This window comes from Toxotes jaculatrix, chromosome 8, assembly GCF_017976425.1.
Source record: "Toxotes jaculatrix isolate fToxJac2 chromosome 8, fToxJac2.pri, whole genome shotgun sequence".
Taxonomy (NCBI): domain Eukaryota; kingdom Metazoa; phylum Chordata; class Actinopteri; family Toxotidae; genus Toxotes; species Toxotes jaculatrix.
The window spans coordinates 20,715,320-20,855,941 of NC_054401.1; the positions used below are offsets into that span (position 1 = coordinate 20,715,320).

Genomic DNA, 140,622 nt, shown 5'->3' on the forward strand with positions numbered 1-140,622 from the left:
TGTGCAAGTGTGTGTATGTGTGACACTTTAAGTGAGAGAGATAAATGTTAACGATGAGGCATAGCAGGGTCTTCACTGTTCTTACAGTTCTGTGTGTGTGTTTGTGTGTGCGCGCGTACATGTGTGTGTGTGCGCGCGCATGCATGCGTGTGTGTGTGTGTGTGTGTGTGTATGTGTGTGTGTGTGTGTGTGTGTTCAATATTCTGAGGCAGGAATTTGGAACAGCAGGAAACTGGCAGATTCTTCATCCACATGAGTGGGTAAAGAAAGTTCAACCTTTTATTAGAGAGGACTGTAATTTAATGGGCAGGGTGCACACATGGACTGAGAGAGCCGAGCAAGAGATGAAGACAGAGGGTGGCGAGGGAGGGAGAGAGAGAGAGAAAGAGAGCAAGAGAGGAAGACAAAGATTAGATTGAGAGACAGATGAAAAGATAGTGAGAAAGCAGCAGAGATGGAGAGGGAGTCAGATAGAAAAGGGGGGGAAAAAAGGTTGAAAAGGCTGGGGTGAAAACATATTGAGGGATGGAGGGAGAAAGAAAGGCTTGGAGTGTGTGTGTGTGTGTGCGCTTTGAAAGGAAGATTTGATGGAGTGGCTCTGCAGCTGTAACAGTCAAGTGTTTGATTGCCCGGGTGGGAATCGTGTGAGGTTGTCATTTTGCGTCTTAACCTTTTCGGGGGAGCTTTTCTTTTTTTGGGTGGGAGGTTAATAATCAAAAATGATCTGCTTCACTAGAGCAGATAAATAGTGTCAAACACAGCTGGGACAGAGAGGGGCTGACTGGCCACCACAGAGCTAAATTGATGGTTGTAGCTGCAGAGGAGACGGGGAAAAAGCCCCCTCGCTCTACTGTATGACATGAATAGACTTCTAGGTGTCGTATTTTTTTTCTGCTCTGTCGTTTTTGTGATGAGCCGCAGTCAGAAGCCAGGCAGCGCAGATGTAAAGCGCGTGTCGTCCGAGACGTGGGAGCACAGTGCAGCTGAACCGACGGAGCGCCTTTACAACAGCCTTTCAATTTACAATCTGAAAGGTTGACATTTTTATTCATTTTTTTTTTTTTCCTTTCAGTCAGGTTGTGTGTTTTTCAGAAATGCTCACCACAGTGTTGACTCTGTGTGAGGGATTATGTCATAGTCAGACACACACACACACACACAATAAGACAGGAAAAGGCACAAGCTGTTGAAGACATATGTCACTGTCACATTTTTCCTCCTCCTCCCAGAAGGCCTGACTGTTTTTGAAAGATATACTGTCCACAAAGGCTCTTCTTTTTTTATCCCATAAATCTGTTTGTGTGGCAGATAAAAGGAGATGGACTGAGAGGAAAAGAAAAGCAACTCGGTTTACTTTATCATCTTTCGCTCTCCCACCCTCCCCCACCAAGGCCTCCCCCCGCCCTCGCTCCAGCACCAGATTTGTGGCCATAATCGAGGATAACTTACAGTATAATCTTGTTTGTTCCTTTCTTAAATGGAGCGATAACATCTCTCCGGATCATGAGTGGAACGGCAGCAGGGGGGAGTAGTTGGGGGGGGTTCATGGTAGAGGAAGAAGGAGGAGGAGTAGGAGGAGGGAGGTGGGATTGTAGCAACGGGGGAGGTGGGAAAGGATAGAGAGGCTGTTGCTCCTCTTTTCTTTATGTGGAAATTCTATAGCAGTGGCATTTATGACCAGATGCCTGGTTGCTTCCACTCCAGGATTTACAAACCCCCTCACACACACACACACACACACACACACACACACACACACACACACACACACACACACACACACACACACACACACACACTCTCTACTCACAATATAGGCACAATGTTATCTTGAGAAAGGACAGTAATAAATATCAGCAATATAAGAGGTCAGCAAAGGTCGATCGGAAAGGAAGATCCCCTGTCATAATTTGTTTAAGGACCTGCATCCAAGAGCTGTTTGGAGGATTGTCAGCGTTGTGTGTGGGGGGTTTAAATGCAAACAGTTCATTATTCAGTGAAGTAAAATGGGCTTTTGTTAAGATCAGTCACAGCTGTAAGAACTCCCAGTGACACTGCCATATAAAACGGGTTAAAAGAAAATCCTAGCTGAGAGCACTGCATTTGAGATGATTGGTGGTGTTTAGCTTATTAAATACAGTGAGAATCAGTCGGTGTAAACCACAAAAACAGTTTAAAAGTTTAGTCCAACTTGGGTTCTTTGGTGTAAGAGTTGCAAGTTTGAAATTTAAAAGAAAAATACAAAAGGTTTAAATTTAGTCTGAAATCAATATGTGTTTTTGTTGATCGTTCAGTTTATGATGATCCCTGACTGGAGGTCAGGGATCCAGGTCCCTCATCAGGAGAACTATAGAAATGTACGCCTTGTTAATTATTTAAAAGGCTGAGCAGGCTCAGAAGCTTGAGCGATAAAGCCGATCGGAGATGAGGGGTTGTTTGCTGAAGAAACCCGATAAAGAAGACCCCAGCCTTGTGTCTGCCAGCATACCTTCACAGCCAAACCTTTCCCATGTTCAGTGTGTGTGTTTGTGTGTGTGTGTGTGTGTGTGTGTTTGTGTGTGTGTATGTGTGCCTGATGGATGGGCCTGCATTTCCAAAGCTTGCACCTTTCTCAACCTACCCCCTCTCCACAGCTTGGACAGGTGATACAAGTGTATATTTATTTATTTCCTTTAATACTCTTCTTTATCTCCTTCATTGTTAGTAGGACTGTGAGATTGATCAATATTTAATTTTCTGGGAGAAGGAGTGGGGAGGAATCAGGGCTGCAGTGACACTCAGGAAATCTTCCTCCACATACCCGGCTTCATTCTCTCATCCTCTCCCTTTCCTCATCATCCCCTCATCTCTTGTCTCATCCCATTCCTCTTTTCTCTCCGCTTCTCCTCCCTCACACCTTCTTCCTGTTACTCTGTTAACCACTGTTTCTCCTCCCTGAGCAAAACTGTCTGCTCATCCCCCCGATAGAAAAAAAAAAAGGCTGAGGTTAACCTCTAATGTAATGAAGGATCATAAAGGGACTTGCTGTGCCCTCTTGCAGGAAGGCCTTGCTCTGAACAGGGCCCTTTGGTGACCTTTGACCCCATATAGTCATTGCCCAGTGCTTGAATATGCCCTTTAATGACTGAGCAGTCTAATCAATGGATCATTTTTCACTTTGAAGACTGGGAGGTCTAACTTAATGTCATAAGCAGAGGAGAAGAGCACAATGGGAAAGAGGAGGAAATAAAGGCGAGTCTCTGTCATTGTGTATGTTTCCTTCTGTATCTGGTGGCAGTCTTAGAAGATGCTGACACTTGCTGTGGTTTGAAAATGAAAAATTAGAGGCCGGGCCCTGCCAATAAGGCGTTGAGACAACTGCTTAGTCAGGTTCAACTAATCATGTCTTTTTGTCAATGTATTTGAAACGAGAGAACTGTCGTCAATGACATAAGCCATCATTGTCTTGACCCTAGAGCCCTCTTTAATTAACCCATACATTTGCTTTAATGCCTTTTCTTTGGTCTTTTCTTTACTTGTTCCTGTTTTTGACATACAGAAGTTACACACTGGAAAGATTAGAAACCAAAATCTATGTTTTATGTCAAATGGCTTTAAATGTTTTGATACAAATCAGTCTAAGCTCACTTTAGGCATCAAAGGAGCAAACACGTGTTGTGGAAAAGAGGGGTCTTTTCTTTTCTTTTCTTTTTTTTTTTCTTTTCCGATGCCATTTTACAGAGGAATGTTAAATGGCTCTCTGTGGATTGAACACATTCTTGCAGCTGCTAAAAAAAAAAGAAAAAAGAAAACAACGAATCATCCCTGTTTTGCTCCTTGCATTATCAGTGCTGCAGTACAGTAGATGATCATGAAAGGGAGCTGATAGTTTTGACTGCAGGCCATAGAAACTCGCTCTAGATAGAGGGCAGTGCCACCACAGCTCCCATTATGCCCCCCCCCCCCCCCCTTCCCTTTGCTGCCCCTCTTGGTAATCGCCACCAGAAGGGTGCAGGAATTTCTCCGCACATGCTGGTGGTTTCTGGCTCGTTTCAACCTCTGCTTCCCATTGAGTGGCGAGGAATTTAAATTTTCATACACAGCGCGGAGAAATTGCTCCTGCAAAGTTGTTCCTGAATCAGAATGTCTGGCTCGCTTTGAAATGTCCACTCTAAAGACTTTGAGAGCGAGTGATAAAATGTTATCAGGAGAGCAACAAAAAAAAAAAGAGAGCTATTCTTTTATAGGTCCCTCGCTCCCTCTCTGAAGTGGCAGCAGCCAGTTTTAGCTCTGTCTATCTGTGATCCACATAGCTGACTAATAGTGTTGTGCAGCATGTGGTCTCTGGGGCTTCAGGCCAGGTGTTGGTGTTAATGCTGGAGCCCTCGCAACACCTGTTAGGGGCAACTTCAGCATCCGCACAGTCGTCTGCTCTGGTTGCCCTGCTTAACCAACCTGACTTACTCTCGCTGAGAAATGAGATTATTACAAAGGGAGCCACATACCAGTTTGAAACATTTTTATTAAATCCGGTGGGAAGGCATTGACATTCTGTCATAATCACTATCATATGGTGTAATTTCCTCTGGAAAAATGAGCAGATAATTTCATTTCTAGTTAGTTTCTGTTTTCTCTGTTAGAAATCAAGACACACTGGTCTCAGAGGAGTTATGTGGCATGATGGCCTACTGTGTAACAGTGTGTCCTCCTTAACAGAGGGCCATGCTTTTATGATTTGGACACTTGACTCCTCAAAACTCACACGAAATGACCCATATGAGCATTTTCTTTGCTTAGTTGTCGTGGAGACATCTCAGCTCAGTGTGGTTTCATGACCTAAGTATGGGACTTGCTGACAATTAAGCCATCTCCATGACAGGACACTGCGTACATGACAACCTTGAGTTTTAAGACAAGCGTGATTAGGAGGTGGAGACACGTCTACGCAAGTTGAATATGATTCAGCTTGAGGGTAAAATTTGTGCTTAACAAGGAGCTTTAATGAAAGTTCTTCATGAACGTATAACGTCTGTTGGCACTTTGGAACAAATTAATAGAGACTACAGGAAAAGCACTTAAATTTCCACTAATAATACCAGGGCATCCTGTCTTAACATACTTCAAGAGGTTTTGCAGTAGTACTGTAAAACTACACTGCTTGTACCTTTGCTTCTGTGAGTGAACAGTATTTATTTGCATGCACACAAGGTCATTTGTCAGCAAAACATGCACATTTGTCATTTTGAACAAGCAACAAATGCTGTTGTTTCCTAGTGAAGGCAGTGTCGCTTGCTTCCCTTTGCTGTATTTTCCGAAGTGGCCTTTAGCAAGTGTCACGGTCACAGGTTGTCATTTGTCCTATTGATTGGCTGCCAAATGTTAAGTAGGCAGGTCTTAAATAATATGAGTCTTTTAGAGGGCAAACATCAGGGGTAGCATGAAAAGAGTAAGAGGGAAGAGAGGAGGGAGACACTTGCGCGCAAATAATACAAAAAACCCTTTGCTGATACCATGACAATGATTAATAACCCTTGTCTCTGATGTTTTGTTGTTTTTTGTTTTTTTTTTAGTTTCTGCCTGCGTTTAAATTGTTAACCTAAATGAAGTGAAACCAACGCAAAGCTGTGAGATGTCAGTGTTTGGTTGGCGATGCAAGAAGATGCCAAGTCCCGCTCCAGACACATAGCTCGGGTAAGTCTACACTACATGGGGACGAGTGAAGGTCATCCCACCTTCTCCAGGGTTCAGGTAAGCCTGTATCCTTTCTCTCATGTTGGCAACCAAAAGCACTACCTGTGTTGAGACACAAAACACTTTGTTTTGTAAGTCATCCACCTTACAAACATGAATTCTACTGCAAATGTTGTGAGAAGATACCAGGGAAAAGTTTTAAAGTGGAACATCGCCATACTTGACTTTACAGACCATGAGAGGGGAAAGAGTCAAGAGTGATTCAGTTCGAAACACAGTTGACTCAGAAGTGTCCAGATCAAGGAAGGTGAATTTCCCTGCTGGAAAAAGCACATTAAATCATATTCATTCCTTGACAACTTGCCCTTTTGTCTCTTCTCTCAGGTATCATTATGTAACTCTCCGCAACCACCGCACACAGCTTTACAAGATGTTATGACCCCTTAAACAGTGGCACTTTAAAGTATTCCTCTCCTGCTCAGTGGTCCACAGAGGCCAAGTTCTTACCAGGGATTATCAAAGTTAACAGGATTTTAATGGGTCCGGGGAGACTGGTAAAAGACCCTATCCAGGGCCAGGTAGTGCCGCTCTCCTGCTCCCAAATGCAGTCATGCTGCACATCCAAGCACCAGCTAAATAATAAACAGATGGCCACTACCAAATATAGCCAGCCCCAGTTCAAACTACAAAGGGACCCCGAAATGAAATGATAGGGTATTAAAGGGGAGATACAATTTGCAGGTCAAAATGTAATGGTAACCCTTCCACGTGCAAATTGAAAATTAACCTTTGGCGGTACTGAATTATTCACAGCTGATGTCGTACATGCATGGCAGGCTTTTTGGCCATTGCAGAAAAAGCTGTGAGGGGAAAAGGGGGAAATCGATGGTGACGAAGTCAGATCATATTTATGACTCTGGGGTTTGTCTCTCATTTGTCTCCCCTCTTCAAGACCCTACTGCAGCCAAGAAAATCAGGAGTGAGCGAGAGCACTGAGAGAGCAGAAGGGATTGTGCCTTCGAGTTCTGCAGCTGCTTGTTTTCACATTTTATTCCCATTGCATATCATTTTTAAAAAGCCTGTTTTCTGCCCCGATGACCATCAATCAAGCTTTTCTTACGCGTGACTATACAGTATGAGAGTGGCATTTCCAGATCGTTCTGTTTGCAAAACAAAATGCCACTCATTTTTTATAGAATTATGAAATCCAAAAACAAATGAGTCAAGGTCCAGTGTATTTTTCCTCCTGGATTAATGCATTTATACAAATAGGCTGGCCTCTTTTCACTGTTCCTGGGGCATTAATCCATGCCCTAAACCCCCTTTGCAAGAAAAGGCTTATGATGCTAACCTTGTCATATTCAGCAGCTGTCAGCGAAATGGCCATTGTACCGGGCCAAGCTGGTAAAGTGGCCTATTCATTATCCTAATCTCATTAGTTAAGATCTGTTAAGTAGAGACTGGTTTTAATGCATGCTTTTCCCTTTTAATTATTGACCATAAATACATTGGAGTGCATTAGGGTCCTAGGGCGAAGAGCAGAGCAGCTCCTAATAGATTAGGGGACAAGCACATTATCTAAATGTACATATCTAACTAATCATGCATCAGCCATTGCCATGTGAGCATTGTGACATCAATTGCAGTTTGACATTTGACCCCAGCTGTGGCCTCTCGGAGGTCCAGTCACACAAAGGTCTAATACCGTCCGAAACACAGCGAGAGAGAAGAAAAAACCGACGTCACGATTGCAGCAAAGCTCAAGAACGTAGCCCCAGCTCTCTTTCCCATAATGATTAAGACTGAAGTGTTATTTCTGAATGCTAACAGATTATTTCTAAATTGCTCCACGGTTAATCATGCTACAGATTAAATCATTTGGGGATTAGCTTTGAATACATGAATAAGCACTGTACTGTGCTGTACGTCAGCCTTCACGCTGGTGATCTCATGTTGAGGAAATTCAGGAGAGGAACGGAGGGGGAAAGAAGCAGGAGGTTTATCTCTATTCGCTCTCCTCTCTGCTGCTTCTCTTCTTTTTGTCACTTTTGCTTTCCATCTGTCTTACACAAGCACTTTTTTTTTCGCTTCCCTCTCCTTCTGCAACGCACACACACTCAGGCACACAGACCCACAGTCATTCTCTCAGTGATGAGGGAGAAGAGTGCACCGTTCATCACACAGAGGAGCTTTTTTTTTTACAGTTGTGAGAGGCTATTGTGTAAAACAAGAGCAAGGGCACGCTCCTTTAGAAGTATCATCTCAGCTAAGCATCATCCTTGCTTGTCTGTGGGGGTGTGCATGTGTGTGCTCTTTATACTTTATTCTCTATCTGTAAACACATCAGAGGTATATTCAGTATCCTTTGCCTTGAATGGTAAATGTGTTATTATTGTTATTATTATTTGCATTATTCAGTTCATTTACTTTAAAATCTGTCACTCAAGATAAGCCTGATGTATCTATCTCATTATGTTTTACACAGACCGATCGGCCACAACGTTAAATCCAGTTACAGGTTTTAATGTTGAGGCTGAGCTGTGTGTGTGTGCACAGATTCAGCCACGACATTAAAACCGTGGCTGGTTGGTGTAAAACCTTATTTTATTCACAAAGGTATAAATTTTCGATAAGTTCTTTCTAATAGTGGATCTTGATTGGCCAAAACCACCTGCTTCCAAATGAGGTAATTAAATAAAACCTGCTGAGTGCAGGTTTCTCAGTTCAAACCCTGTAAACTGTCCTGATTCTTTAGTGATGGGAGCCAATCATGATCAAGTCCAGCTGGGATGCGTTCTCCGGGAGATAATCTGAGAAAGAGAGGAGGGGAAGAAAAGGCTTTTTTTCAGTAGCCTCCAATTTAGACTCTCAAGCAAAACTGAACTTGTGCAATATCATTCAGATATACAGAACTACACTCCATCACTGTCCATTTAATTAGTTACATCTGTACAATCTATTGCAAATTCACACAAAAGCTCTGCTGTAAATTATACCTTTATGAAGTTCATGCCTGACATTGTTAGAAATGCGTGAATTCAAATGTATGGATATGAGCTGGAGGTGTTTTTGTACTGGACTGCATTCTATCATTATTTTTCCTCCTTATTTACATGGATGAAGAACACCTCTGAATACAATGTAGTCCAGTAAGATACCACCACTAACTATGACCTCTGTGCTAAAACAGGTAATTTAATTCAAATCTCTGTGAACGTCTATGACAGTGTCAGAAAAACAGACTTTGACTATTCCAGCCATTATGACATTGGACTTTATGGCAGAACAGTTGTACAGGATTGCATTAGACTGTACAGGTGTATGTGATAAGATGGACACTGAGTGTAAATACATGCTTAAAAGAGCAAAATAGACTTAATAATGTAGCATGTCTGATAATAATAATAATAATAATAATAATAATATTGCGTAAAAACAATCAAACTTTTACCAGGTATTTTGAAGGAACATTTGACGTAAATATGATCAGTATGTATGTAAATGTGTTTGAAGCCACACATCGCGCTGTGAAGCTAATGAATGAGAGAGGAAGGAGCTTTTCTGAAAATATAACTGATTCTGTCCATTCTGGTGTTTGTCACTGCAGCATGAGGCTACAGAGCAGCTGTTGAACTCTACAGGACAATCATCCCCTCACTCCACATCCAGTGAGAGACACACAGAATAAGGACTATTGTCTTGTCCAGCACATATCCGTAACAGCATACAGTGTGTTTGTGTGTGAAATAAGAGTCTCAGTGTTACTTAGCCTAAATGACCGGTCGCACCAGTCACAGTGCAGTAAAGCACACGTGTAATATGTGGATTCTGTGTCTCTGTGCTCCTGGTTCTGTATACTGACATTCAGTTTGCTGTGGTGTACTTGCGTCACTGTTTGCAACAACAGTGTCATTTAAAAATCACACCAATTTGAGTTACAGTATTTTCCCATGAGGCAAAACAACACTGTTGTGTCTCTGCTGTCATTTCGCAGTAGCACACTTCCAGCATGTGTACGTTTAATAAGCTGCTAAAGGGATTATGGGTTTTCAACATCATTGTACATTGAGATCTCTGGATGAAATTACACATGCAAAAATACAGTAATTACTGTCGTCTTTTCTGATGCTAAATACAGGTGATGCATTCACAGCGTTTCCCTTTAATCCATTTAATTACTGTATGTATGACAACATGTGTGTATGTGTGTACATAACCCCCTTCCAGCCCCTGCTTCATTATTATCAGGCTGCTCCATACATTATGATCTAATTCAACTAAGGCAATCATTGCTTGGCTAACTCTTGGATGTCTTGAGAGCGGCAGGTCATAACAGTCATATTGTATTGGCCATATTAGCGAGTCAATAAGTGCCCAGGGCAGGTTGATTTAATTACACTAGTAGCCTGATTATCCTGCTTTCCCTGGAGTAAGTACAGACTATATGTCATAATCATAACAATGGTGCAAATGATGAGCAGGTCAAAGTAATATCCCTTTGTGGTTTGTCATTGCTAATCACTCTGGTAAATTACTGTGTGATGATATGTATTGAGGCTGTGCCTGCGGCGTTGATTTTATTGGGTTTTGACAAACTGTAAAGAGGAAATGACAAATGACGGCAGTGTGTTCCAAACGTTGGAATAGAGAAAACACCTTTAACCACTTTTAACTTTTTTCTTTCTTTTAGTATTAAATAGAAAATCTGTGTTGGTTTGTGACATGTGACAGTAAACACAGGCCTGCTTAACTGACACCCCGGAGCGGCTATATTCATATCTCCTGAAAGCATGCTGGGAACAGAAATGACACGATTTGCTCTGTTATGCTCACAGAGTTAATGAACTATCCCAATCAAAGCAAATTTGACATTTAGCCATTTTCTTAAAATAAGTAAATAAAGAAGTGAATAAGGTCAGTGTTTGCGTTGATTACACCCCAAACCTAGCACCTAAACACAACGCAAAATAATTAATTTGGAACTGTGAGTTAGACATAATTTACATATAAATGTGTTTGTATTAAAATGAAGAAATAATACAAATAACCATAGTGACAAATGACACCCTCAAGACTGCAATTTACAATTAAAATGTTAAATGTGATGAATATATTCAAGAACAATTTCTTCTTGACCTTTCTGCATTCACAGTGTTTGGGCCTCAGCTGAAATTTCACCTTGGCAGATATTGTGGTTTCCTTTTCATCATATATAATAATTACATTAGAAGTCCTTTGCGTGCTAATAATAATGCAGTACATGGGACAGTATTTTATACTTCTGCTGCATTTTAGAGGGACCTCATGTACATTTTAGTTCACTGCAGCTACTATTACTTTTAATTAAAATACAAAACATATAGTAAACTTATTATATTAGGTCTTACCCTCACCAGTGTTTTGAGTTACTATGGCTGATTAGACCTGCTCAGGTTGGAGTTGGGTCATCATCCACTAATAGAGTACACATAATTACGACAAAGTATATATGATAGTATATCTTATGTACACATTACATTACTTTTACTTTTGATACTTCAGGCACATTCTGCAGATAATACCTCTAGACTTTTACCCAAGTACAATTTTGAGTATTTTTAAATTATGTTATTGGTGCCTCTACTTTAGAAGAGGGTCTGAGTACTTTTTCCACCACTGTTTGTAATTATAGCATGAAATAATAAAGACAATGTGCAAAAATGTTGGAATAACTGAAACGTAGATGATATGATAAACTAGAAAAAACTTTTCTGATGTGTGTCTAGAAATAATGTTTCTATAGTTTACAAGCAAGGGACACAATCACATTAGCTGTGACAAGTGACCAAATATTCTTCTCAACAATTCTTCTTTATTCTGCACACATACAGTACAATTCTTATGCAGGAATTTAAACAAATAGATCCCCGATTTCCAGTTGTAAAATAATTGTTACATTTTCCATAATAAATATAGCTCCAACTTAAATTCCCTGGGTTACATGTGTAGGTGGATATGGACCATCAACATCCCATTGTTGCTCACAGGCAGATGTGTCATTCCTTTTCCACATGGTGGCAGCAAAGTAATAGACGTGTGCATGTGACATTTGCATGTGTTCACATACATGGTGTGTGTCCCCGTGTCCCTGTGGGTGTGTGCGTTTGGACGTGCATGCACATGTGAATGCCATCACATGTTTGACAGCGCTGATCTGACCCATGCTAATGAACGCTGCCGACGTTGCTGACACAGACTGACACCAGGACAAGAAAAAGACCCTCTTCTCTCCAACGCCTCCATTTCTGGGCCCTTAAATAGCCCCACGTAGCTCGCTGCATGTTTATTAGTCATGTATCAGACCAGCTGCTGATGGACACGGATACTCATTACCAGTTAGTGTTGCTTCAGAAGAGACCAATCTGTGCCCTGTGAGGGTCGTCACTCAGGAGCAAACAGGCCTGATAGAGGCATAAGTTGAACCTGAATAGGAAATGTTGCACATTATATTTAACTGAATGAAAAGGCAGCTTTCACTGAAAGGAAAGTGTTCCTGATCAGATCAGTGTGCATGCAGCATAATGGGTATATTGTGCTAACGGCGCAGAATGCTCCCATGAGAGTTTTGACTACTAATAATGTCCCTGTCCTTTCTTTTACCCTCCACTCCAGGTATTTTCTCAGTAGGTCAGGTTACCTTACATCTGCATAAGTACCACACATCCTTTTTTTTTCTTTATTCAGATATCTGATATTTTTGGCAACTGTGCGATGTGACATAGGCCTGAGAGGCAGACCTGCTCCCCTTCTTACCTTCCATGCATGACATCACCACGTCTGCTTTTAATTAAAAGACACAAAATGGCAGGACGGGAAATATGAGCAAAATATTTGAATTTCAGTCACTATCACGTTTCCCTTATTTCACACACTCTGCATCTGTGGAATGTGTCATACTGCTGCATATCCACCGGTGGGATCGGTCACTGAGCATTAGGCCAGGGAGCAGAGCAGAAAGGAGAGGGTTGTACAGTTCATTCACAGACTGAAGAAACACAGTACAGTCTATCGGTAGCAGCAGGTGCTTTTTCTTTTTTCTTTTTTATAAGAGGTGCCAGTGTGCAGTGATGGTGATGTTTTCACATGATGCCTCGACAGTGTATGCACCAGCCACAGTAGACAAACAGAGTTACAGTGTAATGAGAGAAAGGCGGAGCTAAAAATGAAAATAGTTAAACTATGAAAAATAAGCTTTTCTTTTATCAGCAAATGCTTAGTAAATGTGCTCTAACTAAATTTACTTCCTGGTAAAGTGACAGGAAAATAATGACTGAACTCTCCACCAGATGGTGCAAGACTGATAGTCACTGTGCCCATCTTTTCAAATCCTATTTTATGCAACATATATTTTTGAGGCTAACAATGTTTTGTTTTATTTTGTTTTTTGTTTGTGTGTTTGTTTTTTGTTTTTAATCTCAACCTTTAAAAAAATCACACATATTTCTAATACACATACAGGGACTGATAATGGCAATGGCAGTACTCAGTTATTTTCACTATCACGCTGATGGCATTTTTGGATCTGATTTTGTGCATGAGGAATGTGATTTAGGCTCTATGATGTAGGTGATAATGATGTGAAGTGTGCATTATATTGTAAATGATAATTTAAGAGGAAACAATTTAGTTTACAAGCATTAATTAAATTGATGGAGGGTTTTAAATTTATTTACCTATTTTCAAGTTTCTGTACATTCCACCTGTTTCTATAATGCAATATATATATATATATATATATATATATCTTACAGTGTAGAGTGAAAATAATTGTGTGATACATCAGTAAGCCAGCAGATGGCAGCAGCAGCCCATAAACTGGTGTCACTGTTTGACAGTCCATATGTAGAGTGAAAAAAATGCACTGCAGATACCTGCAGCCAGTCACTTATTCTCCCTCCGTAATGAAAAAGGTGCTGGCAGGAGAACTGATGTGTTTGAAGGCAAATGCTTAACGTAAAAAATTTCAAACTGTGATAAAGTGTATGTCCTTTTAAGTGGCACACACCAGATTTTGCCAGAGTCACAAGCAAACAGTTTACCATTACATGTTCTGTTATCTTTGAAGCTGCAGTAGGAGTTATAAGTTGTTTCCTGATGTGAAATTGAGTCAGAGAGCTGCTGTACTGTATAAATGTCTTTATGTAATTGTGTGTGTGCGTGTGCGTGTGCGTGCATGCGTGTGTGCGCACGTGCGTGTGTGTATAAGATACAGTCATAGCTGACTAAACTGATTTCAAGGAGATCCAGGTATCTGAGCTTGTCACCCAGGTCATGGGCACAGTGAACCAGTTCACAGCAGGCTTATTTACTGGAGGCTTTATGCAGTCAATTAAAACTGAGTTTCTGTTGGAGTAAAAGGGAATAAAAGAAACATCTACAAACTTATTGATGTGAGTATTGTAAATCCTTCTGTGAAGTGACAGAGAGCTCCCCTGTACTGACAAGTAAACTAGTTTCTGGAAAGATTTACAAAATTGCTTTGTGCTCTGTCTTCAGCATGTACAGCACATGGTGTAGAAATCCACTGACTGCTCTAAAATATGTGAATCACAGCCGAAAACCATAACCGCAATCAGAAAACACTTCTCGTGAGTGCAGGTGTATCATGAATTACTCTATCTTTAATTTTGTGCTTCCTAAAGATAGCTGTTGGTGTGTGCATCAAAGGTGCCTCAAAATTAAGGATGACTGAAACTAGGCAACTGCAAGCTGTTAAATCCTCCCTCCTAAATATTGTCTAGCAAAATAATGTGTGAAGGAAGCTAGAACTGAGTGTTGGTTAATATTAGACTGCACTATGGGCCTGTAAGGCATAACAATGATGTTACAGCTAAGTAAATAGGTTACACAGACAAAGAAATTTTAAAGTGCAGTGGTCATTTTTGGTTTGCCTCCACTGATGAGCCCAAGAAGAACTCCTTGTTGAACTTCAAGAGCCGCATCCCTCTGAAACCACATCATGGAACCATGGCTGAGGTATAATAACCTAGTTGCTTTGTGAGTTTCGTAACCGTCTGGGTGTTTTAAAAAAGCCACCATGGCAGCCAGTCTGCACTCTGGGCCTAATGTGGAGCTAGGACACAGACCTGGTTCATGGTTTGATATGTAAATACTTTCAAGGCTAATTTTCCACCTTAAGAATCTTGGAGCTCCGTAAGGCACACAAGGACACACACACAGACGCAGGACTAATGTGTTCCGACGGGAGACTGACCGAGAGCCCGACCGATGCAAAAGGGGGAAATCTCATTCATCTGGAGATCTCCTCACTCGTGGCCTGGCATGGCTTTCTGGGAAGTGCGGGAAGCCGAGGCATTGAGTCACTGTAGACGATGGGTCAGGGTGGTTTCAGACTGTTGGAAGAGAATTATGTCGAAGGGGCCAGTATGGAGTGTGTAGTCTCAGCTGGAGGAGCAGGGATTCCCTCTGACAAGACCTAAGCTTTATTTTCTTACAAAGGGAGGGGGGGTGTGAGAGTGGGTGTGTAGGGGTGATGATGTGTGAAATTATGTTGTCCAGATGTATTTACACAATTGCAAGAGTAGAGAGAACTATTCCATTTGGCAACAAACCTGTCGTGTGCATAGCTGTCTGCGTTCATACATTTGTTTGCTCACATGTGTGCATTTCTCGGCATTGCTTGAGTATTTTTTCTTTTGGCAACGTGGTAGCTGCTGGTATTCTTTTACTGGAGGAAGATTATGGGACCAGACGGTTTCCCAGAAGCCGTAGCAGTTACGTAGATAGAGGCAAGATTGTGACACATGGGAGCTGCTGAGTAACACTGCCTCCTGCTGCCAGGGCTGACAACCTAACAAACCATGAAGGCATGCAGGCTTTCACAATCTCATATCTTTCACTGGAGGGGATGTGTCATAATCCCAAAACTCATCAGGCATGTATAGGGTAAAGCATTGTTGTACCATATGGTGTAGTAAATATGATCCCACGAGCAAGACAGCGACTGACCCACAGTACTTCATGTGCAGAAAGAAACAAACTTGCTTCGTCTGAATAAACAGTTTATGCCGACTAATGCTTCGGATAAATTAAACAACTATCACACTGTATAATTAGTGATCTTTCTGTACACAGAAATGACTGCAACTGCAGCCATGCCCCATTAGAAAACACTACAGTATGCATAGAGTTACCTGTACTAGAACACACACCTCGTGGACGACATGTCAATAAAAAAACGCCCATCGCCAGACAGGTGGGCACGCAATCACGCCCTGCCCATTGAAAGTCAGTCCAGTCAAAGTTAATCCTGGATATACTTATGTGCTTGAACAGGACAGGAGGATAATATCCTGTTCATTGTCTGAATGCACTCAATGTGCACTGCTGCTCACCACAGCTCTTCCCTGAAAAGGACGGTCCTCATCAGGCCCTTGATTTTCAGACACTGGTCAGTGTTTACATGTCGGAAAAGAGCTGGAGTTCGTGAATCATCATCATTTTGAGTCACTCTGCGAGAAAATGTGACAATGTTTTAACTGAAAATGCTGATTTGTGCTGTGGGTAGCAAATATGACTGTAAAATTGGCAGCCACAACTAAGAAACAACAAAGAAAAAATGAATCCCAGATCCCAACAGTCATTGAATAGAGAATGGTAATTTGTAAATTGAGACTATTACTTACCGAAATTGTGCTTTTATAATAAACCATGCAAGTTATCAGCAGGAGCAGCAGCCAGCTTTCCTACTTTAGTATGTTTCCTGGAGAGGGATCCCTCATTACACGATTATACTATTTGGTTTCAGCGCAGAGGGTCCAAACTGCAGCATCAGGGTATTCCTCCTGATTGGGATCACTGTCTGAGGTCAGGAACACCGCTGTAGGATTCAAGTGAAAAACACACCACCAGATCAGGTTTCCAGAGACTGGGGAGACGCTTAAGGCTGCAGGGTGGAAGGGAAAGACTTCAGATGGATCCACAGCAGGGCAGCACGTTCTCTCCCTGCGGAGCAGCACTTTATTATGTCTGGTTTCAACTCAACAGTGTTTAAATGGGGCAAAATGGACTGTGAGAGAAGGAAAACTGTTTCTCCTCTCGAGCTGATGTGTGTATGAATATGTTAGTTTGTGGAATTCAGCCACCAGTGAGTCATTCTGACCTGATGAGTTTTTCATCCGGACGCACACGCGTTCTAATTCGGCCTGTGTGTGTCTGTGTCTGTATGTGTGTGTCGTGCACATTTAACACATGCTTTTAAGTTTGTGTGTGGTGGCTGTTAAACCTTGTAAAGGCCTTAAAAAGCAGAAAACAGCCCGATGTAAACCTGACATCTATCGGTGCCTTCAGCACACACAGGTGATGTGAGAGGGACGTTAAGGTCACGCCTCGGCCTCAGCGGAGTCATCAAACGCTCGAACATCACACTATGCGGCTTATTCCTCATGTGATACATTCTCGCCCCAGTCGTTTCAGAGCCAGATGGGAGTGAATCAAAGGAGATGGCTGACTAATAACACAGTATGAATCATAACATTTTTAACAAAGGCTTGTATGTGCTGTCGCTGTGTGCACGTGCTAAACAAAGTACAGTATGTTACCAAACACAATAAGAATTATTACTTTGTCTCAGGTGGCATTTTAGCACATCACATGCAAGCTGAGTGGTACTGCAGAGAATGGTTGTTGTAATAGTGCAATAATAATAATAAGTAAAGCTTTAGCCTTGAAACAGAGCCTTACTCAAAAGTATGTTACGTGGTACACTCTTAAGATATCTTAAGATCTGATCATTTATTCAATATTTTGCAGCCTTTAACGAACACTATTTCCCATTTGTCTTAGATCGTCGCCAGTAAAATGTCACCAGCTCGACAGAAGTAGGAAGTCCATTGGGAAGTCGAGGGACAATGGTAAGTTTGTAACAGCAGGATAGAGAGGACTGAACTCTCAGAAAAATTACATTAGAAGAGTGCCCATGCTGCCATGCTGGTAAATTTCGTGGGAGCTGTTATGTTTTGTCTGCTAACAAATGAATCATATATGATTATGGCTAGTAAACCACTATAACATACGGGTTATTTGTTTTTGGACAGACATGAAAGAAGATTTCTTGGTTTGATAGTTTTTATTACAATTATTTACTGTTTACACATTTTAAGATCAAAGAGGGGGAAAACCAATTTAGGGGAACAGGGCATTACTTTGGCCTGTATATCAGAATGCCAACATAAAAACTGTAAAGCATCCCACCCATATGCTGACCTTGTAACCTCGCAACCCCCCAAGTCACACCAGTAAAAAGAAAAAAAATCCCTCCCAACTGGACAGCTGCCATGGTTTCCAAGCAACTCACACAAACAGCAGGAAACAGAAGAGGGTATCCCATCAGCAGGGCTGTGAAAAAGGAAGGCATTGACTAAAGACAGGAAAAGGGGGGAAAAAAAAGAGGAAGAAGACGGGGGTTGGTCCTTCAGTTGACCCTCTCCACATAAATGTCCAGCAGGGGTTATTTTTCTTGACTCCTCAGTCAGAATGACTGTCGGCAGATCTTAGGCTAGAGTGTGACTTGCTGCAGCAGTATAAGCCAGGATCAAGCTATTTTTAATCTTTTTATTACATGTCAATACCAACACCAAGGACAGGTCATGCAATCACCCAGCAGTGTAAGTGACCTGCTCCGGCTTTCTCTGGGCCTGTGCAAAGGCCCTGAAAATTAGACCACTGCAGCTGCACCGAAGGACACTAACTTGACATCTTCCTGCAGTCAATCATTTGTCACACTTTTAGATTATATGAACAATTTAGTTCTCGTGTTAAATTCAAACTATATTGGTGCCAGGACTAATATGAATCTGTTTCCATTTGACAAGAAAATAACGAAAATTAAAGACGACCACGAAAATCCATGAAAGTGTATTTTGTGGTTTACAGTGGCCTTTCAATAAATCACTTCAATCAAACCAGCAGAACAAGACTAAGCTCAGTAGAATGCAGGCCTCCACAAGAGCTGAATTACTGAGCCAGTCCGCTGCTACTTTCACAGTAGATGACAGAGTAGCTACATGAGGATGGTCAAAGTTTGGCCTGTTGGCAACACCAGTAAGAAGGTCATGAAAATCAATAGGTTTCCTCCTGCTGGGAGCAGGAAAGCACACAGCAAATATTGTGTTTTATGAGCAAAGGCTCTGGAGATACACACTCATTTGAAAATTGAAAGGTTGACTTGATATGGGGCCAGTAAAAGAAAGGTCATGGGGGGTCATCAAAACGGACTGTGAGTAGATTGTGAATGTGCAGAGTAAATTTCATGCTAATCAAGCCATTAATAATGGATTTAAAATTTTGAGGTCACAGACGAATAAATGGACAGGTCGGCCTCTGCGAAGTGAAAAAGCAGTATGGGGGAACAAAATGTAGACTGAAGGCCCCAGATACACATGCAAAATGTGGAGTGAAGCTGGCTACATACGTCATCCCAGCTGCAATTAGGGGAGATTTTACTGGTTATTAAAGAGTAATTACACACTTAAACACAAACACTCACTAAACACATTTTCAGAGGAAGAGTCCAATATTTTGCTTTCCTAGGAAGCTCATTATTTAGCTCTCATGCCTTTCTGGTAAACTGGAGTCAGGCGACCGTCAGCTTAGCTTAGCATAAAGACTGGAAAACAGAGGAATCAGCTAGCCTAGCTCTGTCCAAAGGTAAAAATATCCATACAAAAAAAACCTGGTGGTTTTATGTGCCAGACTATTTCTTGGCCAGAGGCAGTGACTTCCCTGTTACCACAAGGTTTCAGTGTTGGATAGAGCCACATTAGCTGTTTCTGAACTGAACACACAGATGTGAAAGCGGTGATGATCTTCTCATCCAGCTCTCGGCAAGAAAGTGGAAAAGTATATTTACCAAAATGTCAAACTGCTCCTTTACATGTTTTGTCTTTGGGCAATTTGTCACCAGACCAAATGTCTGTCCAATAAATGACCCTGTAATGTCATTAGGAGCAGAGCTGGCAGCAGAGGGAATGTTTGATCCTCACCTGTAATCGTAGCACCATGTAGCCTCGAGTTCAGTGAATGTTAATTGTCTGTATGCATTTGGAATTAGATGATTGCTCTGTGTATTTCTTTAAATAAAATACACTACATAACCCTGAACCTCCAGCACTGTCATCTTCTAGTTAAATAAATAGCAATGGAAACAATGACTGCCTGTGACAAATCACCTCTCAGCATTTAGTCGACAAAATGATTCAAGACGCGGGGAGATTGAGCTCAGATTTGTGAGTGACCCTTTCGCATAACCAGGACCCTGACTGTGCTGGACTATATAAATGTGTTTTAATATAGAGCAGCCAAGCTGGAGAGCCCTGCAGTAAAAATGGCCTTGGCATATATTCTTAGATTTAAATCACTGTAATGGACTGGGATGTGACAGTCATAGGCTAGAAAAATGAAACCATCCGCCCTCATAATCCCATAACCATTACTGGGATTGCAACAAAACTGAGTGGACACACATTTCGGTAGATGGAGGGGTGGGAAAAACACTGCGCTTAAATCATAGTGTTTTGCTTGAAACTGACAATATGGTCGTCCTCAGATGTCTTGCCTGAGTAATTATCTGTTAGAAGTGATGTAGGAAAATTGTCTCATAGGTCATATGTCTTTGACCTATAGAAACTGTTATTGGCCACAGGTTTTGAATTAGCTACACATGTGGGTAAGATACAGTACCCATGGTGGAGCTCTTATCACAACTCACGCTGTCAGCAAAACCAGTTGAAGAGAAAACAACACTGACAGAGTGCAGTAATAGGTCGTTAGTTAAGAAAACAGCGTTCAGATATTTTGACCATGTGGAGCTCTGTTTAATGTGGACAATAGCAAACAATGGACAGCATCGTCACACTTTTATGATTTTGTTTTCTGTCACTGTCACTACCCACTACCGGCTTATTTTGAATTCTTGATGTTTTTCTATACTGTTCATTATGTGTTTTCTCTTTTTTCTTCTTTTTTCTTTCCCCTCCATTTTAGGGGGTTTTAAAAAGTTCTATCGATTGCTGAATTGACTTTGTGATAAAGTACATTTGCAGGATATCGAAACTAAATGGATAGCAATAGCTTTAAGTGGTGTATTAATTTCACTTATCATACCAAACCTGTACCAATGGGACTAGACCCCAGGGACATGTGAACAAAAAGATCTATCTTCAGTACATCATGTAAACAACAATGACAAAGTACCAGCCTCACACAGTTCCTTCCCTGTTTTCTTCCAGCATACAATCTTAGTCAATGTCCGTGTGACAATGACAGCCCTACCCCTTTGGTTTACAAGCCAGACATGTACGTTACTTCCTGTTCATAAGAGGAATCTCTGAAAAAAGCCAGTAGCTAAACATACAGCAGTGTCCAGACATGCCCAAGATAGCTCCGAGCAGTTCTCCATTGTGAGCGCTAAAGTATGCACCTCCATGCAGCTAAATACCAACAAAGGAAAAAGGAGAAGTGTGGAAGTGTGTACAACTTGTGCGTGTGTGCTACACTCATGCCAGATGGAAGGATGGAAATGACCGCAGCCATTCACAACTTGCGTTCATTAACCGCAGACTTCTTCATTTAACACCATCACCACTCACATTAGACGACAATCAAAAGAGATGACTAGTAACCACGTCTGTGGCTGCAGCAGCGCCAATGCACTGATGCTGCAGGGTTAGAAGTGGCTGAGTAATAAACTTGTATCAACAGAGTGTGCACAAATGAGTGTTTACAGCTATTAAAAGCTGCCTGATTCAAGTTACAGCACATAGAAAAACTTAGAAAATACATAATAATAGTGTAGGGAAATCAAGATGCCAGTGTACACATTTCCCCGGATATGTCAAACAGGAATTATACGTTGTAAAAGGAGAGGATTAACAGAGCAGCTTTGAGGGAGCAGCATGGGTTTTGTAGCCTTGAGTAGGAGATATGTATCATAGAGATTCACCCTCAGTTTGCTACACTTCTCTGGATTTACATGTCTTGTTAGTGTCCATATCCATATTAATATCTGCCTCAACCACTTTTTTTTTTCCAACTGGTAGCATTCCTGATGTCTAGACAAACAAATATGACAAGACTAAGCCCACAGCTTGGAAAACTTTAGATGTGATTATTTATACCTGTCAAGTTTTGGTCAGTTTTTTCGAGTGTAAATCTTTTATGGAGAGTTCTAAGAAACGGTTTCTAACCATGCCAAGATGTAGCCTGACTCCTGGGCCAAACCACTGGTAGTAAACATTAAAGAAGCTGGCATTAAGTATAGCGCTCACGCTGAAAAACCCCACTCTTGTCATTTATTATATCATCAGCACTGTTGGCAAAGATTTCCAGTCCCTTTACAGGGATGCACCAGAGTGAAGCAACGTACCAAGAGCAGAAAACAAGAGTGAGGCTTGAGCTTTGCGTCGGACACTTCTGATCTTGTTTGGCACATAATGATGTGTGTGTATCACACATATCCTTGCTTTATGGAATGACAAAATAAGAATAAAAAAAAACCCACACACAACAGTAACATCTCAATCTGGGTAAATGGAAAAGCAGCATGTTTGTGTTTACAAGACACGAGCAACGATCATTTTCTGTCACACACGCGAGCGAGGAGCAGGCCACTCATAAATCTGAGTGCAATTCGCAGTATGTCTCTAATGCTCTCCGCAGACATGTTGCGGCTGCTCAGTATGTGCAGTGTCACAGAGCCAGATGTAGTAGAGCTATAAATTATAATCTTACGTTTCCAGAGAAGATGTAAAGTGGAGGCAAATTCCCCTCACCATACAACCTGTTTAGAGCTCAGACTCTACTGATGTTTTGAAGCTCATCACAATACAGAACCAGAAAACTTCAGCACAAGAAGTGAAGTTAAACGCAGTCAGTGAAAATGAAATGGCGTCAGTGGATGAGGGATTACTAATAGTAACCAAAAGTTAAGAGTTAACTTCTCAGCCCATCTGTAGTGACTTTGTAAGAAGGAAAGAGAAAAGCAAAATATCCAACATAAGCAAGTCCAGCCTTCATTTCATTCACTGCTGTTTCAGACACAATTTGGATTTAAAACCTCTGTTAAGTTTGGCTCTTCCTGCAAGTGCAGAAGTGTGCAGCACTATAGGGTTTATCTTGGCAAGTCAACACAGTCTCAGTATGGATGTAGTTTTACATAAAATCCTTACCTCATGTACAGTTAAACTTTAGTGGGGATTTGAACCTCAGCCTGAATCACTCACTGCTAAGAAAGACACAGGCAAATGTATGAACTGAACCTGAAGAAAGAGTAAAGTTACTTTGTGAGAAGCATTTCACCATCAGGCTTCTACATTAGGCACATCTTTTCTAATGAAGTATAAAGTGCCTAATGACCTGGTGGCTGTAATGTTTGTCACTGCAGAAATGGTCTGAAGTGCTTTGACTTTTGTTGACAGACACTGCAGCTAATGATACTTCACTCAGTAGCACAGAATCCATCAAGATAAGACTAGCACTGAACCGTGCTCCACCACAGAGATTTAAAGCTGTTCAACAGCTAGTGCAACCCCATCTCACTGACAGTGCCAATCAGTTGTGCAGCCACCTTTTTTTTTTCCTACCGGCGGTTTGTATCATAATTCATCTCCCAAAGTATGTGATGCTGCTTTTTCATCTTTGAGCTCACACATGCACATTGGCCAAGCCACAGCTGACGCCAGAGAGCTACTGTAGGCAAAGAAAACACAGCATTCTATTACTTTCCCCCCATGCAGGCAGCTTACGCTTGCCCCACAGCCTGCCTGCCCCCAAAAAGTCCATCTGCTTCTGATTATGTGTGATCATCCTCAAGCTTGCCAGCTACATTTCAGACTCACGGGAGTAATTTTTTTTTTTCTTGAAATCTGGCCCTCATTCATAAGGAATTACACTGTAGCTTGTCTAAGCCATTGTTAATTGCACTCATGGCAGCTCGCAGCACTCAGTGATATTCCTGCACTGTTTGTTAAATGGAGTTTTTCATTTGTCATTATCATTTCCATACTATGTGGAACCCACATAGTGGCTTTCAGTGCTATGTGAATGCCAAAAGATATGCATTCAGTGGGTAACTTCTACCACTCATTACATTATATCATCGCATATTAGACTTGTCGTTGTAAATTAAAATTTCATTTATCTATGTAAACTCACAGTGTCCATTATTCTGTCAACTGCTTAAGTGTTCCCATAAGTAATCACTGCAGTCAAAGATAAATGACTTTACAGTGCTCAGCAGTGTACAATATATTGCACGTGTGTATACATATGTATCAATATAACTATATATATACGTCAGTGTATATTCAAACTCCATATTGTATGTCGGTCATAGCTAACCATATAATACATAACACTACCTTCATGTGTTTTCACCTTTCTATATCAGTTTATGGGCCCGAAATATGACAACAGAGTCATATAATGGGAACTATTACTCTGATTAATGGTAATTGAAGTGCAATTAGAAGGAAATAAGCTGTAAAGTGAACCTCAGTATTTTCCTTTAACATAGACAAAGCACTAGGCCTTGTGCCTGCAGATTCACTGGGGACTGACTTGATACAAAGCAGTGGAAAGTGGAGAGATGCGAAGCACGCTGTGTTTGTGCTGTCAGTGGTTCAGGTTGGTTACTTTGGGCGAAACTGTGAAACCATATTTACCTCAAACACGAGGAAAACACATTTAGAAATGAAATTTGATAGCATTTGACTTCTAATTTTAATCACGGGGAATGGGGTGAATGTTTGAATAATGTTAATGATCATATAATAACAATTGCCAATGTTAACAAGGAAGACCATTATAGTTATATCAGTAGATGTGCTGCAATATGATACGTGATACTTTGTGAGGGGTCATCTACACCAAAAACATGAGGAAAAATTATAACAATTGAACATATAATTTCATTCAGAAAATCTCAATTTAGTGTCAACATTTAACATTTAGTGTCAACAATGACATGTCATTAAAGAAGAATGGAAATTCCATCACAATCAAAACCTCCAGAACAGAAACTACACTGAGAGTGTTTTAGTTAAATATGTTTTATAATTTCTTTTATGTATTGTAAGAATTTAGGCCACAAAGGTTGAGACATCTGTGATATCCAGGAAAGAAGAAACTGGCAATTAACTTAAGGTGGAAGTATAAGGAATGATAATTCATGTTTAATTCATGTTTAATTAGTAATTTAATTTGTGCCCTTTTATACCACCTGTGACTTATGTAACTTTAAAATTTAAATACAATCTTAATCTATTACATTATCTGAACATTAGTTTTAGTGGCAATATCAACTGAGACTGTTAAACTTACCTTTGGGTCTCTCTCTCTCTCTCTCTCTCTCTCTCTCTCTCTCTCTCTCTGTGTGTGTGTGTGTGTGTGTGTGTGTGTGTGTGTGTGTGTGTGTGTCTGCGCGTGTTTGCGTGTGTACACACGCGCAGACACACGTATCTCGCACACCTCCCACCTCCCACGTCCTCCGATGGGATCCCAGGGTAGTGGAAGACATCATCAGGCGGACCAGGAGGTTGCAGGAGCCGGCCGCGTCACCCCGTATGGGCGGCGCACTGAAGAGACGGAGGGTGTTTTCCAGCTTTAAAAGCACCGGAGCCGGCCCCTCTGACAAACCGCGCTGCGTCATCGACCTGGGGAGACTCTTGAATACTTTCATTGGGCTGAAGAGAGACAAACTCACCTCACCCACGGTCCCCTCAGCAGCTCCTACCTGCGCCGGTCTCCAGAGCCATTTGTACAACCAACCCTGTTCATTCGGAGCGCACGGTTCACCGCGCTGTGGTTCCAACTTGTACACTCGCTTTTCGTGAAATTCTTTCCGAACTATGCTTTTATTTAACGGTGTATGAAGTGAACCAATTCTTGCAGTGCTCTATCTTCGGTGAAGGTGTTGTTCATTACAGTCTCTCAGCCGGAGAAAGTTGCGCATCGCTTGTTGAATGCAGGATACCTTCTGCCTGAGCGTCAATTCCAAGTTCAGCTTTGGAGCAACAGTCGGTAAGGAGCGGGGACTCCAGCTTCTCACCTCTCTCGCCGCCGATATGAAGTCTGCAGAAGAAGGTAAAATATAACGCTTTAAGTTCGACTCGGTGCTTTAACGGGCGCTCAGATGTGAATACGCCGTCTTTGCTGTGCTCATTTGATTTTAAGGTGTGTTGCCGTTAGGTGCTGCAACTAATGCAAACTGATAGGGACCTTGTGCACTACTGTAAAGTCTGGGGAAGCATTTAGAATGAAGATATTACAGCTATTTTGTAAGATAATATGTAAATACAAAATTAAATAAATTCGCCTGTAAATAACTTAATTAATTGTCAGTATATTTCTATTTGGTCATTTTATGATTTCTAGTTATTACAGTTTAAAACCATATATTTTAAGGAAACATCCATATATAATCCTGTAATGTGACATATTATTTTGTAAATGTCACTAAATAAATTCCAGACACTTTGCACTTAATTCTTGCTTTACATGAGGATCAAATTAGCAGTCACTCAAGTATATTGCGTGGCATGCATCCTTTTTGCATCCACACCATTAGGTGTCTCCAGCTGGCCTCGCAGGTGCTTCTCATCATGTGCAATGAATGTTGATAGGGTTATGCTGCTGCTGTCTCCCTGGACTCCTCTCGATAAGAGGTTCATGTCAAATTCGAATACTAGGTATGAAATTAAAAATGATGGGGATTGTCGGATCTCCCAGTGCTCTGGGAGGCCAGAGGTCAGGCGTGAGCTGTAGAGCAGTGGTCAGGAGTTAGAAACGCTTCAGCATGCAGGATGATTCAGCCTGAGTTTGCCCCGTTTGTTTTTTTTGTTTGTTTGTTTTGTTTTTTTAGCTCTTTGATTCTGTATTTATGGCAGCAAAATTTGATTTGGTCCATCAGAAGTCATTAACTGTCTTGTCTTAATTCACACAGTCTTCCAGGGATGAAGTCAGTGGCTTTTTGTGCATTTTGGGAATTTCATTTTGTCTTTGAGGTTTCAGATGGTCGGGTACGGGCTGTATTATTATTCATTTCAGCCCCTCATTCCTAAGCCTTATAATTGGTAACAGACGTGTGTGTGTGTAAATTTGTGTGTGTGAGAGAGAGAGAGAGGGAGCAAAAGCTGGGTTGTGTGTATCCAGGGATGCCGGGTAGCTTGCTTGACAAGGAGACATGCTTAACCACACACAGCTTCAGCAGTACGCCGAGGGCTGCGTCATTATCACACATAAACTCAGATGCATAGACCCACCAGCACACAGGCACACACAGACACACTCCGCTGGTGTTTTGCCATAGCCCATAGTCAGCCATGTGCAATAAGTGGCCCCAGGGTTCTTAGTTCCACAGGCTGCAGATGACTTCTGTGGGCGACCACCTATCTCTCCCTGAGGTCCCGTCAGTCTGAGCCCAGCCTAGACCACAATCCCCGTGGATAAACCCATCCATTCTTTAGACATGCTGGTTTGGTTGTGGGGAGAGTGTGTTTTGATCATGATAGCATAATTGAGAAAAATTGTGGAGGACAGAAAGAGCACGCTATAATCTGTGTGATAGCCAGTGTTTTCAAATTAACTCTGCTTACACCACATTTTGAAGGCCCTGCAAACAATTGTAGAAGCATTGCCTTGAGTGCAAGAGTGAGTCATTTTATTTTTCTTTCATTTGTCTCACCCCACAAATTATGATCTGGTATAATTTTGTTAGTTCAGCAGTTTTGACGCTTGTGACCCGGAAAACCCTAAGTTTCAAGATCATGCAGCGCACAAGAGTGAAAGCCTCAGTGTGTTTGAGTGGGTGTTAGAAAAAGTGAGGTATGTTACAGCGTCGTGCACTGATCGCACACATGTTCAGAGAAATTAAAAAAAAAAAAAAACAGCTGCAACTCTAAGCAAAGTCATTCAGGCTTGAAGTAAAGAGGTGTGTCACAACGGGTGGAGTGGGCAGGAGATTATCATCTGTTCAGCAGAAGAGAGTAAACCAGAGGAGAAAAGCATCAGAGGAGGCTGAGCTGAAGGCATACTAGTTTTTTTATGTTAAAACTTAGTGTGTAATCACTGGGGTGGAGATGAGTTTCCTGCATAAACAGCAAGATTTTGATTTCAGCTATGTGTCTGAATCCAGCCAAGGTGACCAGAGTGAACCTGAGAGAGGTGGGTACTGAAGGGCAATGCAGGGTTTGTTGTCTATATTCATGCATCATGGAGAAAATGGCTTAAGTGAGTGTTTTTTGGAGTTTAAAAGATGTAAAAGGTTGTGATACTTTAAAAAAAGACGACTTAAAAAATAAAAATTGAATTAGCTTTCTTGAGTCTCTGTTCTGTAAATGTTTAACAGTTTTTTAAAGGGAGGAGCAAGATCTCAGATTGGCTTTTCTATGTTAAGCTTGGTTATTATCTGCTGGCCACTTTAAAAAGATTCTGAGCCTCACTGAACTTAGGATATTAAACTTGACGCAGGTCGTATAATCACCTTTGAAAATAGATTCTCAAACTAAATTTAGACTTCCTACCCACGTATTATGTGGTGTGTGACAGATTCATCATTTCATGTGATGCACAGCGTTGTGGTTTACAAATATAGCACACTGCATCAAGGGGAATGCCCTTCACTGAGTTTCAGACTGAATGGTATTCGTTCTATGACCACTTTTACCCTTATTGACATTATCAATAAAAGGCAGACGTGAGGTTTACAACTGTTGACACAGCAGCCAGCTGCTACTAGGCTAACTGAAGTGGCATACCTGCTGGGGCTATATGTGCTTCCACTGACTGAGCTTGTGTGTCAATGCACTTGTCTGCCTAAGATTTCCTTGTGTGCTTGCTTGTGCGTGCCCTTTGTTTGTGTGTGTGCCACGGTGCATCTGTGTGTAACGCTGCAGCAAACTCTCTTTGACTTAATCACAAGCTCAGAGCGATGCGAGAGTGCTGTCAGTTTTCCACAGGGGAGGGCCTAATTCACTCAGTGAGTGATGCAATCAATCAAATAAAGCATCCATCAGCGCTGCTGGAGGAATTCCTGTAGAGTACATATGACAGCAGGGCGTGCCAGATAGAGCCTTAGATGAACTGATCAAACAAACAGAGTGGCTGTGCAACTCGCGACTACACAGCAACCACATACAGTAACGGCTTTGACAAGATTGCTAAGCTTGTCCAGATGTTTATAAGGAAGGGAGGTAGCCAGTTGCTGCGAGACATTTTGGTGAGAGTTGTGTAGGGGTTTTGTTCTAAAGTGTCACCAGAGTTAATCACCACCATATTTAATGACCACCATAATGTAATGGCCCTGGACATTTGCATTGGCATGCAGTCATGAACTACACTTCTCTACAGTTAAAATATATTTGTTTGTTTTTTTCAGATGCATACAGCTACACACCAAACGTCAGCCTGTCCCTTCCACTGGGCATGGGAAACCCCTGTCTGGCCACCCAGTACCACACCTTACAGTCCAGCCCAGTCATCTCAGTTTCTTCTTGCCACCAGACAAACTACAGCCTCCAAAATGATAACCATGCAGCTTCCAGCTATTACTTGCCCCATGGCCTGAGACCCAATGGGGCTCCAGCCTTGGAAAGCCCCCGTATTGAGATCACCGCCTACAGCCAGTACCCTGAGGATAAGGTAGAGGAGAGCAACAGTGAGGACCACATCATCAGAAGAGGCGTTAACTCCATCGTCACTCTGACACTACCTAGTGTAGACGGCTACCGTGATCCCACCTGCCTCAGCCCTGCGAGTAGCATCTCCTCACGCAGCTGTAACTCCGAGGCGTCCTCCTACGAGTCTGGCTTCTACAACTATGACAACTCCCCACAGAACTCCCCCTGGCAGTCTCCCTGCGTTTCTCCTAGGGGTTCATCCTCGCTTCTGTCCTGCCCACATGCCAGTGGCCCTGCAGGTTCCCCTCACCATTCGCCCTCCACCTCCCCTCAGATAGGAGCCATGGCTGAGGAAGGCTGGCCAGCTCAACCTCGCGGCTCCAGGCCCAACTCCCCTTCCTGCAGTGGAGGCAACGGCGGAGGTGGGGGAATAGGGAAGAGAAAATACAGCTTCAACGGTGCCCCCTACCATCAGACATCCTGCTCACCAAACCAGTCTCCTACGCCCTCTCCGCATGGCTCCCCCAGGGTCAGCGTCACAGATGAGAACTGGCTCGCCAACACCAACCAGTACACCAACTCTGCCATAGTAGCCGCCATCAACGCTCTAACCACAGATGGAGTGATAGACATGGGGGAGGGAATCCCAATCAAGACACGGAAGACAATGCTGGACCACTCACCCTCCATGAGCCTGAAGGTGGAGCCTGGTGGCGAGGAGCTGGGTCCCGATGGGGAGCTCTGCCATGAGGACTACCCCTCCCGACTGGCCCTCAAGAAGGAGAACTTCTGCGGAGGGTTCCTGGACGTGCCCCAGCATCCGTACTCCTGGTCTAAACCCAAGCCTTACCTCAGGTAAGTGGAGCTGCTCTGGCTTCTGTTTTGTCAAATAAACTCAGCAGTCCTTTACCAAGGTTACTCATATGAATCCACAAAGATGACTGGACCAGTCAATGTAAAACCAGCCCAGCAGGATTGTCTCTAAACTGCTGTGAGAAGACAATGAAGCAAAAAGACGATTACTTATTTAGACAAATTTATGGTTTCAAACATTCGGCCTAAGGACTACTTTTTTCCAGACAGGGAAAAGGAAACACAATTCACCCAACAGCGCCACTACTGTACTCTGCTGTTGTCTTTTTCCATATTTAGTTTTATTTATTTATTGTAAGGACAAGATTGTTTTAGTTTTTAATCTTCAAAGGCCGTATCAAACGGCAGAAATCCAAAAGTTGCATGCTCTTCACTTCCAAAAGCACTCTCTTTGAAGATCAAAACTATTTCATAAATCATATTTCACAGGGAGGAGTTGCCCAGCATGTGTGTGCACCACTGTTGCTGTAGAAACTTCCACACAAACATACGCACACAGTCACACACACGCATACACATACATATCCATGCGCACAGCTATGTCATTGATTTTTTTACTTTTGAACAAGGTAAGTTTTTTCAATTTCAATTGTGTCCCTCGTGGCATTTTTTTTCACTCTTTCCTGTCAGAAATCAAGTGTTTGATTAAGATAGTGAGCAACAGGAAGTAATGGTGACAGGCATGGCTGAAGGGGAAGCAGTCTGTGGGTTAATCAGGCGGCTCGCTGCTCTGGCCTGCCGCGCCATCAGCCCATCTCTTTCTGTGGAGCTAACGTGATGTCATGCTCTGACTGGGCAGATAAAGCCCTGCAGTGGGAAATCAGTTCGTTTTGGGTCAACAAACAGCCTGCAAAGTTCCACATAGATGCCAGAGATTGGTTTCAGTTGAGCCACCCTTCAGGTCAGGGGTTTGCTTTTACCAGGCATCCGGCGCGGAGAAATATTGTCTTGCACATGTTTGTTTTGGTTTAGATATCTCTACGGTCTTCACAGGGGAAGCTCTGAGTCTACATCTCGAGAACAATGATGTTAAGGGAGGCCAGCTGTAGCTCTGAGAAAGAGATATCACGCTCCAAGGCAGGGTGTGCTGCTGACTTTATTCCATTTGTTCCACTGTTCCAACTCCATCGTCTGCACTACAAGTGCAGTTGTGTTTTATAATTTTACAGTTATCAGTTTGGGATGGATAATAATTGTATCAACGGATAAGCTGATTTGCAGTTTCTCTGAGATTTGTTTTTGTGCCCTAGAAATGTCTTTCCTCCTACTGTCACTTTCTTAACTCCTCCTGTGTCTGTTTCCACCTGTCACACCATAATAAAAAACACACTGCTCTCTAACCAGGGCACATTCGTCTCTCATTTACTTTTCATAGAAAGGGCCACTAATTATTACCCAGGCCCAAGGAATTACACGCGTCAGCGAATGACTTTAATTGATTAGATTATAGACCATGATGAAATGGAGAAGGCTCAAGCCAGGATTACACTTAAGTGTCCTAATTTGAAGCTAATTTGAAGCGAGTTTAGAAATTTTTCATTCAGACTTCCTTGGCAGTGATTGAACCGTGGAAAAACCTTTGGCAAATCAAATGTGACTTCAGCTGTAAGAATACAGTAGGATATAGTAAAGTAAAGAAAAACGGAAAGAGCAATTATTCTCCATGTTTTTGTTCCAAGCCAACTGGAAATGTTAAGCACATCACTTCATGTTTTTTAAGGAAAGAATAACCAAACCATGAGTGTGAATCCTTCATGGACTAGATAAAAGTCAATTCACTATTATATCAATCAGTGGCAGGGGGGGTGCTTATCCTAATAATAAGCAATGTGTCGTGTTGTTCCAGCCCATCCCTGCCAGCTCTTGACTGGCAGCTTCCATCGTGCTCCGGCCCGTACAACCTACAGATCGAGGTGCAGCCAAAGTCCCACCACAGGGCTCACTATGAGACTGAAGGCAGCCGAGGGGCCGTGAAGGCGCTCTCTGGAGGACACCCTGTAGTGCAGGTATGTCACTGACAATATATGCACAGACAGCAATTGTATACTGAGTCAAACCTATGAGACCTACTGTGCAAATTTTAGAGACAAAGTTAGCTTTGTGTGTCGAAACTGTGTAATAATTTGCTGTCATTACAGCATAAGTGGTAACAAGCAGACAAGTGCGTGCTGATTACCAGCTCTTTTTTTTTTTTGTGTCCAACAATAAGCTTGTGACACGGACGTTTGGCTGTCGCAGACTTTATGACAGCATGTAGTCCCAGAGCAAAGTCAGCACAGCTATGAAATTTCTTTCACAGGTCTAGACTTTGATGTTTTTTCATTTTTGTTTCTCTTTATTTTTGACCTTTGAATTATACAGTTTTCTTTCAAAGCATTAAAAGTCTTACTGCTCCTTCTGGAGAAATAATATTAGACTCATATCAGATAATATTATAATATTACAATATTACAGATACATTATTGCTGCAAACATGTTGAACTAGATTTTAAAAGCCCTCAAGCCTTTGTTCTAACTGCTGTGCAGTATATCCACACCACAGTCTGTGTTTCTGTATATGCTTGTATGCTGTGTTATTAATGTTCCCTGATGCTGGGAGTCAATCTGCTGCTGCAAAAGGTTGCTCTGACCAGCAGCAATGCATGCTGACTCAATTAGTATAGAACAGGACCATCGCCTCTCACTATTGTACTTGGCGAACACTTAAAGAGCACACGTCAGTCTCACCAGCAGCACAGCACAGAGCTCCTTTCTCCGCTACACTGTCATCACACTGCGCTGACATCTTAGTTTGCTCAAGGCGGAGAATTAGTGACGTGTGCATGTCCTTAAGGTTGAGGATAAATTGAATACAGTCAGTTCAAACTAAAACTGTGTTTAAACTAATAATAACAGTTTATTCACTGGTGAAAGTTTTGTTAAAGGACGAATTCAAAGATGTATCATGAAAAATGGCAGCCAATGCAAACACTGCACACAGAGAAAACCTTTTTTTCTTTTTGTGGACCTGTACAGGTTGGTGTTGGTGTTCTATCCTTGCCACACACTTTGCATTAGACGTTGTTAGCGTCACAGCTGTTTTGTAAATAGATGCTGTCAACACATCCCGGTCTGCTCAGAGTCAAACACACTTGACAGCAGTTGACCAACTTGGTGTTATAAACAGGTCTGTCAGCCCTCAGGTTTTCTCTGTAAATACAGGTAATTATTCCCCTTCATTACAAACCTTTGTATATCAACATGCGGGTGAATCAACATTTTACCCTCGCGCCTCCCGATGATGCTCGCCAGACTCAGCCTGCCATGCACAGCTGCAGCAGGTGAGACTGGTTTTGATTTAGCTTACGCCACTTTCTGACTCACTCTGGGGGTGAGGGTGAAAAGTCATGAGTCAGCGTCCAGTGTATCTTACACATACACAGTGTTGTCCAGGTTTAGACTGATGACTCTGGTTGTTTATTTCACACCGTGCAGGCACCAATTTATTGCTTTGTGGGAATGTTTTCAAGTCTTGCTCTGTATGTGAAGCAATTATCAGTGAGTAGTAGTCACAGAGAAAATATGATGACAGCTGCTTTGCCGTCACACCTCCCCCTTACTGGCATAACTTAAATTTTACTCTTACTTTTTGGTGTGGAGTGATTTATTCTTCTGATGTTGCATGTGCAGTCAGTTGGGATATCTGGAGGGTTTCATAACAGGGAAACCACTGGAAGCATAAAAGATAAATCTATAAAGATTGGGCAATTGTGTACATGCTAGAGGGTAAAGTAGCTGTAGACAGAATAGAATGTAGTGTATCTTCAAGGCGTTTTTGCACACTGTGAGTACAAGATTTCTCACATCTGAGTGTCTTACCCCTTATCACTATCTTAGTCTTTGTTTTAGTGTTGTGTGAAATTGTGTTGCTGTAGCCTAATCTTGGAGGACAGGGTATGCTGTAGTCCCCAGTGCCCTGTGGTAATGAGTGGCAGGCGCTGGATGGGTGAGGTGCAGTCAAGGAGAATGAGTCAATAATGACACGGGGGCATGGGTGTAGGAAGAAGCTAAGAGAGAGTGTGTGTGTGTGTGCGTGTGTGTGTGCGTGTGTGCGTGTGTGTTTGTGCTTAACACTGGATCGAGTAGAGAGAAAGAGAGAGAAGGGGCAGAGGGAGTCACCAGGCAGCTGGGGCTTGGCTCAGCTGCCCCTGGAGATGCTCTGTATCCTGCTGATTAGGGCCTGTGTGGCCCTGAGGTTGGCTGAGCATGGCGGTGGTGGGGGTGTTGAGGCAGGGGTGGTGGCGGATAGGATTCAGAATCCAAGCGCCCATCGGACGCCACCTTCCCTTTCCATGCACCGGTGCCTCCCTCCCTCCCTGGGGGGCCTGAGGATGTCGTTCCCTGTGAACCATTCATCCTTCAACCATCTCCCAAACCCACAGCAGCAGGCCTCCCTCGGTTGAAGCCCAGTCATCCACAGCTCTATTGTTTTTTTTAGCTCATGGATGATCAGACACGCGCAATGAGTGATGGTGACATGTGTGTTGGAAAGCAGCTCTGGATGAAGAAATAGCAAGATGAAAAACATGAAGGGATACACTGTTTCTAAAGCTTGCCATGTCCCCCAGAGAGACAGCAACTGACAGATAGTCAAACCAAAATACTCAACTGTTCATTTACTGCTGTTGTCTTGTTATTCGGTAACAAGCAGAGGTGTTTTCCTGACATAAACACATGAAAGTTTAGCATTTCTAAGGTCTGACATCATCCTTAGCTGCAGTAGATCAACCACAACACATTCAGCACAGGATGGAGAGCTTGTGGGATGGGTGCGCGGGGAGAACGGAGTGTCTAAACTCCAGCCGCACAGCAGTGAAAACCTCCAGATTATGGGTTACCTCGACTCATTACCCCTCGACTGCTCGGACCAGCTCTCTGCACTTCCTGTTCCAAATCTCATTCATTTATTCTGGACTCGCACTCCATCCCTCCCTCTCCTCCTTCACATCCGCAGCCTTTTAACTTACTCGCTCATGATTGGTTCACTGTGTGACCCCCGTGGCTGCTTTTCCACTTTATTTACTGCAGCAGACCACAGCGCCATTAAGGGGATCTAGGGTACTCTATCGGCTCCTCTCACACTGTTCCAGACGCTCCCCTCTCCCACCACAGCTATGCCAAACTGTCTACAGGATGATTTTCGTAGCCGTGCTCAGGAAAACCTACAACCTGGTCTAACTTCACTAAGAATACTGCAGTGGCATTGATTGATGGCTTTTTCCAGAGGAGAGCAGTGGGGAAAAAAGTGGAATTGTGCCGAATTATTTTCATTGAGAGTATAGTAACCGAGGATGTGACCCGGCTCTGATCTAATATGTGGGTTCAGCTGAAGATGTTACAAATACTTTCAGGTTCAGACTCAGTCAGGAAACACACAGACATCCGCCAGGCCCATGGTAACAGCAGACAACAACACCTGTGGAGTATTAAAGCTATCGCCCAGCACGCAGCGCAGTCCTGCATATGGCTAGTTCATATAGGATAATGACTGGCCTATAGGGCTTCCCCTCTCACACATACACAAACTCTCACCCACTCTCTCATTAAGTCTAAAGCAGCAACAGACATGGTGTAATTTCAGCAGGATGTGGCCATCATCCCTATTAACGTGTGCGTGACTTAATACCCATCTCCGTTCCCTTGCAACTGCATGTAATGCACATCAAATTTGCAGTATGTTTCCGCCACGACGACATGAAAGACCTTGGTAAACATGTGCTCGGTTCTTCGCATGTGCAGTTTCACCTTGGGATCCGGTCCTTGCTGGCTGCGTAATGTCTCAAAGAAAAGCCCTGATCTACAGCACCCTATACTGTAGCTGCTAATTGCTCATTAAATCTACTGCCGCCTCTTGTTTGATATTCAAAAGGCTTGGTGTACCCTGTAGTGCTGTTAGAGCTTAGTCAGGGCTATTATTCATTGCCCAAAGGGGTAGTTATGCCACTCTTAAATTGTGGTTCTCCATCGGCGGGGCTTCCCTTACACTGGTATTGGGCTACCACTAATTACCAGTTAATAACAAGTGGAAAAAAACTGAGCGAAATGTGCATCGTTTTCACCAGTTTGAGGTGATAACCAGACAGCCCACAGATTTATGAGGTAAGACACCGGTGGTAGCATTGCTACTGGGGGGGGCACAGCAGTTGTGCGTGCATCATCTGACTCAGATTCTCTGTAGGTTTGGGAGATATTTCTAATGGCAGACTGTTCTGGTAAGAAAGCCATTCTTTTTATATGGAATTTGGACCCTCACTGGTCTAGACATGGGGTAGTGCTTGAAACGGTGCCCTCAATGACATAACACTAAAGTACTAGGTTCAACAAAAACTTTGAGGGATATAGCTGTTTGGTTGCTTATAAAAGGAGCTGCATTAGGAGCCATGGAAACGCAGCACATTAAAGGATTGCATATGTTGCCTTATGCATTCAGTATGAGGCACTGGAGACATTAGCAGGGCAGGAGGGTGATAGCGTAAAGTCTGGAAGGAGAGACAACTTGGATGAGTGTACATTTAATTGGGTACAGCAAAGGCTGGCTGTGTGACTGTCAGCACTTGACAGAGAGAGGGGAGCGTGATAATGGGAAAAAGCCTGAATCTGCTGTTGTAGTTCTCCTCCCCTGCTTCAGTCACTCCCCCCACCCCCCCGCCTCCTCTGCTGCTTCCAGTCGTCTTCGCCTTCTCCTCTCCCCAATTCTCTGCGCCACGTGGACTTCTACGAGTCATGACATTTCTCCAGGCAGTGATGAAATCACTGCAGAGGGATAGAAGGCAGCCCACTGCAGGCCTGTGGAGTGTATTCACACTCAATTTCTAGCCCGGCCAGACATATCTAATTTACCAGCAAGTCATTATTAAACATTACATGCTCAAATCCTTTCTTTGAACTACTGAGGCGCCAGGTGCAGGCAGCATTGAGAATGTCACTATTGCTGAAGAGAATGAGGGATAAAATGTGTACATAAATATGTATATATGTATCTATTTGCATGTCTGTTTAGAGGTGAAACTTAAATTATCACTGTTGATTTTCATTGCAAAAGAAAAAATGAAATGTATATACATTAAAAAATTGGGGACTTAAATTTTCTGTATTGATGATGGATCTGCAGTGGTCCAAAGGCCACAGGGAGATAAATGGTGGAAAGTGGTTGGGATGTGCCCTCCTCTCCCCTTTTTTTAGCTCCCTCTTCCACATCATCACAACTGACCCAGACAATACAGCTGCATACAATTACACAATTAATGCATCAGCTGCCCTATTCACAATGTTTTACTTGAGACTCAGCTATCAAAAATGGGTCGTGCAACAGTGGCTTGCAGTGGGAGGTGTAAATGGATCTTGCTGACACAGTGGCAGAAGTTGGCACCCTGAGACAGCTTCAAATCAAGCCTGGATTCAAACTTGGTTTCGATTATCTCAAAATAAATATACAGTACGTGTGCCAGATAGGCTGCAGCTAGAGAAGCTCATCTGGTCAAAATTAGTGGCTTTCTGGTCCAACCTCGCAGGCAGCATTTGACACAAATACAAAACTGAGGTCACAGGTGTGTGTGAAGCCTCTGTCGTCGGCCCACACTAAAAGTTTACGACACTATCTCGACTTTTTCCCCCCCAGTTTATTTCCCTTTTGAGAATAAAATGAAGAAGTAGGTTTTGCGCTCTGCTTGTGGTGTGCATTTGAGTGAGCATCACAGCAGTTTAGCAGAAGCCGGCGGGGGGGGGGGGGGGCTTTAGGAGAGGGTCAGGGGAGCACATATGGTAAAGGAATCGAGGGAGGTTGCCCAGGGGGGACCAGACCGCCTTTCTTTGCTGCTGGGAAGACCAGCGTCACTAAGAGGACTACCTGACCTCATTAATCACTTCCTCTCCTCCATGAGGTCACTACGGCTTTGAGTGAGGACACCACCGTCATCGTGCGCTACCGCAAGACGAGTGAAGGGATGAAGACCCCCCCCCCCCCCTCCCCCTTGCCTCTCTTTCGGGCCCCCCTTACAGCCACGTGGCGGCTGAGGTAATGGTTGGAGGTCACTGTGAAATCCAAAGAAGTCTACCAAGGCAAAAGTGACAGACGACACTGCTTTGTAGCACGGCTGCCTGCGTTTTATTAAATCATAAGGAAACTTCATGCAATTTAACGCTCCGGTGTTTCAGATTTGTACCTCATGCTCCGCCATAGCCATCTCAAGAGTCAATACGCACGTAACTGGTAGCATGTGTGGCTATGGATAATTACCACTGGTGACACCATAAGTAAAATATAACAAGCAGAGCGGGGTCTGCCGGTGAGATCACCGCATAGATGAAGTGGTCCCGTGGGATGCCAAGACTTCAAGAAGCTCCTGACCTCGGCCTAACTCACTGATGACTAGCATGTGTGACTAGCTCACAGGTCAAGACAGCTGCTAGAGACACTATGTGGAGGTGAAGAGAAAAATAGGACGGTTGGAACTGGGGATGAATGACAGCCGTAGCTTAACCACTCCCTTTGCACTTCCCTTGATATTTGAATCAAAAGGCAAAGGCAGATAACCACTGGTGCTTGGATTATTGAGACATATGGATATATGCTCTGCTCCAGTGACAAGTCATAGCCTATTTTTATTCAACATAATTATTATTGAAAATTGTGGAACTGGGGGAAAAAAAGAACACATCCTCTGCCTCGTCCCACATCCAAGATCTGTCATCAAGTACAGACCAAAGGCATCCAGTCTTCATGTTTATTATCAGGCGAGACAACTTTTAACACAGTATCCAGACAAAATTTGTTCTCAAACCAAAGACATTAGGTGTCCATGACACTGTAGCACTAATTTCCACAGACCTCTAATGACGTAGCTCTCCAGTCCTCCACCAGCCTTCCTCCTCCTCACACCCTCCATCCCTGACCACCCCACAAAGGTAATTATAAACTCATTAATCAGATTATGTCATAGGTTACATGTGGTCTGCATTTTGTTATATGACTCAGTCTGTTAGATAAACAACAGGGGTCTTTTATTCCGTTTGACGGTACCACTGTTTTCATTCAGACGGAGCTCAAAGAAAATTGGTCTGAAGTGATGTGCTGGTGTGTGCTGGGGTAACTGACCAACTTGTGGGATTCCACTGGTGGCCATGGCTTGGTGAGCCCAGGGCTTGAGTAAGTGATCCCTCACAGTAAATGTCACATGCGGTCAAGTAGCCACCTGGGTGGATCCACGGAGGTCGGCTTGATGAGAAGTTAGTCCTCTCAGTTTCCAATGTACCAGATGTATTCTGCAGCTCCCTGAAAGTTTTTAGGTTTGGAGAGATTTCTGAGCCCACACCAACATACACCCATATGAGCATACGACCACTTCGCACTGCAAAGAGAAACCATATCCTGGGAGGTCTGCTGTGTTAAACTTCAGTCCCACCAGAAATCCACATTTGGTTGGCAAATTATTCTGGTCAGACATCACTCACAAAGTATCAGTTGTCCTTCACCACACTTTGGAATTTGCAACCCTGTCTCTATGGTCATATTTTTGAGCCATTATACACTTGGTTGAAACATCAAATTATGTTGCTTTAGACATTGTCAGTAAACGATCCAGGGATGCTGAATGTGATTTAGCAGTTTGTATTTGAAGTGCCGCTGACCCCAAAGAAAACAGTACTTTTCAAACTATGTATGGCCATGGAGTTTTTCTTCTCTTTTTTTAAGATTTGATCTTTTTATTAGTTGTGCAGTAGCAGCTAATGGAGGCCTGCTAGAGGAAGTGGTAGTTGTTTGAAGTGGTGGTTCTGATACAGGAGTCTCTTTCATCACAGTGGGACACAGTCTGTGAGCTTTAATGGAAATCATAATGCATGTTCATAACTGCCCAAAGGCAAAGGGGCTGGATTCCGTCTGCATGCCAAACTCTGTGAAGTGTTTTTTTGTGTTATTATCACATTTAGGTGTAAAGTTTGCAGAACTTCTGCACCTATACAGAAACACTTACTCCACTCTAAATTTATTTTGATATTCAATACAGATTATCATTGTGATATTCATCACAATGTCCTATGTGAGGACATTGTCCACAGGTAGTTCATTGAACATGGGCATGCCATGATGTGGAATCCTTTTCTTAATGCTATTTAATGCATGGGTTTCACCCTGTAAATCTAACTCATTTGTAAACAGGGAAAATTGGTATTAGCCCAGTCATCAGTTTCATACACTTTAATGACTGTGGGCATCATCATGTGGGCAGACCTGAGATGATAGTCCTGGTTTCTTATTTTGTCTCTTTAAGGGTCACTTTCCACTGAGTCACTGTCGACTGCTTGCCTCTCTGCAGGCGCTTTTTTTTAATAGCAGCAGTGAGATTTTAATGAACAGTGAAGTGATGGGAAGCCAGCCTCTCCATCAGCCTCCATATCTCTGTACCCAGGAGATCCCTACCCCAGGCAGTCTCAAAGACATCAAAAAAACTTTTTTTCTTCACCCTCTCCTGAAGGAATGTAGAACTAGCTGGAAAAAAGAACAGTAAAGACCACTGAAAAAGGGTCTCCAACCCAACTAAAAAACAAACAAAGAAAAGGGGCTTATTTTCGCAGCCCCTCTACCATGTCAGGGCTATCATTAAAGGCCCCTTTAACTATCAGTGGTCGATGTACATTCAATCTCTATTCGCTAAATGAGGGGTTGCCTTGAATGGGGGTCTTAAAACCTGATGTTGCCTCTCACCTGGGTCCCTTTGTTCTCCCGCCAGCTTTATGGCTACATGGAAAGCGAGCCGCTCACCCTGCAGCTGTTCATAGGGACCGCAGACGACCGCCTCCTGCGACCACATGCCTTCTACCAGGTCCACCGCATCACCGGCAAAACCGTCTCTACCGCCAGCCATGAAGTCATGCAATCCAACACCAAAATTCTGGAGATCCCTCTGCTGCCTGAAAACAACATGAGAGCCATGTGAGTGCTCTTAGACCTCCATAAGTCACCTATCCATCTTTTTCTTTCCACATTTTACTCTGGTAACTCTTGCTTTAACATACACACCCAAAACACACACTCTTCATACTCTCGGCACTTTCCCCTGTGCTTTAAGTCTACAAACAGAATGCCTGATGATAGGTACTGTACAGCCCACACTTCTAAATAGGCCTTGAAAACTTTGTGCTTTCACCCCAGAGATGCATGATTCCTAAGGAGGTGAAATAAGTACTCAGTGTCAACACACACCGTGTTCATGGGTTAATTCTGATCAATGTGTGCAGGGACTCTACAAGCAAGAGGCTTGAAAATAAATGTCCAACCAAGAGCCCAAGCTGAAAGCTGAAGTCTGAAGTACAAATAATATCTTAAAATGTAACAACCACACTAGAGCATGAAACATTTAGAGTCCCATGGTCCCTGTAGCCTGCAATGTGCAATGAAAAATTTTGAACCCACATTCGTGATAAACAGAACAGGCAATCGTGGTGGCCATTTAGCAGTAGCAATAGAATCAATTAATGACAATTAAAGTGTATAAAGGTATTCTTAAAAAATGCATTACTCTTGTAGCATAATTTAAGTCTATCAGTCATATGCGTTTGTAAAACCTAAATAAACACAGGTGTTTTTCCCAGCGGGCATTTTGATAGCAGATATTTTCACAGTAGAAGAAGCCCAGGTGTTACTAATAATTTAAAGATGGCCCCGTTCCATTTAAGTGCTGCAGTAAGCCAAGACACTGTGACAGTGAGCCAGAATGCACAATACCAGGATCCTGAAACTGAAACAGCTAAATGGAATTCAGGCATCATTACCATTATTGAAGAAGGCCAGTTTCTAAATGAATAGCCAGTACACAACAGTGGCAGTCTGCACTATGACCAAAGAGAAACTTGTAGGACGAAACAATGTGAGAGTAAGTCTGAAAAGTCTGAAAACTTATTGTGAAGAAGCTTTCCTACAGGAATTAGCTCTTTTATGCCATTTCTATCCACTTCAGCTAACAAACAGCAGCATTGTCTGGCAACTCTGAAGCTAACAACACACTATCTGCATAATTTACTACCACATACTTTAGCTAACATTACTGTTTACTGCAAGATGAGTTAACCGACAACCTAATTGTATCTGCTAATTAGGCTGGCTGTCTGCTCATTAGTTCTGGTCGTCTGTGAGCTAAACTTAACTGACATATTTGTCTTTGTGAAAGTGTGGTTAGAATCACACGAAGTACTCAGCTATATATAAAATCTTGGTCTACCTTTAAAAAAAAACAAAAAAAAAACAAGTTTGCTAGGTTGTGGTGAATAAGGCTCGGCCTCTCTTGTCCTCCCTCCAGTAATCTGAGGGGCTGTGCTCTGCAGTGTGTCCAGGCAGTGGCTCCTGTCCTGGGGCTTCATTCAGTCTAGGGAGCAGTGAATTTATTGGACTGGGGCCCAGAACTCTGTGTTATGGATACAACCACTGTATGTGAATATAGGTTACGAGAGGCTGTTACCTCTTGTGGTAAAATAGGTATTTATATCTGTTAATTTCTGTCAGTTAAGTTTACAGAGCACCAGAACTTATAATGAGCAAACTCCCAACCCAATTAACAGACAAAAATATGTCCCATATATGTTTGTATAGGATTTTTTATATATAGGAGATTATGAAGGTGTTTATGGGACATAGGAGATTCCTGGACAGTGGCCTTCTTTGGGTAGGCATGGATGATTTTAATATTCACACTGCCTTACAATATCATTTCCAACAATACCACAGTATTCCTTAAATTGTATCATATTTAGGGATGCCCCTCACCCATTTGGCTTCATGTGTCCCTGAGGGTGAATATGATATTGCAAACAGCATTCAAGAGGAAGTTTCTTTTCCCCTTTGCCGTCAGCACACATGCTAAAAGAAGAGGAGTGAAAGTTCTCAATTTCTTCCCCAGCTATCTGAAAGGTCAAAGATGAAGCAAAGCCTTTAACTGTCTCTTTCCACTGAACTGTTAAACAGTCGTCTTGATAACACAGCATCCATCTCGCAGCTCTCATGCCAGCAATCATTCGCTCTCTGTGTGTGGGATGCAGACAGTGGAGAGCTGCAGTCAAGCTTTCAGACAGTTTCAATCTGTCTTTCTTTCCTCTTGTAGGAACATTTCATACGCATAAGATACCTTAATTTAAAGCAGTATATTTCCTGTCTTCTGCGAATTACAATAAGTGTAAAATCCTGTTTAATGGTAAATACATAAACATTTACAGTGAACTTTTAACTGTGCTCTTTATAGTTACTGTGAAGTAATTAGTTTGTAGCTCACGTATTGAACATGCCTTTTTACATTGCTGGCAGAGAAGATTATCACTGTCATCCAATCTAAACATTTCTGTTCTGAAGATTTAACTGTCCCACATCTCAGGTTGTACAGTGAAAACTTCAAACTAATCCAGCATCTTATGTTTATTTTAAAACTGCGTGCATGACAGAAAACTTTATTAACACATCATGCAAGGCTGATAAGGAGTTTGTAGTCAGCATTACATGGTATCTTTTTTCTATTTTTTTTTTTTTTCATTTTATTCAGATTGTCCAAAGCAAAGCCAAGGGGAAAAATGGATTGGTATAAAACCTGACATTTACCATGTTCCAGGAATAGTGCCCAGATAGCTACCATGTAAAATAACTGAAATGCCAAACCATATCCTATTTGTATTCCCTCACTTTTTACCAGCCACTCAAGTTTTATTTAAATTCATGAAAGGTCACGTCTGAAAATGAATGCCTTTTTTCCACTAAGAAAAGGGAAAGAAAAGTCGCCCCTTTACCTCCCAAATTGTGAAATGAAATAAATAAAGAGAGACAGCTTAGAAAAGCGTCTACTGCTACACGTGGCAATGATTAACAGAGGTTTAAGCCCCAAATATATGAAGTATACGACTTTGTATATACTGAGTGCGGCTGGTGGGACCTTGTGTGATTGTGGTAAGCCATGGTGTGTTCAGTCCAGAGGATTCCTCCAGAGAACTGCTAATGCTTGGATCACTGTGACCCTTAAAAACTGTGATGTGAAGTCCTTAATGTCCAACTCTGTCTTTGATGACAGAGCTGGATTAATAATGACACGGTCATGCTCCAGTGAACCTCCAGTGCATGATCTGTAACACCAGTGGGGACTTCACTGCTGGTTCTGATGCACAGCAGCTCTGCTCAGTGTCAAACGATCTCGGTTAAACACTCACAGTCAAGTAATCAAATCTGCTTATTTCAGCCTTTGTCCACACACTTCTGTAGAAAATATTGTGTTGAAAATATAATTTGTGATTTTGTGATACAAAAACACAAGAATTCTGAAGTGAACCTTTCTAGGATCTTCTGTATATAATGTAATCTTTGAAATATGGAGTTCAGTTTTTCCCTTCCTTCTCTTCGCTTCTCTCCCAGAATTGATTGTGCAGGGATCCTGAAGCTGCGTAATTCGGACATTGAGCTCCGCAAAGGGGAAACAGACATCGGACGCAAAAACACACGCGTGAGGTTGGTGTTCCGAGTGCACATCAACCAGTCCAATGGCAGAACAGTGTCCCTACAGGCCGCCTCCAACCCCATTGAATGCTGTAAGTCTCACACAATAACACACAGAAGAAAAAAAAAAAAACTCAGACTGGCATGCCATTTCTCTTGGCTTTCCACTTAAGCAAAAGGTGGCATCTATTGTTGTAATCCAATAAACTGAGCTGCTATTTTATTATATACTGGAGCAAATTCAGTGCCTCTGCACCCAATAAGCTTTATATGATCAAAGCAATTTGCCAAGGCAATAGATGCATTGTACCTGATGCCAGACACACGTGTTATCTATCTCATTTCACATTTTATGACTGAGTGCACAAGTTATTGTGGTAAGACTACCCTATTAGCACAGGTTCCACAAAGGTCAGTTGCCAGCCCCAGTTTTGGCATGGTTGAATGAGTGCATTGAAAGAAACCTCTGTTTCTTTGTCATTCATTTGTGTGTATAGGTGTGATGTTATTTGCACCCAAGGAAGCCAATTAAAGTTACATGGCGAGATGGAGCTGGTATTAGAGTTTATGGTCCAAAGTGGATGTTTATCCGAGTTGGTTCATCGTTACAGAAGTTTTTCTTCTCTCTTTTTTTTTTTTTAAGCAAGATTTCTTAGTGTTGTTCTGAGCTCCTAGTCTAACATTGTGCAATGGGACAACAGATGAAATGCACAGCTATGTGATAATAAATATATGTGACTCTGGCTGTGAATCTGGTCACCAATTCCCAGAGGTCAGAAGTCTAACCACATTGACAGAAAACAGAGACAGGTGTTTGGCTGTAGGCGTCTTGATGGAAAATACTGACCAGGGACCTGACCATGAAAATATTGTTTTGATCAATTGTTCGCCTTTTTTTAGTGTTATTTAAAGAACAGTTGTTGGCTGAAAACCTCTTAGCAAGGGGTCATGAAATCATCATAATAAAGTTGATAAGCCTGTTTAGCTAACCAAGTACTGCTGTTTTACTGGCTGTGAGCTGGGCTTCTGCTTCTCAGGGTGGATGGAGATCGGCAGTGTGTTTATGTGAGTTCACACACTGTATTGAAATGTGTGTGTGTTTCCTTCCAATAGCCCAGCGCTCAGCACAGGAGCTTCCCTTGGTGGAGAAGCAGAGTGTGGAAAGTTACTCTGCCACGGGAGGCAAAATGATGCTCCTGAGTGGTCTTAACTTCCTCCCTGACTCAAAGGTGGTGTTCGTGGAGAAGGCCCAAGGTAAGCTGCAGTCAACAGACCATGTTTACTGCCTCTCAATTTCCCCTCTTAATATCTCTTTCAAATGTCTCTCTCTCCCTCTCTGCCTCTGTCGCGTTTCCTCAGTCTCTCCTCCCGTCAAAATAGAGCAGGCCTTGCCAGAGAGCCACATGTGGTGTGCATTAAAGCCACTATATTTTTAACCAAAGCGTATTTACATTTGCTGAAGTTTCCATTGCCTGTTCGCCGGTGCTCGCCACAAGTAAAGGGATGAATCACAACCAGAGCATGTGCAACGTCTCTTTCTCTCACTTTCTCCCTCTCCCTTGCTGTCTTTCCCTCCCTGACTCCCTTGCTTTTGACGTTTAACCCTCTCGCTTACTTTCGCTGGCTCCCTCCTCCATCCATTCTGCTGGATACTCATCCATGAAGTCTTTCACTGACTCATGGTTAAGAGGTTATTCCTCCTCCCTGTGTGGGAGGGAGCAATGGTAAAAACACTACTGATCAAGTTTGCATGAATGATCATTTCCTTGATTGCACCCAAAGGTCAAGCACAGTGATATTTCTGAAGTCTGTGTTGCTGCTATGATGATGAGCAACAAGTGATGAAGGATGAAGGAGGAAGATAAAGGATGTTTCTAATGCCAATTGATTAATCACAGGTATAATATTTGCTGACGTAGGTTGTAGTCACAAACCAATGTTACACACAAAAATACTTAGCAGCCCTGCACCTCATCTACACTTTTACACAGTTAGCAAACTTAAACACAACAAAATTAACTGTTTCAATGTTTGATCACCAGAACATTTCAGGGTTGTGTTGTTCAAGCAAACTATACATCATTAAATCTTCATAGTGTGTACAATACAAGAGAACATGGGACTCACTTTTCACTTCTCCCACATCACATTTCAATTGTTTACCTGTCAACTATTTATACTTGAATGCACCAACAAATCCCTGTGGGCCATCAGGTGACTCTCCTCTCAGTTAGAAGGCAACAACTGACTAGAAAAATACTGAAGTCATGAACCCTTCATCACTGCTTCCACAAAGCTCACTCCAAACCGAGTGAGCTTAAATCATTGCTCAATTTTCCCCAGATTAAAAAAAAAGAAAGAAAACAGAATTTCTTACTCTCCTCTACCTCGCCACACCCTGTTAGACTGGTCTGCACCTTAGGGGTTACGAGGGAGGCAGAGGTGGGGTGAGGGGAGGTGGATGAACTTGGTAATATGGGGTCTCCCTCCTCCTGTCTTCACTTAGTCATGGAGGGGGATCCTCTGGAGAGGAAAGCCCATTCACACACAAGACCTTTTGCCTCTCCACCCCCTGCTATTTGAGACTCGTGACCCTTTCCTGGTTGCTTTTCCCTCTTTTCACCTCCTCCCTCTCTCTTCCTCTCTGTCTCCTTTGGTACCTTGTTTCCTCTTTTTCTCTCCTTTCACCCCCTCACCCTCCGTTCCTCTTACCTCTATCCTCGATACCCGTTAAAGACATTAGGCATTGTGGAGCTCTGCGCTAGCGGGATCCCCACACTCGTGCCTGCCATCGACATTTCAGTGGTTTGTTTTCCGTCTCTGTGGTGTCGAGAAGGGGAGAGAGAGAGAGATCGAAAGAGACGTTGTCTGTCTACTACTTAGTCTGCTCTTATGTAAACTTTAATGACCCACCACTTCCAGGGTCTCCTAAGTCAAAAAACCCATTACAGATAGACCTACACACTCGATACACACAGGAACACATACATCACTCACTAATAGCGACTATCTATGAGTGTGGAAAAGTACTTATGACCCAAATATACTACAAAATATTGTCTCTTGGCATTTTAATCAGAGGATCCTGCTGTTTCATGGCGGTTCTCAGACTTAAAATTTCTCTGATTGTTGATTTAGAAGGACCAAACTGGGAAGAGGAAAAAAAGAACCCAATAAAATTATAATTATATTACAGATTTATTCTATAACTTTGGTTTTATTTTCCTCTGGAAAAGTTCATGACTAAATACACCCATGAAATACAGAGCATCGCAGTGCAATAATTACCACTCACAGACATGTGCTTTCACACACAGTGGGACACACACAGGCGCACGCACAGCCGAGCCCTTTCTACGGCGCAACACCAATCACTGCTTTTGCCACAGTGGTGACAGCCATTACTGTTGCTGCCATCAAAGGTCACGACGGCGGCTCACTTTCCAAAATTGACTCCAATAAACACCTTCCAGAAAATTCCACAATCCTAAGGAGCAACAGACGGTTTTTGAGTCCCAATCCAACTTGTGTGAATAATTATATACAGTTAAAATCATCCAAGTTGAGTCAGAGGGAGATCACACAGAGCACAAAAGCCTATTAGCACAAATGAGATAGCCATAAATCATAAATACATGCATTTTTTTTCCCAACTGTTTCCATTTGCTTTCACGCACTCGAGGATGTGGCTGCTTTTAGCACAAACAGAACCCATTGTCTGCTTTTGATTTCCCTGCTTGAAAATAATGAGGGCAGCTATCAATTCATTAAGTGAATAATTTATGACATCACTTTTAGAGAGACTCACCCATTAACAGTTTCTGGTTAAGTGATGACAACAGAGACACCCAAAAAACATCCACTTGGCCTTTGTGAATCGCTGGCATTGTCTTATAAGTGAGAAAATGATTACTCTAAAGATAAACACCAAGTGAATTTAACTGGAGATTAGTGAAAAAGCTGCCAGCGACAAATTTAGCAATGTGAGTGCTGACAGATTTTTTTAAAGCTAGAAATAAATAAATGAAAAGGCAAACGCGCTCCATTGGTCTTCAGCTCTAAAAATGTCAAACTTTTTCTCAGTTTTCCTAAAAACCTTCTTTCGACATCTTGTCAGCAACTTCTGGACCAATCGTTACAAAACTAGACCAAGAAATTTGGTAGAATGACTCATAGTAACATTTTCTAACTTTTCTCAAATTATTGCAGTGATAACTTCAACAATGCGGCTGCCAGCAGCCAATCAGAATTCAACAGCTTGTAATTTCCACTGTGTGCGCCCAATCAGCAAGAAAAGTGATACAGAGGTTTATGGTGTCATGAGGAAGGGGTGTAGTAAAAAAAAAAACCTTGGTGCAAACGACCTCAGTGTGGTACTATAATAAAAACGTTTTATGTTTAAGCCTGTATCTCAGAAATTATATGACCCAAATTCAAAATTCCTTTTTGTCCTGCTTCCTACAACATACTTTTTTTGTGCATCATAAATTCATTCCTTTTCACTGTACCTAGTTATGTCAAATTGTCTGGGACTGTTTGTCAGATGACGCCTTAACAATTCAACACTTTGAGTGGGTGAATTTGGTAGGTCAGATCACAAGGCATTCCCAAATAGCTCAGCGGAGGTTTTGTAAACTGCTTCAAATCTTCAAATTACCATCCAAATCCTGCTTGGACCCTGATCGTTGCAGCTATTTTTGGTTTTGGTGGTATTTCTTTGTGGGAAAGTAGGAGTCCCCTCTAATAATCTACCTGTCTTCTTTTCACCTGTTGTACTGTTAAATCATAGTTTCCTTCTGCTGGTCTTTTGCTGTCACTTTAATCTTACTTCTTTTTATGTTGTTTTGAATGTCTGTCTGCTCCCCCTGAGATGTCCCCAGTATCAAATGAGCAGAGCTCATAGCTGTTGCCACTGCGGGAGACCTTAATGCGCCTTGAAAAATAATTACTTCTACTTTTCAAAAGCCACATCCATCCCCACTGCTCCACTTCATCACCCACAGGATAACTGATGCAAACTCTGTGCATCCACTGCATGTGCATGTGTATGTTTGTTGCTGTGTGTGCGTGTGTGTGTGTTTGTGTGTCTGTGTGTGTGCCCACTATTGCTGTTAGCCTCCAGGCCTGTTTGCGTTGTGCAGTAGGAAGTGTTTTCAGTGAGTCATCCGCGAGGGATTCCCTGTAGAGGCGTGAAACGGAAAAGACAAGACCCTCAGAGGCTAGATGGAGAGAAGAGGGAGTGGAAGAGGAGAGGAAGAGCAGAGGCAGAAAAGGACAGAGCTTCCTTAGAAATCATTCTTGTGACCTTGTGTACTCAGACATCAGAGCATGAAAACAGTCATAGCCTGACCTGATGCTGACTCTTGATTAGCGAATGAAAGTGTGGGGTCAATTTCTTCGGGTCCCAGCAAAAGCTTTTATGTATTTTTATAGATATTTTATAGACTTTTATCGATAAAAACTTTATTTATTCCAGGGGTGGATTCATAGATATAACTTCTTTTCCCAGTGTTTTAGTTCATTGCAGACCACACAAAGCAGGGAGAGCAAGTTAATCAGACTATAGCTAGATAATGACAAACCTCAAGTCCACATTTTTGTTTCTACTGCAATGTAAACATTATTTTCAGCAGTAATTATTGTTGACATGTATTTTTAATGGGCCATTTCATTTTTTTCACTGCATTAGACAGTTTTACCTCTTGCAAAGCCGCGCTGTGGGCATTTATGAAACTTTCCATCTTCTTTTGCTTTGTTGTGCATGGTTCAATTTTTCTGTTATTTTATTATGTGTATGTGTTGAGGTTGTGTCAGTGTTTCGGTTCGCCCAAACCGCTCTTTTGGCACGGGAGTAGGAAGACATACCTGGCGCACCTATTGCAGTGTGTGTTCTGGCTTGCCCTGCTTTCCATGGATGGAATGAGTGCCAGAGGCAGGGAAAATAGAGAGGGAGAGAGACAGACAGACAAACACAGAGAGAGAGAGAGAGAGAGAGAGAGAGAGCTGGGGAAAGCCTACACTCTGACTCAGAAGGGAGGTAAGGGAATTCCCTGGTGAGCTGGATAGTTTTTACATCTGGTCGGATTGGAGCGTTGCCTGGAGCTCGGCAGCACCACACAGCCTGGGCTGCAGCAGGGAGAAGTCTGGTCTTCTCCACCTCTGCTTCAGGCTGGTCGAGCTCCCAGCCAAGACTAAGAGAATTCTGAGCTACAATATAATCTGTAACATTGAGACAGTATGGTCCACAATAATACCCCTGGGCTATCACTCTTGTCATGTGGAAAGTCCTCAGCAGCAGGCTGAGATATTTGGATTCTCATTCTTTCATGATTTGAGCAGCCCAGGCCTTACAGACTGTCATCTGCACTGTTAGAGTTCATTCAGAGACTGTTTATACTTCGCTGAACACTTCTACCTTGGGCAAGTCTAAACACCAGACCTGGTCTATGTATTGTACTTCTAGCGGTATGTCTAGACTGCCCTTTGGCTTTAGGCTAGAACAACCTGCACAATCTTGGCTCATAGCTTTGGCGCTATGGCAGTGTAAAGTCAACCTCCACCCCTGCTTCAGGATAGAAATGAAAGAAGTATGAGTTACAATATCCTGGATAATTAGGATGGCATATTGAACCACAATCAGTGATAATGTATAATGATTGTAGCTCTGAGCAGGACCATTTAACAGAGCTATAGGGGCTTAACCTCTCATCCTCTTCTGCCATCTCCTATGAAATGAAGCATCTGCACATCTAAGGTCATGCCTATGTGTCAATACCCAGAAAGAGGAAACCGTAACATACAGTGTTTGAGGGGAAGATGTTGCTGCCCTCTTTTAATGCGATTAATTAGGATTCATTTGGCTGGCTGACTCTGTATCATACAAATTTTCAGGGGATGAAAAGTCAAAGTTAAACAATCCCATTGTAGTGTGAATCCTGTGTGCAAGAGAGACTGGAAGTTTGCCTCTCACTCTCTGATGTGTTTTTTTTTTTTTCCATAATGCAGTGATTTATCAGCAGCAGACCAGTTCACCATTTTGGATGCCAGTTGCGTAAGAAAGCTAGGTTTATGCTCTGGGCACGTCTATACATCAAAGGAATCGGTTGGATCATAACTGTATCATAGCAGAAAGATGTCTAGATTGTCTTGTGGCCTCCACCCTTTCTTTTGGCTTGTCTGAACACGTTAGAGACAGATAAGTGCTTCAAATCAGACAGAGACAATTGTTCTTTCTGAGGCAGGTCTTAAAGGAGGACTAAGTGATTCTGGAGAAAGACTGTTGATATTTGAACTTAACAGCAAACCTCCGTTCGGTGTTCCTTCAGAATGCCCCACCACCCCACCACGAAATTAATGGACACACATTGTCAAGGCAAGGAATCTAACCGCTGGGCTAGCTGACCAAAAGAGAAATATGACTGAAGTACACACTCTTTCTCATAACCAGAGCAAAACAAACATCATAATACCCTAAACCCTAACATCATCAGTCAAACAACATGTGCACAAACACAACGTCCAAAACACAACAGAGTAAAAACTACTGAGAGTTAGTTGTTTAGATTGTTTTTACAAACCACAGTGACAGAACAGCATTTTGGAAGATTCTCCAGTCATCAATATCAGTCTTTAGATAATTTCCAGAGTCAGTGCCACACAGCTGGAGTCCTCTGCCTGCACCTACAGGTCAAATAAGCTCACACTTTCCCTGTTAAACACCAGTAATAACTCACTTCCTGACTGTAAACCCATCACAAATCTAATGTCAGGCCATAATTTATACGGAAGCCTCTTGATCCGATGCAGACCCACATTTCTCCAATTTCATCAGTCCTCAGACTGGCAGAAGCCAGGTGCTTCAGAGGGGAAAGCAGCTGTACCTGTGGGATCAGTCACGGGGGATCCCCTTTGGCTTTTTAGCTTTGCTCCTCTTTGGACGACAAGGTAACTCCTCTGAACATTTGAGTAAAATTACCGAAGCATTTTCAGTCCAGGTAGAAGCAGCAGAGTGGTACTAAAATGGAAAATAAAGTTGACACATGTAAACAGGAAAGAGAGAAAAATAGTCCTGAAAATCATCTCTGGAAAAGAGACATAGCTGCAAAATACTTCTGGGTTGTTTCACAAGACAACCTCCACAATTAAGCATGTGAATCATATTTTCCATTCTCAAAAATGTTAAAGTGAACTCTGTTTGGAGTGGAAGTTGTTGTGCACAATACAACACATCTTGGAAGGAAAACCCACCTCTGTCTGTCCGTAAGTGTAAAAAGAGAAAAAAACAAAGCCTGTAAGGTCAGAGTGAGGACATGAGAAGATGTCTCTACTCAGCTATCTGTGGCTTTGTAAAAGAAAGTTAGCAGTCTAATTGGGATGTAGTGGATATAAAACCACCCTTAACCATCCATTAACCAAACTGCAGTCATTGAAAACATGACAAATGACAGGATTTGTTTGTGTGAGATTTACCTACAACAGCAACAGTGTTGCTGTGTTGTCACCATGTACGCAACCACTGTGTGTTGTCAACAAGTGAAGAAGAGATGACTCCAAGAAGCCTCACCCTACATGTGGTCTAATTGCCTGATGAATGAGTGTGTTGCCCTGGTTATCTGTATTGATGTTAGTTTTTGTGGCTCTCATTTGCACAAGTGAGTCACATACATAGACTGTTGGTTTTACCTTTGAGCACGAAGCCTGAGTGTGTGTTTCTTCAGTATTTATCTGTGTGCTTGCATATGTCCATTCTTTTCTCTGTTTAATCGGGACTGGATTATGCCAAGACTTCTCCAGACACAGCTGCTAGACACCACCTATTGTTTTGTGCTTCCCCGTCTTATCGTTCAAGTTGACGGCCAGAACAAAGGCAGAGGATACTGTGGTTGCGTGTGTGCATGTGTCTGCTTCTGTGTGTGTGCGTTACGTGTGGGTGGAGGAGCTGCGTGAAGGAGGAGGTGTTGTCGGGAACAGAAGCATTTTGCAGATGTTGCAGGGAAGAAGGAGTGAATGGAAAGTTCTGTGGTTATCAGTCGTACAGCGCTCTCTGACTCGCAAAGGTATGCCACATGTGGCCCCATCCAAACTCAGTCTCAGTTTTAGATTTGCTAAGTCTCACTGAGTAATCATTGAAAAGTTTTGTGGAACAAACTGATTTAGGGGTATGAAAGCTGAGAGCAAAGATCAAGAGGAAGGTAGAGAGAGAAAAAAAAGAGAAAGAAAAGTTTGAAAAACATGTTTACTGGTGAGTGGAGGTTGGGGTTGACGTCGTAGTCTAAGGTTTCCCTCTTGGAGTGTCTCCCAGAGCGGAGGCGGGTGAGATTCCCTCTTGGTTCCCCGAGACGTAACATGAGGAACGCTCATCTCTGTCTGTCTCCATCTCTCTCTCTTTCTCTGACCTTCTCCCTGTCTGTGCTCACTCTAATTGCCCTTCCATCTTCCATACTCTTACAGCCAGTTCACAGCATTACATGGGGCCTCATTTTTTTATGCATCTCAATCACCTGCCGCATGCACGGTATCATTTCTGTACTCTGTGCCAGTTCTATAGGCACATCACCCTGCCTCTGTTCCTCAGTCATCCACATCATCTCCATCACAGAAAGGCACATTTCTCCATATGCAAGTCTTATTTCCCCCAGTTCAAATAGAAAATCCTTATCTGATCCTTTCACCGTCTGTTTTTCTCTTTCCATGAGTTTTAATATGGCCATTTTGGAAAGCGATATCTACTGATGTTCGCTCTCTGAATAATAAAGCTGACCACCCGCCCCCACTACCACAGCTCACCAATAATAAGCCAACCGTGACTGGGATCCTTTATTCTTTCGCTCACCGCATGATGTGAAAAACATAATGCTTTGGAAAAAAACAAGGGTTTTACATCTTCCAGAGCTGCTGGACTATTTGGAACTGACTCTGATTATCTTATCTGATGGTTTCCTGTCCCAAAAGCAAAGTGCAGCATTACAGCGCTCACTCTATAGCTGTATCAATAAAGGCACAGCTGCTGCTTACCTCACTAGCATACAGTAGCAGTGCCACAGTGCCCGTGCTATTGCCTCACATGGTGTGCCACCGACACAAAGGCTGTTCTGTGTCACTGCTATTTCTGACAGCCCTAATGAGTCATTGGTTCTGAAAAAAAAAATGGCACTTTGGTGCTGATTGCCCTAGCAGAGCCCAGAGCGTCTGTTCGCGAAGGTGTGGCATGAAATCACAGAGAAAACCCAAAGAATGTGAGCTGAGCTTCTGCAGGCTCCCAACAGCTGCAGTGGCTCACAGGCCTTTTATTGCATGGCAGCAAAGGAAACCTCCTCACCACAACAAGATGGAGATGAGAAGAAAGAGAGGACAAATGAAAACTACTGCTTTTTTTTTTCTTTTTTGAAATTTCACAGAGCAGAGTTAAGAATAGAAATAAGGGAGGAGAATAGAAAAAAAGGATTTATTGAAGGGACAAAAATAGGGAGGAACTTCATGGCGGTTCAGTCCCAGTCGGTCAGGGATTACTTTTCTTTCAACAGAGTAATAATCTAGTGTATAAAGTCACCATTTTATTTTTTTAGTCCAAAAAACTATTAGAACTCTTAGAAAGACTAGTAGTATATAGTATATGCTCGCACCTGTGAAGTTGAAACCAGCAAATTCTCTGCATTTGTTTTGCTTTATAAATGAGTATTAATCAATTGTCAAAGAACTGTCTGGTCATTAATTGTTTCAGCATTGCACTGATCTAAAAGCTAAAACCCCCTAATGCCCTAAGTCATCCCAAAGCACCCATCCCCTCCCATCTGCAGATCATAGCCTCCATCCATTTAAGGTCCATCTTAATGATGCAGTTTATAATGAGCCATACTAAATCTTGTATTTTATTCCTCTGTCAATAGATGGGCATCATCTGTGGGAGACGGAAGCCAAAGTTGACAAGGACTCCATCAAATCTGTAAGTTCACCTCACCGACACTAGAAATGCTCCCGCTGTCTTCATCCCACCCTCCCTTGACACTTTCTCCGTTTCTCTCTCTGTCTCCTCCTCATCTGTCCCCTGTAATGATGTAACCTTTGCTAAGGCATTACAAGTTGCAACACAGACAATGATGATTAGCCCATGCAATCCTGAATGGAATTTTCACAAAATCTCTGTAACCTCACCGAAGCAAACACAAACTGTCATATTGTTTTTGCATTTAACACGTGCAAAAAAAAAAACCCACATGCATGGATAAGTGCGCGCACGTACACACACACACTCGCTCGCCTCAGCCCTCCCAGCATAGCCAGACGTTTAGTTCACAGCATAGTGCTGTGGTGTGGTGAATTGGACTTAAACACCTCATCTGTGCTTGGATCATGCAGCCAAGAGTGGATTACACCCCTGCTTTTACCTGCTGCTATTCACAAAAGCCGTAATGAAAAAAATAGACCACCGCACTCATTTTACTGACGTTCAGTCACACGTTCAGATCGCGTTAAAATAAAATGGAGTGAAAAGGGAATGAGAGGGAATGAGGCAAATGTTGTTCTACGTGTCCCAGAAAGCTGCCTGTGCTCTGGAGTTAATTAAGATTTCACAGAGGTTCGTTAGTGGGGAGAGTAAAGTACAGGATCTGTAAGAACCTGTTTGCTTGTGCATGATGACAGTATGTTTTGAAATGCTGATGCCTTTCATCAGTGGTGTGTGCCCCCCCCCCCCCCCCCCCCTCCCTTCCCATCCTCCCTGTTTTGTTTTTTTTAGTGTAAACTAACTGAGGCAATTTACACATACATGGGGTCTAAAATAAACCACACGCATCTAAATACTGCAACTTGAGGGTGTTTTTCTCCTTGTTGTTGCTGCTGTTATTTCGCTCAGGTAAATGACTTGGTTGCATCAGGAGGGTAAATGTGGACTCTGATGTCTAATTGGCCTGCAGGGCTGGCTGATGTGCTATGGCTGGAGCCCTAGATGCTGGAAAATTAGCGGGCGTGCAAGGCTCGACCGGGGGCGGCGGTGTGGGGAGGCGAGGTCGATGAAAGACAAATACTACAGTGTGTTTATTTGTAGATCTAACAAACAAATGAGGAGAGACAGCAAGAGAGCACTGGCCTTCCTCTCGTGGCAGTTGCCACCAGACTACTTTAAAGTGCTCCAGGCTGCCTCCCTGGCTGTGTTTTTATTGCTGTCCAGAGCGTGCTAACTTTCATTGGTTAGGATGGAGAGGGAAAGCCATGTGCACACATACACACACACAAACTTAACACACTCAATCAGCCACCTGCATGTTTTTTTTTTGTCATCATCTGGAGGGCAGACTGGGGCTGAGAATGCACACCCCCCAGCTCCACCCCCCTTCGCCCCCACCATCAGCCTCCCCACCTTCCTCTATGCACAGCAATGACCGACAAAAACAAAAACCTGCTTCCTGTCCCAGTGCCCCTTTCTCTCCTGTTTGGACCCCCATGAGAGTGACAGCCATCCCAGGAATTAGACGCAAACGCTCGAACAAATTCTTTACATGTTCGTTTGTCAGAAATAAAGTAGTCGACAGTTCAAATCCGCCCAGACTTGCCGAAGTCTGGCCTAGGGGGAGAGGGGACAGGCGAGCCTCTCCACAGGGAGGCATGGCTGTGCAAACAAATAAGCTGGCTTCCTCTCTCCTCTCGTGCTGTACAGGAACAAAGCTAAAGCCCTGGGGTTTTCCTCAGAGACAAACACGGGCACTGGACCAACCGCATGCTCTCTACTGCTGCATCTACACAGTTCAGACAAGCTCATTTAGACCAGATTCCAGCCGAGCCTCTTAGAAACAGTACCCTAAATGCAGGCCAGCTGCAAAATAAACATAGCAGTTGATTAATATGCGGCAGGAAGTCATACTACAAGTTTACATTTGGAGAGTGGCATGAAATCAGTTGAGTGGACATTATTTTCTGAGGGTATCAGCGTTTGTGTTATTTCATAAAGGTAAAATATCTTACTGTTATTTACTTGTATTTCAGAGTACTCTTGTTGTGGAGATCCCACCATACAGAAACCAGAGAATATCCAGCCCGGTGCATGTTAACTTCTACGTCTGCAACGGCAAGAGGAAGAGGAGCCAGTGCCAGCGCTTCACCTACCTGCCTCCTAATAGTAAGCATCAAAAATATTTCCCACCTTTTTAATATCACTGACATTTAAGGACCTGTATGCTATTCAGAAGCTACATGCTCTGCATTCATCACGTAGAGTATTTCTCCAGGTCTTAACATCCATTCACTATAGTTTACTGCAGCTGTCCAAGATGCCATGAGAAATTTGTGGCCAGGTTTCGGTTCAGTGTTTTCAGCGTTACGCCGACCATCACCTTTGAGTGAGAGCAGAAGATGTGAGGTGTGTTTATTCTGTAGTGAGACCAGCGTTCCCCAGCGATGAGGTGTACCTGCTGAGTGACAGAGCCTCCGAGCGCTGTTAATGTAGAGAAGTCAATCCCCTGGCGACCTGACTTTCACACCCCGCCTCACACAATGCCCCCCTGGTTCACCATACACACACACACACTAGGCAGTGCTTTGCCCTGTCATTCATGTAGCAACCTGAAAACCCAGGAATACCTCTGTGTGTGTTTACCATGTGTCCCTGGCCTCAGTGTTTATAGATGGCTTTCACATTGGAATTTGAAGAATGCATTGGCGAGGATTTAGAGAAGAGAGCAGCCTTGAAATTGCATTGCGAGCTATTGACTTTTCAGCGTGGGTACAGGAGAAATATCAGCTCTGAAATCAGCTTCAAGCATCCCACTAGAATACTGTTATTTTACCTTATGTATCCAAAAGAAGGCTGACTAAGCAAACAATGTCTCCCATTTTTACATGGGGTCACAGTCTTCTGCTATTTGCTGTTGAGCTTTACTCATGCAGTCAGGAGTGCAGTGCCTTTCTCCAGGATCCAAACAACCTTTCTGGCTCCTGAGCAGTTAAAGGAGGATTTGGTGATTTTTTTTTTTTTTATTTAATTTCCCCACATGTTGTCCCAGCTGGTTTAGGGATTCCAACATGAACCGTCCATTTACAAGACCCGCCTCCCCTTCATGATAACCAGTGAAATCCATTAGATCAAAACAATGGTATCTTGTTTTCATCGATCAGTGTCTAATGGGTCTAAGGCTGCTTGGATAGCATGCACTGTGTTTTAACTCTGCAGCTGTTAATAAGATGTGACATTTAGATTATCAGCAGATGTATTTATGGCCACAGGAGATAAGTGATTGGGATTCTGGATGAAGCTCTGACAGAAAGTAGAACAGGGCCCTATTTGGAGATGCCTGATTATATGATGAACGAGTGCATTGTGGGTAACTGGACCGATGTGGAGAAGACTAATTGTGGCCATATATAGCATATCAATTTCATATACTGTACTGCCGCAGAGAAAGAGAAAGAGATGCAGAGGCTTATCAGCCTCCACTATGCATCTCTAAGTCATTTCCCTGAGCATAAACACAGCTCTAATTAAAAGATGACTTGTTGTGTTCTCTGTTTTGCTGCCAAGTAAACCACAAGTACAGTGTAGACCACACAAGCAGGGCCGATGTCTTCTCAAAGGAGCATAATTAACTCACAAGTGTTATAGCCAAAGAGACCATGAATCACAGGCTATTGCATTCTATTTTGAGATTTACCACACTTTTGAAGACACACATTAAAATATACAACACAGCATCTCTCTAAAAAAACAAATATTCCATATTTAAATCACACTCGAGAATTACAACTCTGCTGGAGAACAGCTGAGGCATGTCTACTCTGGGTGCTGAATCTCATTTCAGTGAGGAAAACTCCATGGGTGACACCAAAACACACCAAGAGTCACAACTCGCTCTGCCTAATGTGTATTATAGTCTAATCTATCATTACAGAGTTTGAGTACCATGGTTGTAATTATAAATGAAGACAGAAAGATAGTATTTTTTATTATTATTATTATTTTTATGATAAAAGAATGCGGAATAAAGATTATAACCGGTGTAAACAGATGCTCTGCAGTGCAGATGACTGTACTGTGCTTTCATGGTTCCAATACAGAGACAAAGAATGAGGAAATTTTAGTGAAGCTGTTTGTTTTTGATCATTTCAGTGTGTGTGTCAACACAGAGAAACAGCCAACAACACTGTGGCCAGGTACTCGGGGTGGGCTGGGGAGGAGGACACCCACGCGCTCACATACACACACACACACTGTTGTCAACACTTCTTTTTTTTTTTGCTACCTCGTATGAAAAGACTCTTCCGGCCCTCTGTCCCACTTCAAGCACAGTTGTGGTTACTGACGTTGTTTAGAGAGAACATTTCTTTCACACACTGGTGTCTGCTCATCTATAAAAAGGCAAACCCAACTCTTAAAATAGCCTGCCTTGTTTGAAACACCGGAAGGATGAAGCAAACACTCTCTTGGACACAGATGCTAGTGAAAACCACCTTTATTTTCCATTCAGGTCATGTGACCACCTTGTTATTCTCTGACACTAATGCAAATGCAGTTGGCACCTAACTGTGGCTGAACACTGATGCCTGCCTTTGAAGAACTAAATATATCAGGTTAAAAGTTTCACTACACTAAATGTTCCAGTCAGTTCAAACCAGACACAGCACAGACTGTGTTGTATCAGATGTGTAAGGAGGATTTTTTGTTCTCTCAGCCTCGCTTTCAGAATTATAACATATTATTGTCAGATGCAGCCTGTAATGGAAACATAGCTGCTCTCACTCTTGCTAGCTGACAGACAGAGATAAGCTTCAGTGATGGTGAGTGCAGCAGTGCTGCAGACCTGTTGAAACATTGCCATAATAATGTATTGTGAAGTTAAAACAGGATTTAGAAATGTGACCCAGCACTGTAGGGTACAGGATGTCAGTGAGCACATAGGTCAAGTGTCTTTATGAACAGAGCGATCCTTTAGTTGTGAACAAAAGAACCTGACCTTTCATTTTACATAAACAAAAACGATTTAAGCAAAAGGTTTAATTTTAAAGAATTAATAAAGTTAAATAAATAAAACGTACTGCTCAGGAGTGATTGAATATGAGCTAAAGCTGTCTTCAGCCAATGGATCAAGAAGATATTTGCTGTTGAGATATGCCATCAGCAGAATTTGTGGTTAAAGCCTAAGTGCTTGTCTGTGATTGTGAGATGTACATACAGCACAAGTGTCCTTGTCTGGCTCCCGGAATGAGCCTCGCTTTTCCAAGCTCCCTTCCAATCATTCTTGCGTGAGTAGAGACGTGACGTGTTGCTCTTCAAATAAGAAACAGTTTTCACCAACCACATTAAACAACAAACGCCAAAAAAGTGCTGGCAGTGACCGAAGCTCGGGCGAAGAACTTCTCGGAACCCCTTTATTTTTACAGGCCGTTTGGAGATTCCTCTGTAATATCAAGTTCTATTCTTAACGCAAACGGGTGCCCCTGCTGCACTGGTTTGTGGTTGGAGCTGGGGAGGGGAGAGTCAGAAACATGTTCTATGACACATACAGGAAAAGTTAATGAACCACACATTGTTCTTGTTCTTGTTTTTTTTTTTTTTTTTGTAAATATTTGCACAGTCATGTTTTTCCAAAAAAAAAAAAAAAGAACAAAGATTGAACTGTTTCTGTCATGTCTACAGCTTTGGGCTTTGTCAGACTCACCTATGGTACACTGAGGCCCACAGTATGCTGGGTGACCAGATTGCATACACAGTGGGACACGGTGCACCAGGTACCTTTGAGTTAATGAACTACCACCTGCTCCATGTTAAATGTCACAGCAGATTCATGCAGTTAGAGAAAGATGAGTTCAGCATTTTTGCAACAAGACGGACCCAGATATTTCTGCAACCGCATGGCCGTGATATATCCCAGCCAATGAGGATCAGAAATGAGAAGCTGGACGTTTTGTATTCCGGGAGCCTGCTTTCCCGATGGCGACAAGAGGAGAGGGTCTCCTTCTGAAGATAACTTATACATCTACATAAGCCCCTGTTTGCTTGCCCTTCCTAATCAAATACACTGATTCAGGCACAGGCACACATCTATGTCTGTGACATCTATGTCATTCCCTTCAGAGGAAACGAGCGCTCAATAAAATACACAGATCATGCCTGATCAGTTTAATATGAGCAGACAGAGGGGGGACTGCCAGAGATGGAGAGAAAACCATGTGCAGAGCATCAACTGTCTGTGGGCCATAACCCACAGGTTGGGAGGAAATAGAAGCCAGCTGAAGTTGGGACTCGCCTGGTGAATCTGTTTTCTCAGCTCACATACAAAGTGGAAAGGAGACACACAGATGGATCAAGCTGGAGGGAGACCTCTGTTTATATCTGGAGCAGAGGAAGGATCTGGGAATCTGGGAAAGAAATGTCTGAAACTTTGAAGAGAAGCTATTAGTCAAATAGTGATTTGATTTCCTATATTGCCAGTCTTGCACGCAGTCAGAAGGCACAGAGGAAAATGATGTTTTCAAGTTATTTCACTGTAAAGAAATAACTTTAGCTGCCATAAACCAAACCCCTCTTTCAAAAACACACCCGTCTTATCTGAGTGGTTAACAAAGCGGAGCCGCAAAGGACAAGAGCGTCCCATCTCTTCTGAGATACTGCTGATTCACCCCATTCCCCAAATTAAATTCTCATGTTGGTTATGATCACAGGCAGGAAATGTTGTGAGTTGTTACATCAGATTTGTATAATCTTAAAAAGGGCATCCAGAGAAAGCTACAATCACTCAGCATCAGACAGTTTGCCTCTTTTATCCCTTTGGTTTTTCTTTGGTATAAACCATTATTAACAAGAAGGACAGATGAAGATGACATTCCTGTGCTCAGTTCAAACTTAACTTCTTACTTCAGTTGGAATAGTTCAAGGACAACTGAAAACCATGACATCTTTAAAAGATTTTACCCTTTTTTCTGATACTGCCCCTCATTCAGCAGCTGCAAGTAAACCTGACATTCACGTGCAGTGTATCAGTTTTCAGGATCCTGCAAACCTGACAATGAGTTTATGTTCTGCCTTTATTTAGCATCATAAATTTGCTTCAACTCAGTTCACAAAGCAGTCCCTGAACTGAGGCTGAAATGTGAAAACCATCAAATTTGGTTATGACATTTCCACATGACACCTCTGACATCACACCGCTGACTCCATGGCACCGTGCCACCCTCTCTACATTAAAGAGGAGACGAGGAAGAGAAAGAGAATCGCTGAAGGAAGCGACTGTGGATGTAGCGCGCACCATGTGACTCACTTGTTATTCCCCAGGCTGTGAAGAGGGGGCCCGTGCATCATGGGACTCGCCTTACGATGCACCCCCAGACACCAGCCCTAGTCTCTGGGCTCTTAACGCAGACAGGGCTGACGTAAATGTGCTCCCTGCTGCATTATCACTGCACCGCAGCTCAGTGCCCCAGAGGCTACAGGCGCGATTAATGTCTTTTCAAATCCAGCTCCCACAAAAATAATAATAATACATTGAGAAAACAGCCTGTTTTTCATATGACACACTGACGCTTCATACATTTCATTTGCGCCCTCTGCTTTTGCTATCACTCAAAGGTTCTGTTGTGTACAGATCAAACACACAGCTTACACAGACATCTTATTCATATTGACATCTGTATGCCTTTGAATAAATGTCACTCGGAGCCAGTTTAGCCAAAAACTCTTAATGGTTGGCATCAAACGCTCACCACACCCATTAACACATTTTAACAATGTGTAGAAATTGAAACAGTGAGTCCATTGTGACTCAGAAGCCTTTGCTATGCATCTGGGTATCTTAACACTGCCCCTATTAGTCTTGTGCTGGCACAGTCTGTGCATATGTACTTATATAATAACAACAGTGAGCTTGTTAATGCACAGGCCATATATTTCAGTTTGCTAATGTTCTAGACAGAGCCTGAAATTTTCAATTAATAGAGAACCTTTCCTGTTTTCAGTAACTACTCTTGACGGCGCACAGGAAGTATGTGATACCTGTCAGTCAGGACTAATCAGGAAACAGGGCAGACGGTCTGTGCTGGATTAGAAATTAGAAGAGAGGAGGCAGGATGATCAAGTGGGGTCATTGCACTCGCCTGCATTAGCGGAGGCCCAAAGCTCCTGAAACCACAGGCACAGCTCTACAGCCTCTTAAGGAGCTCAGGCGGCCTAATCAAAATCAAATCATCTCCCTTCTTTTTTTTTTTTTTTTTTTTAACTCTCTCCCACTATCTTTTGGTCCTGAGAGAAACAATTACTTCTAGAGTGTGGAGGAAACCTAGGGGTCCCGGGCTACTCGAGCAGCAGCAGCAGCAGCGGCAGCAGCAGCAGCCCAGTGCTTTAAAGTAGTCTTTTATTGGATATCAGAGCTGGAGGACAGTCCAAAGAAAATAGGTCTGATTCATTATTAGAGCCAGCTGTGGCTTTCCACACTGATGACTCATCCATTTTTCTTTCCCCCTCTATTCTTTTGCTTTTTTTTCATGATGTGGTAAAGAGGGGTGGCGGATGGAAGACGTGAGGGTTTCTCTGTTAGAGGACTTGGCCAAGTTGACACAGAGCCCATATCCACTGGTGGTTGTTTGTTTGGATTATGGAGGGTGCTGTGGCCACGGTTGTGCCTGCTTACTGCTTTACTCAGCCTTGCTCGTGCACTCATTGTGCCACGTGGATCCCCAGCACGTTTTTAATATCTCCACCTTTCTTTCTACTTTTTTTTCCCCCCTCAGTGCCGATAATAAAGACAGAACCCAGTGATGAATACGATTCTCTGGTGACTGCAGGGCTGCCCATGCATTCAAAGCCCTACTACAGCCAGCCCAGGCTCACTCCCATCATGCCTGTGGCTGATCCTGATGCCTGCCTGGTCGGTGCGTACCCTCCTTGCCAGCCTCGCCATGCTGCCATTCCATCATCATCTCCAAGCTCCAGCCCCACCCTGCATGACCTGTCCCCTGTGGCATACAGCAAGTGCCTCCCCAGCAGCCCCACCCATGCGGCACCTCCAGGCTCTGTGGTGCCCCCTATCCAGGAGAGCCCTGGCCGCCCCAGCCTCGTCCACCCAGCCTCGCCGGACCACAACTCTTGCCTAGGGATGCTCCATTCCCAGGGTAGCCCCAGCCACCTCAACAGCCCAGGACCCCATGGTTACCACCCTATCTATGCCAACAGCAGCCCCTCATCCTCCCCAGCATCCCATCCTTCCACTCCCAGTGGGACTGCGGAGAGCCCGTTTGTTCAGGCCTACAGCCCCAGCCAGGCTCCGGCGGCAGCCAACTCAGCCCAGGCCGGAGGGAGCCCACCCAGCCTGCTACCTGAAGATGCCAGCCCCCCTTCAATGGCCATTACCGTCAAACAGGAGCCACAGGAACTGGACCAGATGTACTTAGATGATGGTAAGTTACCAGAAACAAGGTGTGCGCACAGTATTTGCAAGTTTCCATTGGATCATTTTTTGACTGAAGAGAGGCCTTTTGTTTTTCTAGATGAAAGCTTCTCTTTATGAGCTCACTGTCCATGCCAACAATTTGAAACTATTTACGGAGCACATTACATTTATTTAACACCTTTTGCTTATCTGCAAGCCCTCACACAGAGCCGCACCCTGCTGCACCTCTCAGTATTTCCTATTGAAATTCTGGCAGCAGATTTACGTCAGATTTGTTTAATTTTAGACCCAGCAATTTGTTTGCTTTTGGTGTAACACGCGGCCCAGCTTATGTTGTCCAAGAGGCTGCTTTACTTTAAAACAGTAAATTGCCTTGATGGGATTTTGAAACAATCTGTCAAAACATCAGAGCACCGAGGTCAGCCGGGGTGCAGGAGAACAAAAACAGTGGCACACGCGTAGTGAACCAAACTGTTGACACAACGACTAATGAAGGAAGCAAAACAATGGGTAGGGGTTTCCTGAACCAAGCCATTTTTTCCCCCCCATATTTCTGGGAGGGATGCTGGGAGGTAGGAGGCAGAGGCTTTGTTTTCCCGTCGTTTCCCCACGGAGTCGACACCATGCGGCTGTCGTCATCAGGGGAGACTGTGGGGTCACTGGTCTCCCTCTGGCAATGAAACCAGTCACACCCAAGGGACCATATGGTCGAGTTTATTGCCTCCTGTGTCCATCTCACATTCTGTCTCTCAGGTCACCAACCTGTTATCTGTGTTAGCAGAGGCTCCACTTGTTGTTGTCATATATATATATATATTCATAGGGCACAGCGATGGCACTGTGCCAGTTTGAAATGTTAAAATCCCCCTGCCTCCTAATGGAGGCGGGGAGGTAGACAGCTCCACATTGAACTCAGGAATATCACCCTTCCTGTGCACCTTTTGTTCAGTAAACATGTTGTGTGTGTGGGCTTGTGTTCATGCATGAGTGTGTGCACGCTTCACTCAACAGCTCTGGGAGTAGAGGGGTGATAGGCATGAGGGGACCAGGGGAGTTTTGCTGTGGAACTGTAATTGAGTTGAAATGGAGTTGTCAGCACATCTGTCAGCCCTGATGAGTCCCATTAGTCCTCACCTCATAAACACACAATACAGAGACAGGGAGGGTGTCTGTCTGTTATCAGCTCTATAAACTGATTTTCAGCTTTTTCTTTTTTATTTTCTTTTCTCCTTCCTCTTATATTTTCCTTTCTCTATTTCTTCTTCTTCTCCTGGGTTCACAGCGGTGCCGGATGCTCTGGAAATCTGATCTGAAACAACACAACTCATTTGAGATTCTTTCTCACTTCTTGTAATGGTTTGGGCAGGCAGAAGCTTTAATTTCAGCATTAATTGGATAAAGTGAAACTGTAGCTTTATTTTGCATTTTTCAATAATGTTGGGAAGAGGTCCTTTTACACCGGCAGTATGAAGTTATACCAAATGTACATAGCAGTGCTAAGGTGAAATCATGTAACCTTGTTTCTCTTCCCCACTACTCCATCCACTGTCAATTTAGCAGGCTCAATCTTCCTCCAGCTTGGTGGCCAAATGTATTCAGTCAGTGATTACAGTTGCATTAGGGACACACAGGAATGCGTATTGATTGACCAAGGACAGTGAGGCAGCCCCTCGAAAAACCTCAACGTGCTGCCATTCTGCATCACCTAGTGTCTGCGCTAGCATCTGTGGTGAGCTCCTGGAGTCCTGGTAAGTGTGCGGTGGTAACAGCATACTCCAAAGGCATCTGCTGCTCCTGGGCCCGGCCCTATCTCGAACCCCTCAAATGAGCCCTAAGCTAAAATAAATAAGATTGGAAAGCAGCTCACGGGGCGTCCCGCTCCCCGTCCACACGCATTACCGCCGTATGTTAGCGAGCTGAGCGCTCCATTAGAGAGGGAAGACAAGCGGATGACCTCACCACAGCAGCAGTGATTTAACGCCAGCCATGTAGAGTAGCGTTCCTCCCTAGCAATTGGGGGCCGGTGATTTGGAGTCTGCGGGAGCACACTTGATCTTCCCCAAGAGTGGAGTGCCTCCCACGCTCCAACGCTGAGGCCTCCGGCTCTCATCAGCCAGAGGAAATGTGTCTCTCTGGCCAGGCCCAGATTTTACGCAGCCCCTGAGAAATCACTCAACTTATCAACGGTGAGCTACTGTACCGCAAGGAGCTTGGTTAGTATGCAAGGAGCCTGAGATGTAAACCCCCTTGACTGCCATACACAGTCTCCACTGTAATCTGCTAAACCTTTCCCTGTGCTGTGATTGAAGCTTACTAAGTACAGTGCGAGACATGAGGCGATGATACTGGTGTCTGTAAAGAGGTTTTATGGGAAGAATCCAGTTGGCAAATCTACGGTTGAGCGGCCATTTTCTGTCCGTCTGTCTGTGGCATGTTGGCTCTCACCTGCTTCAGCCTCCCTTCTGATTCCTGTGAGCACAGCAACATCAGCACGAAAGCAAGAAGAAACACCCAACTCTGCTGGAAGACTCCTTGAATTGTTGACTCACTGTCATAAACAGCGCATGGTGGGGCTCACATAAAACCAAAAAAAGTTTTCAGACATTTCGTACTTACTCACGACCCACTATCTGTTCTTTACAAGGCGCACGACTGTGAGCAAAACGCCAGTCGCATTACATCAGCGCACATAATAATAGAATTTATGAAAAACACGGTCTGCAACGTTTACGTTTGCCCTGTTAGCCACGCTAATTAAACCAAAAAAAGAAATGCTAAAATGATGGCATGCTTTGTCACGTCTGAAGGAAAAATGCTGACATCAAACCCCCCTCTTCTTTTAAACAACCCACGACACATGTCCATCTATACACACACACACACACACACATACAAACCCTTCACTTGGAACCCTATTCCTGGTGTTTATAGGTATTTTGCAGTGGATGTGTGCGTGTGTGTAGAGCAGAAGTAGTGTGCTGGCTGGACTAGGCGTTTGGTCCTGTGAGACTGCTGCTGTGTGTCCTGTCTCATTAGCTGCTGCTGTGATGGGTGATATCATGAAATGCAGCTGAATGCAGCACACAACAAAGGAGCTAGTGCTAATCAGAGGGCCAGATTTCTACCAGCTGCCTCGCTGGGAAACAGAGGGCCCTTATTCCCCAAAATAAGAAAAACACAGTGTGCAACACAGCCTCTGCCGATTTCTGACATCTGACATATGTGCTCTGATTGCGTCTCGTTGCAGGGTAGTTTTCCTTGTGATTGTTTCCTCCTCAATTCAAGGTTTGCGCATTTGAAACTCTCCCAGGCTTGTTTTCTCAAACTGAAAACAGAATTGTTGCCGGCCCTCCGTTCCTCCATCCCTCCCTCCAGCAACAAAAAAGGCATTCTAGCCTTCCTGAGGATCTCCGTCCACCACCAATGCTTCTGAAGGCAACTCAAGGCTTTCCTCATGGAAACTTTTACACATCCTGGCAAGTTGCCCAGACCCCAGGACTCCGCAAAACCCCTAATTGATGATTGAGAGCGCGTCCGCACCGTGCTGAAAACATGCTGAGTCACTAACATTGGAGTGTGCCGCAAGGCTGGCTCTGAGATCGGAGGGGGCGCAGAACAGAGAGAGGATTTGGGAGGGGGAGGGTGTCCATTAAACTGGTGGTTGAAATGTCAAATGGGACTCACTAAAGCGGAGCTGCTCCTGTATGTTTAGACAGTATGTATTTGTGTGCGTGTGTGTCTTTGTTAGTTGGCAGAGTCAGCTAGATGTGGAAGCACTGTAAGAGCCAGTGACGGCCTGTGCTTTCACAACACTCCACCTCTGACCCTCTGGCCTTTTGGGAGCAGGTCAAGCCCCAGCTAATAGTGTACAGAAAGAAAGGCTGTCTTGTGGTTAAGTGCAATGCCAAGAACATAGTCTCCTTCTAGACATAGTGATATTGACAGGTACAAGAAGAAGGGTGATGGCTTTTTTATTATTTATGACTACAAAGAGGATGTGGATTTTTTACTATTGTTGTTATTGCTGCCTTCTCATATTATTAATCTTGTTTTCCTGGCAGCCCTTGATATGGTGAGATATAAGTAAAAGTTTGGGGCTTGCTGGAGAAGTTTTATAGTAACAGGAAAAATTAATAGGTGGCTGCACTCTTGGTTTGGCCCAAGACCGCCTTAGCTATGGATCAACAACTGCACTTTTGGGATCAGCAATAGATTTGATTCAATTTCTTCTCATTAAGATCAAAAACCATTGCTTTTACTGCACAAATTGAACAGCTGTGGCTCTTACTACCAATTATCAGATATTACAGACCTTACTGAGGAGTTGAAGGAGTGCGCCCTGCAGTAAATATGAACATCTATGTAGATCTGGTGGTGGTAGAGGTTGTGTATGATATTAATTGATCGATTGGCTTGTAAAATTTAACAGAAAGTTATAAACTTATTGCTTGATCTTGCAAACTTGTTAGTCGTAGTCGTATAACGTTGGAAAAGAGGAGCATAGCCAAAAACTGGTGGAGAAAAAAAAAATCTTTACGCCCTGTAGCAACACACGGTTGGAAAGTTGAAGTCACTCTTGTAAAGCAGATAACAGTCTGCTGAAACACATTAGAGTGTAATATAAAGTATGGAAGTTACAATGGAAGTACAGTAATGGAACCCAGAGAAGACAGTGGTGTCTTCGGCATAGAAGAGGAATACCTTTGCAGTTGTGTTGAAGTTCTGTGGATTACCTTAACACCCTCTGTTTCCTCTTACATCTCTTTTATCTCTGTCCCATTGGCTGAACATAAGAGCTTTCAGATTCCTGGTTGTGATCACTTTTTTTTTTTTTTTGTATCACATATTATGAAACCCACTCAATTATAGACACTATTGTCCAAGATTGCTTGCAGTTTAGCAAATAATTGGATGTAAGTGGTTACACATGACAGTGGCAATGGGGTCACCGTATTAGCGCTTTGATTTTTAGGTCTTTGTAAAACCTTTGGGAATATTATCAGTTTTGATAAATGCAGCAAGATGAATCTGCAAGAATTCAATCCATTCATTACCACGATGTGCTGGCTTTTATACGTGTGTGTGTGCATGTGTGTGTGTTCACTCCAAACCCTGGCAGCTGAACCAGAGGATCTGGTCTGGTTTCAGTCTCTCTGTCATAATATCCACAGTCACTGAGAAAGAATGTGTCTGCTGAAAAACTGCAGCTAAATTATCTAAACAAATTGGGTTTCTTTTGTGTCTGGGATCTGATACATGCACACATTTAGATGGGAGACTTTGATTCTGATTTTGAATGGGTTTTATGTTTATTTTGCCGAAATGTCAGAAATGTGTGACGCAGATTTGCTACTGTAAAGATTTATTTTCTTCCATTGTTCCAAGCTGCAGAGACACTGTGGACTTCGCATTGAAGTCAGTTACGTTACAGTGATAGAAAAAGGGATTTGAAAGAAGTGCACAATCAAATATTGCAGAGTAAAGCCACAACGTGCTGTACACACTTCCCTCTCCAGACACATTTGAGTCTTTTCTTTAAAGCCATATTCCCTCAGTTCATCATACGTCATGCATTTCTTATAGTTTCTCCTGACACAGCCGTTTAGAGGCTCGGTTTATGTGGCACACATTCTGAGGTTTAGGAAACACGCGTTGAAAAGCCACCGAGCCACACAGATCACAGCGGGTTAGGACTCAGACATAGCCTGTGGCTTGGCCGGGATCTTCCTGTGTATATCTGTGATCATGGAGCTACCACCTCACGCCAGACACTCTCATTACCGAATCATAATATGACAAATGTCAGTGTGGTTGACTGCTCTGACAGGATGATCAGTGAGCGAGTCTCCTTCCCCCATGAGGCGGCGAGGTCGTTATCTGCGGCTTGGTGAAGGTTGCATTTAAACTGTAATTTCAGCATAACCAGCGCTTTCATCTGCTTACTTTATGACTTCTTGCATTTTTAAGGTCAATTGACACTGTTTTTGGCTTTTAGCGCTAATACAAGTGCTTGCCCCTTCATTCATCTCAGAGGTTATGTTTGGATGGCGGTTACTGTGTTGGTTTGTTTGTGATTTAAAAAACATAATGTAATCTCCACAAACATTACACCACCACTGCATTTGCCATAAAACACTGTTCCTCTGTGGAGATAACTGACCTCGCTCCGAACACCACAAACGCTGCGCAGTCACAGAAACCATAAATTTGCCTTGAATCTTGGATATTTCCTGCTGGCATTGAAAATATGAGCACATGGAAAACTCATACAGTTCAGTCACATATTAAACACCAAACAAGCACAACTCACTTGCTGAAAGACATTTTTTTTTTACTCTCAACAGGGAGGTCAGAGGTCAGGATAAGCTTCAGGACAGCAACCCCGGAGCTCATAGTGTCTTGCTCAAGGACACTTAAGTCCAGTCACAGTCAGTTGAATGTGGTTCAAAGATGGGATCCTCCATTTGAACATAATAACCACTCTGAGATGCTTGCCCCTAGCAGTTGCAATGTTTTTGGTTGGTATTTAGGGGATGTAAATACCTGCGGCATCAGTAAACAGGAGTAGGTCTCCGTCCCAGACCACTTAATAACAGCTCCCCATCTGAATTTTGTTAGCTCAGTGAAATAGTATCCTGTAGTGACGGATGTCAACAGAGAAGTCTGATCCAGCCAGGAGGGATGGGGAAATCCGTTGGGTTTTGCAACTCTTGGCAGAGTTTGCCGTCTCCTCCATGTGCAGATGCCTCAGAAAAGAAGAGGGCAAGAGAGAAAACGAGAAGAGGAGGGGGCATGAGGATGCAAAGTGTGGAGAGGGAAATAAAGATGCAGATATAAACTTTGAAAGAGTGAGAGTCCCAGTAGAATCTGTCACAAGACTAAACCAAATGCAGATGTCGCCTGTTTCAGTGTTATAGTCCATTGACAAATCATTCTAAACACATATGGGCTAAAATAATAATCTGTCTAAAAAGATTATAATCATGCCATTTAGAATCCATCGCTTGTTCACCACAATTTGTACTTTTTAAGCATCATATCTATTATCATAGCTGGTGGAGCTGACATGGAGGGACATAAGTCATGAGATGTACTTTAGGGTTTTGAGAATTTGGGGTCAGGCGATTCTCATCATGTCCTCACATCCAGGAATATTCAGCGAGCATGAGAAGAAGCAGGTCAGCCATAGAAATAAAGGAGACAGAGACACAGAGAGACAGACAGACCAAGAGAAAGAGGGGAAAATGTGAGGTGGAAGAAAGTAGCATGGAGTCTTGGTGATTTTCCCTGGCAGCTTCTCCCAGTGCCCCTGTTCTTCACACGCACATACACACACACACTCACGCATACACACTCTATGTGCTTCTTTTTGTAGCTAAAGCTGTTAAAACCAAAACACTAAAAGTCAAAGGAAGATAAACACTACTGAAGTTAAAGATCACATTTTCTTCCTCTCCCACCAGTGGCCGCTTGCAGTGCAGAGACTTACCACGCAGTGGGTGAATGGGTTTACTTCAGGGGAGGGAATGATCATAACCACTGAACTGTAAGTGTCCTACTGTTGACATATGACCCATCGCAGTTATAAACCTCAACGGGTCCCCTGACTCTCTCAATCGTAGTCAGCTGAGCTCAGTTCCTCTCAAAACAACATGCTAATAAATAGAGAAATCCTTTCACACTCTGTGAGCCTTTTTTACAGTGTGAGGAACATTAAGAGATTAAATGATGAAAGTTTACAGTAGCGCTACATAAACTGCTAAATCAAAAGAAGAAAGATGAAGAAAGGTGAAGGTGAGATCCCAGCTTTCGAATGTTCATGTATTGTTAGCTTTTCAAATTAAGTCAGGTAAATGGTTTAACACTTTATTTTAACCAAACTCCCCAAACCCCACGCCCACATCCCTTAGTTAGCATTGTAAAGCAGTATATAAAAACAGTAATATATTGTTTATAGCACACTTTAATGTAGTTGTAAGCAGACATAAGGACATTTTAAGTATGTATTCATCTATTTGTCAGCAACTAAATTCTCCAATCAGATACATAAACCCTTTATAACATGTTTATGTGTTATGGCGTTGTTCTTTGTAAATCACTTACTGCTGCTTTATAGATAAGCTATAAGTCATTAACCCCAACATAGGTGTGAAATTTGGTATATATGATTCACTTATACCTGCTCCAAAAAGCATTTGTAAAAAAACTTATTAACCATTAATATAGCCATTAATTGCAGAATATAAACACTTTATAAAGGGTGCCTTGTTAGAAAGTGGTACTTTAGTTTTACTGGCCTGAGATTGACAACTCACTCTTCTTTTAAGCCTCTTAAATCCAGTGGGGTATAAAAGAAGCATATGTAGAGGACAAGACAGTTCTTTATGCTTAAGTTGTAAATCAGTGATGTGAAACCTGCACAGAGTTTGAGTTGGAACGCTGGCTCCTAAACACTGTTTGAATGAAAATGTCACGTACATTTTAATGAAATCAGTTAGATTTACTGCATGATGGAGTAAAATAACGGATTCTTGTTTCTGTTAAGGCATTTAAGTTTCCCTCCCTAAGCCCCTGCAACTACTAAATCTCCAAGATGTTGGATCAGTGGAAATGTTACTTTCATCAGAGCATGCCTTCCAAAGCTGTAAAACAACCCATAAGAGACTGGGATTGCCAGTGTGAGCAAGAGCACAGCTCAAACTGAAGTGCCCCAGTGTGCTGTAGTTCTGATAAAAGTAGAGTCTAAAAGCTGCACCTGGGTCCCCTCGAGTCCTGGTTGCTCCGTATACCAAATACAACCAATTAAGTTTGAAATAACAAACTAACCTCGTGAGCAAATGACCAGCTTTAGTATGCGTGCAGCACAAAACTCTTGCTAGCAGAGCACAGAGAGCGATTCCAGTGCTTTTTCACGGATGGCAAAACAGACAGGTTAACCAAAGGCCATCCTGTGCTGATACGCATACGCACACATGCACACTAAAAAACAGGAAGGAGCCTCTCGGAGCCATCTATCTGTGATGGATAGTGAACAATAAAGCTTGCACTGATCTAAGCCTTTTTGGACACGGAGAACATAGTTTCTCTATATATAAATAAAAGAAAACAATTCTGAAATCCCACATAACGACTGACAGACAACAGGTGATTTAAGAAGCACAATACAAATGCAGTTATAAATCGTATTATATACAGGTGCGCGGCCAAATTCTCACTCACACGGCTGCAACCCAATGAAGTATGATTGTTTCAATATGCTCATATTTTTTCACTGTGTGCCATTTTGAAAACCGGCGAAATCCCGGGCCGTCTGCATCAGCCTCAGCAGGACCATACGTTTCTAATTCTGAATCAATCACAGTGGGTTTATCAGATGGCTGAGTTATTTTACCATAAACCCACTGGTAATGAGCCATGCAAAAAGTTTTAATCTGTCTCCTTTCATATCTCAATCACAAAGATGTGTGTGTTTCCTCAGTTTGGTGTATTTTCAGGCGCTGCTGTTTGCTGTACACAGTTCTGCTTCACTAGTTGTGTGAAACTGAGCTTTTGATTTCTCACAGTCTTCAGTCAGCCCAACACACTTTATGTCAGAAGCTCTTTAGCTTCATACTTTTATGTTTGCTTTTGATCAACTCTTTGATTGTTGAGCTCTGTTGTGGTATTCTTCCACTGCAGCTAAAAAAAAAAAAAAAACGCTTTACAACTCAACGTAATCACACTGACCTGTGTGATCGAAATAACTGAAAGCGCCATTGTGGTGCTAAGCATTTAGCATCTGCACTTAGAGACATCATTTGTCAAAGTGTGGACGGTATTCTTTCCTTTTTTTCTGCTGGAAATAGTGCACAGTATATGCTAATGTTCAAGTGCACCTATTGCAGCTAGTATACTAGACCAGTGGTTCCCAGGATCCCAATGTTTCAAGATGAAAAGTCTATCAAAAAAAGTCACAAGTATTACGTATTAATAATTATTACTTCATTGGCAGCCATTGGCTGTATTAGGACTTTAGGATTATATATAGACATCACAGTCTTGATGTAAGACTGTGATGTCATCTAACTCATATGAATCTGATGTTTTCAGAGTGTTTTTTAGAGGTGCTTTTTTTTTTTTTAATTATTTTATGAGCACCATCCACATTATTTATTTATTTGTTTAACTGCTGCCCAGCCCTTTCTGCCATCATTCACTGACATGTTGTCCCACATTCATTGTGGGACAACATTGTACATTAATGTACTCTGATATATATCTGGTATAATTAATTTTCTGCCTATTGTAAACATAGAGCACTCTGCATAGTGAAAACACCATTACAATATCTTTTTTTTTTTTACTTTGTTATCATGTGCACTGCAGTCTGGACGAGCTGAGCAACGATTTCAGAGAAGTCAGTGATGAGGGCACTGGAGAGCAGCTCCAACCATGTAAACACCTCCCCCTCATCCTCCCCAGAGACCGACCTCGAGCGAGCACACCCGTGGCCTCCTGGGCCCGGGAGGAAATGAGAGGTGGAGGAGGAGAGGGAAGTGGTAGGCTCGCAAAGAGAGACAGAGTGAGGTGAGATAGGGAGAGGCACAGCACACCACGCAAGATCAAAGACAAAGGTTACACACTGCTGCCGCCAAAATAAGCACATCAGCGCCGGAGCTTTCAGCAAACGTTGTTGTCTTTAGATTTCCAATTTGGGATGCCGCTGTTTTACTGTACTCGAGCCCCGGAGCACAGCATTTCTGGACCAGGCAGACACCTAAACTCTCCTGGGTCTTGTCATTTGGCTTGCTAACATGTCCTATTCATCTGACTACACAGAGCCATGTCCTCTGAAAAGTGAGGCACATTAGAGACTCACAGGTGGAGACTGGAGCCCAGCTCCACTTTGTCCCTCCACATGAGGCTCACTGAGTATGTCATCTTTTTTTCTCCAGGCTGCTACAGCTCCCTTATCCAACCAAGCCGAGAGCCTTCGTCTAAAAACAGCAGCAGACCTATTGATTGGAAATCTCTTCTGTGACATCAGAGCACTTAGTGCTTATGCTCCGTACTTTATTTCGTCTTTTCTCTTCATGTCTCCAAAAGAGGGATCGTATCACTCCTCTCTTGGCATCCTTGCTCTGGCTCCCTTTGAGCCATTGCGTGAACTTGAAAATTTCTACTGCTGGTTTCCAAACACACAGTAACGCACAGTGTTTCCTGTTTTCTGCTCTGATCAGTCTTAGTGTCCCTCTATGCCCCTTTGTCCCCACAGTTCTCCTTCTTCTTCTTCTCTGCCATTTTCTCCTTCACCAAACAAGCCTGTACATTTGGTTTCAAATTAAAAACTAAGAAACTATGTCAATGCAGTTTCCTGCATTCATAATTTATATAAATGAAGCAGATGACTCATTCTAATAACTTGGTAACCTGGTAATAGAGACCTGATACTATATGATAGATAAACATTGTAATTGCTAAGAGCAGTGTCCTTTACTGACTTATCTTGTTTGATGCTCAGTTGAGTCTTCTCAGGAGTTTACTGACTAAATGTTAACAGACGTTAAATTATTTGTGGTGTAAGTGTAGCTGTGTAGCCTGAGAGCTGAAACCCAGGGCAAAAAATGTACACAAATCACGGACTGCTGCTTTAACTTACTGACTTACTGAACGTTTTTATCAACTCCACTCTTCTCTCCTCTGGATTTTTAGTCTAAATCATAAATCCCATGACATCATTGTTCACCTTAGCAGCGTGAGGCAGTAATCGGCTGCTGCCTGTGGCACAGAAGTGTCTCCACAGCACCACACAGATGCTGCAGGGCAGCTGTAAAACCGCAGCTCTCAGCGTAAACTGCTTCAGCTTTGTTTTAAAACAAACTCTCGCTCTGCAGCCCTATCTCTTTCACTCCTTTTTTTTTTCCCTCCTCCTCCATCTCCTCTGTCCGTTGTGGAGACTGAGTGTTTCCACATGGGAAAGCCCAGGGCTTCACACATCAGCCTAGCTGTGGGGATGAAATATGCTGTCTGTACATATCATCACATCATTAGGCCCAAAGGGATCCCTGAGATGGATTAGAAGCTGTCTACCTGCAAGGCTCAGATGAATTTATGAAGCACTTTATCACAATGAAGCATTAGTGGAACGCTTTGTCTCTTTCCATTTGTGTTTATCTGTGGGAATAATGATTGTGTCTCTCTCCATTTCACTCTTTTCAGACACCCTCTCTCCCTCTCTGTCTCTTTCTCTCACACACTCTCTGTCATTTATGTGTGTGTTCTGACCTTTGACCCCTCCCCTATTTTTGATGCCGCTGGTTACTAGCACATGATAAGTGACGTTGTCCGAGCCTCTCCGTCCAGCCGTTTGAGCCTTGTGTGGGAGGCAGCAGATTGTCCATTAAGTGTTTCTGCTGAGGCCGAGAGAAGATTTGATATAGTGGGGAAACAAAAGTAATATGTACCAGGAAATTCAATTGTCTCTCTCCAGCAAGTTTGAGCTTTAGTTTGGCTTCCACACCAAATCAATTTCACATGAAAGCACAAGTTCAGATGAGGTTTAACTCTGAGTCTGTGTCTCGCAGCCTTTTACTCTCTATGAGCTCCTGCACAGATTTGATGCCAGTGTTTATCAGTGTTTATACGAAAGAGCTTCTATGACTCAGACGTACTTCCTCACATGCTGCTGAGAGTCTGAGAGCCACAATTGAAGGAAGCTACCTCCTCTTTCTCACAAGCCTGATTGTGCTACCACTGGAGGTACAAGTAAGCAGAGGAAACTCCCCCTTTGCTATAGTGTGAAGGTCCCTGACCCTAACACAGCTGCAGTTTATTCATATAGTGAAAGTGAGAGAAGTTCAGGAAGGTGCCCTCTGCCTCTTCAGTATCAAGAGACTCCAAGTGAGAACAGAAGTCCCTGGCAGGAAGCCTCTGTTACAACCTTCAGTTCAGAGGTCGTGTTTTGGATAGTCAGCTGAGGGAAGCCAGGGGAAGGTGAAGTCACTCTCTGCCAGGTCATTGCCAGTCGGGCCTGATTTGGCAGAGGGGGATCGTGTTGCGACAGCAGGAACCTCTGAGCGGCTCTCGGGCCTCAAGGCTCCGTGTCTCGACCACACCACAGGGCATCCTCTGTTCTCTGAGGAAGCCTGGCTGTTATAGAAACCCAGTGCAGCCCCCTCTCCTCTAACAATGCTGCACTAAATTCCCCACCGCAGGTCAGGTTCACTCTGAACTCTCAAAGTAGCCAAATGAAGTCATAAAGGCTATGATTGGATTACTGAAGAAAGGAGAGACAAAACTGTAGCACCATAACTTGTTCTGACATGAGAATCGAAAGTCTGTCTAGTTTCAGTTTGCAAGTTTTTTATATATGTGTTATCTTGTATTTACAAAGTAACTTCATCTTATTTTGTAAATCACAAAGTGTCTTGTGATTTTACTTTGGTTCCAGAGTCGCTGCTCACGTTTCCATTTTATTTTTTTTCGCAGCAATCCAAACAGCTGGTGATGTGCTCATTGTCAGATTTTTCAGCTGGAAAAAACATTTTTCATCATCGTCCTGTGCCAAAGCCAGAAAAAAATGGTGACAGAAAAATTGCCACAATTGGGGCAAGTGTAGATGAGCAGTCAACGTACAAAAAAAATCAATACGTTTTCTAATCTGCATGACAAACAGTTAGATGCTCCTAGATACCTCTACCCTTGCTTCTGAGTAGATGAAAAAAAAAAATGGCATCAATGGGACTGAACTGTCAAATCACTACTGGGGCGAGTGGGAGACCAAAGAGTGCATTTCCTTTCTTTTTCCTTTCTTACAATAGGGGTGAATTTGACAGTTTGCCAATTCTGACATGTTTTCCTCTTGTGTTCAAAAAAAAAGCTTTAAAGATTTCTAGGTATTAAAGTCTCATAATCAATTCTTCTGTAATATTTTCAGAAGAATTGTAAAAAATTGCACATTGCCACTGCTTCAAAACTCCCCCCTGATTCATCCACATAGGTTTCTGGCAAAGACATTAGACTTGGTTCAACTTGCTGTTTAGCTCGTGATCACCATGACAGAGGCTAAAATGACTGTTGCTGTAGTAACTTTCCACAGTTGTCAAACCTTGGCTCATCACATTATGAACTCCTGTGCACTGTTTGTGGTGTCTGATAAGCCTTCAAACCAACAAGTCCTACGACGTAAGCGACCATATAGGTTGCTTGTCCCTCCCTTTAGATACCACCCACAGGAGTGTACCAGCAGCAGTGGGCGGACACATGCCCACACCTACAGAGCCTCTTGTGCTATTTTTGGTCTGAACACCTATTTAATCTGGACCTGCTTGTATGTTGTTGTTTTTTTCTTAGACAACCTGTCACACAATGAGCCAAATGTTGCCCACCTTTGTGAGTTAGATTGTATTGTTCTGATCATCAAAATAATGTATTTTACAAAAGCTGCAGTTTCCTATGTTGTTCATGTTCTCTACTACTCTGGCAGCCTGTACACTGGAGGCACTCCACCACCCGTTCTACCAGGCAGGAGCAAATCATTTTCCATCACAGTTGATACAGACAGATTATTTTAGCGAGGTCAACATTCATTCAGCCAGCAGTCACGCCCGATGGAGACGGGGGTTTAGCTTTAAGCCACTGCCAAAAACGCTGGTAGGCCCTTCACAAAGGAGCTGAATTGTGCATTGAACTTGTTCGGCACGGCTGGCATCACGGTAAAGCACAGTCATATTTTTGTGTCACTCTCACACTGGCCTGAAATAGATCTCCCTGCCGCCCTGCCCCGAGTATAAGTCCTGACAGGTCTGGACTGTGGTTTACTGATTGCACTGGCACTCCAGCTAATAAAGGATATCACTCTGCTTAACGAAGACTAGCAGGGCAGCTTTTTTTTTTCTTTTTTTTTTTTTCAGCAGGGGAATATTTGGAGCTCAGTTTTCCGCTGTTTTTGTTTATTCATGAGAAGGTACACTCCCAGTAACAGCTTTCCATTATTAACCTGGGAAACTGAAAAAAACCCCCAAAACAAAACAAGTTTCCAATACTGTTGAGAAGAATGCCAGGGTTCATTTATGTCCATATCTGACAATAAACCTGGTACTTGCATCATTACTGTGTAGCATAACATAGCATTCTCTTTTTTTTACAATAGCATATAGAGATTATGAACGTGGAAAATAACTGCCTGGCATGCTTTTTAAAACACTAAAACTAGCTTTACAAGGCCCATTTTGCAGAGGAGATCTTGTACTTATACCACTGCCCATCCACATTATGCGAGGGAATTGAATTTTTAGAGCCAAATTCCACTCTGAACAAAATGTTCCACAGCACGTCTGACTGCCTTCCCTTGTGTTGCATATTTGTGGTTATCTAGTCACTTCATGGAAGGTGAGACAGACTCCAAAAAAAAAAAAAAAAAGAAATGCTATCATGTGGAAGATTTTGACTTAAGAGGAAAAACACAAAAATATGCATAAATATAAATACCTGTTGAAAATTACTTCTAAATCAAATATTTTGAAGTAAAAATTAAGCTAAATACATTTGATGAAGTGTTGTGCAGCTTGTGCACAAAGGCCATTTATTTCCTAGTCACAGTCATTACCTGTGCGCGTGTGTGTTCGTCTGTCTTTCAGATTTCATCAACTGTTCTGTAAAATTTCTCAATTTCCCAGAAGTTGTTGCAACTAAATAGACATAGAGACTAAATGACAAGAGCTACGGCATTAAACAGCTATAAATAGCACCTTGGCGTTGTCTTGTGGTGCAACAGTTGGCCACATCCTGTTTCTGAGATTCTCACATTGCCAGATGAAGATGAAAACACAGGGGCCAGTGTTTTACCTTTCTTCTCTTTATCGCTTAAGAATGGAACAGTATCAAACATGCTAATGGAAAGTATTAGTTGATAAATCAAAATAACACTGCAGTTATTGTGGGTGGAGGAGACGTCACTATTTTTTTTTTTTTTTTTTTTTTTTTTTTTTTTTTTTACAGTGACTGAAATGGAGAAAAGAAGCCACTGCTTTCCCTTTGAGACAAATAACATTTGTTGGGTTTTCCCTTCCCCTCCTGGAGCTGTTTTCTCACCTCAGCTAACAGAAACCAGCCGCAACATTAAAGTTTGATCATTTAATTGTTAGATGTTCTTGCACTTCCTTTATATCCTTCGATGGCAGAGCTAAAAATAACCTCAGCGTGTAAATGCCTGTTTAGCCCGGAGCAGAATAGAGATGAAAACAGCCTGCATTGTTGGCACAGGTTGGATTTTTCCAATGGGAGTTCCTCCTGTTTAGGGAGGTGAGTCCCAACCAACCTGTTTGTGTGTGTGTGTGTGTATGTGTGTGTGTGTGTGCGTGGGTGGGTATTTGACTCCATATAGTAAGCAGGGCATGCTATTATGGATGTGTGTCCTATTTCTTTAAAAAGTGCAATCTTTTTATTTATTTACATGTTTATTTTTGTCTCCATTTTAGGTAATAACTGTACATGTTGGTGTGGTGTTTCTACACTTCACTTCCCATAGTTCAGTTCATGTGGCATCAGTGCCGCTGTGGGACAAGAAAAAGTAGAAAACATGATTTCTTTTTTTTTTTTTTTCTTTTTTCATATTTCATCAACATCATGCTGCAGCCATTCAATGTGTCATTGGTTTGGTATTAAAAAGACTCCATCTTGTTTTCTCTGAACGTGCTTCACCGTTCACCAAACAGTATCTAATGATAACAAAGTGCATGCCCACTTTGAACCTCAAGAGTGGGTGGACTTCCTGTCTCGGCTCCTTACCGCGGATGGTGTTTTCACCAGACTCTTTCTCTCCCTGTCTGCATCAATCTGCTTTATCACTGCAAGCTCCATAACTGAGGAGCGTCTTGTTTGTGTTTAAGCTACAGGGGCTCGGGGTCCTCGCCATCTTCACAGTCACTTCCCTCTGTTTTGCCAAAGAACACAGAGCAGATAAAGGCAGGGGACAGATCTGACTGTGGGAAAGGCGCGGGCACAGGAACTAGTGTAGGAAAGACAAGACGATGGCTAAAAAACAGGGATGGGTGTATGTGGCCGATATCACTTTTAAAGCCTAGTAATGACATTGATATGTTTGGATTGTGGCTGCTGATACCCAGTATTTTTCAGCTTGACCATATCTATGCCAAGTATTCACTGGAGTGTTGCCCACATGTGAAACTATCTATTGAGGCTGCGAGCGCTAAAGAGTTACATCTTCTTCAGTTAATGTTTTAACTGTTTTTGATTAAGAAAAATAAATGCCACGTTTGATGTGACATCAGAAAAATAATTAGCAACAAAACATGACTGAGGCATTAGATACTCACTTTTTAACTAATCTCATTTGTCTTCTCTGCACGTTCGCCCCTGGACACTGGGCAAAAATTAGTTGGAGAGGCCCTATAAATCCCACTGTGCAATATGCATATGAGTGCTTGAGAACTACCTGGTTTCTACCAGATTTCATACATGGTAATTTGATTTAACACATTTATTTAGAAATAGGCAACATACAAGCACAAAAGTAAGAAATAATAAAACCAGATATAGACATGATATGACTTGAGAGAAGCTCAGTTAAGATTAGGCCATAAATCAGGGCCTTTATCATGTAATCTGTTGTACTTTTGTGTTGCATGCTCCTTCAGTTAGAGGGGAACTCTAGTGATTTGCACTTGTATAAAGTTGAGGGGGACTTGTGAGAGACAGATTTAAGAGCATGGTCAAAATTGAAGCAGTAAAGGCTAATGCATCGGGACCTTTAGTCCCTAGTATGCTTCACCAAAAACCCTGGATCCTGCACTTCCTATCATGCACTCCCAGACCTCTCTGGAGTCCAGGAGCTTTGGGGCAAACACCAAAACACCCTTCCTATCACATGTGTTGTGTCTGTAAACCTCTAGGCCGCCTCTCTATGGTAAATGAAATATCGTTTGATTGATCTCAATTGTTATTCAGTGTGACTGGTTAATAATGATCCGCAGCGTCTCTCTTTTGTTTCCACAGTTAACGAGATCATCAGGAACGACCTCTCCAGCATTTCCGTGCATACTCATGCATAGACATCCAGAGGTCTTCTGCAGCAGCAGCAGCAGCAGCACACACACTCAAACAGCAGCACTGTTAACAGGAAGAGGACAAAAAAAAACAAAAAAAACATAGAGATCCAGATTATGAAGAATACATTTTTGACCAGGATCTCCCACTGGACCATTGTTGTCATCAGCTCCTCCTCACTCAGAGACTGGCTGCAGATTCACATTGACAATCACTGGCGAGCTCCATTTGAATAAACAGATGAATGTTATATTTACAAAAAAGGGAAGTGATATCAGGGGCAGAGTATACGACTACACTTGCCTTAATAATTCACAGCAGGTGTTCTTTAGTGGACCAAACAGCTCAATGAGACTGAACTACTCTCCTGTCGCTGACAAATGACAATCTTCTTCATTTCGAGCCTGATCTGTATGTTAATGCATGGACAAACGTGATTCATCACTTCGGTTCATCTGTTTGTGCAGTCAGTCCGCTATACGACCGAATCTGTGCCTTACAACAGTGATATTGACAGCAAACAACAACAGCAGCAGCAGCAGCAGTCACACAAATGCAAATGGTTCACGGTGACCCAAAGTGGAAGTTTTTATATGACATTTTTGTATCATTTCAATGATTTGTTTACAGTGAAACAGAATAAAAGGCTAGAAAATACGTAGGGAGTATGTGAATTGTAGAATTGTATTTTTTTTCCCTTGCTTCCTTATTATTCCGTCGCTCATTTATACTGAATGTTATTGTATGATATTCTTTTGTATAAACATGTATTTGAAAATATGTATGCCTTATGCTTTTATCGTGCGGTTTGCTATTTAGCTTCCCCCTTTTTTTTCCATTTGTCTTCCCCTGATATGATTTGTACCATTTCTACTACCCTGCATTATGCTTCTCACCTTAGTGCCTATTTTTTAATCATCCTGTCCCGGTCTTCCAGTCCTCCACCCAGATCATGACATAATGATGCACAGACAATCAGAGAAATATACAATACATATCCTATGACAACAGTCCCTGGTTGCAGGGGCTTATAAAGGCAGGTAGCAGAGTCCCCCTCCCCCTATCCCATCCCACCCCTCAGCTATAAGATAGTACAACAATGGTATGCTTACCTGCTGAATTTAAATGAGGATACTCCAGGACAATACACGTTTGTCTGTTACTTCTTGCACTGCAGGTTTGCATGTAAATAGGCACAGGAATATAATAAGTGCACCACAGGCTCAGTTTTTACTTGTCATCTGGGTGATTCCACGGAAGAGTTGGCAGGACTGTTACTACTTACAGCTGGCAATAATTGATCTGATTAAACCAAAGGATTTTATCTTTGGTGAAATTATTGTCCAAGTTTTCTTTTTCTATCAGATACTTTAGCGTAGAATGGTTCCCTATACAAAAACATACAAAAAACAAAAGAAAACAAAAAAAAAAAAAAACCAAAAACATTATGCACTTTACCGTAGATACAGAGCAGGTTTTCCTGCCTCCAGACCAAATATTTGTACATTGATTTCCACTGTCATGTCATAAACGTACAGTACCTACATCAGCTCTTCTTTCACACTGCTGCAGTCTTTTCAATGTCATCTGTCTTTTAGAGCATGCATACCGTACTAATGTTGGGGATCATTTAGCTCACAGTTGCTTCCAGTATAGCTTCCTAATACATTTTTGGACATATAGTATAATAGCATGACTAAACTGTATGAATAAGGTTTCTATTTTGTGCCTTACTCTCTTTCTTGGCTACAAGGTCATTGCAACTCTATAATGCTTTTCTGTGTAGGCACAAGGTGGAACATATTTCTCTTTAATATGAAATATTTATGAAAAATGAAACGTGTTTTAAGTGCATTTAATGTGTTCTCAACAATTAATTAATAAATGGCATAATGGTGACCATATGTATCAAAAGTCCTCAGTTATTTTATGTTACACTTACATTTTCAATCAAGGACATTACTGATTCTGTGAGAAAATTTGCTTTATTTTTTTCATTCATTTTTTAAGAATTTTTTTCTTTTGCAATTTTGGTTGTACAGTAGCTACTGATGTGTCCACAATTTTTTTTTTTTTTTTGTTATCTGTAAGATTTAGGTTCTTGTTTTTAGCCCAAACAAACTTACATTTCTATTATTGGAAATTGGAAATGTGCGCATCACTATCTTTATTCCAACTGATTTTAGCAAGTATTGAGATTTACATCTTTCTCATTTAAAGTAAAACTAACATTTTGACTTTATTTTTATTTTTTACGGTGGAGAATTATTATGTTTTGTATCACAAAAGATTGAATTAGATAATATATTCTGTCTCTCTTCTCTCCCCACAGTTCATGCTGATAGAATTCTTTGACTGTTTCATGCATGGCCCATATGGCTATGCTTAGTTTTAAGGCTTTCTCTCTAACCTGGCTGTGCCATTTTCTTGTGTTATACAGCCTGACCTTAATAAACCTCAGACTGTTCCAACCTGAACCTATATCCCTAATAAAACCTGAAATGGAGACAGTTGGACATTGACAAGAGCAAGGTGCAAAAACAAAAGTCAGTTTTCAAATAATTTTTCAGTCTATTGTTTTACTTTATTATTAACTTAGAGTGAATTCTAGAAAACAGGTTGAAGGTAGAAACAGTTTTACATATTACAAATTTTCCATATGTCACTGCCAGCAGTAAATCAGTCAGCAGATGGTATTTGGTCATGTTTCCACTTTTGCTTCAAACTGAAATGCAAACAACCTCACACTACTTTATCAGGATAAAATGCGATGAGCTGCTGCTGATATGCAAAGTACAAGCAGAGGCCTGTGTGTTTTCCGGTGAGTATTGTTAGTGGTGGGTAGTTATGACTGAAACAGCTCTTCGCCATGGGAGCTGTGCCATGCTCCTGTGTACCACCTGCCAGTCCTCCAGACTTTTTCCATCCACCAAAGTTATGAAGCGCCCATCCCCATAGTGACAGAAGGCAGGCCTAGGCGGTGCTCCCCTGTACGACCGTGGTGAGCCCGAAATAGCCCCGCTATTTACAGATGCAGCCACGCCCCTTTTTCCTGGCACCCTGTTCTTCTTACCTTAGTCTTCCTCTGGCAGCACCGTACCCTTTGACACAGAGGAGAGATGACGCCGGGCCATGGTTTCCAAAGCAGCAGTCAAATGGGGACACGAACTAAAGGAGTGGAATATCCATGATCTGAACACAAACACAGCCTCACAGAGTATTGATACTTGTCAAAAGACTAGCATCACTGTTATTTTGTTTTTGTTTTGTTTTTGTCAATGTTCACAAGTACAGAACCCACAGTAGTTTTAAAAAAAGATATTTAGCAGCATTCAAGCACTTTGCACTGTTGTGTTATATATTTTTTAAAATAAAAAATATAATCTTATATAAATTATTAATAATCTTTATCTCATAAGAGTAAAAACTACATTTTTTAAATAAAGCACTCCACAGAATGAATTTGATGAACAAAAAAAGTTCAGCATTTTACTAAATGTATTTATTTCTTTCCATTTACTAAATATGAAGCTATGACCAGCAACTGGCAGCTTGTGATTGTACAGGTGTTATGTGCAACATTTTTTTCTTAGTCAGGCGATGTAATGTACATGGTATGTGATGTGTTCATTAGTGCGCTTTAGAGGTGCAGGTATTGATTTTCTCATCTGTCAGCAAGAATGAAAATAAGTGTATTTGAAAGCTTGAATGATTGCCTTAGAGTTTAAAACAGGATTCAGACACTGACAGCTTTGGTCTGTGGGTTTGGGTTTCATAGAAAATGATCATATGATGTGCTTATGTGGCTTACACAATTTGTTGGAAACTATACGGCATCAGTGAGTCACATGGATCTTTGCGTTCTCATTTTAAGACTGATAGTCACAGCATAGCTCTGAGGCAGCATTTGTATTTCGTTTTATTTCACTTCTTACCGGATAGCGATTTAGGAAAAATAGTCATGATGACTTTTCTTCTTTATCATCAGAGATTTGTTGGTAGCATCTTTGGCTTTAGCTGCTGATATAGTATGCAAATGATTTCTTTATTATCTGCAAGATCTGTGTTCTTCCCAGAACTCAAACAAACAGATACATCTCCTGCTGGAAATTTGGTGTGTGCGTCTAACTTCCTTTTTCCATGATTTCAATGATTTTGCAAAGGAAAGATTTTTAAATCCGGATCTTAAAGAGAAAAATGTCAAAAACAAGGGTTTCTAGAATGTATTTACTATAATAGATATAATAAGTAAATTAATAATTACATTTTTTTAAATATTTGTATAATTCATACAATTATGACATTAGATGCAGATGTACACTGGCTCTAGTGATTGCTTGACCAACTGATCCACTGATGATCTGGCAGATAGATTGACTGAGTGACTCTGCCACTTGATGTCCAAAGCATCCCCACAGTGAAGGCAACAGCACAGACAAGCAGAGAGTCAGGCCCTGATCATAAGGCCTGGAGCGCGTGCCATTATCTCCCTGGGGTCCACATGCACACAGCACCTGGCAGAGGGCACAACTTAGAAGTTTCATTGTACAGATTTATGGCATCTTTATGGCCTCGCTTCCTCCCCAGTTGTATTCCCACAGAGCCCTTGATTTGGGCTTTTATAAAGTCAGTACATAGGCACAGTGCTGGAGCTCCTGCTCTTGTCTCTCATCGGCCATCTGCAGGCAGTAAATCCTCAGTATACCTCTGTTATGAAGGGCATGTTGAGAGAACCACGGGGGTGGCTTTAAGAGATGCTTTAAGAGATAATTGCTTGACCATACTAAGGCACCTTTGATAGTCGCGTCCCATAAGCCAGTTCTACATTTGATCTTTTTTGGTCCCTTGAGTCAAATTTAGTGATTTTTTTTTTTTTTTTTATTATTCAGAAACACATGTCAGATGCCTATAAACAGATCGTCTTATCAGTTACCTTTAGGATGATAAAGGAAGATGATGAAGACCATGTGTGTGTGTGGATTTAAGCATGTGTTTACATGTGTGTTTTTAATCTGCTTAGGGTGGGGCTGCCGGAGCTCCACAGGTGTACACAGACCCTTTCATGGGACTGCTCACATGTGACAGCACCAGGCAGCAGATGATCCGCCAACATGCTGACATGGTCACATCGTTGCTGACACACAGACAAATCACCTTTTTAAAAGACACTTTAAGAGACGCTTAGAAAGGCAACCAGATGGGGCCTGGAAAATCTTGTGCCGTCTTTTATTCTCCATCTGCAATCATTCAGCTTGATTCACTCTTTCTTTTGTGATGCGTGAAATGTTGTGCAAGGATTTATAAAATTTAGCGGCTGGACAGATGTTTGAGCTTGAGAAATGTGAAAAGTGAGAATTATCTTTAAGTGTGTGTTTATACGATCACAACACGTGAGTTCTCTATTCTCCACATCAAAGTCAGTGTATTCAATAGCCCTTTCTAGTTCGCCCTGGGAGCTCTACTTCTTCTTGGAAAAAAAAAAAACTCCAAGACATCCCCTGCAATCATTCTTCCATTGTTTGCTGTAAATGTTTCTGTACATATGCAGAATGTTTATGTTGAAGTACGTTGCAGCGCACATTAGGGATGCTCTTAATGGGCTACAGTAAAAGCCCTTGCTAGTCAAGAGTTCAGGCAGGTGCAGACTCTTACAGTAGATAAAGGAGCCTGGCACTGGAGATGAGTTCACGACAATCACTGTGAGGCTTTTAGACGCCTTCTCCAAGCTCAATCTTCATTTCCCCTGACACTGATTTTGCAATAAGGATCCGGAGAAAAGGGGAATGTCCATCTATTCATTTTAATGATCCCTCATTATTGACTGCTGGCAGGGAGGGGGCGGGCAAAGGTAATGATTCTTTGTCTTTGCTAGCCAATCACTCCTCTTAAAGGAATAAGATTCTAAATAAGGCCACTAATGGATGCCCAGTGTGACCTAAAGCTGACCCCACATGCAACCCATGCAAACTGACTTCCCGACATGAAGGAGTGAGTGTTTTCTGCTTTAGTTATGCCCCCTTTTGTTTTTTAACCAAGCTGGTTATGAATTGTCCTAATAGAAGGAGGAAGTGTGATCACAAATGTCAAACCACAAATTCCACGTGTTCTGTAAATATTGATTTTTAAAAAAGCAGAAGACAGCATGTTACTGAAACTAAGATCTTGGTTGTTTTTTAACTTTGAGTCCTTATTGCAGGGGCTACAGTTTGAATCTGGCCCGGGCCCTTTGCGGTATGTCATCCCTCCTTTCTCCTCTACGTTTCCTGTCTCTCTCTATTCTCACTGTCAATAAAGCAAAAATGCCCCCCCCCAAAAAACTTAAAAAACTAGTTCTGCATTTTGAAAAATACAGCTTATTTGCTCCCTTGCAGAGAGTTGGATGAGAAGATCAATACCACTCTCATGTCTGTACATTAAATATGAAGCTACAGCCAGCAGACTGTTAGCTTAGCTGAACACTAAGACTGGAAACAGAGAAACAGCTGGCCTGGCTCTGTCCAAAGACAACAAAAATCACCTGCCCTCTTCTAAAGCTCAGTAGTTAGCAGGTTTTATCTTGTTTGTTCAATCTGCAGGGATAAAAAATTCAATGTTGTGCTTTTACAGGTGTCAGATGCTGGGCATTTCACTTCATGGAGTCATCACCGGTTGCAAGACAACTGATGCTGATGTCTATTTTCAATGCAAAGTAGCAGCCGAAAAGTTGCTTAACGATGCCAGATGACACTCGATGTGTGCCGACCCAATTTGCAAATGAGTGACGCAAAGAAGTAACCACCATATTTACATGAATCCAAAATTTTAAAATTAAAAAAGGAGTCAAACTAAACCTGACTGTAACTATCTTCATCCTTAGCTATTACCACATCAACATGTATCTAAATCTACCTCTAATTTCAAAAACTGTTAATGTAGGCTGAGAGGATCCAAATATAGGAATGAACTCACTCCGGTAAACTCTGTGTTTTGGAAAAATTTATATAGTCAATTAAAATTAAAACAAAGTCAAATCGGACATACAATGAGAATCAGTGGAACATTCACAGCTCATACAGGCTTTTGTCAAGCTGTTGATTGGCGGATTGAACGTGCTGCGGACCTCCCCCACTTATTGAACATGGTCAGTCCAGGAGACTACAGCTACATTCACTGAAAAATATTAACAACTCTCCACATGGGAGGTGAGTTAAAGTCTGACCAACAGATTGGTCAACTTCTGTCTTTTTCTTTTGAAAAACATTGCTGAAGGGGTCACAAAGTCCGACGAGAAAATTGCTAAATTGGCGACACTGCTGGCAAACTCACAGTACTGACAAGACTCTGCATGACCAAGAAATACCAGCTAGCCCGATTTTGTCCGACAGTAATGAAAACAACACACAAGCCTACGTCTCGTTACGTCTCGAAAATTGCAGGAAGTCAGTTGCTTCCAACCAAGAAATAGTATGGCACACAACCGCCCCATGAAACCACAACTTGTTGTTTTTGCACTTTGGATTTTGTTTGGTTTTAAGATTAAACAAATGAGATATATAACAAATGCTGGTAGATGCCTGGCAGGTCATATATAAAAGCACTTTCTAGGAGACATGGTTGGATTTATTTATTTTTAATCCAGACATTTTCTCTGCTCCGACTGCATTTCTATCACATACTGATTTAGATGCCTTTGGCAAATAACTCTAAAAGGACTTACAAGCAAGTGATCTTACATTCTAGAGCTCCAGATAACATTGAGGTATTTCTCTTTTCTTACTGCAGTGTAGGCATCCTGATTTATATAAAATCTAACCGAGTGTGAACTGCACAAGAAGCACCATGGCTGAATATTTATCCCTTTACTTTAATGTTAATATTCGTGTGTGTGTGTGCATCTCAGCCAGTCTTAGCTGTCATCAGTCTGTCAAGGTAATGAACCCTACTTTACTGCAGCCTCCAACAGCTCTTTAAGGCATACTTCACACCACTGAAGAAATACACTCAGGTATCAGTTGTTCTGCCTAGATGGTCTGCTGGATGATGGGTGGGCGGGGGATGTTATTAGGCGCATTCATCTACAAGGCTCCCCAAGCCATACTATACTGAAACTGACCACAAGACAACCCTATCGTCCTCAAAGATTACCTGTCTCCTGCCTTGTATATGAATGTTTTATCATAAAAGCTTTTCTTTTTTGCTAAGTGCCTCCTTGAGTGTTTGCTTTTAACTTTTGATTACCTTATGTCTTGTTGTGAAGAAGCAAAAAGAAAAAGGTCCGGCCCATTTGAATATAATGGACTTAACGGGAAAGGTAGACTCTGTTGCTTTGTTGAAAGGATAGAGAGCAGTGGTGTAATCCGCCACGATGGGTGAGAAACAGTTTGGACCAAGTGGTAATTTCAGTGCCTTGGGGTGAGCAGAGTTTTTATCTTGACATTGTCAAACTGGGCCAAGCAGGTGGAGAGAGTCAAGGGAGAAAACAGACATGACACAATCATATACATAAAACGGCATGGCAGGGTTTGTATGGGATCCATATGTTTCTGTCTTTGAGGAAATATAAGATGTCATGCATTACAGTGTAAAAAGACTCATTTAAGACCATTAAAAACAGCCCAATTCAACTTATCTGTGTTTGATGTGGTGGATCACATCTCATTTGGCTCTTTTTATATATGATAGCTGAGTTTTTCTTTTATAAAGTCTTGAGTCATTTAGAAGAAAAAATATTTTTCTCTCTTTTGGTCTAGACACTGAGGTTTCCAGAACTTAGCCCCCCCCCCCCCCCCCCCTCCCAGATTTTACCAGACGTCGCGTTGTGAGAGGGGAATGGTCGATTGCATAACGGCAGGCGAGACGTGATCGTTCCTGGCCTTCTCACAAAATTCAATCATTCTCTGCATACTCCAATCCCATGACGGCCCATTAAAGAGCAGCACGGGCTAGGATTTCCCCTCATGTGTTTTAAATTGAAATTACGGTCACAAAGTCTGCCATATGCATGAATCGAGGAAGACAAGGAGCTTGGGGAAAAGGAGATATCAAAATAGTTGGAGTGGAGGAGAGAAAGAGAGAGGCAGGCAGAACGATAAGGAAGAGTGCACTCACCCACTTTCTCTCATTATGTTACTTGTGTCATCCTGCCACCCACATTCATACTGGGCAGACTGTCCACCTGTCTGAATCTCAGTGCATTCTGATTTTCACACTTAAAGGGACCTTTCCACATTTTTTAGACAATTTCATGCAAATGTATTAAAATTTAAAAAAGGACCTAGTCTTAAATGTTTCCCCATTCACAGATATTAAACTAATGCTAAAATCATTCCAAACAGGTCTGTGGCTTTTAAAGTCAGCACACCGTAAGTCATAGAAACTACAGGAAGAGATAAGGAGAAGAGGCGAAGTATGAGAGATGATGATGATGACCCCAGATGTTCTCTGAGGAACCACTGGGATCTGAATCAGACTCTGACTGGCCATGAGTTCCTCATTCCTATTTGTCCCCGTGGACTGGAGATAAATACACACACACACACAAACACACACACACACACACACACACACACACACACACACACACACACTCACACACACACACACACACACACGTGCAAACACACACATACCTACATGGATAAGACATATTCTCTCTCTGATTTAGTGTGAGGAGGATATGATGCAGATGACTACGGTGACCTGGGCAAACACCCCAGAGAGATGCATCACTCCTCCACCTTTAAGTGAGGTTGAGCAATATTTTTGAACTTGGGAATAAAGGAGTATGATGGCAGGATGAAAGAGGGCAGAGAAGTTTATATTCATGCTCATGGTTTCATTGAAAAACTGGGTGTGAAATCTTGTGTAATTCAAAGGGCACAAAGCTTGAGTTATTTTGTGCTGCAGATCAAAACTGTAGCTGCATTTGAATCTTGAAGTTTGGCTGCAGCTGAGAGACACCCAGTGGTAATTTTTTTAATCGTACAGTGACATCTAGTGTTGGTTTTGAAGATGTGCAGGCAGCCACTACTAAACATTTGAACCAACATTTGCTTCTTTGCAATAAACTGTTGAAAAAGAGTGTAAATGGGTAGTAAATTAGCTTACCAATACACCAGTATTTCATGACAAATTGTTATGCATTGGAAATTATTATTACTGTGTTTTTGTTTGTTTATTTTTTTAGTGGAAAACTGGAAGAGTACAGTATATTTTCAGATATTTTAAAGCAACATTACCCTCTTCATCTTGTTTTATTTACAATTACGCACTGACAACATAAGAAGTATGTTGGGATCAGCCACTGTCATCACAGTCCATGTTTAAGAGTAGGCTAAAAACCTTCCTCTTTGATTAAGCGTATAGTGCACATAGAGCTCCTCTCTCTCGCTATCTGTTCTCATTCATATCCCATTAATACATGTTACTAACTCAACTTCTTCCTTTTCCGTAGTTTTGTGCTTTCTCTCCCCTCTTCTCTTCTGCTGTCGCTCTCTGCAGGTTCATCTGCCCTCAGAGCTGTAAAATCTGGATCTGCTGCTGTGGATCTACTGCCCCCATCACTGGTCTCATTAATTAGTGGTGCAGGGCGTAGCACCGCACACTATTGTTATTCTCGTTTTTCTTACACCTAGAATTTCGGTTCGTAACTCGTCCCACACCGTTGAGCGCACACCAACAATTATACATCAAAACATGCGGCTCCATTGGACTCGGTGTGATTGTATAAAGTTTTCCAGAATATAATTTTTTATATTAACTATATTAATTGAATATTAATTCCAGAAATACTGCGAAAAATTTCTCAAAGGCAAAACATCAGCATACAAGAAAACAAGAGAAAACAAAGTCCTGTGAGGATTCCAGTGTCCTGACATGGTGCAGGCACATTAGATCCATTCATAGGATCAGACAAATTATTACTGTGATTAGCAGTGATAACAGGAGTCATACTAACTGCAGTAAAAATCAAATATAAAATAGTGCGATAAAAGAGACAAATGTAAACATGTTATTATATGTTAGAAAAAACTATAAATCTGTGGCTGTAAACATGGGGACGGGGCCCATAAGGGGACCTTAGCCATGTGTTTAATGCAAGCAATTGTTTTGTTATTTTTATAGTGTTGATATTGTTATTTTGTTATATTGTTGTATTTATAAACTGTTATTGTTTCTGAACAAAAAAAACTTAACAAAAATCTTAACTGAAAAAGTCAAATTTAAATTTTGACTTAAAAAGTATTTTTTATTTGCCTAAAATCTTTGTCCTGTGTTTTATTATGATCATAATCATGATCAACTAATTGAAAATCATTCAATGATCATGAAAAATCAATTTTTCAATTTTTCAAGTTTGCATAGTACATTCACCTCATAAATTATGACGCATTGCTCCGCCCTACACAAAAGTAGATAAGCTGCTTTTCTGAGTAAAAAAGTATTGATATTGGTACTGGTATCAGCAGCACTGGCCCTGTATTTACTTGGTATGGGATCATACCAAATTTTGCAGTATCGCACACCCCTGTTGATGACATTATGGTCTGGCCAATCATTAGCCAATCAGAGATGACAACCCACCTGGTTGTTGGAAGGGTGGGCTTTAAAAAGGGCAGGTAAGGGCCGCGAGGACGCTAGAAACAGGTGGACGCAGAGACGCTGGTTGTGAGTTTATTCAAATCTGTTAAATACTGTCGTCGATCAGGTGAAGACCCGGGACTTTTTGTCAAAGTGTAACCTGATAAAACCGGACGCTGAGCCGTGTGTTGGAGCTGGTTTCAGCTCGTAGTTCAGCTAAACCACGGTACCACTGTGACCACCACGGCTGCACCGAGTCCGCCATTACCGCGCCGGTTTGGAGGAGAGGAGAGCGCGTGTGCGCGGAACACAGACTTCCACCGAGTTTCTGAGTGAGTATGGGGACAGTGCGAGCACACTGAGGGAAACAGACCAGGTGTATCAGAGCAGGTGTGAGCCTGTGAATCTCTGTTCTTCAGATGCTGCAACGGCCTTTCCCGCGGCCCGCGGCCTTTCCATTCTGTGAGCCACGGACGCCACTTTGTGCTCACGTCCGCGCACAGTGCGCGTGTCTCCATTGCACCGCTCACCTTGGACAGACGGCTTGGAAACGGCTTTCTGGACTTTCTACGAAAAGTGAGTACACACAACATTTCAGTCCACGATCTCAGACGAGCTCCAACAAACGCGCCAACGACAGGGTTCCGAAAACAGTCACAGTTTACGGGGCCATGTTGCGCTGGGTTATATTTTAAGGTGGAGCTCACCTGGTTCTGTAGTAAATATTTCTTAAGTCTTGGTGGTTTGACATATTTAAATTCTGGATCGTGATGTGGTTCATGTGGTAAAGATAAAGGCTGAATATGACACGCGGGACAGCGCAGCCCCACAGAGATAATTTGGCCTCAGCGGCCTCCTCAGTTCACGTTAGTAAACCCTCAGTTCACCTGCCACATGCTCAGGTTATCAGGGGTATGTGGAGACAAACCTGTAAGTCCTCAGAGTTTTTATCCACATAAACATTTCTTAGTTATATTAGTCAGTGCGCGCGGACTGTGGCTGTCTGGAGCGCACCTGCTTCTTTGGCTCACAGGTGCAGCAGCGGCCTGGGTGAAGGTGAACCTGAGGCGGTGGTTCGCTCTGAGGGAAGCTCGGACGGTAAAACACCGTCATCAGTTTGATCAGTGTTGATTTTCCGTTTTACTCCTTGAGCAGAATTTAATCAATAAACAATATTTAAAGACTGTGAAACGCTGCTCAGTGAAGAGAACATGCTGCCGATCTCTAAACCAGAGATCGGCAGCATGTTCTAAACCAGAGATTGGCAGTCAGTCTGAAAATCTTCATATTTCAGTTTCACCACAGTCGTCCTCACTCACACATCAGTCTCCAATATGATCAGTAACTATGACAGGAATGTTGCATAAGCTCGATCTCAGCAGGAGAAATTATTATTCCCTGATCAGTGTGAGGTGTGTGTGTATAAAGCTTCACACAGATGGATTTATATTCAGTGAACTGATGTGCACAGCGTGTGAGTGTTGAACAGGATCAGTCCACTCTGTGTCTTCATAGGTGAACTGGCTCTGACCTGCAGACTCAGACTGAGCTGGTTCTTCTTTTTCTTTCAGGTCCACAAACAGATCAGCATGAGAATAAATCAACTAATTGTAAGTGAAGTTTTTATTCTGCTGCTGGAGTGTGTTTGTGTGTGTGTGTCTCTTGCACACACACACACGCACGCGCGCACGCACACGCACGCATGCACGCACACACACACACACACACACACACGGCCACTGTGCCAATCTCTCACCCTCTTTTTCTTTCTGTCTCACACACAGCCACTGTATCATAATTATTTGACCGCCCGACCATTTGCCCATCTGTCTTTCTCTCTCACTCACACACTTCTAACCCTAACCCTCTCAGCATTGTAGCATCGATTTTGACCACGTGGGATCAAGAGGCTATACAAGGTATGAGTGTAATTTCTTTGATGCTGGGATGTCTGGCCGCCGTGCCATAACTTTTCCTCCTACAGAATTTGTTCCTGTCCATCCAGTGTGGCTGCCATCGGTTGTCTCTCACTCTATTTTTCTGTTGGTCGGGCGGTTGCTTGTTTGTTTGATTATTGTATGTTCGATTATTCTTTGCTCGTCGATTTTGACCACGTGGGATCAAGAGGCTATATGAGGTATGCGACTTTCATTTTTTTGATGCTGGGATGTCTGGCCGCCGTGCCATAACTTTTCCTCCTACAGAATTTGTTCCTGTCCATCCTTCCAACCTGGCTGCCGTCTGTTTTGAGTCTTCAAGAGGTATGTGGTGTCTGGTGTTTGCTCGGCCACCGTGCATTCACTTTACATTGTCTTGGCTGCTGTGCCAGTTTCTGTCCTGTCTCTCTCTATTTCACACACACGTACACACAGACTCACATTCACACCTCTGTCTCTCTCCCTCCCTACAATCAGCCTGCTGATTTGGGGGCCCAGCATTGGGGCCGTTTAGGGCCGTTTAGGGCTGTTTAGGGCATGTCTCTCTCTAATATGATTGATTTTGCCCCCCCCCCCCCCAAATCCCTAGCTTTATGTGGGCTGATTTGGGGGACCCTGTTTTGGGTCTGATTTTTGCCCCCCCCCCCCCACCCTTTGGCTTTATTGGCAGATCAGATCAACCTAAATGCGAAATTTCCAAAGCAGAGAGATGATTGGCTTAATATACAGTTTTATATATATCAGCAGTTATGTCACAACAAAATGCTTCAAGTAAAGACAACTTGTGGAAGGACAAATAACACAAGCAGCTGTTTAAAAAAAAAATGAAAAAGAAAAACAGGCATTTTGATAAGTCAGACTCTCCTTTCAACATTCATTTTGGATAGTTAAGGTCAAGTTAGGGTAAGGAGCTAAGGCATTATGCTTCAGTGTGTACTCACAGCTGAAGTAAGACAAGAATTTGTGTGTCATAGGTCTACTGTATATAGATGTGATTACTGATGAGGGTAAAAGGTGTGTGAGCAAGGAGGCATCTACAGCCGCCATGTTGGTGTGCTGGCTGTCTCTTAGGCTCTGATGGCGTTTCCTCCAAGTGGGTGCTGTATTTTAGTTTAATCAGAATCTGAATGTTTGAATGCACATTTTTGTTTTTATTTATTTACTTTTTTTTACTGTCTCCACATGTGCTTCCCTGTAAATTCTTTTAATCTGTAGATTAACCTTGTTATTTCCTGGTGATAACTTATAAGATCATCATAACTGATTAGGACCAAGACTTTGATAATGACTTGCTTGTATTTTGACTGGTCTAAATGGAATTATTGATAGAACATTGCTGTTGCAGTTTTTCAGCCCATGGATGATGTTTTATGAATACATTTAAAATCTGTATTGGCATCTCAGATACATTTGTGATCACATTTTTTTCATATTGAGTAAAATCATTGTTAGGTCAGTAAGTTGCTAAGTTTTCCATCATTAAATTCTGGAGGTACACGGGCAGGTCTGATGTCGATTGATTGGGGATCCCCCAAAGTAAGATTTGTTGTTTTTTTTAAATAGTACTCACTGCTGTCATCTTCACCAGCCAAATTTTGATAGAAGCTTTATTGTACAGGCAGGGTGAGTTTGATTTGAGTTTGAGGTCAAACACTGGCTCGTCTCACTCTGCCAAGTTTCGTTCCAAGGGGAGACTGGAGTAGGACCTTTCTGGGTTGACGTAGGTGCAGTGAGGAAAAGTTTTGTAATTTGCTTTTTTGGCGTCAGCACATAGGGAGGCCTCCCGACGGGGGAATTTTTCCCACCCCTCTAAAGCTCTATGCACGGTAAATCGCGAACCAGATTCATTGCAATATCAAGAAATGTGGGGTTATTTGGGTCATGTTTAAGTGTAGGTGGGTTCGTTCTTTTTTTTGTAATTGCATGGTGGACAGGGTAAGGGAAGGAAGCCTGGCAGAGAGACGACTCAGATAGCTCAGACGACTGTAAAGATGCACCCAGTTTGGATATATTTTCTTCATTTTACATCTAGTGGTGATGATGAACGCAGTGACCACTGTGAAAATGTAATAGATGTGTCAAGTCTACCAGGTTGAACAATGATTCATTTGCTCATACTGAGCTACGTGCTATTGAGATATGTGAAATGAGACATTGTCATGGGCTGAATTGAAGAGAAGGTTTTAAAGATAACAGGTTCTATCTTGAAGTAGAATTGCTAATCTTTATAAACAAATCTTAACAGAGTGACAGCCATTTCAGAAGGCAAACCTGAAAAGATATTAGAGAAACCTTTCACTATGTTTTAGAAACCATGTCAAAACACTAGAGGGGAAGACACAGTTAAGGCCTCATTCCAGTGCTCGAAGGAACAGAGTGAGGAAGACATGTTGAAGTTTGGACAGACCATAAATTCTGCTTAAATGATTCTGTAGCTGCTGTAGTTCAATTATGAGTGAACGGAGACCTTATTATGTGGCTGAACTTCCAGTGATGGTGTTATTCTCTTTATCCATGATGTTTACTTTTACATGGTCTGTTGCACACATTTCTCCCAAATTGTCAAATTTCTGTCTTTTAGCACCTTTTTTATATACTTGTCATTTTATTTATTTTAGTTTAACTTTACATATGTTTTTTGTTTTCATAGTTATCCTTTTTCTTAAAATTCTTTGTCATTGTGAATTTATTTAACTTTGTCACTTGGATGAAGAAAACCTTGAACTCTGTAGTGCCTGATCATTTGTTTTGTCTTTTTTTTTTTTTTAATGTCCTACTTTACATTTGGACTTTTCTGTCTCTGAGCCAAGACATGGAGCTGTCAACCTGTTGATGTTAGTCTGCAAAAGGTGTAAAGTGCAGTACGAGACAATAGTGTGTTCTCAGACTGTCTCTATGTACATGAGGACATTGGACTTTGTAATTACTGCTGAGCATCTGTGGAAGGGTTTGCAAAGATCACAAGACCATGGCAGAACATGCTGAGGAGGAGTTCCACAGGCAATACAGAACTGGAATGTGATGAAGTTTCGAGTTAATGGACTGATGGATAGATGACTTCGGAGACTCCCAGCAGACTTTTCACCCTGCAGGGATGGATGCACTGGACTGTTCCACCACAGTCTGTGAAAGCAGCAGACACCAGAGACAGAGGAAGTGAGATGGCGGCAAAGAGAGGTAAGATGTGAGGTCATGTTGAAGGTTTGCTTTAATCTGTTTGCTTTTTACCTATTGCTAATGATTGTTTTTTTTCCCCTCTCTGTCTGAGTCACATGTCCAACCTTAAGGAAGGCTGGAAGGGGAATGTTGTGACCTGACCTGCTCTACCAAGCCCTGGACACCATATAGATCTCCAGACCTCACCTCTGAAGGACGGTTGCAGCCCACATCGCACAAGTCTGCAAGCTGCTCTTCAAACTACAGGACATGACCAGGAAGTGAGTCTTCTGCATCTAGGAGGTGGATGGGCTGATTTTCTGCGTAGTGAAGCTCAAGTGCTGATTAAGCACAGACTGTGACCATTTATTTACTCTGATGTTGGAACTAATGTTTTACCAGCTTCTTCACTTGTGATGCCTCAAAAGGACATGGTCTCAGGAAAGTTCAAACAAAACAGCTGGATCTGTGATGTTGGCTTTCTCAAGTGGTTATTCAGCAAGGTGATACTTGAAGAAGCAGACTGAGGAAGACATATTGAAGTTTGGACAGACCATAAATTCTGCTTAAATGACTCTGTAGCTGCTTTAGTTCGATTATGAGTGAACTGAGGTTTTATTCTCTGGCTGAACTTCCAGTGATGGTGTTACTCTCTTTATCCATGCTGTTTACTTTTACATGGTCTGTTACACACACCCAAATTGCCAGTTTTCTTTCCTTTAGAACCTACTGTTTTTGTAACTTTTTAAAGTTTTACCAGCTCTTCACTTGTGATGCGTGAAGCTCATAGATCATGTTATGAATTAATTTTCCAGCTGTGTTTTTGTTTTTTTGTTATATTCAGAAACGGTCTTCTTTGTGTGTCAGAATCAGAGAAACTTCAGTAATCCCAATAACTTCCAATAGAAAAATGAAGAAAATGCAATGTAGTATACAGAAGAGTTGACAGACAGAAGATATAAACATTTTTTAGATAAATTTAAATTTTAAATAACAAATAGAATTTAAAAAACCTACAATACCCACCCCTTAGAATATACATATACCCCAATATCAGGAAAAAAAAATAAACAAATTTCTTCATATTTATATTTACATATGTACACCAGGTCTACTGTTTATAGAAGTGATTATTGTTGAGGTAAAAAGGTAGAGTGTGAGCAAGGAGACTGATGACTGGTTCGAATGGAATTATTGATAGAACATCGCTGTTCTGATCTGATGAATTGGTTGTAGATGTGTTTCTGATGTTGGCTTTCTCAAACAGTTATTCAGCCCATGGATGATGTTTTATGAATGCATTTAAAATCTGTATTGGCATCTGAGATACATTTGTGATCACATTGTTGTTCATATTGAGTTAAATCATTGATCAGTAAATGGTGGAGGTACACAGGCAGGTGTTGCTCGATTGGGGATCCTCCAAAGTAAGACTTGTTTTTTATTCAGCCTGTGTCCTGAGCATAGTTGCACTGCTGTCCATCATCACCAGCCAAATTTTGATAGAAGCTTTACTGTACAGGGAGGGTGAGTTGGACTTTGAGGTCAAACACTGGCTCGTCTCGCTCTGCCAAGTTTCATTCCAAGGGGAGACTGGAGTAAGACCTTTCTGGGTTGAAGTAGGTGTGAGGAAAAGTTTTGCGATTCTTATGTGTTTTGGCGTCGGCACATAGGGAGGCCTCCCGGCAGGGGAATTTTTCCTCCCCTGTAAAGCGCTACGTACCGTCAATCGCGGACAAGATTCACTGCTGTATCAAGCAATGTGGGGTTATTTGGGTCATGTTTAAGTGTAGGTGGGTTTGTACCTTTTTTTTTTTTGCGTGGTGGACAGGGTAAGGGAAGGAAGCCTTGCAGAGAGACGACTCAGATAGTTCAGATGACTGTAAAGATGCACCCAGTTTGGGTATATTTGCTTCATTTTCCATCAAGTGGTGATGATGAACGCAGTGACCACTGTGAAAATGTAATAGATGTGTCAAGTTTACCAGGTTGAACAATAATGATTCATTTGCTCCTACTGAGCTACGTACTATTGAGATATGTGAAATGAGACATTGTCATGGGCTGAATTAAAGAGAAGGTCTTAAGGATAACAGGCTGTCTTGAAGGAGAACTGCTAATCTTTATAAATGTGAACAGAGTGACAGCCATTTCAGAAAGCAAACCTGAAAAGATGTGTACAAATGTTAGAGAAACCTTCCACTATGTTTTAGAAACCATGTCAAAGATGCAAGAGGGGAAGACACAGTTAAGGCCTCATTCCAGTGCTCGACCGAACAGAGTGAGGAAGACATGTTGAAGTTTGGACAGACCATAAATTCTGCTTAAATGATTCTGCAGCTGCTGTTGCTCGCTTATGAGTGAACTGAGGCCTTATTCTGTGGCTGAACTTCCAGTGATGGTGTTACTCTCTTTATCCATGGTAATTATTTTTAGTGTCTCTTGCACACCTTGTTGTCAGCTGATGCTGTCAGTTTTCTGTTCTTTAGCACCTTTTCATATACTTACCATGTTATTTATTTTGGTTTGACTTTACATATTTATTTGTATGGTTCTTTTGTTTTCATAGTTATCCTTTTTCTTAAATTTTTTGTTATTGTGAATTTATTTAATTTTGCCACTTGGATGAAGAAAACTTTGTACTCTGTAGTGCTTGATTTTTTTTTTTTTTTCCCTTTTCTGTCCCTGAGCCCAAGACGTGGAGCTGTCAATCTGTTGATATAAGTCTGTAAAAGGCGCACTGAACTGTTCCACAGCAGTCTGTGAAAGCAGCAGACACCAGAGTCAGGAAATTAGTCAGAGGAAGTGAGAGAGCAGCAACCAAAAGTAAGATCTGAGGTCATGTTGAAGGTTTAGTTTAGTCTGTTTGCTTTTTTACTTGTTACTAATGATTGTTTTTCTCTGTTTGACTCATATGTCCAACCTTAAGGAAGGCTGGAAGGGGAATGTTGTGGCCTGACCTGCTCCACCAAGCCCTGGACACCATATAGATCTCCGGACCTCACCTCTGAGGGACTGTTGCAGCCCACATCGCACAAGTCCGCAAGCTGCTCTTCAAACTACAGGATACAACCAGGAAGTGAGTCTGCTGCATCTAGGAGGTGGATGGGCAGATTTCCTGCATAGTGAAGCTCAAGTGCTGATTAAATACAAACTGTGACCATTTATTTACTCTGTTGTTGGAACCAAAGTTTTACAAACTCTTCACTTGTGACGCCTGAAGAGGACACTGTCTCAGGAAAAGTGCAAACAAAACTTTGTAAACTTTGCAAATGTGTTTCTGATGTAGTTTTTTCAAGCAGCTATTCAGCCCATGGATGATGTTTTATGAATGCATTTAAAATCTGTGTTAGCATCTGAGTTACATTTGTGATCACATTTTTTCATATTGAGTAAAATCATTGTTAGGTCAGTAAGTTGCTAAGTTTTCCATCAGTAAATGGTGGAGGTACACAGGCAGGTCTGATGTAGATGGATTGGGGATCCTCCAAAGTAAGAGTTGTTTTTTAATAGTATTCAACCTGTGTCCTGAGCATAGTTGCACTGCTGTCCATCATCACCAGCCAAATTTTGATAGAAGCTTTATTGTACAGGCAGGGTGAGTTGGACTTTGAGGTCAAACACTGGCTCGTCTCGCTCTGCCAAGTTTCATTCCAAGGGGAGACTGGAGTAGGACCTTTCTGGGTTGAAGTAGGTGTAGGGAGGAAAAGTTTTGTGATTCTTGTGTGTTTTGGCGTCGGCACATAGGGAGGCCTCCCGGCAGGGGAATTTTTCCCTCCCCTGTAAAGCGCAACGTATGGTCAGTCGCGGACAAGATTCACTGCAGTGTCAAGTGACGTGGGGTTATTTGGGTGAGGTTTAAGTGTAGGTGGGTTTGTACCTTTTTTTTTTTTTTTTATTGCGTGGTGGACAGGGTAAGGGAAGGAAGCCTTGCAGAGAGACGACTCAGATAGCTCAGATGACTGTAAAGGTGCACCCAGTTTGGGTATATTTGCTTCATTTTCCATCGAGTGGTGATGATGAACGCAGTGACCACTGTGAAAACCTAACAGAGTTTACCAGGTTGAACAATAATGATTCATTTGCTCTTACTGACCTACGTGCTATTGAGATACTTGAAGTCAAACACCTGAATCCAAACCCTGGATAAACTGTCTGAACACGCGCTGGTATCTGTCTTTCTTTTTCTTTTTTTTCTTTTTTTTAAGGAATTTTTTTTTTTTTTTTTTTTAATTTTTATTATGTGGATGTTTAACAGAAGGAACCATAGCAAATTATTGTTCTACCTTTAGGTTCTTATGATGGGCTATTCTGCTGTTTCCAAGGTTACCATTCTCAGTTTGTACTGTGAGTTCAGTGTTGGCTGTTATCGTGCTCTCTCCTGATTGTTAGCTGATGCTCTGTGTCATTTCCAGTCCCTGGTCAGTCTGTGTTGAACTGCGATAAGTATGTTCGCGATATAACTGAATGTGATGTAATTAGAGACCCAAAGTAATTTGTTCATATTTTATTGAATTTTATTTAAATGTTTTGAGTTGGTCTGAGTTGAACTTGAATGTGGGAGACCTGTTGTTGTGAAGCCAGAAACCGTGTTTTGTTCTCTTTGGACTCAAACCAGGAATAAACCTGAGTTCAGCACCATGTGTCCTTGTCCAGAGTCTGACTGTGAACCAGAACACAGCACGGTGTTGTCAGGACTGTGCATCAAACTGCAATAAAATAAGAGAATGACAGACTGGTGATGTGCGTGATGATGTGGAAAAGGATATTTTCATTTGTGGTTTCAACAGGCTGCCATTTTCTGTCACTGATTGTAGCTGAGTTAATTTTTCCACCCCCAAACATCTTCACTGACATCTGTACAACAGAACATGAATTTAACTCTTCAGCACCAAAGACAAACCTGTGAACATGTGGTCAGACAGAATGGAGGCTGGGAAACCAGAGAAAATATAAAACACACATCTGACAGTCGAGCTGCTTTAATTTTCAAAGTGAGGCTTTACCTGGTTTGAGTAAAAGTCCATTTAAAAGGCAGAAAATTAAACCAGATAAAGAAAATGTCCAACTTTACACTGTGGCTTTTTCACTTGTTAAATGCAGATGTTACTGCATGTTGGTGTCACAGCTCTGTTTAGGCTCATTTTCCCAGTCAACCTCGACTATATTGTTTCCAAAAGGAAAAAAAAAAACACAAACAGGCTTTATTTTATTGTAATAATTTTATAATTTTAAAGAGCAGGGGAGAGTTGAAGAGATAAGGAGAAGAGAATAGGGCAGGAAAGGAAAGAACAGAGAAAAAGTGATGGATGTAGAGGAAAGGAGTAGCAAAGGTGACATGGTCGGAGGGGGGAGAAGACGAGAGTGGAAAAAATAAGGAGGAAAGAGGCAAAATTAGTGTAGGAGAGGATGAGAGGTGAAAAGAGGCCTTTTGGCCTCTTCTCTTTTATAATAATTAAATTATTATAACAATTTTATAACTTTTATATTAAAATAAAAATTTCCATACCAGCCCATTTTTATCATTACTCTCCCCTCTGTGAATCGTACCCTTTTCTATCCATCCTATGCTCTCTCTCTTCTTCTTCTCCCACCCTCTCTTTTATCATTCTTTCATTTACAAAGGTCATGAATATATTTTGGTTTCTGCTTTACAGTAACAGTACAGACAATGGATGGGACAGCACAGCACACCGCACCACTCTCGCGATTTCCCGTCAAAAAATTTTTTTGACTTTTTTTGGCCGATTTTGACGCCTTACTATACTATGACGTTTTTTATGACATTTTTAGTTCCAAAAAAATTTTGACTTTTTTTGACCGATTTTGACGCCTTACTATACTATGACGTTTTTTATGACATTTTGAGGTCATAAAAATTTTGACTTTTTTTGGCCGATTTTGACGCCTTACTATACTATGACATTTTAAGGTCAAAAAAAATTTTGACTTTTTTTGGTCGATTTTGACACCTTACTATACTATGACATTTTAAGGTCAAAAAAATTTTTGACTCTTTTTGACCGATTTTGACGCCTTACCATACTATGACGTTTTTTATGACATTTTGAGGTCAAAAAAAATTGTGACTTTTTTTGGCCGATTTTGACGCCTTACTATACTATGACATTTCATTTTCATTTTCTACCGCTTAATCCTCTATCAGGGTCGCGGGGGAACTGGAGCCTATCCCAGCTTACTATGACATTTTAAGGTTAAAAAAAAATGTTGACTTTTTTTGCCCAAAAAAAACGCCATACTATACTATGACGTTTTTTATGACATTTTGAGGCCGAAAAAATTTTTGACTTTTTTTGGCTGAAAAAAACGCCATACTATACTATGACGTTTTTTATGACATTTTGAGGCTGATAAAAAATTTTTGACTTTTTTGGCCCGAAAAAAACGCCATACTATACTAAGACGTTTTTTATGATATTTTGAGGCCGAAAAATTTTTTGACTTTTTTTGCCCGAAAAAAACGCCATACTATACTATGACGTTTTTTATGACATTTTGAGGCCGAAAAAAATTTTGACTTTTTTTGCCCGAAAAAAACGCCATTCTATACTATGACCTTTTATATGACATTTTGAGGCCGAAAATTTTTTTGACTTTTTTTGCCCGAAAAAAAACGCCATACTATACTATGACGTTTTTTATGACATTTTGAGGCCGAAAAAAATTTTGACTTTTTTTGGCCGATTTTGACGCCATACTATACTATGACGTTTTTTATGACATTTTGAGGCCGAAAAAAATTTTGACTTTTTTGGACCGAAAAAAACGCCATACTATACTATGACGTTTTTTATGACATTTTGAGGCCGAAAAATTTTTTGACTTTTTTGGACCGAAAAAATAAGGCCATACTATACTATGACGTTTTTTATGACATTTTGAGGCCGAAAAAAATTTTGACTTCTTTTGGCCGATTTTGACGCCATGCTATACTATGACGTTTTTTATGACATTTTGAGGCCGAAAAAAATTTTGACTTTTTTTGCCCGAAAAAAACGCCATACTATACTATGACGTTTTTTATGACATCTTGAGGTCGAAAAAAATTTTGACTTTTTTTGTCCGATTTTGACGCCATACTATACTATGACGTTTTTATGACATTTTGAGGCCGAAAAAAATTTTGACTTTTTTTGTCCGATTTTGACGCCATACTATACTATGACGTTTTTTATGACATTTTGAGGCTGAAAAAAATTTTGAGTTTTTTTGGCCGATTTTGACGCCATACTATACTATGACGTTTTTTATGACATTTTGAGGCCGAAAAAAATTTTGACTTTTTTTGCCCCAAAAAAACGCCATACTATACTATGATGTTTTTTATGATATTTTGAGGCCGAAAATTTTTTTGACTTTTTTTGCCCGAAAAAAACGCCATACTATACTATGACGTTTTTTATGACATTTTGAGGCCGAAAAAAATTTTGACTTTTTTTGCCCGAAAAAAACGCCATACTATACTATGACGTTTTTTATGACATTTTGAGGCCGAAAAAAATTTTGAGTGTTTTTGGCCGATTTTGACGCCATACTATACTATGACGTTTTTTATGACATTTTGAGGCCGAAAAAAATTTTGACTTTTTTGGACCGAAAAAAACGCCATACTATACTATGACGTTTTTTATGACATTTTGAGGCCGAAAAATTTTTTGACTTTTTTGGACCGAAAAAATAAGGCCATACTATACTATGACGTTTTTTATGACATTTTGAGGCCGAAAAAAATTTTGACTTCTTTTGGCCGATTTTGACGCCATGCTATACTATGACGTTTTTTATGACATTTTGAGGCCGAAAAAAATTTTGACTTTTTTTGGCCGATTTTGACGTCATACTATACTATGACGTTTTTTATGACATTTTGAGGCCGAAAAAAATTTTGACTTTTTTTGCCCGAAAAAAACGCCATACTATACTATGACGTTTTTTATGACATTTTGAGGCCGAAAATTTTTTGACTTTTTTTGCCCGAAAAAAACGCCATACTATACTATGACGTTTTTTATGACATTTTGAGGCCGAAAAAAATTTTGACTTTTTTTGGCCGATTTTGACGCCATACTATACTATGACGTTTTTTATGACATTTTGAGGCCGAAAAAAATTTTGACTTTTTTTGCCCGAAAAAAACGCCATACTATACTATGACGTTTTTTATGATATTTTGAGGCCGAAAAATTTTTTGACTTTTTTTGCCCGAAAAAATTGCCATACTATACTATGACGTTTTTTATGACATTTTGAGGCCGAAAAAATTTTTTGACTTTTTTTGCCCGAAAAAAACGCCATACTATACTATGACGTTTTTTATGACATTTTGAGGCCGAAAAAAATTTTGACTTTTTTTGTCAGATTTTGACGCCATACTATACTATGACGTTTTTTATGACATTTTGAGGTCGAAAAAAATTTTGAGTTTTTTTGGCCGATTTTGACGCCATACTATACTATGACGTTTTTTATGACATTTTGAGGTCTAAAAAAATTTTGACTTTTTTTGCCCGAAAAAAACGCCATACTATACTATGACGTTTTTTATGACATTTTGAGGCCGAAAAAAATTTTTTGACTTTTTTTGTCAGATTTTGACGCCATACTATACTATGACGTTTTTTATGACATTTTGAGGTCGAAAAAAATTTTGAGTTTTTTTGGCCGATTTTGACGCCATACTATACTATGACGTTTTTTATGACATTTTGAGGTCTAAAAAAATTTTGACTTTTTTTGCCCGAAAAAAACGCCATACTATACTATGACGTTTTTTATGACATTTTGAGGCCGAAAAAAATTTTGAGTTTTTTTGCCCGAAAAAAACGCCATACTATACTATGACGTTTTTTATGACATTTTGAGGCCGAAAAAAATTTTGACTTTTTTTGCCCGAAAAAAACGCCATACTATACTATGACGTTTTTTATGACATTTTGAGGCCGAAAATTTTTTGACTTTTTTTGCCCGAAAAAAACGCCATACTATACTATGACGTTTTTTATGACATTTTGAGGCCGAAAAAAATTTTGACTTTTTTTGGCCGATTTTGACGCCATACTATACTATGACGTTTTTTATGACATTTTGAGGCCGAAAAAAATTTTGACTTTTTTTGCCCGAAAAAAACGCCATGACGTTTTTTATGATATTTTGAGGCCGAAAAATTTTTTGACTTTTTTTGCCCGAAAAAATCGCCATACTATACTATGACGTTTTTTATGACATTTTGAGGCCGAAAAAAATTTTGACTTTTTTTGTCAGATTTTGACGCCATACTATACTATGACGTTTTTTATGACATTTTGAGGTCGAAAAAAATTTTGAGTTTTTTTGGCCGATTTTGACGCCATACTATACTATGACGTTTTTTATGACATTTTGAGGTCTAAAAAAATTTTGAGTTTTTTTGCCCGAAAAAAACGCCATACTATACTATGACGTTTTTTATGACATTTTGAGGCCGAAAAAAAAAATTTTGACTTTTTTTGTCAGATTTTGACGCCATACTATACTATGACGTTTTTTATGACATTTTGAGGTCGAAAAAAATTTTGAGTTTTTTTGGCCGATTTTGACGCCATACTATACTATGACGTTTTTTATGACATTTTGAGGCCGAAAAAAATTTTGAGTTTTTTTGCCCGAAAAAAACGCCATACTATACTATGACGTTTTTTATGACATTTTGAGGCCGAAAAAAATTTTGAGTTTTTTTGCCCGAAAAAAACGCCATACTATACTATGACGTTTTTTATGACATTTTGAGGCCGAAAAAAATTTTGACTTTTTTTGGCCGATTTTGACGTCATACTATACTATGACGTTTTTTATGACATTTTGAGGCCGAAAAAATTTTTGACTTTTTTTGTCAGATTTTGACGCCATACTATACTATGACGTTTTTTATGACATTTTGAGGTCGAAAAAAATTTTGACTTTTTTTGTCAGATTTTGACGCCATACTATACTATGACGTTTTTTATGACATTTTGAGGTCTAAAAAAATTTTGACTTTTTTTGCCCGAAAAAAACGCCATACTATACTATGACGTTTTTTATGACATTTTGAGGCCGAAAAAAATTGTGACTTTTTTTGCCCGAAAAAAACGCCATACTATACTATGACGTTTTTTATGACATTTTGAGGTCGAAAAAAATTTTGAGTTTTTTTGGCCGATTTTGACGCCATACTATACTATGACGTTTTTTATGACATTTTGAGGTCTAAAAAAATTTTGACTTTTTTTGCCCGAAAAAAACGCCATACTATACTATGACGTTTTTTATGACATTTTGAGGCCGAAAAAAATTTTGACTTTTTTTGGCCGATTTTGACGCCATACTATACTATGACGTTTTTTATGACATTTTGAGGCCGAAAAAATTTTTCACTTTTTTTGCCCGAAAAAAACGCCATACTATACTATGACGTTTTTTATGACATTTTGAGGCCGAAAAAAAATTTGACTTTTTTTGGCCGATTTTGACGCCATACTATACTATGACGTTTTTTATGACATTTTGAGGCCGAAAAAATTTTTCACTTTTTTTGCCCGAAAAAAACGCCATACTATACTATGACGTTTTTTATGACAATTTGAGGTTGAAAAAAATTTTGACTTTTTTTGCCCGAAAAAAACGCCATACTATACTATGACGTTTTTTATGACATTTTGAGGCCGAAAAAATTTTTGACTTTTTTGGCCCGAAAAAAACGCCATACTACACTATGACGTTTTTTATGACATTTTGAGGCCGAAAAAAATTTTGACTTTTTTTGGCCGATTTTGACGCCATACTATACTATGACGTTTTTTATGACATTTTGAGGCCGAAAAAATTTTTGAGTTTTTTTGCCCGAAAAAAACGCCATACTATACTATGACGTTTTTTATGACAGTTTGAGGTCAAAAAAAAAAATTGACTTTTTTTTTCCGATTTTGACGCCATACTATACTATGACATTTTTTATGAAATTTTGAGGCCGAAAAAAGTTTTGACTTTTTTTGCCCGAAAAAAACGCCATACTATACTATGACGTTTTTTATGACATTTTGAGGCCGAAAAAAATTTTGACTTTTTTTGCCTGAAAAAAACGCCATACTATACTATGACGTTTTTTATGACATTTTGAGGCCAAAAAAAATTTTGACTTTTTTTGGCCGATTTTGACGCCATACTATACTATGACGTTTTTTATGACATTTTGAGGCCGAAAAATTTTTTGACTTTTTTTGCCCGAAAAAAACGCCATACTATACTATGACGTTTTTTATGACATTTTGAGGCCGAAAAAAATTTTGAGTTTTTTTGGCAGATTTTTGCGCCATACTATACTATGACGTTTTTTATGACATTTTGAGGCCGAAATTTTTTTTGACTTTTTTTTGCCGATTTTGATGCCATACTATACTATGACGTTTTTTATGACATTTTGGGGCTGAAAAAAATTTTGACTTTTTTTGCCCGAAAAAAACGCCATACTATACTATGACGTTTTTTATGACATTTTGAGGCCGAAAAATTTTTTGACTTTTTTGGCCCAAAAAAAAAACGCCATACTATACTATGACGTTTTTTATGACATTTTGAGGCCGAAAAAATTTTTCACTTTTTTTGCCCGAAAAAACGCCATACTATACTATGACGTTTTTTATGACATTTTGAGGCCGAAAATTTTTTTGACTTTTTTTGCCCGAAAATAACGCCATACTATACTATGACGTTTTTTATGACATTTTGAGGCCGAAAAAAATTGTGACTTTTTTTGCCCGAAAAAAACGCCATACTATACTATGACGTTTTTTATGACATTTTGAGGCCGAAAATTTTTTTGACTTTTTTTGCCCGAAAAAAACGCCATACTATACTAAGACGTTTTTTATGACATTTTGAGGCCGAAAAAAATTTTGACTTTTTTGGACCGAAAAAATAAGGCCATACTATACTATGACGTTTTTTATGACATTTTGAGGCCGAAAAAAATTTTGACTTCTTTTGGCCGATTTTGACGCCATGCTATACTATGACGTTTTTTATGACATTTTGAGGCCGAAAAAAATTTTGACTTTTTTTGGCCGATTTTGACGTCATACTATACTATGACGTTTTTTATGACATTTTGAGGCCGAAAAAAATTTTGACTTTTTTTGTCCGATTTTGACGCCATACTATACTATGACGTTTTTTATGACATTTTGAGGCCGAAAAAAGTTTTGACTTTTTTTGCCCGAAAAAAACGCCATACTATACTATGACGTTTTTTATGAAATTTTGAGGCCGAAAAAAATTTTGACCTTTTTTGGCCGATTTTGACGCCATACTATACTATGACGTTTTTTATGACATTTTGGGGCCGAAAAAAATTTTGACTTTTTTTGCCCGAAAAAAACGCCATACTATACTATGACGTTTTTTATGACATTTTGAGGCCGAAAAATTTTTTTGACTTTTTTTGCCCGAAAAAAATGCCATACTATACTATGACGTTTTTTATGACATTTTGAGGCCGAAAAAATTTTTGACTTTTTTTGTCCGATTTTGAAGCCATACTATACTATGACGTTTTTATGACATTTTGAGGCCGAAAAAAATTTTGACTTTTTTTGCCCGAAAAAAACGCCATACTATACTATGACGTTTTTTATGACATTTTGAGGCCGAAAAATTTTTTGACTTTTTTTGCCCGAAAAAAACGCCATACTATACTATGACGTTTTTTATGACATTTTGAGGCCGAAAAAAAATTTGACTTTTTTTGTCAGATTTTGACGCCATACTACACTATGACGTTTTTTATGACATTTTGAGGTCGAAAAAAATTTTGAGTTTTTTTGGCCGATTTTGACGCCATACTATACTATGACGTTTTTTATGACATTTTGAGGTCTAAAAAAATTTTGACTTTTTTTGCCCGAAAAAAACGCCATACTATACTATGACGTTTTTTATGACATTTTGAGGCCGAAAAAAATTTTGACTTTTTTTGGCCGATTTTGACGCCATACTATACTATGACGTTTTTTATGACATTTTGAGGTCTAAAAAAATTTTGACTTTTTTTGCCCGAAAAAAACGCCATACTATACTATGACGTTTTTTATGACATTTTGAGGTCTAAAAAAATTTTGACTTTTTTTGCCTGAAAAAAACGCCATACTATACTATGACGTTTTTTATGACATTTTGAGGCCGAAAAAAATTTTGACTTTTTTTGTCCGAAAAAAACGCCATACTTTACTATGACGTTTTTTATGACATTTTGAGGCCGAAAAAAATTTTGAGTTTTTTTGCCCGAAAAAAACGCCATACTATACTATGACGTTTTTTATGACATTTTGAGGCCAAAAAAAATTTTTGACTTTTTTTTGCCGATTTTGACGCCATACTACACTATGACGTTTTTTATGACATTTTGAGGCCGAAAAAATTTTTGACTTTTTTTGTCCGATTTTGACGCCATACTATACTATGACGTTTTTTGTGACATTTTGAGGCCGAAAAAATTTTTGACTTTTTTTGCCCGAAAAAAACGCCATACTATACTATGACGTTTTTTATGAAATTTTGAGGCCGAAAAAAATTTTGACCTTTTTTGGCCGATTTTGACGCCATACTATACTATGACGTTTTTTATGACATTTTGGGGCCGAAAAAAATTTTGACTTTTTTTGCCCGAAAAAAACGCCATACTATACTATGACGTTTTTTATGACATTTTGAGGCCGAAAAATTTTTTTGACTTTTTTTGCCCGAAAAAAATGCCATACTATACTATGACGTTTTTTATGACATTTTGAGGCCGAAAAAATTTTTGACTTTTTTTGTCCGATTTTGAAGCCATACTATACTATGACGTTTTTATGACATTTTGAGGCCGAAAAAAATTTTGACTTTTTTTGCCCGAAAAAAACGCCATACTATACTATGACGTTTTTTATGACATTTTGAGGCCGAAAAATTTTTTGACTTTTTTTGCCCGAAAAAAAACGCCATACTATGACGTTTTTTATGACATTTTGAGGCCGAAAAAAATTTTGACTTTTTTTGGCCGATTTTGACGTCATACTATACTATGACGTTTTTTATGACATTTTGAGGCCGAAAAGAATCTTGACTTTTTTTGCCCGAAAAAAACGCCATACTATACTATGACGTTTTTTATGACATTTTGAGGCCGAAAAAAATTTTGAGTTTTTTTGTCCGATTTTGACGCCATACTATACTATGACGTTTTTTATGACATTTTGAGGCCGAAAAAAATTTTGACTTTTTTTGGCCGATTTTGACGCCATACTATACTATGACGTTTTTTATGACATTTTGAGGCCGAAAATTTTTTTGACTTTTTTTGTCCGATTTTGACGCCATACTATACTATGACGTTTTTTATGACATTTTCAGGCTGAAAATTTTTTTGACTTTTTTTGCCCGAAAAAAACGCCATACTATACTATGACGTTTTTTATGACATTTTGAGGCCGAAAATTTTTTTGACTTTTTTTGCCCGAAAAAAAACGCCATACTATACTATGATGTTTTTTATGACATTTTGAGGCCGAAAAAATTTTTGAGTTTTTTTTGCCGATTTTGACGCCATACTATACTATGACGTTTTTTATGACATTTTGAGGCCGAAAAAAATTTTGACTTTTTTTGTCCGATTTTGACGCCATACTATACTATGACATTTTTTATGACATTTTGAGGCCGAAAAATTTTTTGACTTTTTTTGCCCGAAAATAACGCCATACTATACTATGACGTTTTTTATGACATTTTGAGGCCGAAAAAAATTTTGACTTTTTTTGCCCGAAAAAAACGCCATACTATACTATGACGTTTTTTATGACATTTTGAGGCCGACAATTTTTTTGACTTTTTTTGGCCAAAAAAAACGCCATACTATACTATGACGTTTTTTATGACATTTTGAGGCCGAAAAAAATTTTGACTTTTTTTGGCCGATTTTGACGTCATACTATACTATGACATTTTTTATGACATTTTGAGGCCGAAAAGAATTTTGACTTTTTTTGCCCGAAAAAAACGCCATACTATACTATGACGTTTTTTATGACAATTTGAGGCCGAAAAAAATTTTGACTTTTTTTGGCAGATTTTGACGCCATACTATACTATGACGTTTTTTATGACATTTTGAGGCCGAAAAAATTTTTCACTTTTTTTGCCCGAAAAAAACGCCATACTATACTATGACGTTTTTTATGACATTTTGAGGCCGAAAATTTTTTTGACTTTTTTTGCCCGAAAATAACGCCATACTATACTATGACGTTTTTTATGACATTTTGAGGCCGAAAAAAATTGTGACTTTTTTTGCCCGAAAAAAACGCCATACTATACTATGACGTTTTTTATGACATTTTGAGGCCGAAAATTTTTTTGACTTTTTTTGCCCGAAAAAAACGCCATACTATACTATGACGTTTTTTATGACATTTTGAGGCCGAAAAAAATTTTGACTTTTTTTGGCCGATTTTGACGCCATACTATACTATGACGTTTTTTATGACATTTTGAGGCCGAAAAAAATTTTGACTTTTTTTGGCCGATTTTGACGTCATACTATACTATGACGTTTTTTGTGACATTTTGAGGCCGAAAAAAATTTTGACTTTTTTTGTCCGATTTTGACGCCATACTATACTATGACGTTTTTTATGACATTTTCAGGCCGAAAATTTTTTTGACTTTTTTTGCCCGAAAAAAACGCCATACTATACTATGACGTTTTTTATGACATTTTGAGGCCGAAAATTTTTTTGACTTTATTTGCCCGAAAAAAAACGCCATACTATACTATGATGTTTTTTATGACATTTTGAGGCCGAAAAAATTTTTGAGTTTTTTTTGCCGATTTTGACGCCATACTATACTATGACGTTTTTTATGACATTTTGAGGCCGAAAAAAATTTTGACTTTTTTTGTCCGATTTTGACGCCATACTATACTATGACATTTTTTATGACATTTTGAGGCCGAAAAAAATTTTGAGTTTTTTTGGCAGATTTTTACGCCATACTATACTATGACGTTTTTTATGACATTTTGAGGCCGAAAAAAATTTTGACTTTTTTTGCCCGAAAAAAACGCCATACTATACTATGACATTTTTTATGACATTTTGAGGCCGAAAATTTTTTTGACTTTTTTTGCCCGAAAAAAACGCCATACTATACTATGACGTTTTTTATGACATTTTGAGGCCAAAAAAAATTTTGACTTTTTTTTGCCGATTTTGACGCCATACTATACTATGACGTTTTTTATGACATTTTGAGGCCGAAAAAAATTGTGACTTTTTTTGCCCGAAAAAAACGCCATACTATACTATGACGTTTTTTATGACATTTTGAGGCCGAAAATTTTTTTGACTTTTTTTGCCCGAAAAAAACGCCATACTATACTATGACGTTTTTTATGACATTTTGAGGCCAAAAAAAATTTTGACTTTTTTTGGCCGATTTTGACGCCATACTATACTATGACGTTTTTTATGACATTTTGAGGCCGAAAATTTTTTTGACTTTTTTTGTCCGATTTTGACGCCATACTATACTATGACGTTTTTTATGACATTTTCAGGCTGAAAATTTTTTTGACTTTTTTTGCCCGAAAAAAACGCCATACTATACTATGACGTTTTTTATGACATTTTGAGGCCGAAAATTTTTTTGACTTTATTTGCCCGAAAAAAAACGCCATACTATACTATGATGTTTTTTATGACATTTTGAGGCCGAAAAAATTTTTGAGTTTTTTTTGCCGATTTTGACGCCATACTATACTATGACGTTTTTTATGACATTTTGAGGCCGAAAATTTTTTTGACTTTATTTGCCCGAAAAAAAACGCCATACTATACTATGATGTTTTTTATGACATTTTGAGGCCGAAAAAATTTTTGAGTTTTTTTTGCCGATTTTGACGCCATACTATACTATGACGTTTTTTATGACATTTTGAGGCCGAAAAAAATTTTGACTTTTTTTGTCCGATTTTGACGCCATACTATACTATGACATTTTTTATGACATTTTGAGGCCGAAAAAAATTTTGAGTTTTTTTGGCAGATTTTTACGCCATACTATACTATCACGTTTTTTATGACATTTTGAGGCCGAAAAAAATTTTGACTTTTTTTGCCCGAAAAAAACGCCATACTATACTATGACGTTTTTTATGACATTTTGAGGCCGAAAATTTTTTTGACTTTTTTTGCCCGAAAAAAACGCCATACTATACTATGACGTTTTTTATGACATTTTGAGGCCAAAAAAAATTTTGACTTTTTTTTGCCGATTTTGATGCCATACTATACTATGACGTTTTTTATGACATTTTGGGGCTGAAAAAAATTTTGACTTTTTTTGCCCGAAAAAAACGCCATACTATACTATGACGTTTTTTATGACATTTTGAGGCCGAAAATTTTTTTGACTTTTTTGGCCCAAAAAAAAAACGCCATACTATACTATGACGTTTTTTATGACATTTTGAGGCCGAAAAAATTTTTCACTTTTTTTGCCCGAAAAAAACGCCATACTATACTATGACGTTTTTTATGACATTTTGAGGCCGAAAATTTTTTTGACTTTTTTTGCCCGAAAATAACGCCATACTATACTATGACGTTTTTTATGACATTTTGAGGCCGAAAAAAATTGTGACTTTTTTTGCCCGAAAAAAACGCCATACTATACTATGACGTTTTTTATGACATTTTGAGGCCGAAAATTTTTTTGACATTTTTTGCCCGAAAAAAACGCCATACTATACTATGACGTTTTTTATGACATTTTGAGGCCGAAAAAAATTTTGACTTTTTTTGGCCGATTTTGACGCCATACTATACTATGACGTTTTTTATGACATTTTGAGGCCGAAAAAAATTTTGACTTTTTTTGGCCGATTTTGACGTCATACTATACTATGACGTTTTTTGTGACATTTTGAGGCCGAAAAAAATTTTGACTTTTTTTGTCCGATTTTGACGCCATACTATACTATGACGTTTTTTATGACATTTTCAGGCTGAAAATTTTTTTGACTTTTTTTGCCCGAAAAAAACGCCATACTATACTATGACGTTTTTTATGACATTTTGAGGCCGAAAATTTTTTTGACTTTATTTGCCCGAAAAAAAACGCCATACTATACTATGATGTTTTTTATGACATTTTGAGGCCGAAAAAATTTTTGAGTTTTTTTTGCCGATTTTGACGCCATACTATACTATGACGTTTTTTATGACATTTTGAGGCCGAAAAAAATTTTGACTTTTTTTGTCCGATTTTGACGCCATACTATACTATGACATTTTTTATGACATTTTGAGGCCGAAAAAAATTTTGAGTTTTTTTGGCAGATTTTTACGCCATACTATACTATGACGTTTTTTATGACATTTTGAGGCCGAAAAAAATTTTGACTTTTTTTGCCCGAAAAAAACGCCATACTATACTATGACGTTTTTTATGACATTTTGAGGCCGAAAATTTTTTTGACTTTTTTTGCCCGAAAAAAACGCCATACTATACTATGACGTTTTTTATGACATTTTGAGGCCAAAAAAAATTTTGACTTTTTTTTGCCGATTTTGATGCCATACTATACTATGACGTTTTTTATGACATTTTGGGGCTGAAAAAAATTTTGACTTTTTTTGCCCGAAAAAAACGCCATACTATACTATGACGTTTTTTATGACATTTTGAGGCCGAAAAATTTTTTGACTTTTTTGGCCCAAAAAAAAAACGCCATACTATACTATGACGTTTTTTATGACATTTTGAGGCCGAAAAAATTTTTCACTTTTTTTGCCCGAAAAAAACGCCATACTATACTATGACGTTTTTTATGACATTTTGAGGCCGAAAATTTTTTTGACTTTTTTTGCCCGAAAATAACGCCATACTATACTATGACGTTTTTTATGACATTTTGAGGCCGAAAAAAATTGTGACTTTTTTTGCCCGAAAAAAACGCCATACTATACTATGACGTTTTTTATGACATTTTGAGGCCGAAAATTTTTTTGACTTTTTTTGCCCGAAAAAAACGCCATACTATACTATGACGTTTTTTATGACATTTTGAGGCCGAAAAAAATTGTGACTTTTTTTGGCCGATTTTGACGCCATACTATACTATGACGTTTTTTATGACATTTTGAGGCCGAAAAAAATTTTGACTTTTTTTGGCCGATTTTGACGCCATACTATACTATGACGTTTTTTATGACATTTTGAGGCCGAAAAAATTTTTCACTTTTTTTGCCCGAAAAAAACGCCATACTATACTATGACGTTTTTTATGACATTTTGAGGTCTAAAAAAATTTTGACTTTTTTTGCCCGAAAAAAAACGCCATACTATACTATGACGTTTTTTATGACATTTTGAGGCCGAAAAAAATTTTGACTTTTTTTGGCAGATTTTGACGCCATACTATGCTATGATGTTTTTTATGACATTTTGAGGCCGAAAAAAATTTTGACTTTTTTTGCCTGAAAAAAACGCCATACTATACTATGACGTTTTTTATGACATTTTGAGGCCGAAAAAAATTTTGACTTTTTTTGTCCGATTTTGACGCCATACTATACTATGACATTTTTTATGACATTTTGAGGCCGAAAAAAATTTTGAGTTTTTTTGGCAGATTTTTACGCCATACTATACTATCACGTTTTTTATGACATTTTGAGGCCGAAAAAAATTTTGACTTTTTTTGCCCGAAAAAAACGCCATACTATACTATGACGTTTTTTATGACATTTTGAGGCCGAAAATTTTTTTGACTTTTTTTGCCCGAAAAAAACGCCATACTATACTATGACGTTTTTTATGACATTTTGAGGCCAAAAAAAATTTTGACTTTTTTTTGCCGATTTTGATGCCATACTATACTATGACGTTTTTTATGACATTTTGGGGCTGAAAAAAATTTTGACTTTTTTTGCCCGAAAAAAACGCCATACTATACTATGACGTTTTTTATGACATTTTGAGGCCGAAAATTTTTTTGACTTTTTTGGCCCAAAAAAAAAACGCCATACTATACTATGACGTTTTTTATGACATTTTGAGGCCGAAAAAATTTTTCACTTTTTTTGCCCGAAAAAAACGCCATACTATACTATGACGTTTTTTATGACATTTTGAGGCCGAAAATTTTTTTGACTTTTTTTGCCCGAAAATAACGCCATACTATACTATGACGTTTTTTATGACATTTTGAGGCCGAAAAAAATTGTGACTTTTTTTGCCCGAAAAAAACGCCATACTATACTATGACGTTTTTTATGACATTTTGAGGCCGAAAATTTTTTTGACATTTTTTGCCCGAAAAAAACGCCATACTATACTATGACGTTTTTTATGACATTTTGAGGCCGAAAAAAATTTTGACTTTTTTTGGCCGATTTTGACGCCATACTATACTATGACGTTTTTTATGACATTTTGAGGCCGAAAAAAATTTTGACTTTTTTTGGCCGATTTTGACGTCATACTATACTATGACGTTTTTTGTGACATTTTGAGGCCGAAAAAAATTTTGACTTTTTTTGTCCGATTTTGACGCCATACTATACTATGACGTTTTTTATGACATTTTCAGGCTGAAAATTTTTTTGACTTTTTTTGCCCGAAAAAAACGCCATACTATACTATGACGTTTTTTATGACATTTTGAGGCCGAAAATTTTTTTGACTTTATTTGCCCGAAAAAAAACGCCATACTATACTATGATGTTTTTTATGACATTTTGAGGCCGAAAAAATTTTTGAGTTTTTTTTGCCGATTTTGACGCCATACTATACTATGACGTTTTTTATGACATTTTGAGGCCGAAAAAAATTTTGACTTTTTTTGTCCGATTTTGACGCCATACTATACTATGACATTTTTTATGACATTTTGAGGCCGAAAAAAATTTTGAGTTTTTTTGGCAGATTTTTACGCCATACTATACTATGACGTTTTTTATGACATTTTGAGGCCGAAAAAAATTTTGACTTTTTTTGCCCGAAAAAAACGCCATACTATACTATGACGTTTTTTATGACATTTTGAGGCCGAAAATTTTTTTGACTTTTTTTGCCCGAAAAAAACGCCATACTATACTATGACGTTTTTTATGACATTTTGAGGCCAAAAAAAATTTTGACTTTTTTTTGCCGATTTTGATGCCATACTATACTATGACGTTTTTTATGACATTTTGGGGCTGAAAAAAATTTTGACTTTTTTTGCCCGAAAAAAACGCCATACTATACTATGACGTTTTTTATGACATTTTGAGGCCGAAAAATTTTTTGACTTTTTTGGCCCAAAAAAAAAACGCCATACTATACTATGACGTTTTTTATGACATTTTGAGGCCGAAAAAATTTTTCACTTTTTTTGCCCGAAAAAAACGCCATACTATACTATGACGTTTTTTATGACATTTTGAGGCCGAAAATTTTTTTGACTTTTTTTGCCCGAAAATAACGCCATACTATACTATGACGTTTTTTATGACATTTTGAGGCCGAAAAAAATTGTGACTTTTTTTGCCCGAAAAAAACGCCATACTATACTATGACGTTTTTTATGACATTTTGAGGCCGAAAATTTTTTTGACTTTTTTTGCCCGAAAAAAACGCCATACTATACTATGACGTTTTTTATGACATTTTGAGGCCGAAAAAAATTTTGACTTTTTTTGGCCGATTTTGACGCCATACTATACTATGACGTTTTTTATGACATTTTGAGGCCGAAAAAAATTTTGACTTTTTTTGGCCGATTTTGACGCCATACTATACTATGACGTTTTTTATGACATTTTGAGGCCGAAAAAATTTTTCACTTTTTTTGCCCGAAAAAAACGCCATACTATACTATGACGTTTTTTATGACAATTTGAGGCCGAAAAAAATTTTGACTTTTTTTGCCCGAAAAAAACGCCATACTATACTATGACGTTTTTTATGACATTTTGAGGCCGAAAATTTTTTTGACTTTTTTTGCCCGAAAAAAACGCCATACTATACTATGACATTTTTTATGACATTTTGAGGCCAAAAAAAATTTTGACTTTTTTTGGCCGATTTTGACGCCATACTATACTATGACGTTTTTTATGACATTTTGAGGCCGAAAAAATTTTTGACTTTTTTTGGCCGATTTTGACGTCATACTATACTATGACGTTTTTTATGACATTTTGAGGCTGAAAAATTTTTTGACTTTTTTTGCCCGAAAATAACGCCATACTATACTATGACGTTTTTTATGACATTTTGAGGCCGAAAAAAATTTTGACTTTTTTTGCCCGAAAAAAACGCCATACTATACTATGACGTTTTTTATGACATTTTGAGGCCGAAAAATTTTTTGACTTTTTTTGCCCGAAAAAAAACGCCATACTATACTATGACGTTTTTTATGACATTTTGAGGTCTAAAAAAATTTTGACTTTTTTTGCCCGAAAAAAAAACGCCATACTATACTATGACGTTTTTTATGACATTTTGAGGCCGAAAAAAATTGTGACTTTTTTTGTCCGAAAAAAACGCCATACTATACTATGACGTTTTTTATGACATTTTGAGGCCGAAAAAAATTTTGACTTTTTTTGGCAGATTTTGACGCCATACTATGCTATGATGTTTTTTATGACATTTTGAGGCCGAAAAAAATTTTGACTTTTTTTGCCTGAAAAAAACGCCATACTATACTATGACGTTTTTTATGACATTTTGAGGTCTAAAAAAATTTTGACTTTTTTTGCCCGAAAAAAAACGCCATACTATACTATGACGTTTTTTATGACATTTTGAGGCCGAAAAAAATTTTGACTTTTTTTGGCAGATTTTGACGCCATACTATGCTATGATGTTTTTTATGACATTTTGAGGCCGAAAAAAATTTTGACTTTTTTTGCCTGAAAAAAACGCCATACTATACTATGACGTTTTTTATGACATTTTGAGGCCGAAAATTTTTTTGACTTTTTTTGCCCGAAAAAAACGCCATACTATGACGTTTTTTATGACATTTTGAGGCCAAAAAAAATTTTGACTTTTTTTGGCCGATTTTGACGCCATACTATACTATGACGTTTTTTATGACATTTTGGGGCCGAAAAAAACGCCATACTATACTATGACGTTTTTTATGACATTTTGAGGCCGAAAAAATTTTTGACTTTTTTTGGCCGATTTTGACGTCATACTATACTATGACATTTTTTATGACATTTTGAGGCCGAAAAATTTTTTGACTTTTTTTGCCCGAAAAAAACGCCATACTATACTATGACGTTTTTTATGACATTTTGAGGCCGAAAAAAATTGTGACTTTTTTTGCCCGAAAAAAACGCCATACTATACTATGACGTTTTTTATGACATTTTGAGGCCGAAAATTTTTTTGACTTTTTTTGCCCGAAAAAAACGCCATACTATACTATGACGTTTTTTATGACATTTTGAGGCCGAAAAAAATTTTGACTTTTTTTGGCCGATTTTGACGCCATACTATACTATGACGTTTTTTATGACATTTTGAGGCCGAAAAAAATTTTGACTTTTTTTGGCCGATTTTGACGTCATACTATACTATGACGTTTTTTGTGACATTTTGAGGCCGAAAAAAATTTTGACTTTTTTTGTCCGATTTTGACGCCATACTATACTATGACGTTTTTTATGACATTTTCAGGCTGAAAATTTTTTTGACTTTTTTTGCCCGAAAAAAACGCCATACTATACTATGACGTTTTTTATGACATTTTGAGGCCGAAAATTTTTTTGACTTTATTTGCCCGAAAAAAAACGCCATACTATACTATGATGTTTTTTATGACATTTTGAGGCCGAAAAAATTTTTGAGTTTTTTTTGCCGATTTTGACGCCATACTATACTATGACGTTTTTTATGACATTTTGAGGCCGAAAAAAATTTTGACTTTTTTTGTCCGATTTTGACGCCATACTATACTATGACATTTTTTATGACATTTTGAGGCCGAAAAAAATTTTGAGTTTTTTTGGCAGATTTTTACGCCATACTATACTATGACGTTTTTTATGACATTTTGAGGCCGAAAAAAATTTTGACTTTTTTTGCCCGAAAAAAACGCCATACTATACTATGACGTTTTTTATGACATTTTGAGGCCGAACATTTTTTTGACTTTTTTTGCCCGAAAAAAACGCCATACTATACTATGACGTTTTTTATGACATTTTGAGGCCAAAAAAAATTTTGACTTTTTTTTGCCGATTTTGATGCCATACTATACTATGACGTTTTTTATGACATTTTGGGGCTGAAAAAAATTTTGACTTTTTTTGCCCGAAAAAAACGCCATACTATACTATGACGTTTTTTATGACATTTTGAGGCCGAAAAATTTTTTGACTTTTTTGGCCCAAAAAAAAAAACGCCATACTATACTATGACGTTTTTTATGACATTTTGAGGCCGAAAAAATTTTTCACTTTTTTTGCCCGAAAAAAACGCCATACTATACTATGACGTTTTTTATGACATTTTGAGGCCGAAAATTTTTTTGACTTTTTTTGCCCGAAAATAACGCCATACTATACTATGACGTTTTTTATGACATTTTGAGGCCGAAAAAAATTGTGACTTTTTTTGCCCGAAAAAAACGCCATACTATACTATGACGTTTTTTATGACATTTTGAGGCCGAAAATTTTTTTGACTTTTTTTGCCCGAAAAAAACGCCATACTATACTATGACGTTTTTTATGACATTTTGAGGCCGAAAAAAATTTTGACTTTTTTTGGCCGATTTTGACGCCATACTATACTATGACGTTTTTTATGACATTTTGAGGCCGAAAAAAATTTTGACTTTTTTTGGCCGATTTTGACGCCATACTATACTATGACGTTTTTTATGACATTTTGAGGCCGAAAAAATTTTTCACTTTTTTTGCCCGAAAAAAACGCCATACTATACTATGACGTTTTTTATGACAATTTGAGGCCGAAAAAAATTTTGACTTTTTTTGCCCGAAAAAAACGCCATACTATACTATGACGTTTTTTATGACATTTTGAGGCCGAAAATTTTTTTGACTTTTTTTGCCCGAAAAAAACGCCATACTATACTATGACATTTTTTATGACATTTTGAGGCCAAAAAAAATTTTGACTTTTTTTGGCCGATTTTGACGCCATACTATACTATGACGTTTTTTATGACATTTTGAGGCCGAAAAAATTTTTGACTTTTTTTGGCCGATTTTGACGTCATACTATACTATGACGTTTTTTATGACATTTTGAGGCCGAAAAATTTTTTGACTTTTTTTGCCCGAAAATAACGCCATACTATACTATGACGTTTTTTATGACATTTTGAGGCCGAAAAAAATTTTGACTTTTTTTGCCCGAAAAAAACGCCATACTATACTATGACGTTTTTTATGACATTTTGAGGCCGAAAAATTTTTTGACTTTTTTTGCCCGAAAAAAAACGCCATACTATACTATGACGTTTTTTATGACATTTTGAGGTCTAAAAAAATTTTGACTTTTTTTGCCCGAAAAAAAACGCCATACTATACTATGACGTTTTTTATGACATTTTGAGGCCGAAAAAAATTGTGACTTTTTTTGTCCGAAAAAAACGCCATACTATACTATGACGTTTTTTATGACATTTTGAGGCCGAAAAAAATTTTGACTTTTTTTGGCAGATTTTGACGCCATACTATGCTATGATGTTTTTTATGACATTTTGAGGCCGAAAAAAATTTTGACTTTTTTTGCCTGAAAAAAACGCCATACTATACTATGACGTTTTTTATGACATTTTGAGGTCTAAAAAAATTTTGACTTTTTTTGCCCGAAAAAAAACGCCATACTATACTATGACGTTTTTTATGACATTTTGAGGCCGAAAAAAATTTTGACTTTTTTTGTCCGAAAAAAACGCCATACTATACTATGACGTTTTTTATGACATTTTGAGGCCGAAAAAAATTTTGACTTTTTTTGGCAGATTTTGACGCCATACTATGCTATGATGTTTTTTATGACATTTTGAGGCCGAAAAAAATTTTGACTTTTTTTGCCTGAAAAAAACGCCATACTATACTATGACGTTTTTTATGACATTTTGAGGCCGAAAATTTTTTTGACTTTTTTTGCCCGAAAAAAACGCCATACTATGACGTTTTTTATGACATTTTGAGGCCAAAAAAAATTTTGACTTTTTTTGGCCGATTTTGACGCCATACTATACTATGACGTTTTTTATGACATTTTGGGGCCGAAAAAAACGCCATACTATACTATGACGTTTTTTATGACATTTTGAGGCCGAAAAAATTTTTGACTTTTTTTGGCCGATTTTGACGTCATACTATACTATGACATTTTTTATGACATTTTGAGGCCGAAAAATTTTTTGACTTTTTTTGCCCGAAAAAAACGCCATACTATACTATGACGTTTTTTATGACATTTTGAGGCCGAAAAAATTTTTGACTTTTTTTGCCCGAAAAAAACGCCATACTATACTATGACGTTTTTTATGACATTTTGAGGCCGAACATTTTTTTGACTTTTTTTGCCCGAAAAAAACGCCATACTATACTATGACGTTTTTTATGACATTTTGAGGCCGAAAAAAATTTTGACTTTTTTTGGCCGATTTTGACGTCATACTATACTATGACGTTTTTTATGACATTTTGAGGCCGAAAAGAATCTTGACTTTTTTTGCCCGAAAAAAACGCCATACTATACTATGACGTTTTTTATGACATTTTGAGGCCGAAAAAAATTTTGAGTTTTTTTGTCCGATTTTGACGCCATACTATACTATGACGTTTTTTATGACATTTTGAGGCCGAAAAATTTTTCACTTTTTTTGCCCGAAAAAAACGCCATACTATACTATGACGTTTTTTATGACAATTTGAGGCCGAAAAAAATTTTGACTTTTTTTGCCCGAAAAAAACGCCATACTATACTATGACGTTTTTTATGACATTTTGAGGCCAAAAAAAATTTTGACTTTTTTTGGCCGATTTTGACGCCATACTATACTATGACGTTTTTTATGACATTTTGAGGCCGAAAATTTTTTTGACTTTTTTTGTCCGATTTTGACGCCATACTATACTATGACGTTTTTTATGACATTTTCAGGCTGAAAATTTTTTTGACTTTTTTTGCCCGAAAAAAACGCCATACTATACTATGACGTTTTTTATGACATTTTGAGGCCGAAAATTTCTTTGACTTTTTTTGCCCGAAAAAAAACGGCATACTATACTATGATGTTTTTTATGACATTTTGAGGCCGAAAAAATTTTTGAGTTTTTTTTGCCGATTTTGACGCCATACTATACTATGACGTTTTTTATGACATTTTGAGGCCGAAAAAAATTTTGACTTTTTTTGGCCGATTTTGACGTCATACTATACTATGACATTTTTTATGACATTTTGAGGCCGAAAAATTTTTTGACTTTTTTTGCCCGAAAAAAACGCCATACTATACTATGACGTTTTTTATGACATTTTGAGGCCGAAAAATTTTTTGACTTTTTTTGCCCGAAAAAAAAACGCCATACTATACTATGATGTTTTTTATGACATTTTGAGGCCGAAAAAAATTTTGACTTTTTTTGCCCGAAAAAAACGCCATACTATACTATGACGTTTTTTATGACATTTTGAGGCCGAAAATTTTTTTGACTTTTTTTGCCCGAAAAAAACGCCATACTATACTATGACGTTTTTTATGACATTTTGAGGCCGAAAAAAATTTTGACTTTTTTTGGCCGATTTTGACGTCATACTATACTATGACATTTTTTATGACATTTTGAGGCCGAAAAAAATTTTGACTTTTTTTGCCCGAAAAAAACGCCATACTATGACGTTTTTTATGACATTTTGAGGCCGAAAAAAATTTTGAGTTTTTTTGGCAGATTTTGACGCCATACTATACTATGACGTTTTTTATGACATTTTGAGGCCGAAAAAATGTTTGACTTTTTTTGTCCGATTTTGACGCCATACTATACTATGACGTTTTTTGTGACATTTTGAGGCCGAAAACTTTTTTGAGTTTTTTTGGCCGATTTTGACGGCATACTATACTATGACGTTTTTTATGACATTTTGAGGCCGAAAAAATTTTTGACTTTTTTTGGCCGATTTTGACGCCATACTATACTATGACGTTTTTTATGACATTTTGAGGCCGAAAAATTTTTTGACTTTTTTTGTCCGATTTTGACGCCATACTATACTATGACGTTTTTTATGACATTTTGAGGCCGAAAATTTTTTTGACTTTTTTTGCCCGAAAAAAACGCCATACTATACTATGACGTTTTTTATGACATTTTGAGGTCTAAAAAAATTTTGACTTTTTTTGCCCGAAAAAAAACGCCATACTATACTATGACGTTTTTTATGACATTTTGAGGCCCAAAAAAATTTTGACTTTTTTTGCCTGAAAAAAACGCCATACTATACTATGACGTTTTTTATGACATTTTGAGGCCCAAAAAAATTGTGACTTTTTTTGTCCGAAAAAAACGCCATACTATACTATGACGTTTTTTATGACATTTTGAGGCCGAAAAAAATTTTGACTTTTTTTGGCCGATTTTGACGCCATACTATACTATGACATTTTGAGGCCGAGAAAAATTTTGACTTTTTTTGGCCGATTTTGACGCTATACTATACTATGACACTTTTTATGACATTTTGAGGCCGAAAAAATTTTGACTTTTTTTGGCTGATTTTGACGCCATACTATACTATGACACTTTTTATGACATTTTGAGGCCGAAAAAATTTTTGACTTTTTTTGCCCGAAAAAAACGGCATACTATACTATGACGTTTTTATGACATTTTGAGGCCGAAAAAAATTTTGACTTTTTTTGGCCGATTTTGACGCCATACTATACTATGACGTTTTTTATGACATTGTGAGGCCGAAAAAATTTTTGAGTTTTTTTGCCCGAAAAAAACGCCATACTATACTATGACGTTTTTTATGACATTTTGAGGCCGAAAAAAATTTTGAGTTTTCTTGGCCGATTTTGACGCCATACTATACTATGACGTTTTTTATGACATTTTGAGGCCGAAAACTTTTTTGAGTTTTTTTGGCCGATTTTGACGGCATACTATACTATGACGTTTTTTATGACATTTTGAGGCCGAAAAAAATTTTGACTTTTTTTGGCCGATTTTGACGCCATACTATACTATGACGTTTTTTATGACATTTTGAGGCCGAAAAATTTTTTATCTTTTTTTGCCCGAAAAAAACGCCATACTATACTATGACGTTTTTTATGACATTTTGAGGCCGAAAATTTTTTTGACTTTTTTTGCCCGAAAAAAACGCCATACTATACTATGACGTTTTTTATGACATTTTGAGGCCGAAAAAATTTTTGACTTTTTTTGCCCGAAAAAAACGCCATACTATACTATGACGTTTTTTATGACATTTTGAGGCCGAAAAATTTTTTGAGTTTTTTTGGCCGATTTTGACGCCATACTATACTATGACGTTTTTTATGACATTTTGAGGCCGAAAAAAATTTTGACTTTTTTTGGCAGATTTTGACGCCATACTATACTATGACGTTTTTTATGACATTTTGAGGCCGAAAAAATTTTTGACTTTTTTTGGCCGATTTTGACGCCATACTATACTATGACGTTTTTTATGACATTTTGAGGCCGAAAATTTTTTTGACTTTTTTTGCCCGAAAAAAACGCCATACTATACTATGACGTTTTTTATGACATTTTGAGGCCGAAAAATTTTTTGACTTTTTTTGCCCGAAAAAAACGCCATACTATACTATGACGTTTTTTATGACATTTTGAGGCCGAAAAAAATTTTGACTTTTCTTGCCCGAAAAAAACGCCATACTATACTATGACGTTTTTTATGACATTTTGAGGCCGAAAAAATTTTTCACTTTTTTTGCCCGAAAAAAAACGCCATACTATACTATGACGTTTTTTATGACAATTTGAGGCCGAAAAAAATTTTGACTTTTTTTGCCCGAAAAAAACGCCATACTATACTATGACGTTTTTTATGACATTTTGAGGCCGAAAATTTTTTTGACTTTTTTTGCCCGAAAAAAACGCCATACTATGACGTTTTTTATGACATTTTGAGGCCGAAAAAAATTTTGACTTTTTTTGGCAGATTTTGACGCCATACTATGCTATGATGTTTTTTATGACATTTTGAGGCCGAAAAAAATTTTGACTTTTTTTGCCTGAAAAAAACGCCATACTATACTATGACGTTTTTTATGACATTTTGAGGTCTAAAAAAATTTTGACTTTTTTTGCCCGAAAAAAAACGCCATACTATACTATGACGTTTTTTATGACATTTTGAGGCCGAAAAAAATTTTGACTTTTTTTGTCCGAAAAAAACGCCATACTATACTCTGACGTTTTTTATGACATTTTGAGGCCGAAAAAAATTTTGACTTTTTTTGGCAGATTTTGACGCCATACTATGCTATGATGTTTTTTATGACATTTTGAGGCCGAAAAAAATTTTGACTTTTTTTGCCTGAAAAAAACGCCATACTATACTATGACGTTTTTTATGACATTTTGAGGCCGAAAATTTTTTTGACTTTTTTTGCCCGAAAAAAACGCCATACTATGACGTTTTTTATGACATTTTGAGGCCAAAAAAAATTTTGACTTTTTTTGGCCGATTTTGACGCCATACTATACTATGACGTTTTTTATGACATTTTGGGGCCGAAAAAAACGCCATACTATACTATGACGTTTTTTATGACATTTTGAGGCCGAAAAAATTTTTGACTTTTTTTGGCCGATTTTGACGTCATACTATACTATGACATTTTTTATGACATTTTGAGGCCGAAAAATTTTTTGACTTTTTTTGCCCGAAAAAAACGCCATACTATACTATGACGTTTTTTATGACATTTTGAGGCCGAAAAAATTTTTGACTTTTTTTGCCCGAAAAAAACGCCATACTATACTATGACGTTTTTTATGACATTTTGAGGCCGAACATTTTTTTGACTTTTTTTGCCCGAAAAAAACGCCATACTATACTATGACGTTTTTTATGACATTTTGAGGCCGAAAAAAATTTTGACTTTTTTTGGCCGATTTTGACGTCATACTATACTATGACGTTTTTTATGACATTTTGAGGCCGAAAAGAATCTTGACTTTTTTTGCCCGAAAAAAACGCCATACTATACTATGACGTTTTTTATGACATTTTGAGGCCGAAAAAAATTTTGACTTTTTTTGGCCGATTTTGACGCCATACTATACTATGACGTTTTTTATGACATTTTGAGGCCGAAAAATTTTTCACTTTTTTTGCCCGAAAAAAACGCCATACTATACTATGACGTTTTTTATGACAATTTGAGGCCGAAAAAAATTTTGACTTTTTTTGCCCGAAAAAAACGCCATACTATACTATGACGTTTTTTATGACATTTTGAGGCCAAAAAAAATTTTGACTTTTTTTGTCCGATTTTGACGCCATACTATACTATGACGTTTTTTATGACATTTTCAGGCTGAAAATTTTTTTGACTTTTTTTGCCCGAAAAAAACGCCATACTATACTATGACGTTTTTTATGACATTTTGAGGCCGAAAATTTCTTTGACTTTTTTTGCCCGAAAAAAAACGGCATACTATACTATGATGTTTTTTATGACATTTTGAGGCCGAAAAAATTTTTGAGTTTTTTTTGCCGATTTTGACGCCATACTATACTATGACGTTTTTTATGACATTTTGAGGCCGAAAAAAATTTTGACTTTTTTTGGCCGATTTTGACGTCATACTATACTATGACATTTTTTATGACATTTTGAGGCCGAAAAATTTTTTGACTTTTTTTGCCCGAAAAAAACGCCATACTATACTATGACGTTTTTTATGACATTTTGAGGCCGAAAAATTTTTTGACTTTTTTTGCCCGAAAAAAAACGCCATACTATACTATGATGTTTTTTATGACATTTTGAGGCCGAAAAAATTTTTGAGTTTTTTTTGCCGATTTTGACGCCATACTATACTATGACGTTTTTTATGACATTTTGAGGCCGAAAAAAATTTTGACTTTTTTTGGCCGATTTTGACGTCATACTATACTATGACATTTTTTATGACATTTTGAGGCCGAAAAATTTTTTGACTTTTTTTGCCCGAAAAAAACGCCATACTATACTATGACGTTTTTTATGACATTTTGAGGCCGAAAAAAATTTTGACTTTTTTTGCCCGAAAAAAACGCCATACTATACTATGACGTTTTTTATGACATTTTGAGGCCGAAAATTTTTTTGACTTTTTTTGCCCGAAAAAAACGCCATACTATACTATGACGTTTTTTATGACATTTTGAGGCCGAAAAAAATTTTGACTTTTTTTGGCCGATTTTGACGTCATACTATACTATGACATTTTTTATGACATTTTGAGGCCGAAAAAAATTTTGACTTTTTTTGCCCGAAAAAAACGCCATACTATGACGTTTTTTATGACATTTTGAGGCCGAAAAAAATTTTGAGTTTTTTTGGCAGATTTTGACGCCATACTATACTATGACGTTTTTTATGACATTTTGAGGCCGAAAAAATTTTTGACTTTTTTTGTCCGATTTTGACGCCATACTATACTATGACGTTTTTTGTGACATTTTGAGGCCGAAAACTTTTTTGAGTTTTTTTGGCCGATTTTGACGGCATACTATACTATGACGTTTTTTATGACATTTTGAGGCCGAAAAAATTTTTGACTTTTTTTGGCCGATTTTGACGCCATACTATACTATGACGTTTTTTATGACATTTTGAGGCCGAAAAATTTTTTGACTTTTTTTGTCCGATTTTGACGCCATACTATACTATGACGTTTTTTATGACATTTTGAGGCCGAAAATTTTTTTGACTTTTTTTGCCCGAAAAAAACGCCATACTATACTATGACGTTTTTTATGACATTTTGAGGTCTAAAAAAATTTTGACTTTTTTTGCCCGAAAAAAAACGCCATACTATACTATGACGTTTTTTATGACATTTTGAGGCCCAAAAAAATTTTGACTTTTTTTGCCTGAAAAAAACGCCATACTATACTATGACGTTTTTTATGACATTTTGAGGCCCAAAAAAATTGTGACTTTTTTTGTCCGAAAAAAACGCCATACTATACTATGACGTTTTTTATGACATTTTGAGGCCGAAAAAAATTTTGACTTTTTTTGGCCGATTTTGACGCCATACTATACTATGACATTTTGAGGCCGAGAAAAATTTTGACTTTTTTTGGCCGATTTTGACGCTATACTATACTATGACACTTTTTATGACATTTTGAGGCCGAAAAAATTTTGACTTTTTTTGGCTGATTTTGACGCCATACTATACTATGACACTTTTTATGACATTTTGAGGCCGAAAAAATTTTTGACTTTTTTTGCCCGAAAAAAACGGCATACTATACTATGACGTTTTTATGACATTTTGAGGCCGAAAAAAATTTTGACTTTTTTTGGCCGATTTTGACGCCATACTATACTATGACGTTTTTTATGACATTGTGAGGCCGAAAAAATTTTTGAGTTTTTTTGCCCGAAAAAAACGGCATACTATACTATGACGTTTTTTATGACATTTTGAGGCCGAAAAAAATTTTGAGTTTTCTTGGCCGATTTTGACGCCATACTATACTATGACGTTTTTTATGACATTTTGAGGCCGAGAAAAATTTTGACTTTTTTTGCCCGAAAAAAACGCCATACTATACTATGACGTTTTTTATGACATTTTGAGGCCGAAAAAAATTTTGACTTTTTTTGGCCGATTTTGACGCCATACTATACTATGACGTTTTTTATGATATTTTGAGGCCGAAAAAAATTTTGACTTTTTTTGCCCGAAAAAAACGCCATACTATACTATGACGTTTTTTATGACATTTTGAGGCCGAAAAAATTTTTGAGTTTTCTTGGCCGATTTTGACGCCATACTATACTATGACGTTTTTTATGACATTTTGAGGCCGAGAAAAATTTTGACTTTTTTTGCCCGAAAAAAACGCCATACTATACTATGACGTTTTTTATGACATTTTGAGGCCGAAAAAAATTTTGACTTTTTTTGGCCGATTTTGACGCCATACTATACTATGACGTTTTTTATGACATTTTGAGGCCGAAAAAAATTTTGACTTTTTTTGGCCGATTTTGACGCCATACTATACTATGACATTTTGAGGCCGAAAAAATTTTTGACTCTTTTTGGCCGAAAAAAACGCCATACTATACTATGACGTTTTTTATGACATTTTGAGGCCGAAAACTTTTTTGAGTTTTTTTGGCCGATTTTGACGGCATACTATACTATGACGTTTTTTATGACATTTTGAGGCCGAAAAAAATTTTGACTTTTTTTGGCCGATTTTGACGCCATACTATACTATGACGTTTTTTATGACATTTTGAGGCCGAAAAATTTTTTATCTTTTTTTGCCCGAAAAAAACGCCATACTATACTATGACGTTTTTTATGACATTTTGAGGCCGAAAATTTTTTTGACTTTTTTTGCCCGAAAAAAACGCCATACTATACTATGACGTTTTTTATGACATTTTGAGGCCGAAAAAATTTTTGACTTTTTTTGCCCGAAAAAAACGCCATACTATACTATGACGTTTTTTATGACATTTTGAGGCCGAAAAATTTTTTGAGTTTTTTTGGCCGATTTTGACGCCATACTATACTATGACGTTTTTTATGACATTTTGAGGCCGAAAAAAATTTTGACTTTTTTTGGCCGATTTTGACGCCATACTATACTATGACGTTTTTTATGACATTTTGAGGCCGAAAATTTTTTTGACTTTTTTTGCCCAAAAAAAACGCCATACTATACTATGACGTTTTTTATGACATTTTGAGGCCGAAAAATTTTTTGACTTTTTTTGCCCGAAAAAAACGCCATACTATACTATGACGTTTTTTATGACATTTTGAGGCCGAAAAAAATTTTGACTTTTCTTGCCCGAAAAAAACGCCATACTATACTATGACGTTTTTTATGACATTTTGAGGCCGAAAAAAATTTTGACTTTTTTTGCCCGAAAAAAACGCCATACTATACTATGACGTTTTTTATGACATTTTGAGGCCGAAAAAATTTTTATCTTTTTTTGCCCGAAAAAAACGCCATACTATACTATGACGTTTTTTATGACATTTTGAGGCCGAAAAAATTTTTGACATTTTGAGGCCGAAAAAATTTTGTACTTTTTTTGCCCGAAAAAAACGCCATACTATACTATGACGTTTTTTATGACATTTTGAGGCCGAAAAAATTTTTGAGTTTTTTTGGCCGATTTTGACGCCATACTATACTATGACGTTTTTTATGACATTTTGAGGCCGAAAAAAATTTTGACTTTTTTTGGCCGATTTTGACGCCATACTATACTATGACGTTTTTTATGACATTTTGAGGCCGAAAAAATTTTTATCTTTTTTTGCCCGAAAAAAACGCCATACTATACTATGACGTTTTTTATGACATTTTGAGGCCGAAAAATTTTTTGACTTTTTTTTTCCCGAAAAAAACGCCATACTATACTATGACGTTTTTTATGACATTTTGAGGCCGAAAAAAATTTTGACTTTTTTTGCCCGAAAAAAAACGCCATACTATACTATGACGTTTTTTATGACATTTTGAGGCCGAAATTTTTTTTGACTTTTTTTGCCCGAAAAAAAACGCCATACTATACTATGACGTTTTTTATGACATTTTGAGGCCGAAAAAATTTTTGAGTTTTTTTGGCCGATTTTGACGCCATACTATACTATGACGTTTTTTATGACATTTTGAGGCCGAAAAAAATTTTGACTTTTTTTGCCCGAAAAAAACGCCATACTATACTATGACGTTTTTTATGACATTTTGAGGCCGAAAACTTTTTTGAGTTTTTTTGGCCGATTTTGACGCCATACTATACTATGACGTTTTTTATGACATTTTGAGGCCGAAAAAATTTTTATCTTTTTTTGCCCGAAAAAAACGCCATACTATACTATGACGTTTTTTATGACATTTTGAGGCCGAAAAAATTTTTGACATTTTGAGGCCGAAAAAATTTTTGACTTTTTTTGCCCGAAAAAAACGCCATACTATACTATGACGTTTTTTATGACATTTTGAGGCCGAAAATTTTTTTGACTTTTTTTGCCCGAAAAAAACGCCATACTATACTATGACATTTTTTATGACATTTTGAGGCCGAAAAAAATTTTGACTTTTTTTGCCCGAAAAAAACGCCATACTATACTATGACGTTTTTTATGACATTTTGAGGCCGAAAAATTTTTTGACTTTTTTGGCCCAAAAAAAAAACGCCATACTATACTATGACGTTTTTTATGACATTTTGAGGCCGAAAAAAATTTTGACTTTTTTTGGCCGATTTTGACGCCATACTATACTATGACGTTTTTTATGACATTTTGAGGCCGAAAAAAATTTTGACTTTTTTTGGCCGATTTTGACGCCATACTATACTATGACGTTTTTTATGACATTTTGAGGCCGAAAAAATTTTTGACTTTTTTTGGCAGATTTTGACGCCATACTATACTATGACGTTTTTTATGACATTTTGAGGCCGAAAAAATTTTTGACTTTTTTTGCCCGAAAAAAACGCCATACTATACTATGACGTTTTTTATGACATTTTGAGGCCGAAAAAATTTTTGACTTTTTTTGGCCGATTTTGACGCCATACTATACTATGACGTTTTTTATGACATTTTGAGGCCGAAAAAAATTTTGACTTTTTTTGGCCGATTTTGACGCCATACTATACTATGACGTTTTTTATGACATTTTGAGGCCGAAAAAAAGTTTGACTTTTTTTGGCCGATTTTGACGCCATACTATACTATGACGTTTTTTATGACATTTTGAGGCCGAAAATTTTTTTGACTTTTTTTGCCCAAAAAAAACGCCATACTATACTATGACGTTTTTTATGACATTTTGAGGCCGAAAAATTTTTTGACTTTTTTTGCCCGAAAAAAACGCCATACTATACTATGACGTTTTTTATGACATTTTGAGGCCGAAAAAAATTTTCACTTTTTTTGCCCAAAAAAAACGCCATACAATACTATGACGTTTTTTATGACATTTTGAGGCCGAAAAAAATTTTGACTTTTTTTGCCCGAAAAAAAACGCCATACTATACTATGACGTTTTTTATGACATTTTGAGGCCGAAAAATTTTTTGACTTTTTTTGCCCGAAAAAAACGCCATACTACACTATGACGTTTTTTATGACATTTTGAGGCCGAAAAAAATTTTGACTTTTTTTGCCCGAAAAAAAACGCCATACTACACTATGACGTTTTTTATGACATTTTGAGGCCGAAAAAAATTTTGACTTTTTTTGGCAGATTTTGACGCCATACTATACTATGACGTTTTTTATGACATTTTGAGGCCGAAAAAAATTTTGACTTTTTTTGCCCGAAAAAAACGCCATACTATACTATGACGTTTTTTATGACATTTTGAGGCCGAAAAATTTTTTGACTTTTTTTGCCCGAAAAAAACGCCATACTATACTATGACGTTTTTTATGACATTGTGAGGCCGAAAATTTTTTTGACTTTTTTTGCCCGAAAAAAACGCCATACTATACTATGACGTTTTTTATGACATTTTGAGGCCGAAAAAAATTTTGACTTTTTTTGCCCGAAAAAAACGCCATACTATACTATGACGTTTTTTATGACATTTTGAGGCCGAAAAAAATTTTGACTTTTTTTGCCCGAAAAAAACGCCATACTATACTATGACGTTTTTTATGATATTTTGAGGTAAAAAAAAATGTTGTCTTTTTTTGTCCGATTTTGACGCCTTACTATACTATGACATTTTTTATGACATTTTGAGGTCAAAAAAAATTTTGACTTTTTTTGTCCGACTTTGATGCCCTACTATCCTATGACGTTTTTAATGACATTTTGAGGTCAAAAAATTTTTTGACTTTTTTTGGCCGATTTTGACGCCTTACTATACTATGATTTTTTTCATGATATTTTGAGGTCATACTAAAGTATGACTTTTTTTGGCCGATTTTGACGCCTTACTATAGTATGACATTTTTTATGACATTTTGAGGTCATACTAAAGTATGACTTTTTTGGCCGATTTTGACGCCTTACTATACTATGACGTTTTTTATGACATTTTGAGGTCAAAAAGAATTTTGACTTTTTTTGGCCGATTTTGATGCCTTACTATACTATGACCTTTTTATTAGGGCCCAAGCACAAATTTTGTGCATAGCGCTATTGTAACTGAAGGGATTATTATTACTCTCCTCCTCTTTTATTAAAAGAGAAAAAAAAGAACATAAAAATTATAACTTCAGAAATACAGGTAAAAAAAGACTGCAACATATCTCTGTTCTGCATCACCAATAGAAACACAGTCAAAATAAGAATATAAGTAAAGGACAAATGGTAAAAATGGTAGCACACATTTCTGTTGTGCACGACAAAAAACAATATAAGTATAAAAGGCTGCGCCACAGCTTTCTTTTGCACCAGCTATATAAAACACAGGAAAAATACAAATTTCATCAAAGAAAAAAGAGATTAAAAAGGTTACAACACAGCTCTGTTGTGTATCAGTAATAAACACATAGTAGAAATAAATTATTAAATAAAGATAAAAAGGAAAAAAAGGGTCTTGATGCACACCCGTGTACATCAACAAGCCACAACCATTGTAAAATTGCTTTTAAACACGAGAGCATTCTCAACCTCCATCCACAAACTCTAACCAACACTAAGGTGATTTACAAATAACACACTGTCCATCAAACCAAATTACATGTTTTATCTGCACAGATAATTCATCTTACAATGCAGATCAACATTTTTATTGCCAAATTAAACCCAATCTAACCAAAAACCAACTCACTATACAAATTATACAAAGCTTTAACTATTACCAAATCATCCACATGGCAAAAATGTCTACCTAAACTCACCTTATTGTTGTTTTATTCACACGTTGGCAGAATTCCCAAAACAAAAGGGGGTGTGGCCACAGACATCATTCATCAATCATAAGACACCACTGAACGAAACAACTAGTCCCACTCAACTAAAGTCCCACCTCCCTACATTTAATCATGAAATGTGTATGGTTAAAATAAAAATTATACAATGCTTGGAAAAACAACGTCTAACTTTTAACAACAGGCTCCATTAACCTGCTTCATCAACATCTCTCAAACTGAACACTGTGTGAGTTATCCTCTGACAAACTTCTTGATACTTTTTCTTAACATGTGCAACTTTCTTGTCACCACATTACGCATGTAGTCACATAAACACAACTCACTCAAAGTACAAATGTCCATTAAAGTTAACTTTTTCATGTATATATCCACAAATAACAGGATATATTTAACCAAGGACATCCTGGTATTCTTAACATATGTGGCTGAAAATAAAACCATTGAAATGTCTACACAAACTCTAAACAACACTAAAGTAATTTACAAATAACACTGTCTATTAAACCAAATTACATGTTTGCTCTGTACAGATAATCAGCATGACCTTCACACTCTCAACTCATTTATATGCTCATATGATGATACACTCATAGCGCCCCCTGCTGGGAGGGAGGCATGTCTTTTCTGTTGCTGTATACTGCTGTGCTTCTCTGGGGAGAAGAGCAGGAGAGAGGATAGGACATAGGAGGACTCTTGTGCGTGGATGCACTGGCTGTGACTCCCGCGGCTCGCAAGGAGTGCGAGGGCCTTCCCATCACTGCTTGCAGCTTTAATTATTATTATTATTCCTACTATTAGTCTTACCATCATTAGTTCTTTTATTGTTGTTTGTATTGCTATTAGTCCTAGTACTAATCATTATGTTGTTCTCTCATTACTTTAAATACTGCTGTTTTCATAAAAGCTGCAAGTTCTCTTTCCTCCCTTATTGCCTCCCTCCTCTCTCTCTTTGTCTCTCTCTCCATCTCTCTACCTCTCTCAACCCAACAGGTCGAGGCAGACGACTGCCCACCATAAGCCAGGTTCTATTCAAGGTTTCTACCTGTTAAAAGGGGGTTTTTTCCTTGCCGCCATCACCAAGTGCTTGCTCTTGGGGGAAATGTTGGGCCTCTGTAGATAATTTTATAAAGAGTATGGTTTAAACCTGCTCTATATGGAAAGTTAAGATCAATCAGTGAATTTAACTTTTCATTTCATTAAAAAAAATGGTATTGAAATTGTGTTGTTGGATTGTGAGTACTGACTTGAAAAGAATATGGTGCAATGTTTTTTGAGTTCATACGGTTACAGTCCACCATCTGTATGACAGCACAAAGTCAGTTAACCATGATTCCAAGCCCAATAAGATGCCTTTGTAATCAAAAACATCAGCATTTTTTTTTCTTTTTTTTGGTGTCCCTGTTTATTATTTTTGGTGTCAAGTGACAAATATTCAGTGACTTTAGAAAATATTCAGTCAGATTTGATTGCTAAAAACTACCATTTTCCACAACGACAAAGTAAAATCATATTTCACAAAACTTTTGCATATCCATTAAAAATCAAAACGTGAAATCTCTCATTTACAAAAGCTTATAGAGTCTTTGCTATGGCACACCAGATTATGGTCATGTGCTTCCTGTTTGC

At 39.7% G+C, this 140,622-nt stretch overlaps 1 protein-coding gene across 2 annotated transcripts; it reads left to right on the top strand.

Moving 5' to 3' along the window:
• Positions 1-25,344: 25,344 nt before the first annotated feature.
• Positions 25,345-85,019, top strand: LOC121186528 (nuclear factor of activated T-cells, cytoplasmic 1-like). Of its 2 annotated transcripts, none has more exons than XM_041045280.1 (10): positions 25,345-25,809; positions 29,102-30,197; positions 32,062-32,221; positions 40,982-41,184; positions 44,635-44,807; positions 45,829-45,969; positions 55,602-55,657; positions 57,694-57,826; positions 64,423-65,088; positions 83,076-85,019. In XM_041045280.1, the coding sequence occupies exons 1-10, from the start codon at positions 25,689-25,691 to the stop codon at positions 83,129-83,131; spliced, it is 2,805 nt and encodes a 934-aa protein (XP_040901214.1). In that variant the 5' UTR covers positions 25,345-25,688; the 3' UTR covers positions 83,132-85,019. The 2 variants fall into 2 exon arrangements, with proteins under 2 accessions (XP_040901214.1, XP_040901215.1); XM_041045281.1 differs by lacking the exon at positions 25,345-25,809 and adding an exon at positions 27,761-27,888.
• The last annotated feature ends 55,603 nt before the right edge of the window (positions 85,020-140,622 follow it).

Bases quoted from the DNA above. Each gene is read 5' to 3' on its own strand.
- LOC121186528 (XM_041045280.1), top strand. From the start codon at position 25,689: ATGCAGGATACCTTCTGCCTGAGCGTCAATTCCAAGTTCAGCTTTGGA. The intron at 25,810-29,101 runs GTAAAATATAAC...TGTTTTTTTCAG, and splicing joins TATGAAGTCTGCAGAAGAAG to ATGCATACAGCTACACACCA. The intron at 30,198-32,061 runs GTAAGTGGAGCT...GTGTTGTTCCAG, and splicing joins AAACCCAAGCCTTACCTCAG to CCCATCCCTGCCAGCTCTTG.